This window comes from Barbatula barbatula (genome assembly GCF_947034865.1).
Source record: "Barbatula barbatula genome assembly, chromosome: 6".
Lineage (NCBI taxonomy): Eukaryota > Metazoa > Chordata > Actinopteri > Cypriniformes > Nemacheilidae > Barbatula > Barbatula barbatula.
This window is the reverse complement of record NC_136765.1, coordinates 22,847,412-22,973,911: the sequence shown is the minus strand read 5'-3', so window position 1 is coordinate 22,973,911 and position 126,500 is coordinate 22,847,412. Positions and strand designations below refer to the sequence as shown.

The following is a 126,500-nucleotide window of genomic DNA, read 5'->3' as shown; positions in this document are numbered from 1 at the left end:
TTGTTAGGAATACTATAGGCCACGATAATCTTGGTAGTTAATGTTTAATATCCTGACTGCCCTAATAATTATTTAAGCTATATTAACATATATTATATGAACATCAATTAACACTAATAGTACATGCATCGCATATGAAACAAATAGTAACATGCTATTTCAAATAGTTTTAGATGTAGAATAGCATCTTACAACAAAGGTCAACCTATTAAAAATATTGAATTCCAATCATCCATATTTTTTGCTATAAAATTATTTAAAAAGAAATAGCATTCACAAAATGATAGATAAAACTGAAACCGAAACTGAATACAAACCAGAAAGCTTAAAATGAAAGACAAGCTGATGGGCATGAGGTGTCTAAACAACATACGTTTCCCATGTTTGCAGATCACTAAACTGCGCTCATTAGATAAGAAGAACTGCTGTTAAAGAGATATTTAGTAATGCGGAGACCACACCGAACAGTTTCCACGCACACAGGTCTGGAAACCAGATTCTCAAAGCTTCCGGCCCTCAGTCAGACTCAATGTTAATAATGCACTCGCCTGTTTGATCCCAGCACAGGGTAGAAGCTGACAAAAAACTTTGCTCACGGGGAGCCAATCTTAATTACAAACACACGAGAGCCGCATTCAGCAACATCCCCCTTTAGCTACCTCCCCCCCCAAAAATGGAGTTGGGTCGTTTGGCAGGTGATTGTAAAGTAATTACTGTATGTTTAAGACAAATCATGGCTCTTCCTCTTGGCCCCTCTTTTTCAGTGAAATGGGGGAAGAGATCTGGCAACCATGCCTGTTTCACATCGAGTCACGTGATCTTCAGACCTGAAAAGAGGCTTTGTCGACTTCCTTCAGCGTTAAAGCAGATGTTTGGCTTGGGTTGCGACCAGAGTGGCAAAGTCATACAGTGGGAAAACCGAAGTAGGAATGCGGGGTAGAGCGAACGGCTGTTTTATTCACAAACACCCAAAGTAAGATGTCGAACAGAGATCTCCTCAAGATACGCTTTGTAAGCACATACTCCAAAACGTTTCCGCGAATTTTATGTGGGGTTTTGAGAACTACCGATGGACCGAGCTTCTTTTTAGCCTCCGCCGCCTAAAAGCATGCCGTCTCCCTGAGCTATTTTCCATTTAGGCTAAAATAAGAGCTCTGGCCGCAATCTAGAACAAAACCTTATCTGGTTTTATCAGCTAGTTTGGGAATGTGCCAAGACGTGGCGCACACACCTCCAAAGGCTTTCCATTGAAGGCACCTCAGGGCTATTATTGGTTCCAGATGTAGTTTCCGCTGCCTTGTGAAAACAAGTCGGCTTACGCTGGCCTTGATCATCCGGCTCCACCAGCAGTGATGTGTGTCATGGCAGAAACAAAACGTGCCCTATGTAAACAAAAGAAGATATGTTAAGAAAAGTGCACGTTCACAACACGGCAGAATACATCGAAGCAGTTTAGAATAAAATACTTTATTTACATTCATGCATTTGGCAGAGACTTTATCCAAAGCATCTGCATTCAACGTTGCAAACTTCAATACTTGGGGTGAATAATTTCGTAAGTTTGAGCAATAGTAATACTAATCTTTGCGATCCCCACCAAAAAGCCTTAAATGCACGCCACCCTGGAAAAAGGTATTGTAAGCTTGCATGAAATTCTTCCCTTGCTTAAGGTGTATCTACCCTTATAACAAGTGAATTCATGCATGCTAACTATTTCATACTTGGATGGAGATGTCTACAAAAAAGTATACAATGTACATTTGGTTCTTTGGTTTCCTGAATCCTACACAAAATAGATTTTCAGTCCAGAACGACAGTGGAATTGTGTTTCATAGCGCTAATGTAATCTCCTATTATTCTTTGTGCTGTCACACTGAATTGACTCAGGATGTTGTTACCTTAGACGCTTTTTTCTGCATACAGAGAAATCGTCTGTACTCATGAAGGAACGATGGCACAGAGATTATTAGTTTTGATTTAGTAAAAAAATCACGGTCAGGATACGGTTTAGTATGTCTGCATGACCCCAACGGGTATATTTTGTGACACCAAATCGACTGACTTTACGTTATACCACTTATGACACGGATACTTATCACAAAAATAAATACATGTAAATGGACATGAAATATTAATTTGAGTCGAATTATTAATAAATTATTATAAAAGATTAGAGTATGCTCTGGAAAGTTGATGGAGTTTTGTCCCAGCATTTTTTTAGATGCATCAACTGAGTCTCCAATATTTCTCTTAAAATGTCAAAAAACCAACAAATAAAAAAATGGTTAAAATGCATAAAAATTATGGAGCTGCAAAATAAATGTAGAGAAATGTTTGATATCATATTGAAATCTTCAATAATATTGACTTTTGATTGCAGACTTGACAAACCTGAGCATTCAGTCATTCACAGACCCACTGAAAATGTATGATAGAAGAAGTCATTCGCCATTGCAAAGAAACAGAGCAAACAGCAAGACAAAAAGAACAACCAAACAGTATGGAGAAGGATATTTTTCTAAGCTTACTATTCTTCGTTTCAGCATGTTGGTTTTGTTTCATTCTTCTTACACAACAGCACACTGAACACTTTCTATGTGTGTATTTACCCCTTACGGACCCCTTGGGGACTAGACCACTTTTCTTGCGCATGCGCTGATATACGAGTCACATCCGCGCGGCCTTAAAACATGGGCTGGGTGTGCGGACGACCACGGACCCTCCTGATGATGAAAATGATGTCCATCAGAACCATACTTGCGGCTTTAGACAATGTTCAATTGCAGCAGGCTGACCAATGAGAATTAAGTATTCAACAGTGCCGCACAATATCATCTGAGATTACGTTCTGTTGTTCACTTTGATAACCTGAGATCGTTATATCTCTGAAGTGAAGTTTTCAGAAGGACCACTTTAAAATATCAAACAGATAGATCCTAAACGGCCCTTTACTGACTCATACTGACTCAAGTTGTATAATCACCTGCAATCTAATGGCTCAATACAGTTAAATAGTTGTTTTCTCCAGGCACATCTGTATGTGTTAAGAGTCACAGAGGAAATTCTTTTGCATTTGTATAGAGCGGAGGTCAATTCTCCATCCAAAGGTGACTCATAAATGTATCAATATGTGTAACAGGATGCTCATCCATGATTCTTAAACCAAACTTACTACTGCAATACATTAAGTATGATAACAGTCATAGCAGGAAGGAGGAAGTGCTTAAGAGATCATTCAATGACTAAACTACTACAAAATAAGTCACCAATAAATTCCCTGAAATTTCAGTAGTAATGCCAACAAAATGAGTGGCTGATACTTGAAAAATATTTCGTAGAATATCATAATTTATGCATGACATTTATTGTCGTTGCTGGCAGTATTTGAGTTTGGAAGGAGGAGCTCACAAAGGTCTGGCAGAATTAATAAGTGAGATACATTACGGTATACATTTCTTAATGAATTAATACAGGTGAATAAATGTTTGCAGGAAAATTCAATGCATAGAAGGACACATGCAATAATTTAACAAAACACATAAAATATCCTGTATAATACAATGCTCATCAAGGATTGAGAAAATTACGGTAAAACATCTTCATCTTAATCTAAACAGGCCACGAGAGGCCCTGCGAGCTGTCATTAATTTCACCCGGGGTAACCACCAAAACACCGGCACATGTTCATTTACCACAGCTGGTCCTTATTGAACAAACAACAACCAGCACCCCACTGCAGAATTGACTTATGGTTTAATTTCCTTTATATAGCGAACGACTAGACTGTACACCTGGCACCCCCGCGTACACATTAAACTCTCACCAAGACAGTTTTAACACAAAGTTTATCTTATTATTCACCAAGAATAAAAATACAAGCAATTTCAATAGAGAGAAAGGAAGCATTGTCAAAAGTTTCTTTATTGTTTATATAATGTATCACAAAAGTCTCTCAGGTCATTATACGTCTGGTCTTCCCGAATCTAAACAACCTGTTTCATTATCTTGGCTGCTTATTTGGAGCGAGGCCTATCCAAAACACTCACTTAGAATCGGATAGGTATATAGCGTTGGATATTCTAGCCGAGATGGTTAAACCACTCCAAATGTTTGGCATCCAATACAAGGACGCCCATCAGTATTAGAAAGACCACAACCCGAAACGCTGGAACCTCTCTTTTGAACGGAATGGCGGAGATCAGTTTCATCTCAAACAGTGGTCTGAACGTCCATATTCAACATCTGCTGATCAGAATCAAGATTTATTAACAAATGCTTATCTGCATGCATAATAGAGGAGAGGTCAAACCATTACGTTCTGTTTGTGGAAGACCGGTGGATAAGAAGCACTAAAGCATGAACTCAAGCTGAACAGATCCAAATCCAACATTCGAAATATCAGTGTTTGGTTTGGGAAGTTTTGCTGCGTACACATTGTAGTTTCTAAACACTGTCCAGATGGCTACTATCTTTATTCCATATCCACAGCTCTAACAGTGTTTTTGTCTGGATAAGTTGGCCCACGTCACTTATTTAACTGGGGGCAGTTACAGAGCTTTGAATTTATCACCCACACCAAGCAAGATGTTTAGACTGGACACATTCCCCTTCTGCTCTCTGACAGACAGAATTTATTTTTCTAAAGTTCAGATAAAAATGACTCTGCAAACTTCACATTAAACCCAAGGGCTCTGTTACATGCATGCTATTTTAATACACTTATGCACTTTTTCCACAGTTTTACTGTCCATAGGTAATGTCATCATATGCCTAATTTAGAAATAATGCATGCTTGCAATGCAATGAATAGCCATGAAATGAAGAAATTTCACTCCAAGAGATGCAAATTTTCAGGAATACAATCATTTAGATATTTATTTTATCAAAATTATTGATCAATTAATTGATTAATCATTAGTACCATAAAGTGAACATAGTTTTTACCCTAAGTTCTAAATTGTTTAATTGAATGCATTTGTGTACAATTTTATTAAAGGGGTCATATAGCGCTGTTTGTGGTATGATTTGACTACGCAAGGTGGGCGTACCTGTCAGTACAATTGCTTTGGAACCTGATGTTCCAAATATGGTAAGGGTCGTTACATTTCCGCCACACGCTTGCAGTATTCGACCAATCACCAATCACTAGGATGAACTGGCCACGCCAGAGAGGCGGAGCAAAAAGGAGATACAAACATGCACGGTATGTGGAAAATACAAAGTTTTTAACCTTAAATCGTGTATACACATTGCATGACATCTAAAACAAACTTTTGACTAACATTGTCATTTTTTCTACTATCAATGGTGGCCAAGAACTGTTTGGTTACAAGCATTCTTCCAAAAATCTTTCTCCGTGTTCATCAGAACAAAAATATTTATAATGATTTGGACCAACTCGAGGGTGCGTAAATGTTTATGTTTGGGCGAACTGTACTTAAATAATGTCCATAGCGACCCAATATAAAATAGGCACAAAAACAATGTGCTCATGAACAATACTGATTATATACTGTACATCACTGTTCCACTTTCATAACTGATAATCTCACATGCTTTTCCAAGAATATGCAAGCTGAATATCTTTAAGAACTTCAGGAACCAACATGAACACTAACGGATATGTGCCAAAAACAACCAGCGATGACCCCACCCTATTCCCATTGTCAATCAACAGCGTTTACCATGCCAATGACATGACACCGGCGCCTGGAACGTAACCCCTGAAATCCCGTCACATTCCCAGCTGTCATCGGTCCTGGCTTATAGCATAGACATGCCAGCGCTGCAATTCAGAGACAGAAGGATTAGATACCCAACATGCTTTAGCTTTAGCTGGTGTATTTATGTGCGCTAACACTGGCGTCTCTTGAATACGGCTTCCATGTGTTGTGGGGTTAAGAGGTCAAAGTTGTTTTAGTCACTGTCCTGCCAATATATGTTTCAATTCTAACGTGCGGTTGTTCCTCTGGCTAAAAAATTGTCATTTCTTCTGGTTTTGTTCGTCCTTTATTTTCAAAGGTTTATAAATGTGGATTTATTGTACTCTGAGCACAGGACATTTAAGGACACCGAAGTTTTGGATTTGTGTGTTCTGGGAAAATGGCTAGTTCATAAAGATCGCACCTCATCTTCTTTCACAGCACGTCGTAACACTGGCGAAAGTTTATATAGATGTTTCTTATACACAAATGCATGGTTCAGCACAGTGACAGATACATAAAATAAACATTAAATGTTAAGCCTAGATTTGACAGATATTTGTTTTTCTTTCAAGTTAAAGACAGAAATCATATCATCACTATCCTAATGAATCGGAACAGTGGCGGTTGAAAAACATTTGAAATGAATGTCATTTTAATGGCAAGAATTGCCAGGAATATTTTTGTAGTAAATAAAATGTGTCGACCAACATTAAATGGATTTCATTATTTCTGATAACAGTAAAAATAACATATATTTAAAATATTTTTACAGGTATCTTCTGTAAGCATAAAACAACAGATCTCATGTTGATAAAATCAACAATTCTAATAAGTACATAAAGTAAAAAGCAAACTGTGAAAGCATAACAGCATAACAGATTACACAAATATTGGACTTCTTTACACCAGTGCCAGTGCTAATGTTTAAATGATGATCTGCTCCTATGAACTGGCTCATTGGAAAAACACAAAATGTTTTTCTTTTTTCTTGGGACCATGCGGGGCCAAAGCATTGAAATAAAATATATTTTGTATATTTCTATCATATAGAGGGAGAGTTCAACATTAAAGGTATTATAAAATGGATGTAGATCTGGAACATTAATGGATCATAATATTTTCTTTATAACCAGAAAATATATGATGGGTATACTTACGTCCTCCCCAGTAACAGAAGTTCACTTGGACCAGAGGTTTATAAACCAGCTCAGAAAACATTTTACAGACAACAGTTGAACATTGTTTTGCTCTGGCAAAGCTTTAGTTCTCAAAAGTGCATTGGGATGCCATGCTTTTACAAACATGTTTCATAAAACACTTTTATGTTATTTTACATTATGGAAATATGATTGTTATGATATTAACTACTATAACATTATTGTTTTACATTACACATTTGTCACAACATACAGGGCATATAAAGTATACATGTTTAATAGTTAATATGTTCTGCCTGGTAATCAAATCCATATCCTTGGAGTTGCAAGCAAACTTCCAATACAGCAGATGAGCTACGAGAGATCATTATAAGACACTTTACAGAAAAAACAGATACATTATCTTACAGTAAGGTAAAATAAACGTGAGTGTTTGAAGAAGCAATGCTCGTAGAGTGATTTTTTCTTTAGTTTTATTGCATCACGGTTGCCAGGGTGTTACTAGGGTGTTCTGAATGGTTGCTAGGTGGATCCGTACTGGCCAAAGTATAATAGCCCAACCAGCAAAGTATGTTCCCAGAACGTTTTGCAAACATTCCCTTTGCGTTATGAAAACATGGTCTCAACAATTTAAGAATATTGTATACCAGTGTTTGTAGTTTACAGAACATTGTCAGCACATTTAGCAATGACATAACAGGTTTTCAGCACACATCGCTATGATACTTTGAGAGAACTTCTTTAAAACCTTCCTTTAAACCTTTTGCTAATGCCTTAAGTACAATGTTATATTTGCTAAAGTAAATTGCACACATGGCTTCTTAATCTTAACTGGATTGTGTGGTCGGAAAATACCATAACCCTTTAATACCACATTGCTCATCTAACACGCCCCTGAGAACGGGGCAGTCCAAAATCATCCAGAACGGAAATGAATGACTCATCTCTTTGATCCATTTCATAAGTCACCACGGGAAGGTTAGCTGGATTCAGACCCCATTTCATCCCATTTCAGCCCTCCAGCACTCACCACCATACAGGCCAACCGACTGCCAGTCCAAATTCAAAACCACAGCCTCCGACTCAATCCAACACCCCCCACACACACTCGCCCCTCCCGAGGATGGGCAACTGGCCTGGAAGAACGTTTCACAACATTAAGCTGAATGATTTGCCAGAAACATGGCAGAGAAACAAGGAACTGCATGTGTTGCCCAACGATTGCGTTTTACGCCATCCGCCAATAATTCTCAAGCGCACAGAGACAAATGAGACACGAGAGCAGCAGACCTCGACCAAATCTCAAAACAAGATGAAGAAATCAGGATGTTTGGTGCTCTTCTGCACATGGAGAGAATGAAGAAATTCAAGTTGCGTAAACTGTGGTCCTGCCAGGAATGGATTTTGCCAAACTAGCGTCACTGTAAAAGGATAAAAAATGGGATTAGAAGTGAGTTTACAACTTCTGGAAACTTCAACATTTTCTGGCCCAAAAGCTATTTATAGGAACACAGCAAAGGGCAGCAGCAAAAAAATCACAAAGAGAGTTTTGTTGCTTTTAGTCCACGTCTTTTAGTTTTGAGATCAGCTTTATGCCATTAAATATTAAAACAAGTGTTTGTGAACCCCTCCATATTTGCAAGATCTGTGCAAAAAACATCTCTTCACCTAAAGCTTCTTCGGAGCCATTACACCAACTCTGTGAAGGAATCCTTCTGTATAGGATCGCATTAAGTCAGATTTTTATAACATCTTACTTTTCTAATGGATTTGTTACAACATCAAGCTAAAATATCGCTCTGCCAACCGGCTGTGAAAACACAAACACGTCAACAACCCGCCAAACATTGAAGTTCTTCTAAGTACCTCCATTTCCATTAAAAAGCCTTTCACATAATCAGCCATAGTGCAGTTCAGATAAACAGTGGTGAAATATCACTGTGGGAATTCTGAGCTGTACTGCAGTGAATAATTGACACAGTCTGAACGTGAGGTCACGCCAGCGCTTGTGTTTTATACTGTGTTCCATTTCGCTGCACCCACATCCAGGAAACTCTTCAGTCCATTAGTCGTTGTTTCACATTCCAGAGGTCCTTCTCCAATGTGCCATCCTTTGCTCTGTTAATGATTAGGAAGAGAAAAGCATTGCTAATGCCAGACTGTAATGGAAGAGATTAGTTGATGTCAAATATATCCTGTTAGTAGTAGTCTGCTAAAATACTAAAATTCTGAACCCTGGGTTTGTCTCAGTGATCCATATCTATATCTCTATCTACATTGGTGGATGGATGGATGGATGGATGGATAGATAGATGGATAGATAGATGGATAGATAGATGGATACATATAGATTCTGTGTATGCATATACTGTTTATGAAAGAGTGCAAAGAGTCCATGCAAAAGAAATGTAATATGTGTGCAGGGATAGTAAGTGGACCTCTGGTGTGTGAAACGGTGCGTGTCTCTTCTCGTGTTAAATAGATCCCTGTGAGAGGTTCACACTAACTGTTTTACACATGTGGGTGGCCACCAGCCCTTTCTGTGAGATAGTCCAGAATAAACAGAATCTGATCGCAGGTCATCTCAGAGCTGCCTTAAATCATACAAACATCTGATCTCAACCTTCTCAACTACTTACTTCTGGACCAAGCAGAGGCGGTAAGATATATTAAACAATTTTGATGATGGCATGCCACACAAACATACTCTGTGCCTGAAAAAGGATATGATGTCAAAGCTGCATGAATATGATGCAATATAACATCTTGAGAATATGTTATTGTTAATGAAAAATAAAGATTTGTATTAATACATACAAAGTAGTCTTCTTTAAAGCAGTAATTTGACTGACATCATGGCAAAAAAAGACCCACAAAATGTAATTTTATTTTGAAAATCAAGCCATAAACGACTCAGTCAGTAATAAAGGACAACTGATGAAACCAATCAGATACATCCATTGTTTCCGTTCTGTGAAACAATGAGACCGAGTCATTGTTGGAGTTACTTTTGTATTGTGTTTGTCTGCCCTTTCTATAGAAACCGTATGGTTTTCCAAAATGTGGTTTGATCTTTCTTTCAAATCTCTTTTGATCCTTGGATTGGGAAATAATATAATTTATTGTAACTCAGCCAACTCTTGGGCTAAACCCAAGTAATGGATTCTAAGTTTTTGATTTATAATGTCAGTTTATAATCAACTCAAACACCCAATTTGGAAGTCCATAACCTCATTGTTAAAACAAGGAGATATGGCCATGACATAGGGCGGTAACTTATATTTATTATATTTTATAAATTGTGTTTTTTGGAAACGGAGAGTTAAAGCATATGAGCGAATTACAATCAGCAATTTAAGTTTTAAGATGCACGAAAGGTTACACTCACAATGCTGGGATATTCTGCGTGTTTTTCACAGCGATCCCATATAAGAACCATTTTTGGTTCCCCAAAGACCCAGTTAATCATTAAGTTCATCACAAAAAAAGAAACATTTCTCATCTTGCTTTTTATAGTCTTTATAAAAAATACAAAAACGGAGAGGTGTACGTTAAAGGTTCTCAATAGAACCATACGGCTAAAAATGGTTCCTCTATATGGCATCATAAAAGTGTTGCTTAATAAGTGAGCCTACGGTATGTTTCACAGACATTACAAAATAAGTAATCTGCTGGGAAACATACTTACAGAGATCTGACTGGAACAACGTGATGATATTTAAAAGCACTGAATGTTTTTAACAAACTCCACCACTCCCCGTATAGCCCATTTTGGGTGAAGTCATGGGAACATTTGGTCACTCTAGAAACTCTAGGTCATGAGATGAATGAAAAATCACAAAAAAGTAGCTTAAGAAATTCTAAAAATAGGCACTCGAGGCAGAAAGGAGGTGTTTAAGAGCACTGAACAGTAGCTGCTTTGTGCAGTGAATGACCTGCAGTCATACATATAAATTCACTTCCTATTCGGCCAACGTCACCAAGCCCTCTTATGTGTCAGGCTTATGTTTCACCTTTACCTACATGTCATATAGGAGACCACTCTTCACAATAAAGAAAATTCCTAACAGAAGAAACACCCACATCTCAAGTTATGGTCTTTAAATATCTGCTTTACTTTACATTTAGTCATTTAGCAGACGCTTTTATCCAAAGCGACTTACAAATTGGTAAACAAAGGAAGCAATTGGAACAACATAAGGGCAACAAAAAGCATAAGTGCAATAAAAATGGTCCCATATAGCCTATCACAGTATACAGAGCTTTATTTTGAGAAAGAGTAGAGAAGAGATAAAATCAGATTTGTTCGGTCAGGTGCTGACGGAAAGGTTTGTGTTTTCAGAGGATTCTTAAAGATGGCTACAGAATCTGCTGATCTTGTAGCAGCGGGCATATCATTCCACAAATGTGGAACCGATCCAGAGAAGGTACGTGAGAGCAATTTTTACCTTTTTGGGATGGCACTATGGCGTAGGGATATGGCGGGTGTAAGTCAGCATTAGCGAGTGAAGATAAGGGGGTGCCAAATCAGTGGTGGTCTTGTAGGTTTAAGTTTAAGAGCAGGGGTTTAATGGGGCTCTGTCACAATAACAATGAAATGGCTTGTGAATGTCATGTCAAAATTAGTAAACGATAATATTTTTATACTGTATCGAGCAAATATTTATCTTGTTTGTTGAGTTCATTCAACAGCAACATTTTAATCGGTTACTTTTATGTTAAACTTTAAGAATTGCCCTTTAAGCAATTTTAAGAAAACACCTTTTTAAACCTCACATACTAAAGTTTATTTTGATATATTGCTTCTTTAACATTCAAAACTGTTGCTTTAGACTTGCTGTGTGTGGCAGGCTTCATTTATTTTCTCTCTACTTTGGTCAATGTGCATCACTTCTGGCCACTGAAAGCATTGCCTCTATAGCGGGGAATGCTAAAGCTACAAGTGAAAAGGTAATTACTGATATCAAAAATATCAATTGTTACCAGTAGAAATTATATTCTTGATATCAAGAATTCATATCCTGAGAATAATTAAAAGCTAATTCGGCTTGCCATAGTGCCCATCAAATCATACCATACCATACCATACCATACCATACCATACCATACCATACCATACCATACCATACCATACCATACCATACCATATCATATCATATCATATCATATCATATCATATCATATCATATCTAGATTCATGTTATTTGGTCTGAACAGCTGTGCAGAAAGCATGCTAAAGTCTACCAATCGTCGATTGTGTGTGTGCACGTACTCAAAACAGCTGTTTCTTTACACACAAGTTTAAACAGGATTTAAAAATGTTTGTAATAATGCAAGACTTCGTGCTTGGCACTCCACTGGTTTGACCATTGAACTCGTGTGTGATTCTGGCACATACCATGAAGAAGAGACTCATCATTTCTAGAGGTCGTCTCACGCATCTGTTCATCATACGGAGCAGCAGGCCATCTGGAATGCGGCCCGCTGGCCCAGGTAGAAAAATCACGGCCTTCCTGCTTTTACAACACCACCAGCTCCATTAAAGACAAAAACAGGGCAGGTCAAGGAAACAATTATTCAGAATGTCTTTAAGCAGGCAACACGTCTTGTTTCTCCTTACACATCGAGCATCTGGTATTTGTGACTAAAATTGGGGGCTTACTTTTAACAGGTTCAGAGCTTGTGGAATGCTGACTATAGATAGTTGCTGTCTCGCCTGTCTTGTACAGAAATGACATGTATAGAGCAGGGTTGAATCCCAGTATAAAGAAGCCAAACACCTTAGGATGGAACTATAAGGTAATCGTAGGTTTAACTAAAATAATAACTTCTTATAATATTAATAAGTTAATGCTAACATTTACTTAAGGATAATTTGATAATAATATTTATTTTCACATATTTCTTCTTAAAAATGTTCATATGCAGCCATGAAAAAACTTAAGAGACTATTTTTTTCAATTATTTTCAGAATTTACAATTTCAAGGTATGTGCATAGGTAAAATTCTTATTTTTGTTTCATTCTGTGAACTACTAACAGTATTTCTCCCAAATTTCAAATGAAAATATTGTTTATATTTACATCTATTTGCAGAAAACGAAAACTGTAGAAACAAGTCAAAACAACAGAAAAGATGCTCTTTGTTTTTTCAGACCTCAAATGCTGCAAAGAAAACAAGTTCATATTCACTTTTAAGCAGTACACCAGTAATATTGGTACATAGTTCAAAAGTTGTTTTTTGTGTCTTGTCCTCCTGTCGGTATTATACAATTCTGTTAAATTCAAAAGACACAGGACTGAAATGGTCAAAATGGCTGCTTAAATGAAAATTTGGAAAACTTAAATATAAACTTCTCATCGCAGAGTGGCCTGGAACGGCTAGTTTACCCAAAAATAAATGGTTTGTTAAAAGCCTGTAAATAACTGTAAACCTTGTATTCACAAGTTCGCCTATGCAGACAGTAATGATGGTTGCAGGAGTAGTGAGGGTATGCTTAGTTGGCGTTCTGTCCAGGGTGGCGGCCTCAAGCTCGCCGGTTTCTGTCGAACCCGAAATCCTGCCGTGCGCCGAGCTTGGAACCGGCCCGGAACCGGCCCAAACCCTGTGTACAAAATGAGATCTTAGACAGAAAACTACATGTTTGCTTTTTTTGACGGTAGACATAACCATCCAATTTCTTTCTCTAGATCTTTAATTCAGCCTCACATCTCTTTTCTTTCTTGAAAAAAACAACAACACTAGACTACCATGTGGGTAAGTACATAAAAACTATTTCATTTTTGGAGAACTATTACTATAAAAGTGGACATGCACATATTCATATATTGTGGGGTCCATATGGAAAATTAATTAAATGTATTTATCAAAGTCCTGTGTATGCGTGGTCATATAAGCTTACCCACATATAATCCCACTAATACCATAATGTTCCATTTGTGGACGGGAGTTGAGCTCTTTCTGAAAACAAGCTTTTCTTTCTACGCACAATACCAACATTTCATTTACAAAATCATTCATCAAGGTTGAACAAAAAGCGACATCTGCGTGATTCCTGAGGTCTTGGTTTCCACCGGCCGGTCAGCAGGGGACACAAGACTGACGCGATCAAGGCAAGTTTTATAGAGGCGCGCTGACCTCTTCACATTTGAGAAGGGGCGATCTGTGACATGACAAATTTTACGACACCAATTGAGGCAGGTCGTGGTTTATTGGGAACGTGTTTGGACAAGTACCTTGGCAGTAAATTTACATTCTGTCATTCACTGAGGATTTCAAGATTGCACTCTATGACATCAGCTACTTTCCTCCAAGGTCAAGCGCTCATATGTCGAGTACACGCGGCGAAGTCAACAATTTATGGTCAGACAACGATTCTTCTGCTTTGCCAAAGGAAATGACCTTACATATCTAGTTTTGCAAGATGACCACGAGTGCCGAAAACAGCTCCAGTAATGGCCCCGCTCAGATCGCATATGTAAGCTGCCATCACTCTGTGGTTCAGAAGATCTCGACTCCATCGACCACATCGCCCATTCAATTGTTTTGACTTTATGTCGGTTTGCCTCACCCTGTGTATTTGTCAGCTTGGTTACTTCCCACAACATCCTTGGCTCACTTTACCCCACAGTTCAGATCATGACAGCACAAAATTTACACTATTCACACATAACGGGGAAACCCATGCATTCTTCACGGCAAATGATTTCGCGAAAAATCAAATTCGGGTGCATTCGTGGAAGGAAAACTAAAAACATCACAGTTTGTTTTTGGTCACGGTTCCTAAAACCAACTCGACCACCTTTTGCTGGTTTTACTGGACAGTAGATGATTTGTTGCTGGTATCATGGTCGAGCTTCCACATTCCAAACACATTTTCCAGTTTAAACTGGATTTTCCAAGTCCTTTACAGACAAAAACCAAACATCCTTCCCTACTGAGTGCACTCAGACGTTTGTTTAGAAATTAGCCTGGGTGACGTGGTTGACTGGGCAAACTCAATTCACCAGCGCTCGCACCTGACTTTAACACTTTCACGAAGGAAACACACCTCCATTACTGGAAATATAAAACTGCAAAAGAACACAATCCCAGATTTGGTTCAACTTTGACTTTGTCACTACTGGACACGAGGGGTCTGTCTTCCAACCTCAATAAAGCCATCTTAGTTGCTGTCGACTTTAAGATGCTTTGGCTGATGTTAACAACCTCTTAAGTGCCTCTCCAGACACAGCAGCTGCAGAGTAACAACATCAGCTGGGTGTTTGGACATGGAGTTTCCCACTTTCCACAAACATCCAAACCCTGGAAAAAAGACTACTATCTCATAACCGGACAGTTTAAAGCTTCAATGCTGCATGTTGACACTGGTCAGCATCTAATGGCATCTCTCTCTCTCTACAAATATATACAAACTGTAGGATCCTAAACAAGAGAGAGAGAGAGAGAGAGAGAGAGAGAGAGAGGGGTTTGTTATGCAGCACTTCCGGTTTATTTTTTATTTATTTTATTTTTAAATCTTACAAATATAATACAATTTTAACATTCTGATTCGGTTATAAATGTTCTGTTGGTTGTATTTTGTGCAGTGTTATTTTTTCTGGACCAGCGTTGGATTAGCGCTGCTTACATTTTCCTAAGTGGTCCTAAGTATAGTCACAACTGATCTTTTTTACATTTACGGGGTTTCTTAGCAGCGGAAGTCGTCGTAGTTTGGTAAACTTCAATAGCGGTTAATATGAAAATACCACAAATAGTTTTTTTGCGTTCTCATTTGCTGAAATAGCAACACTTCACACTCTGATGTAAGCACTGCACGGATGTGTACAAAACATTAAAGATGCCATCTCATATTAAGGGACCTGACAGAACAAATTGTTTATATAAGGTTTAATCATTTAAGATTTGTTTAGACGAAAAGTCAATAGACGTCAATAGTAGTCAATAGTAGACTTAAATCTATACATAACAGACATAAAAATGTTCATCTTTTTTGTTTAAAATGATTTCTACTCTAGACAAGCTGTTCACAACGGGATCAAACAATCTCTCAGTACTCAGTACTACAAATCCTCCAACTGCCCTTGAAACAGTCGGTCTTCATCCCTCGTGGAAATGTACTCTGGGAAATCTGGAATTGCTGCACAATGAAACAAAGTTCAGCCAAACGGGGAGAACTGTTTTTTCTTTTCTCTACACTGTCAGACTCCAACATTGTTAAACCGCTGAAATTTAAACCCTGGTGCATCCCGCTTTCCATTCGCCCACCTCGCCCTGTCCACCCGTTCACTCCCATCGGCATACGAGAGCACCCTCTCTCAACCTAAGCAAGCTCAGAATAGTAGAAGGGGTTAACACCCAGCATTATTCCTTTGGATATGAACTCCACGACCTCAGACTTTCTCTCCTTCTCTATGAATCTGTGCTTTATTTTCCTCGGATAAGTAGGCAGTTCTCACCGGGGACTGTGAGCGACGGACCCCAACACTTTCTATTCTTTGCATAGCCAAACAAAAATAAAATGTATTTTCTGTATTTCATTAAATAACTATTAATAAAACTAATAAAGATACTACTGTTTTTAAACTAGATGTATGGTGACCGTCATGGACGGTTAAACTTACCATACCACGCAGATGATGTGAAAATGGTAAGGAAACATTTCGTGAAAGGAAACGCTACTCACTTATATCGGGTTTTTTGTAGCATGTACTGTATGTCTGGTCGGTCAAACACAAACCAGGAGCACTGTGACGTCTGCCGCTGCTCAGTGTCTTCTTGTTTTCCTGTACATTTGATAGAACAGAATCTGAGACACACGGCATAAGTGTACTTTCAGCGTCACAGTGTCTGCAATAGAGATTTCTTCTCCAGTTGTCCCTTCCTGTTTCTGCATCTGGTAAAGACCTTCACATCTCATGTATATCATTACACCACTTACACGATTGATATGAGAGCTGAGTGAAATATAAAAAAACAAAAGAATCTGATAAACTTCACCGACCATACCTGAACCCTTTTAAACATGGATTAAACAGGTTTCTTATATTTCTATAAAAATATGTAAACTCCACAATAATAAGATGCAATTTCAATATGTAATTATGCTTCAAATAATAAAAAAAAAGATTTCATTCTCGAGCATACAAATGCATAAAAGCAGGTTTCTGGTTACAGCATGAACACAAAGAGTTAAAGGCAGAAAGCTGTAAGAGGTCTTTAAAAACAATTCCTTCTGCTTTAATATGCAGGCACGGCCAAAGCTGCTTTTCATTAAACAGACTGCAGTGAGCAGTTTCACAATGTGCTGAGCCTTCCATTTATCAGGACTGTGACAAAACCAATGAGTCTGACAATACGCATGGACCACGGTGTGTTCCAAGAACGCACGTGGTCGGTAAATGATAAGCGACATCAATCTTGCCTGATTCTTGTTACTTCAGAGAATTGATTGCTGTTAGTTTTGCATTTAAAATTATGTTTTGGCAGGCAAATTTTTATATTTGATATATAGAATGCACACATTTTACATTTAAAACAATAAGCGGATCTTGTGTCAATGACGATCTTGTTTTTATTATTAGCTTAATGCATTCAATGAATCTTAAACAATGCAGGAATACAGTCATCACTTATTCACTCACAACCTGTACATGACTCTGTGAGCGATTGCTCGAGCGGCGAGAGGCCTAAAAATGTCCATACACGGTAATCCAATTCCCAGGTAGGTTTAATGGAGCAGCAAAACATAGCAATCCGATTCACAAGTAAAAATGATACAAAAGCAAAAAAATGTTAGCTCTTAATATAGGCTGGGTAGGTAACCATGGAGGCAATCAACCCCACCATGCACTCAAAGCATATATCCATCACTGAGTTCCCATCCTCTTGACTGGCCCATCACTGAGCTAAAAACACCCTTTTTCTGAGACCAAAACCATGCTGCTTTTAACAGCCATTTTACTAGAAGGCCACGCCCTCTGGAACGTACCATTCCCCTGGAACGTACCATTCCCCTGGTAATAATACTAAATTAACTAACTTAACACTTTAACAAATAATAATATAACAATATACAACTAAGCCAAATCATAAACACTGTATACACGTCCATAACTTCCCCTATTCACATTTAAACACAAAAATCACATTACAATATAACATGTGTGAAAATGAGTCAGTGTGCATGCATAGTTCATGTATAGTCACGGGCCTCTCCGTGACATTTCCTCCCTCTTCTCTTGGACACCCTTCGTGGTGTCCTCGAAAGGAAATCAGCTGTGCAGTTCTCAGTACCAGCCCTATATATGACCTCAAAGTCAAAAGGTTGTACTGCCAAAAACCAGCGAGTGATGCGAGCATTAGAGTCCTTCATACGGCCCAGCCATGCTAAAGCCCTGTGATCAGTTTCAAGAGTGAATTTCCGACCCAAAAGATAAAACTTTAAAGAGTCAAGAGCCCATTTAACAGCTAAGCACTCTTTTTCTACAGTAGAGTATTTTGTCTCTCTAGGCAAAAGCTTTCTACTGATGTAGGCCACGGGTTTCAAGTGACCTGCATTACTCTGTAGAAGAACGGCTCCTAGACCGAACTCCGAAGCATCAGTCTGCACTGTAAATGGCAGATCAAAATTTGGGCTTTGCAAGATAGGTTCAGAACATAAAGCACTTTTCAAGTCTTTAAAAGCCGTGTCACACTCCACAGTCCATATGACCCTATTGGGCTTGTCCTTCTTTGTGAGGTTGGAGAGAGCCACTGCCCTCGCAGAGAAGTGAGGAACAAAGCGTCGATACCATCCAATTAATCCAAGAAATGATTGTACTTGCTTCTTAGTGGTAGGTTGCTCAGCATGCATAATAGCTTCCAACTTCCCAACTTGTGGTCGAACGACTCCGTATCCGAGTATATGACCTAGGTACGTTGTTTCCCGCTTGGCAATGGCACACTTATCCGAACGGATAGTAAGTCCTGCTGTTTTAATTCTCTTCAGAATTTCTGTGAGATGACACAAGTGCTCTTCCCAGTTTACACTAAAGATGACAATGTCATCAAGGTACGCCGCTGCATATTGCTCAGTACCTCTGAGAATCTGGTCAATCATTCTTTGGAATGTTGCGGGTGCTCCATGCAATCCGAAAGGTAAGACTTGAAATTGATAATGTCCAAAAGGTGTTTTGAATGCTGTTAAGTCCTTGCAATCTGGGCTTAATGGGATCTGCCAGTAACCTTTGCACAAGTCCAAAGTTGTGAGATACTTTGCGCTACCAAGTTTCTCAATGAGCTCGTCTACACGAGGCATTGGGTACGGGTCAAATTTACTCACTGAATTTAGCTTCCTAAAATCGAGGCAGAATCTCAGAGTTCCGTCCTTCTTTGGAACTAAAACGATGGGGCTATTCCATTCACTTGATGATGGCTCAATCACACCCAAAGTCTGCATTGTGGTCAACTCATGCTTCAACGTGGTTAAAAGTTTCTCAGGCACTCTATACATAGGTTGATGTATCGGCTTTTTGTCTTTCAAGTAGATATGATGCTGTACAAGATCTGTTTTACCGGGTATATCACGGAACAGATTGGGAGGAATGATAGCTAGCAACTGTTGTTTCTGCTCTGCGTTGAGGTGTTGTATATCCAAATATGATTCACTTTGCTGAACTGGCAGATACTGCTCCTCCACCTCATCCTCTTCTCTCACAGACCTCACCAGCAGTTGATTCCTAGCATCCGCTGTTGACTCTGGTAGGGCAGCTTCATACCACTTCTTCAACATATTAATGTGAAAGATCTGGAGTGGCTTTTGTCTAGCTGGCATCTCGATCTCGTAGGTTACTGGACCGACCTTCCTCTTTACCATAAATGGACCTTGCCATTTTGCCAGGAGCTTGTTCTCTGTGGTTGGCAACAACAATAACACTTGGTCACCTGGTTGAAATGTTCTCGTTCTGGCCTTCTTGTCATACCAGGATTTCTGTTTCCGCTGAGCGTGCTGCAGGTTCTCATGTGCAATGGAAGTGACACGTTGCAGCACCTCTCTCATCTTGATTATGTAGGATAAGATATTCTGCTTACAGCTTTTGTCTTTAGCTTCCCAGCTATCCCTTAATACGTCCAAAGGACCTCTGACCTGGTGGGCAAACAACAACTCAAAAGGAGAAAACCCTGTGGATGCTTGGGGCACTTCACGGTAGGCAAATAGCAGATATGGCAGCCATTTGTCCCAGTCTTTGCCTGTCTCTGAAATGAACTTACTCAACATGTTTTTCAAAGTCTGATTAAAACGTTCCACCAGCCCGTCAGTCTGGGGATGATAGGGAGTAGTACGAACTCTCTTAATACCCAGCAATTGATAGACCTGTTGCAATGTGTGGCTCATGAAATTAGTGGCTTGATCTGTAAGAACTTCTTTAGGTATACCCACATGTGAGAAAAAATGCAATAGTGCAGATGCAACTTGATTAGCTGTAACCTGTCTTAACGGATATGCCTCAGGGTATCTGGTTGCGTAATCACATATAACCAGAATAAATCTGTTCCCTTTTTGGCTCTTTTCAACAGGTCCAACCACATCAATTCCTATCCTTTCAAAGGGTACTGTGACTGCAGGAATAGGTATAAGGGGCACTATAGCAGGTGATCTGCTTGCTGTAAGCTGACACTCAGGACATGCTTTACAAAACTCATTGACTTCGGTATATAATCCTGGCCAATAAAACCTTTTCGAAATTCTCATTAAGGTTTTCATAAAACCAAGATGACCTGACCATGGGACACAATGCCCAAGTTCCAAAACTTGCATGCGATAGCACTTAGGTACAACCAACTGCGTACCATCTTCCTTTGATTGTCTATAAAGGAGACCTTCTTTCGTGAAAAAAGTATCTGCACTCAGAAAATCAGCAGTCGTTGCTTTCCTAGCTTTCTCAAAACATGGCAACAAAGTTACATCATCCTCTTGTAACTTTCCTATCTCACATGAAATCTTCACATCGGAATCATCAGACTCTGGCTCTTCCAGTTCAAAATCACCTTGTTCTGAGGTATTAATTAGCTTAGCAACCCATTCTCTTCGCCTCTCTAATCTCTCAGTCTTTGTAAGGTTTGTTTCGCCTATTGTCTGTTCAGTGAAATATGGCATTTCTTGCAAAGATTTATCAGTGACATCTTGGGGTTCTAAACATTGAGGTACCTTCTGTGCTTGTGCTCTCGTAACAACACCACACCATGCAGTTTTCTGAACCAACTCTGCTAAAATCGGCATGTCTGTACCTAGCAGTACTGGATATGGCAACTTTGTTACAATTCCCACTTTCATGAGATACGGCTGTTCGTCAACTTCAATATACACCTCAGCAGTAGGCAACAGTGTTTTATCTCCGTGCACACAACATATTGAGACTGTTTCTTCAGTCCACAATTCTCTCGGAACATACTTTGCCTGTACCAACGTCTGCGCACAACCTGTATCTATGAAAGCTGTTACAGGCTTACCATTCAACAAAACAGATATTGTAGGCTCTTTATCTACGCTAGGTAGCATTAAAGCTGGAGGAACATAGCAAAGTCTAGCTAACTTAGACTTATTTAAAGGACACTGCGGACTAATGTGACCTGTCTGAGCACAATTATAACAAACAACACCAGTTTTTTCTAAAGGCTGACGTGTTGCTACAGGTGGCGTGGGCTTGGGGTAGCTGGGTTTTAAAAACTGGGTTTGCATTTGAGAGTACGAACTACCCCCTGTCCCCCCAGACTTACCTCTAATAAACTGCAGTTTTCCCGCGTAGTGAAATGACCCAGTGGTACTGTTCCTCGCCGAGATATAGGTGTCCACCAACGCAGCTGCTTCCTCAGCAGTCGCAGGATTTCTCTCCTTAACCCAAGTCCTTATTTCTGGATATAGAATCCGCATGTACTGTTCCAAAATCAAAGTTTCTCTCAAGTCTGCTTTAGCGCATGTATCAAAGTTCACCCATTTGGAAAATAAGTCCTTCAAACGAACATATAATTCCATTGGTGATTCCCCCGGAAAGGTATCCAATGAACGAAATCTCAGTCTATATGTTTCGGCGCTAATCTCATATTTCCGCAGGATCGCCTCTTTAACATTATTATAGTCCCCAGTATAGAGCGGCGACATTGCAACAAATGCAGCTCTTGCTTTACCTGAGAGAAGTGGAACCAGATGAATGGCCCAGTCCGTTTTTGGCCACTGGTAGACATCCGCCATTCTCTCAAATGTTGTCAAGTACTGTTCGATGTCATCATCCTCCTGAAGTCTTGTAAGTTGAGGTCCCGAAGCCAGGCCTCGAGTAACGACTCTTTCCGCACCTGTAGATTCTTGTCTGGTGTTTTCTAAATCCATTTGCAATTGCGTGACTTGATGTGTAAGAACCTTGAATTGTTGTTCTCTTCGCCCACAATCTCTTTCTTGCCGATCATCCCTTTCCTTCTGGTGCTGCAGAAAGGTCTGGAACATGTTTGCTAATGCAGCTAGCGCTGATCCTTCTGTAGTTACGGGATTCTCTATCGCTTGTTGCATATTTTCACCTCCTGAAGGACCACTCTGCTCAATATCGCTGTCCATATTGACTTTTTGTTGCCCTCTTGTCTTAGGTGGCATTTTAAAGTCCAAAACCATAAACCGTGGTGAACGTGGCTTACCCTTGCACTTTGAACACCAATGCAATGCTTGTGGGTTTGTTCCAACAGTTCTTACACCCTATGGGTGTTCGTGGGTTCTTTCCGCCACTTCTGACACCATATGTGAGCGATTGCTCGAGCGGCGAGAGGCCTAAAAATGTCCATACACGGTAATCCAATTCCCAGGTAGGTTTAATGGAGCAGCAAAACATAGCAATCCGATTCACAAGTAAAAATGATACAAAAGCAAAAAAATGTTAGCTCTTAATATAGGCTGGGTAGGTAACCATGGAGGCAATCAACCCCACCATGCACTCAAAGCATATATCCATCACTGAGTTCCCATCCTCTTGACTGGCCCATCACTGAGCTAAAAACACCCTTTTTCTGAGACCAAAACCATGCTGCTTTTAACAGCCATTTTACTAGAAGGCCACGCCCTCTGGAACGTACCATTCCCCTGGAACGTACCATTCCCCTGGTAATAATACTAAATTAACTAACTTAACACTTTAACAAATAATAATATAACAATATACAACTAAGCCAAATCATAAACACTGTATACACGTCCATAACTTCCCCTATTCACATTTAAACACAAAAATCACATTACAATATAACATGTGTGAAAATGAGTCAGTGTGCATGCATAGTTCATGTATAGTCACGGGCCTCTCCGTGACAGACTCTTTCTTCTGTCGAACACAAAAGACGATTTTTTTTCTAAAATGTCTCAGTGGTTCAATGGGGGTCAACGGGAGTCAATGTGACTTGGTCCAATCGTTCTTCGAAATATCGTTTGTGTTCTGCAGAAGAAAGAAAGCCATGCATGAGGGTGACTAAAATAATTCGCATTTTGGGTTGAACTATCCCTTTAACCATTTCATGCTTAGTGAACATCCAACATTCTCAAGGAAATTCGTGGCATTGTCACGAACTGTAATCTATTAAATCGTGTTCGTGACACGGATTTCCCCCTTTTTTCTTGTCAGTCAGCACGACTTTCAGTTTATCATATTTTAATATTAGGTACCTCTCATATATACAATATGTATAAATCAACGCAAACTGATCGGAAATTCATACATATTTTACAAGGTGGGTCATTTGTGTGACTTCCTTTTTCCTAGCCCCTTTGACGTTAGGTTTGGGGCAGGGTTAGAGTAGCCATTTATCATTGCTTTGACACCTTGTGAAGCTTGCGTTTACAGCAAAATTAACTTTCGCAGGTTATGAATATTGCATATCAATGTACATACACACACACGTGATCTGTGTATTGCAAGTCGTGCTGGGTGACATTAAAAATAGGTTGTGCTGACTGACACGAAAACAGGGAGAAATTCGTGTCCATGAATATGAATCAATGGATTCCAAATTACGTGCCTATGCCACGAACTACCTTGAGACTGGGTTGGAATATCACCCTAACACCCTATCAGCTCTTCAACATATGGCTACCGGGAGACGAGGCATCACTCTTCTCTTTCCCAGCGGGCACCAGCATGTTTTCGTGAGCGCTTCAATGCGGCTTGAGAGTATGTAGAGAGTTTGGCCAGAAGGAAAATAAATAAAGCTTGTCCTTTTTTTGACCTTCGCCGATGGGCAGCATAGGATTTCAACCGCTCATAAAGAATGAAGCGAGCAGGGAGGTCCGCTGACATCATCATTCGCAACAGGAAGTTTAGAGGAAATCTTTAGTGAGACGACAAACAATAACGGCGCGATCGCTTCAGATTAAACCATTGTGCAAGGGCGTTGCTGATGGAAAGTGTGATTAATACTATACTACTTACATTCACTTATTTATGTTTTTTGCTGGAAGGAAACAATCAACCGTTAACAGGGTTAAGTGTCTTGCTCAAGGGAACAGCTCAAAGGTAGCAGACCATGAATTGCACGTTTTGGAATTTGAACCTACAACCTTTGGGTCACCAACATACTTTTCCAAACACAAGGCTATGTTTTTGTTTGCACAGGTTCTGAATGATGTCAGATTTTTTAAAGGTAAAACTATATAAGTTGTACGAGTAAATCATGACAGATTTGTATTTGTGGGCAAACTATCCTATTTAAAATCTGTTACATTTGAAATTTCATAAAACATACATAATTTTGCATGTATATACTTTCCCTGATACTGACACTGTGACGCATGAGATGCTGACTATCTGTGAAAGGACAAACACAACATTTAATGGTCAAGATACAAAAAAAATTATCCAACACGTTTCTAATTTTGCAAATAAACATGCAACAAAACATCTTTAATACATCTTGCTAACTTGATCACTTTCTCAAAGCAATATTATATTGCATGAGGCAGGAAGGTACATCATAGTACACCCAAGATGACTTTGATTTTAGAAACTATTTTGCGATGAATTGAATCACATGAGGTCAATTTTGGGTCATGTGAACAGTGTCAAAAATGATTCCTTCTTGACAAACAGGAAGTGCTGTGCATTACATCACAACAAAACACCAGATGTATAATAATTGAATTAAACTGTGTTATCGGAGCCGATTGGAAGCAACTCCCAAGATTTCTGGTTTGCATGTGGACATCCGTTGACGTCCTCCACAACCTTTGTGACTAAAGTATTTTTATCCAAGGACACGCTAGATCCTGACTGGTAAATGTGTGAGAGCATCTGCTGACCTGAGCATCTTTTCCCACGATAGGTGTGGTCCTGGTCGTGGCCGAGAAGGATGTCTTTCAGCAACTATTGTTCTCCGATTCCTCTTGGCACTTTTTCCTCTGTTATTTTTACACACATCACTTCCAACATTGGATTGACTTTATATGTGAATTACTGGTTCTCGGTTCACAGAGCTTTGTGTTTGCTTGTTCTTCTTCTAGACGATTGAGACATTAAAGCTGTGGTTAAAAAATAATACCTGTCCTCAAATATTTTTCAAACTCATTGCCCTATTGGGAAAAGGGCTGTGTAAATATTCAAATGTTCTCCTTTTGTTTTCTACAGAGAAAACACCACCACATTAGATTAGAGTAAGTAAACAAAGACAGAATGTTGGATGAACTGTTCCTTTGAGAGGCATAGAGAGTATTAAATAACAAAAAACAATAACCAGACACCATAACTAAGGGTAAAACATAAAATCTCCTTGACCACAATCACTTCTCATCCACCTTTCCATGTTTGACATGTGCGTTCCGGACTACAATAATTAAATTTTTCTGCAATGGGCCCTGATATAAAAGCTTTGAAAGAAAAGCATTCATATTACGATATGGTCAAATTTTCCAGTCCCCCTAAACCCAGAAATCGAGATATGAGAAACCCTTGAGACGGCAAACGAGGGAAATCTCAGTCAAAACATCTCTTTCGCTCAACTACATTTACCGTAACGCTCAACAAGAGCGGAGCAAAGCGAGGTGAGCCTGCTGTTTATCTTCTGTTAAACTTTGAAGAAAGTCCCGCTGCAACAGCTGTGAGGAAATTCCCTGTGATTAACAAAAGGCCGTCTCATATAAAGTTTGCATCATTACTTCTCATCTCGGCCTCGCCATCTGCCGGGACGGTGTTGAGAGTGTCCTGTCTGCGATCTGCCTAACGCTGAACGCTGGTGCCATGTTTGAGGTGTGCAGCTTCTGTAAAACAGAAAAATCATGTGAGGTCAAGAGCCTCATGTAAAGATCGGGTTTGATCAGAGGTTGAGTGTGTAAAAAGAAGGAATTATGGTTTCCTATCTCGTACAGGAGTCACGCTACACTAGAACTAACAGACACGATGAGGACACCAGAGCAAAAAATGATAAACGTGTCATCATTGTTGGACGATGAGGATATGATAAATGTGTCATCATCCCTTCTTTTTGGCCATTTCAGATGAATGTGCTTACACTACAATAAAAACACTGAGCCATCCAAAAATAAAAGTAGATTACTGACAAATCTATTGTAGAGTGACTGTCAAAAGAAAAGATACATTTCAAATGACTCATCGTCAATGACACATTCCGTAAGGCATTTTTTACTGGCCTCCGAAATCATTGTGGACTTTATTTCAAGGGCCCTCATTCAGTCCCATGATGCTCCACAATAACACAACTGATGTCTAACTGAGAGTCTTAAAAGACGGCATCCTCAGCACTTTTGACACGCTCACCTGTCCAAATTTGCTCACTGACTCATGAAAAATCCATGAATATTCAGGTGATCCTTAAGATGTAAAAAGCAGTCTGTGATATATGTCTTTCTTGGAGCAAATAATAGTCACATTGTCAATTGGATTAAGACTTTAAAAAGACTGAAATCCATTAGTGCAACAAAGAAAACACAACAACTGCTCAAATATTCGAACAAGGTCCTTTCCGCCATGAAAAATAAACCATGCGATAACATAAAAGGATATCCTAGTGGGATTATGATATCAAATATAATCTCTAAATGATTGCTGATGAGAGTGAACTATACACAAAACACCGGTTGCTAAGGCATTAGACGTTACATACATTGAGACCTCCCCATGTACCGATCACATTTCACCTTATTGCATTGTACTGTTAGATTATGTACATTTGGCTGTTAGCCGTCTATGACTTCATTGTTTCCATCATGGCTGGCGACGACTCGAAACCCCCGCCAGAGAAATTTTCTATGAACTTGGCTCGGTACAGAATATTTGAGGTCTCGCCCCTCTGACAGCATTATTGAGCGATACGTCAATGATTCTCTATCACAGAATGCACTGATGTTATGATATACAATCTAATAACATCAGTAAAACTCAGCGATAGGGTGATGTAGGTTGTTGATACTGTATGTTTCTCAACAATTTGCACAATTCAATGTTCTGTATAATTCATATCTGTAGCACATTATGAATTTGTATGAGGCCAACACTGCTTTATGGCCTGCATTGAACTCAAGCATGACATTGTGACCTTGACCCCATCCAGGCGATCCCTGTCACTAGCTGTTTGATCTCAGACGTATAGTGTCTCTAAGGGACTCTTCCCAATGCTCAGAGGTCGTGATGATTTAATCAGGTTTTGGAGACAGTGAACGCAAACCTGCTGTCCAGTGAAAAGTCTGACGGAAAAGCTTCTGGCAGTTACCTGTAATCCAGGATCAAAGACAAACCTTCACACAGCGTGACCTAAAGACGTATATCAACATAAGGCTCCGAAATGTGAATAACGTTTGGAAAGGAATTGCCAGAATTAAGTTGTTCTGACGGTTGTTATGGTTACCCCAAACCAACCGCATACCGTCGCAACATGCTAGCAAATCGCTTCAGTGCAGCATCACCCGTGCAGATATTATGAGGGCATGTTTGGGGTCTTCCTTTAATGCTACATTAATTTCATTATTTCATTATAAATCAATTTATTTATTAAATCATTTTCATTTGAACCAATTTCCTTCTATTTCATGTCCTCTATGATTAATACAGTAGTTTCTACCATCACATGTTCTACACGAGGCAAACAAAGTCACACTGAAATGAAATAAAATAATAAACAACAAATCAGCAAAAAGCCCAATGTCAGGTTGGCACAACCTCAACCGGGATCTTCTTTCAAACTTGTCCAGAATAAATGTAAACCAAATGCCCAGTTAGATTTTCCATTACTCAGAGATGAGCCTGGAGACCAGAGGGGTCTCTATACGGACCCATCAGTATCTGTCTGTCTATAATCGTGCACATCTGTCATGCACATGGTTGCAAATAATATTTTAAACAAAGCAACTCATGCATTAACTTCAAATGTAACCATGTAACGCCTGTGTCTAGAGAGCACATGCCAAGAAATCATAATATCAGTTTTTTAGGCCAAGAAGAAAGCAACTACTTAGATGTCACCCCTGAACACCGTTGCAAATGCACCCAAGGTAAAAAAGAAGTAACCGCAGCAACTCCATAGCAAAACACGAGCAACCATTCATAATACCCGAACACACCGGTGGAAGGTTTTGCACATTAAAGCACCACTAACACACATAAAACGGAATAGCGAATTGTTCATGATCACTGTTTGCTGAAATATGTTCATTTTCTTTTGAACGGTTCAAGGCAACGTTATCTGAGGGGACAACAATAAGGGGACAATGACCCTTATCTGAACCGTCCCAACCAAACAATGCACTTCATCTTGAAAAACACTGTAGAACTGATTGAAAACATGTTGTCACGGTTTAATAAAGGGCAACAATTTTGCAGTTGATAAATGCAGGTCATGTTCTTGACATTTTGGACAAAGACTGTCAGGGCTACTGAAAAGAACAGATAACAGAACTGAAAAAAGGGAAGTGTAAATAATAATAAGTCTGTCAGCAAACCACCATTTGAAACCCTACTTAGGAAACAGCTAGGATGCAAGGAAAGTCCGTCAGTCAACAAATGGGTGTTTAACAGAACACCTGGACCAGACACTGGAATGTGTGGTTCACTTTCGCTCTGTTATACTGCAAACTATATCTGTTTGATTCCCTGCCTGTAAAAAGTACAACCTTAACAGGTTTCCGTTACAAATATCATCATCATTGACCATCAGCCGTTTACCATTGAACCATTACAAAATTAATTTCCTTTACGTAGAGTTTTTTGGGTTGTATTGTAGGATACAATTGTGTTTTATTGGCTCACATCCACCACCAGATAAGAGCCCACCCATCCAACACATCACCAGTGAAAACTATTACGGTTTCCATTAAAACCAATTCATTTTCCACAAACCATTCAATCCATGAGAATTCCTGTGATGGTTTATTCTTATGCATTATTTATAGGCTCTATGGTTGTTTAAAGCTAAAATAAACTACAAGATGTTTGCCCAGATGTGCAGTCTGGACATTTGATCAGTTAGTGTGTTTCTATCTGAAACTTTCAAAAAGTGTCTAGCTAAAAAAAGTCTTGTAGTGTAAATCCAGGACCAAAATATCATAACTGAATTGACACTTTTAATTCGGAATACCCTAACAACCATAAAACTACCTGACAACCACTCGAGCAAAAGAACGTATATACACGCAGGTAAAATAAAACACATAAAATACAACTTTTTAATAAAGCGTAGCCACGAAATGCTGCTCTTGTGTTATAATAAGGGAATGTAGTTCTGTAGACATTCTGCTGTTTGCTCTCGTAAGTCACTCATTTTAAAGTTGTTTTATTAAAAATTCAATTGAATTGAATTAAATGTGTTGTGTTATATGTAAAGTCGCTATCATATTTAATTTATACACAATTTAAATTACACAACTACAAATGTGTTGTATCAAGTAAATAGCACTGCTGCCATCTAGCGGTCGTGTGTATTATCAGACCAAAAGTCGAGAGTTTTCGACATTTCACGACGGTAGATGTTACTTTACGGTAGATGTCCACTAGTCTAGCAGCATGGCGACAGCAGCATCAACTAGCAGCGATGCAGATTCACATGAAAGTAAAGAAGAAGGATGTCCTCCGTCTGATTTTACTCAAAGCTCAGGTCAGGATCAGAATACTGATCCGAAACCAGTTTGTCTCATAGTTCTTGGTATGGCGGGGTCAGGAAAAACGACATTTGTACAGGTAATATCCACAACAAGGCTGGACACCTTATTGATCAAATGATATAATCCTGTCTTTTAATGTATTCTGTTAAGACTTACATTATAATATGAATTCCTGAGATGTTAGTAAGAAATATATTTGATATTATATTGTAGATATATATATATATGTCATATGGAAATCAGTGATCACACAAACTGGCCATTAATTTATTCATATTGGTGGTAATATTGTGAATGTTATTATTTTGACAGAGGCTCACGGGATATCTACACACAAAGAAATCCCCCCCATATGTCATAAATCTAGATCCGGCTGTTCATGAAGTTCCTTTTCCAGTAAACATTGGTATGTGACGTCATGTGCCTAATCTCCAGTACACTGATGCTTTTTAGTCTGTGATGTTATCACAAGAAACATTGATGACCAATTTTTGTTGTTTTGGAAACATATTTTATTTGTTTTTTGGGATAACAGTAGAATCAAGCATAGTCAGGTTTATATTATTAATTTTATTCTTGTATTGGCAAAATTTAATGCTCACAAATATACATTTTCCTGTAAAAAATCCCGTTTTACTTCATTCAGGAGAGAAACTGAGCTTTATATTGATTCTCTCTTCATTTTCTATGAAGCAAAAAGCAATTAAAACATTGAAAATTTGTAAATGCTTTAATATATTCGTGTAAATTAACAATAGCCCCCTGATGTGCAAATCTTTGTTTTATATATATATATATATATATATGTTTATTTCATTATATACACAAATGTTTGTAAATATTTTTTTTTGTTGATAATAAAAAGTAAAATTAAATAAAAAACTGATGCTTTTTAGTGTTATGGCTTCGGTAATCAAACTGAAAATGAGAGAGGAAAAAAAGGTAATACCTCAATCTTGCCTGGTTCCATTTCTGCCTTTGTTTTCCAGATATCCGCGATACTGTCAACTACAAGGAAGTTATGAAACAGTATCCTTTAAATACGCCGCATGTTATATTTAAGGCGTAGACTGTTGTTTTGATGTTCTTTGCCACTGCTCTGCATAGTGGCCTATTTAAAGAAGTGCTCATGTAAACACACCCATCTATGTTCGTCTGATCTCAGTGTTTTTGTCTTTGACACTAATACAGATATGGTTTAGGTCCAAATGGAGGAATTGTAACATCTCTGAATCTGTTCGCAACAAGATTTGATCAGGTAGATGTTCCTTGAAGGGAACCACTAGACGCCAGTGTGTGACGCGTGCGAATTTGAATTATCTGACGTGTCATTTCATCTTCTCTGTAGGTCATGAAGTTTATTGAGAAAAAACAAAGTAGTCATGAGTAAGTCTGTGCTTTTTATATGCGTTATTTAATATATTTTTGTTTAAGAGTTCTCATTCATCAAAGTTTTGTTTGCAGATATGTTTTGATTGACACTCCCGGACAAATAGAGGTGTTTACCTGGTCGGCGTCAGGAACCATCATAACTGAAGCTCTGGTATGTTGCTGTTCTATTATTTACATTAATGCATCTTAAGCATCTCGACGTGAATTAAGGGTTTACATTTGATCGTTTTTTTCACCGTCTTTAGAATTTAATATCAAAGGGTTTTTTCTAGGCATCTTCCTTTCCCTGTGTGGTGATATATGTGATGGACACATCTCGAAGTGTTAACCCGGTCACCTTCATGTCCAACATGCTTTACGCGTGCAGGTCAGGGTCTCCGATTTAACAGATAATCATTTTTACCATTATGTAACACACAGAATAGTTTAGTGAACATGCATACTTTTCTTACTTCTTCACCGTGTTATGATAGCTAGAAGTGATGTTATGATTTCATTACATCTTACAAAAATGCCTTGTTCCTCCAGCATTCTCTACAAGACCAAGCTGCCTTTTATAGTTGCCATGAATAAGGTAAGACCAGATATTGTTTCACGTATTTCCACTAAAGTAAACTCACTTAATTTGCATGGTTATATATTACCTTTGCGTCTTCACCAGACTGACATCATTGACCACAGTTTTGCAGTGGAGTGGATGCAGGACTTTGAGGTGTTCCAGGATGCTTTGAATCAGGAGACGTCTTACGTCAGTAACCTCACCCGCTCCATGAGTCTAGTCCTGGATGAGTTCTACACCAACCTGCGGGTAAGCCTGAAACACTGATCTCAATTCGCTGTGACTGACAGAGTGCACATGAAGAGTTGATTTTAATAATCCTATGAAACCAAAGCCTTTTATCCTTGTAGTCATGTATAGTAGTGTACTCCCGAAAGTTAACAAACCTACCAGATTTACATTTACAGACTTGCAGAAACGCATTTAAAAAGGTCCAGGCATTCTCGTACGTGAAGTTTTTGACTTCTCTTGCATTCAGTTATATCCCCATTTTTTGCAAATAATGTTCTCTCCAAAATTAGAGCTTCCCCAAATGTTAAAGAAGTAGTTCACCTTCAAAATGAAAAATCGAATTTACTTTTCATTTTCTTGTCATTTCAAACCTATTTGACTTTCTTTCTTCTGCAGAACGCAAAAAAAGATATTATGAAAAATGTTGTCTCAAGAAACATCACATCCCCACATTCACCTCTGTTGTAACCAATGCAAGTGAATGGGGGGGGGCTACTACCATCGTTCTTCAAAATATCTTCCTTTGTTTTCTGCGGAAGAAAGAAAGTCATACATTTTTTAAATGACAGGAGGGTGAGTAAATGATGACAGAATTTTCATTTCATTGTTCTTTTAAAACAGCTCGTCTTTGACTAGTAAGAGCAAGAAAATCAAGATAGGAAATGTAACTCCGCATCTGAAATCTTAAATTTTTTGTGTATTAAAGTCACTGCTGCGTTCACTTCTGTCAAATCTTACATGTGCGACTGCACTTCACGTCTTTGTGTTTGCTCTGCAGGTTGTCGGGGTGTCAGCAGTCACAGGTTCTGGACTTGATGAACTGTTTGTACAAGTAGCAGATGCCGCTAAGGAATATGAAACGTATGTGTCTATTGGGAACTTAAAAATGTACCTTTTGAGTTTAATTCTAAAAAGTGTTAACGAATGTGTTGAAAGACAAATTGTAATGTAAATAATAATTTTTACTTTGTTGCAGCGAGTATCGTCCAGAATACGAGCGGCTGCACAGGGAACTTGTGAGTAATCTCCGGTGTGGGCTGATGTATCTGAACACTAGTCATGCATCAACCAGCTGTGCCTTGCAGGACTCATTCATCACTTATGAAACTGCATTTCTTTAGTTTTTGTCTTTGAAACCAGATTACCTTTCTAATAGTAGATAAATTTGACTGTTATCTATTTGATTCACAGGCTGAAGCTCAAAACCAGAAACAACAAGAACAGTTGGAACGCCTTCAGAAAGACATGGGAGCAGTTTCCATGGAAACCTCAACTCCGAGTGGTACAATCATTCAGAACGGCCATATCTCCGTTCATTCAAAAAATGATACATGAATCTTGTTGACTTTGAACTTTACTTTTATGATCTGATCTTTATAGTTCTTACATTTTCCAAGGGCAGTTAGAGATGCTTCAACTAAAATGTATTATTGAGTCATTTATTTACACTCTAAATTTACATTTATTTAAACTCCTGTGATTTTATTTCGTGCATGAATGACAAAAGTATATGATTGTTCTGTCTGCGTATCATTTATTAGAAACTCCAGAAACTCTTGGCGGACCCAGTGACCTGATTTTTGCCCGTGGTACCCCAGACGAAGAGGAGGAGGAAGAAGACAGTGACACAGATGATATTGATCACACAGGTAATCTTAAAACAGCTTGACTCTGTAGCTGGGGCTAGCAATGCCAAAGTCACAAGTTCAGTTTCCAAGGAGAAACGCCCTGTAAGTCATTTTTTGCATGGGCGAGCAGCACTTTTTCTGCCTTATTTTCTGACAATCAGTAATATTTGTAATGCTTTAAACTGAACAGGAAGTTGCAAAGGGCTAGTGTACATGCTTCTACATGCGATGTGCTTGTTTGACATTAATAGCCTTTTCCCATTGATTCCTTGTACAGTCACAAAGGAAAGTAAAGAAGCAATAGCGTTTGGTGACTTCCTGAAGAAGAGAAAGGAGATTGTGCAGGTGCGCAATAAAAAGTCAAAGTGAGGAACGGTCATCGTGTATCTGAGATGTCCCATCACATGTTTGAGCTGACCCTTGAACTTTGACCTCACCACTGTGCTTACGATGGAAAGCTCTAGATGACGTTGCGACCCATTTGGAGTGTTCAGATCTGCTTGTTTGCTGCATGTCTTGATATATATTATTAGATTTCTGTAGAATTTCTGACGTGAATCTTGGATGTAATTTAGATCTGTTGCATCAAGCGCAGGTCAGACCGCATGCAGATCAGAAACTACAACGATTCAAATTGAGCGATGACATCGTTTGAAGCGCGCTTTGGAACGCAAACTTTTGTTTTTCATTAGAATATGGTATGTTCTATAGATATCTAACATGTGTGCTTTAAAAACGGAGAGTAAAAACACTATTTCATAAACAATGAAACATAAGCAAAAGTATATGCAGAACATTTCCTGGTAATGTGCTCTCTGTACCTATTAAGTTTAGAATATAATATTATGTTTCTATCAAGGGAAATAAAGTATTTTTATATGTATAAAAGATCTGCTTTGTTGGAAACTTTATACTTTGTTCTTTCATAATGTTCTTTTGAAAAGAACAGTGTTTATTCATTATATAATGGGCACAGCCCAGTGTGTGGAGATGGATGGTGGGCACTGGTGGTTTTGCTGCCATATGGCAGAGGCGTGCTGTGGGTGTAGTGTGAATGTGGAAATCAGATTTACCGCCCCCATTCGCTCCGTTTCATGAATTAAGGCTCTTGTAGACCTTCACATGTGTAAAATACAACTCAATGGGATATTTATTTTATAATCTCTGAGCATAAGTTACTTGATTCATGTCATGTTCAGAAGTGAAGTCATTCGTTCACCTTCAAAGTGGAAATGCTGTCGTCACCCTGTTGTCACCGTATGATTATCTTCTGCGAAACACAAAAGATATTTTGAAAAAAGTTTGTAACCAAAAACCATTGATATTGTGTGGACACAAACCAACGTCAATGGGCGCCAAAAGGTTTCTACACTGAAAAAAGTAACTTTTTTAATTGTAAAACTTTACTTTATAAAAATTTGCTGCTTTAATTCAAGTCAGAATAACTAATGTAGTTTTTGTTTAAATATCAAGTAAATGTTTCTTAAAGTAAATAAACGAATTTAAACTGAACTCAAACTTCATGGATCACTTACTTTCATATCGAACATTTTTTACTTACATGGTCAAGAAAGAAGAGACTGGTGGTCTCTGGATTGCCATTAGCACAGTTACTGCTCAATAAGTGAAATTATATACTTCATGACTAATATTGTGCCTCCTTTCTTCGTTCTTCAAAATCCCAAACTTCAAAATAATACCAAAACTCCTAAATCTCAAAATTAAATCAACAAAAAACACAAACAATTATTTATTTTTTCCGAAAAACACTTAAAATGCTAATCTTGAAAATGTATCTCCCAATGAAGCAGGCCGGGAACTACAGATCAACTGCCAAGGTAGTTATATCTACAAAAATCAAAGTCATTATATACAGTGGGTACGGAAAGTATTCATACCCCCTTACATTTTTCACTCTTTGTTATATTGGAGCCAATTGCTAAAATCATTTAACACGCCAAATTGACAGAAAAAAACAGAATTGTTGACATTTTTGCAGATTTATTAAAAAAGAAAAACTGAACCATACCTCAACTAAACTGTATGTCTCAACTAAAAATAAATAAATCAACTTAATTTGACCAATTTTAATGGGTGTAACACAATTGAGTTTAATTTACTTAATAATTTGTTCAATTAAAACAAAATAATAACCAAAATTGGTCAATTTTATTCCCAATATTTTTACGTTTTTACCTTTTTTATTTAGTTAAAAACAGGAGCATAATTCTATTAAGTGAATTTTTATAATTTATTTTGATCAAATCTACTAAGGCACATAATAATTTATTTTCGGTGTATTAGCAACATTTTTCAAAATATCTTCTTTTGTGGTCGGCGGAAGACAGGTTTGATATGACAAGAGGGTGTAAACAATGACAGAATTTTCATTTTAAAGGCGAACTTTTCCTTTTAAATGCATAATGTTTTAGGTTGGTTTGCATTCAATCTACATTTCTTCAGATGTTAAATGAGTCCAACTTAGTTTGATATCTGCTAAGATTATCATAAATGATTACTGAATGTTGTATTAGTTATTACTATTTTATAGAGAGTACAAATTATTTTATATAGCTTTATATAACCATATTTAACTATAAAATATCTATGTAATATATAATAATATGATTATTTCCAATACAGCCGCAGAAAATGTACTATTGACTAAATGTACTATTTAGATATGCGTATAGGTAACATTATCATTTTGGTTTCATTCTGTGTCCTACTTACAACATTTTCCCCATATATTTCACATAAATCTATGATTTCTATCTGCATTTATTTGCCAAAAATGAACAAAATATATGCTCTGTTTTTTCAGACCTCAAATACTGCAAAGAAAGTTCATATTAACTAATATCTGTACATGTATTAAGGAAAAATTTTCATGTGACAACCTTGCTTTTATCACGGTTGTCATGTGTCTTGTCATGCTGTCAGTACTTTTTCTGTTGAAAGACTAAAGGTTTGATTTTGTTGAAACTGGAATGGGCTCAATACATCCAAACCTTAATACATAAGTGCATTCCTATATTACACAAAGTATAATATAGATTGGAATTCATGCTATTTCTCGTATGAAAATGTAGCAGCAACATTTACAGCATCCTAGTTTTGCAGACTTTAACTTAAGCCCTGAAGTTTCTCACAGTCTTCCAGCAGATGCACACACGCTTTCTGTGTGTGCGTGACTCATCATTTTGAATCGAGGCGTGTAGGTCGTGTGGCAAACCTAACAATGGCAGATGCCTTTGGATTTTCACAGAGTGTGAGTCACTGTGTGGTTGAATTTACCCAGCGCTCCATTTTAACACCCTGGTCTGGTGCTGCACTGCCGCCACACATGCACACACACAATGCTCTTTAAAGCTGAACAGGATGAGCTGAATTGAAGCGGGAAGTGTCAGAACGCCTACAATAATTGCATGTCTGGGAAGAAGAACATTGCCTGGTGAGATGCGAAAGTCAGTTTTAACTGGTTGTTACTAGTTTACTGATTTTTTTCAGTTTCATTGTGTAACTGTTCATTCTCAGATTAAACGGCACCGCACATAGATTTTAAATGATGTTAAAGGATGTTGACCTGTTTGTTTAATATTCACACATCATCTGTACATTATGGCCAACAAAATAGTGTACCGGGACAGCATTTTACATCAAAACACCTGGAATGACATACTTCGACAGTTTTCATCCGAATTTAGTATATGCGTTGTTTAAATACACGGTTTTAATGTGTAGTGCCCAACTTTAGTGGGTAGGCCAACTGTATATCCCGCAATGCACTTTTTGAACGAATGAACCATACAGGTAATATCATCAATAGAATACCAACAAACTGCATAGTTTGTTTACAGTATACTTTTTAGGAATTGTTTGTAAAGCACTTCATATCATGATAAAGATTTTAAACACGAGTAGGCCTGTACGGTACACACAACGTTGCTGCATTACGGTGTATCATTTCACGGTTATCTCAAAAAAAGATATTTTACTCTCTCTGTTGTGCACACTTAATCAATTGTAAGTGACCAAAATGTCTAAACATTAAAAGCCATGAGTCATACACCATGTGATCCATTAGAATGATGTCATTCTCTGAATTCAGAGCATGCAGGTTTGATCTGCTCTCTTAGATCATAACGTTCAGAGTCCTTCACACGTACAGTAGAAGCCCACCTTTAAAGGAACAGTGCACCCATAAATCTCACTTAGAACCTGTACTCTTTCTCTATGTTTCTACAAAATACATTTTGTGTTCTGCAGAATGTAGTCTGAAAGTCTGGAATGACGATAATAAATATTTACATCAATTCTCCTCTCGGGGTGAACCCTACCTTTATGTTCCACCTATTGCAAGCGTGCTTTTTGAGAGGAATAGAATGCCTAAAACAAAGTACTAGTGAGTTCACGAACTATAAAATATCTTAATCCGGGATTATCATAGTGTTGTTTTAATATTTACACCAATTTAACTGAGTAGTTAAAGTGAATGCGTGTTGTTTATGTATCGTACAGCTAGATAATGCTTATTCATAATATCACACTGTATTATTCAGTAGGGGTGTGTCAGAATGAGGTCATCACAATATGTCGTGCTATAATGTTTTACTAGTGTGTCTCTTAAGCAAAGTGTGGATCATTTTGTCACAAGCCATCAATAGCACACAGCCACTTCAATGTGTATTCATAAAGACCACAATCTACTTGGCCATTTTAATGATTAAATATTTATATTTGAGGTAATTAGGTGTTCTTTATTTGGGGGATTTTTTTGGGGATGTTTGGAATTTGAAGAGACCCAAAGCACCAAACTGCTCGTTTGTGTAAGCAAGCAACCACCTAGCAAGCACTCAGAGCACCCTAGCAACCGCTTCTTAAATGACTCCTTACACAACTGCATATCAAAGACCTGCCAGACATCCTACCACTTATTTTTGTATTGACAGGCATTTTTTCTTACAATTCTCACCTTTATGAGGAAGTAGAATAAAGAATCATAATAGTTTCTTATTTTTTATATTATGTCAAATTAATAATCTATGTTATGCAAAAATATAGAAACAAGCTAGCTCTTTCATTTTATTGTTTGTGTTTGCATGCGTAATAAATCCCTTATAACCATTGCTGATGTCTTTTAGGTCAGATGTGGACTGGAATCCGCATCATTCTGACTAGAGAATCCAGAGCGCCGCTCCTGATTGGCTGGAAATGACATCATTGCAAGGTTACCAGCGATGATCAGGCACATTACCCCTCGCTTCCCCTCTATACAGATGGATGTTTTTCCTCCGAAAAGGATTTTCAACACGCTATCTTTTTAGCACGCAATTCCCAGAATGCATCTGTTCTTTACGCCTTTGTTATCGCTTACGGGTACCTCGTCTGCTGCATTTTCTGCTCTGTTGCTATGTGAGGCCTGTGTGCATGCACACGCCTCTCCATCCAGCAGCTGGATGACATCATCGGTAGAGTGTGAGTCGAATAGCAGATGAGAGCCGAGTCCCGCTGTCTCCCCTCCCCCTGCAGCCCCTCTCCAATGATCACATACAGCAAACAAGCCCACCAGCATCCCCAGTCTGTATGGGTGGGGGATCCTTTCTGCGGTCTTGCACGAATGATGTGCTTATATATACATTCGTTGAACTGCAATAGATGCGATCTTTTGTTTTCCATGTATGCGCTTAGGACTTTTGGTCTCTTTACTTTTTAAATTAAGATAGTGTGTCTTGGTTGGAGATGTATGACAGGTAATTTAGTTTTGTGCAATAGTGTAAGTGCCTGACGTCAGTGCTCTGAGAGTTTGTTGAGGCCGCTGGGAAATAAAACAGGCACAGTATGTTCTGTTCTGCCATATTCAACATCCATATCAGAGCGCTGGGAGCCTTTCCACCTTTACCATACCTGAGAGAGTTCAACCTGCTCTGTGCATTCAGCCACCAATGCAAACAGGTGAAGAGGAACACATTCGGATGCTAGAATCCTCCAAAAACGTATTTTCTATTTTAGTCATGATGTCATCACACAGTTAAGATTACCATTTAAATTTAGACATGTAGCAGATGCTTTTATCCAAACAAGATTGAGAAAATAATGTAGCATCTTTTTAATTTATAAAACGCAGACAGACCCGGCATTGGTGGAAGTCAAAAGATGTGCCTGGCATAAATCTGACAAATTTGAATGTTCAACAAACTCTCTTTAAATGTAAAAATATCAATAATTGAGCTGGCACATAACCAACGGCACAGATGGACCGCTGACAGGCTGTTCGAACAGGCCCGGTCCTCCAGCATCCAGACAAGCATGTTGGCAAGGTTACCGTGTCAGTCATCAAGACTCTATCCATGAGTGAGAAGATGACAAATAAATCTCTGTCCTCCTCCGTTTTTAGAAGTGACATTTCAAAGGGCTCCAGAACCAGACAGAACCGGCTTAGCACACGATCTGCACGTAATCTTGATCTAAATTGAAATCAACCAGAATAGAATCGCATTAGCAAGGCAAGACAGTAGAGCTTAATCCAGGCTTTTACATTTGCTCATTTATGTTAAAACATAACAGATAAAAACATGTACGTAAGGAAAATAAAATACTATTTCTATTTTTTTTTTGTCTTTCTCATATTTGTTACTGTATTAAAAAAAGCGTTACCTAGGCATAAAGCTGCATTTCTCATACCCCCCTCCTTACTTTAAAATCTGTAATCATATCTCAACAAAGAGTTAACCACCCCCTATCTGCACTCCCAACCGTTCTAGCAAATCAGAAGCCTGCATTCCTCTCGACCAATCATAGCGCTGGAAAGTGATGTCATGCTTTATCTAGCAGAGGTGGTGCTGATGCTGCCAGGTTGAGCATCCAAACAGCAGCAGACTGTCAGACTGAACACAGGGAAAAGACACAGACAGATCGCAGCACTTGGGCGGTGAGTTTAGGAGAATATCATAACTGTTTGATGCCGTTCTGTTTTTGCAGGACGAAAGGAGACTGCCATTGAAATTCTTTAAATGACTAGATATTGAAGTTCTTTTATTCTGTTAATTAGATTTTATTCATTTCTGTTTTGCTTTTAATAGTGCAAAGATCTGTTGCAGCAATCGTCAGTTTGCGTTTTAGAATAAAATTCGTGCATGGTTCAAAATTCTGAATTGTGATATTCTAGGCAGATGGTATGGCGAAATTTTTGTATGCAAAAAATGTATGCGTGCACGGCAGGCGTGCATTGTTGAACTTTAAGGAATCATGATACTGCCTTCAGAGAACAGTTGGTAATAGTGCAATAATAGAAGCAATAGGGCATCTTAGTGCTAAACATTACTCTTATTGTAATGTGTAGTGAAAGCAAAAGTAGAAAAGGTGCTTTGCTAATTCTAACAAATGAAGTGGGGTGGGGTGTTACGGTGAGAATTTGAATGTTTGTGGTGGTTCTGGAGGTCCCGCAGCGAGCGTGTTCTGATCAGTATGGGGGGTGGTACTGAGAGATGTACTTACATGTTGATGGTGCTAAAGGCCACAGCCCCTCACAGCGCTGCACTCCTCTGCTTTCAAAACAACAGCTATTAGTTCAGTCCCACAGAAGTGGGAGGTTATGAAAACGGCATGGGTTGAATCATAAGTGAAGAACAGCTCAACATATTCATTTTGCATCTTTGAAACAGTGATAACAATCAATTATAATTGCAATGCTTTGTTTTTGTTGGGCTGTGTTCCAAAGCATTGTTTATTTATTAATGTTGTTGCACAAAACAGTTGCTTATTTACTTCTGTAAACAATTTCTTTAAAAAAATGGGATTATCAGGGTGTTCGTGTATCTGAAAATAGCGAAAAATTGTTTTAATCCATGGTACGCTACAATATGGTTTATCATTGGTTTAAAACAACCTAAAATGTTCATATTTGACCCAACCCGCAGCATTTGTACAGAACTGATACAGTAGATTCAAGTTTCATCTATGGCCTTCATATTATGCTCACACAACAGAACACGTCTGAACAATCTGTTGGATAAACCAATGCATTGAAAATGTCAGGAGGTGTTAAAGTGCTTTCGGCGTGCAGCGGTCGTGAGCGTGGGAAATGAGGGGGCACTGGGACTCGGAGGCACAGCCAAACACACAGGGACTTACAGAAAAGGACAAGTACAGGCGGAAAGACAACCCTGAACATCTTGTGATCGACTTCCATAAAGTATATTACTGGCTTAATTAACTCGTTTTGAATAGATTTGTATAAGGGTTTGATGATATAGCCAACCTTTATTAGGTGTGACGTCTGCACGGTATTTTGTAATAAACCCTCTGCACTTTGCTTGCGGCAAAATGCTGTGACTGCTAAACTAAGTGAGACCTTTATGTTTGGACAAAGGCATATCGAGAAGAATCGATTGACTGCTTTCTGATGACATCATCTTTTCTGTCTCCTTCAGGAGCTGAGTTTGAAACGCTATAGCCTTTGGGAACTCAAGAAAGGAAAGATGACTCTTGCAGGTAAGTGTATTGTAGATTGTGAGTGGACTTGTGAGTGTTTGACCGAGCAGAGGACTGATGTGTGAGCACATGATATGGCATCAATGGTGTCATCTCTAAAATACTGTGTCTCTCCTCCTGCAGCTTACAGAGAGAAGATTAAAGAGCTCCCTCTAGTGTCTCTCTTCTGCTCCTGCATCCTACCTGAACCTCGAGAAAAGCCCACCAAGAAAACACAAGGTACGCTCAGCCAAGCTTTAGTCATTTCATCAAGATTATTTTATTCATATGTATATCTTGTTTTGCATTGGTATTTTATAGTATATTATACTTTCATGAATTATAATGAAACAATATTCTGTGAACATAGATAAATATGTGACTCTGGTTCTCTGTTTGCACTTTCCAGATGTTGTGGACCTCAACCTGGGAATCATTAAAGACATGGAGGTCATTGAGCTGAACAAGCGATCATCAGGCCAGGCCTTTGAGGTCATCCTGAGACCACCATCCTTCGATGGCCTGAGGGAATTTAATCCCACCTTCCCACCCCGCAGGGACCCCTCGCTGGAAGAGATCCAGAAGAAACTGGATGCAGCCGAGGAGAGAAGAAAGGTGAGGAACATGTGCTTTTTGTGCAAGATATCTTTGACAAAGATGCATATTTATAAAAAAAAAAACCTTAGCAGTTTGGTTATATACTTGTCTGATATCATACTCTTGTCTCTTTAAACCCTTCAGTATCAAGAAGCGGAGCTGCTCAAACATCTGGCTGAGAAGAGAGAACATCAACGCGAGGTGGCCCAGAAAGCCATTGAAGAACACAACAACTTCATCAAGATGGCCAAAGAAAAACTAGAGCAAAGGATGGAGATAAATAAGGAGAACAGGGAGGCCCACATTGCTGCTATGCTGGACCGTCTTCAGGAGAAGGTACGGCGAATCTTCACATCATGACCCAATTGTAGTTTTAAAGGCACGGTGTGTCATTTCTGTTCCATTAGTGAACAGCCAATACTTCGAGTTTGGGGTTGAACTATAGTAGTAGTTTGTCCATACTGTGTCAGCATTTTGAAAACAGATCTGTTTGGTCCAGCTAGTGGCAACGAAATGATACACTGTACCTTTAAATACAGAATCACTTATCCCAAATGGCACCCTGTACCCTTGCAGCCTAAGTTCATACAATAATTTTTCAATGATCAAAACGTGAAGATTTTAAATGCTTGTCAAATTTAAACCGCTTTTTTGTTGACTTATAAAGCTTTACTTGATTCACTACAAAACATTTTTTCAGAAAATCTGAAATTGAGAAATTAAAATAAAGGGTTTATTTATCTTTGGAGCATACAATAATGTTCTACCATATGTTAAATAACAAAATTCATAGTTCAATATTCAAAGTACATTTTCTAAGTTAAGGACGCAATTAAGGTTGCAAGTGCCATTTGGGACAAGCCCGCCTATATTAAAATGTGTCTTATTAAAAAATGAGCTATTATTAAACACTTTCTCTTCCTCTTGTTTTATTTTTCCAGGACAAGCATGCTGAGGAGGTGAGGAAAAACAAAGAACATTTGGATTTCGACTGGCAGTAGACAACAAGACCACTTCCTGTCTAAATTTGTAGAGAAAAATGCAAAATAACGGAGGCTTTAGCATATCATAAGCTAATCGTAACAAGGCCAAAAGCAACAAATCATTTTACATTTGTTGCCGCCTAGAATGCTTTGTGTATTATGAATGTGGAAATTGGCGTCACAATTGAAAACTAAAGAAAGTAATTTGATTTGTTTGCCGTTCAGACTGCGTTTGGGAAAAAACACATACATCAGTTCAGATCATAGTGAGTCACTTCTGTACAAGCCATCGCTGAGCCTTTAGTCTTTAGTGCATGTATTGTAGTTTAGCATGTAGTGATCAGACAATAGAAAAAGCAAGACGAGAATGAAGCTTGCGTAACTGACTTGCATTTGTGGATTAGATGTTTGTACTTTTTTGTGTAGTTTTAGAGGTGATGTACTTAGTACAGTAGCACTTAGTAATGTGTCACACTGTTTGTCCCTTGTTTTTCTTTTTTCGAGAAAGAGAAATGAGTCGAATTTGTTAGTTAACTGAAAGCTCCTTCACATTAAATGCTAGTGTGTATTGTGTTGTGTGGCCATAAACCAAACTTTTTTATGCTTGCATGCTGTGACGCAATCGATAAAACACGTGAAAAGACATTTGGTGTGTGACCGTGTGGTTCTTGTCCTGTGCCTAATTGCTCTATCTCTGAACTTTATGTTCCAGGTGCCTTGAGATCTTCTCACAACACACGCTGATCATACAGGAGACCGTTCACCAAAGGACTGACTATCATGCTGAGATTGTTAGCTTGGAACATAAGAGATTATCACTCTGAAACCAGATATATGATATAATATCATTGTAAGGAACGACGGTCGCGTCAGACGAACAGTGCTGGCCAGCTGGCAAAGACTGCAACAGAGTTTTTAATCTGAACGCTACAGAGACGTGCGCCGTCTCTGTGTTGAGTTTATACGCCAACGGTGCCAAAAAATGAGTGAATGCGAGCTGCAACTCTGTGTTTGTGAGTGCTCGGGTGATGTTTGCACATGTATATTTTGCCCATGTCGATGCAGTCGTGTCTTCTGTTTTGAGGGTCTATTTTTGGTAACCTGCTCAAGCTTTTGCCACTGTATATATGTTCACTTGCCTCACGATCAGCTGGCGTCTGATTTGGCTATATAATGCTGTACAGAAATTGTGACATATATTTTAGAGGCAAATGGAATAAAAGAACTGCTGGGATTTGCAGTCAAACAAACATGCAGCTTTCAATCTTTCATCTTCATCTAAACACGTTTTATCACCACACGGAGCACTGAACTAACAAGACAACAAGAGAGAGACACTAAACCACACTCACAGTGCTGGAAATGCCCACACACTACTGAGAGTTACTGTGAACTCTTATTTGTAAAGACAATAATAAATGTGCTTTAAATATCAAGGTAAAGTAGGACACCAAAACCAAGGTTTAGCCTTTTAAAAATAATTTAATGTATCAGCCACAGTCTAAGAGAACTTGCGCCATTAAATAAATAACATGATACAATAATATTTAAATTTCAAAAATGAACATCCAGACGTGTCATGGAATTCCAAAAACACAGTAAAAATAAATAAATAGCCTACATAACACTATTATGGTGACATGAATAAATAAAATGTAGCAATATTAATAATACTTTTCATCAATAGCAAGATATACGTCACAAAAGGCACGAAATGTAGCTCCATCAAGTTCACACATATTCAACATACGGCCGAACGCAGGTGCAGCCCACCGAGATGGTTTTGTACTCGAGTCTGAAGGAATAGTTGTGCTTGTCTCCGGGAATTTTCCTCAGGACCAGGATTTGACTGATAATGGGTTTGGATTGGTAATCCTGGACCTCCTCGCCATTGATCAAACATCCAGTCAGCAAACATTTCGCCTCGGCGATGTTCGAAGGGTACAGGGTCTCATCATGCTTGAACCTACAAAACAGAATGAATCATGGGAAATTTTCGGTTGGTGTGTTTGTAACGGTTACATTTTTACTAAAAAAAAAGCACAATGACACAAAGACTTACGTGTACGTCCATGGAGATATGGAGTCATTATTTATTGGACGAATCAGGTCGGATGAACGTTGGAACTCTGGATCAAAGACCAGTCGATACGACGTTGCCTTCTTTGGATGCATCTTGGCTGGTAGTCCCTCAGCCCCAAATGATATTAAAAAGAGTCCCATCATACAAGCCACCTGTAAAACACAAACCTTCATTTAGCCTGAGATTTACAATCATTTTAAAAGTATAAAACAGATTTCTTAATATTAAGAAATACTCACGGTGAGGAACTGGAAGCTGAATGCAGACGACATAGTTGCGCTCTTTTATCTTTCACCTGTGTTCTTAAAAACTGTCCTGTGTTAGTCAAAACTCGCTGATCTACTTTCAGAGCGGTACGTGCAGTTTATATAGAGAGGCCTGTTCGTGCATTTGCAGTAGTGTAGGAGCACTTCCTGTGATGAATTGTCTACCTTTGTATGCGATGTCATATCATTGTGTCAGCAGAAATATTAGTAGATGTGCATTGTGTGTACAATCACACTTTCTTTTTGTTCTTTATAACATTCCTATTGAATACAATATACAATTTTAAAAAAGGTACTTTTATTGTGATGCTCTCACATAAAAATTATTATTTTTTACATTACTGTAAATTATGACATTTTCATTTGTGATAAAAAATGAGCAAAATTATATAAGTTTAATATAAGTTCACACGGATGTCCCAGCAGAGAAACAATAGGTTACTCTCATGACCCGGTTCTCTGAAACATCCAGATGATGAAAGAGAACAACATTTAGTTCATGACATTACAAATGGATTATCATTTATTCATATGCTTTATGTGGATCAGAAAAGACGATATTTTGAGAAATGTCTCATTGGTTTTGTGTCCGTACAGTGGAAGTCAATGGAGGCCAATGTCGTTTGGTTAAAAGCGTTATTCAGAATTTCTTCTTCTGTGTTCTGCAATTTTTTTATTTTTGGATGAACTGTCCCATTACCATCTGTCATTCAGAAAGACTACTTAGTTTAATCAGTAATGTCTAATGATATTTAAAGGGACAGTTCGCCCGAAAATTCTGTCTTTGTTTACTCACCTTCGAGTTCAATTCAAATCTGTATATATTTATTTGCTCTGATGAACACAGAAATGTATTTGTAAGAAGGTTTGTAGCCAAACAGTTCTTGGTCACCATTGACTACCATATCAGTAAAAAAGGACAAAGGTAGGCAAAAGTGCCCCAGAACGGTTTGCTTTCCTACATTCTTCAAAATATCTTCTTTTGTGTTCAATAGAAAAAATTGATGGACATGACATGTTTCCTACTATGGTAGTCAATGGTGGCTGAGAAATGTTGGGTTTCAAATATATTTCTCTATGTTCATCAGAACAAAGAAATTCATGCCGATTTGGAACTAAATGAAGACCGAATTTTCGTTTTTGGGTGAACTTTTTCTTTAATATATTACTTTTTGGTGTAAAATGTGTTATTTGAAAGTGAGCATGCTGCTGTCTTGCAATACTTGGATTGAGGTTTTATTATGTAATGCATTGACATTTATACATTTATAATTGTTGCTGAGATGTTCAAATACTTTTTGTGGCCATGGTGCAGCAAGCATACTATCCTAACTTACTTTACTCAAAATCAAATCAAAATGTATATAAATAGGTGTGCAAAATTTAAATTCTTCCGATTTGTGATTCTGTCCATTAGATTATACTCATTCTCTGACTTGCATTAATGCTGGTAACCTCAATTGACATCCGCCCCATGTCAATTGCTTGCAACTTACAGTTAAACTTTTTCCCACCTCAGGTGGAGGTTTGTGATTGCGTCAAATGCGGTGAAAGCTGGTGGTCTGACACTACGCTCCACATTTCAAGGATTAAAGGGGAAAGAGAGGACCACATCTTCATGTGACTCAGAAATTATAGTTAAAGTGTTTCCCCAAGACGTCAGGATGTTTTTAAAACATGGTTTAAAACAGTATGACTTCTTTATTTTTGCTGCAAACGCAAAATCAAAGATTTGGCATTTGTCAAACATACATTTTCTTTAAATAATAAAAGTGAAAGGGGAGCTGGGGTCACCATTCCCTTTTATTAAAAGTATAAAAGAAGTTCATGCCTTTCAAAATTGTCCCTTTAATCATACTATGATATTGTTCTTAGGCCATAAAACCATAAAACACTCTTGTTAAATGTGACGCACGCCAGTGACCTACATGTGGGACTTTCAAAGGGTCCAGGAATCGTACAACTGCTGCTTTCATACCCACGGAAAGAACCGAACATTCAGGAACGGGAAGTGTTGAAGTGACCCAAATCTAAGCACAAATTTAGAGAATCTTTGAAATATGACAAATTACATGTTTCCACTCAGCGTAATTTTTTACTTAGCATATTTTTTTCATAACTGTGAGATTAACGTTGGCCAACATTGTTTTTTTTTTTAAACAACTAAATGTACATCATGAATGCAGTTATCATTATTGCTATTTTTATCTTTTTTTATCATTTTGAATGTCACTTTTATTGATTTAATCATTTCCACATAAGACACTGTGTTTTTCGTATGTGTGTGTGTTTGACGTTAGAACTTATGAAAGCATTTGGTATAAGAATTTATTTATTACTAAAGTTCATATTTAGACTTTAATAGCAAACAGCAACAGGTTTAAGGTCATTTTGGACTAGTGCTTATTTTTTAAAGAAAACATTTTATCACCATGATTAGCTTCTTGATTTTCTTGAATACCGCAAGCAAAACATTTATTGTGGAGAACCTTCTAATGCTATATTATAAAGTTTGTGCATTTCTTTTTTTCCTTTGATCAGAGGAGGTGAAATGAGGTCAGCGAGATGCTGAGTAGCTTCCGTCGCTGACTGCGCAACTGTTTGTGCAAATGTTTGTCATCAGTCAGTTCGAAAGCGAGTAAAAAACCTACCGAGAGGATTCCCGCATTGGTGCCCGCCACATCAAAGAACAAGATAATGGTGACATAATGCGGGGTTAAGCCACAGATGGCCAAAATACACCTGTACATTAATGGAAGGCACACACTTTTATCTAACTACATCTGACACTATTGCAAAGATCATTATAATTGCTTTATGATTTGGTGTTTGTGAATGTTTAGATATTGTGAAATAACATGAGGCGGTGAGTGTTTACTTATTTTTGCGTTGGTTTGTTTTTGTATTTGTAAATAAGTGTAAATACGATGAAGATTTCTAAAACACAATTTAAATATAGGTCATTCCGAAAGAAACATGATCTATTTTAGAATATTGACCAAAAAAGGAGCTGATATCTAAGGCTGCGTGGGTGGTGTAAATAGGCCGGTTCGCACTCTTTTGATACAGTTGACCTTACCACAAACACTATCAGTGAGAGAGATCTATGAAGAGCGCTTCTCATTCTGATGCTGGGATAAGCCTCCATTCTACAGTATACCAGAATATCACAATGTCTCTAAACATGATATTACATCCAATCGCATTGCTCCTATGTCCTGACAAACAGTTACGGTGAGACTCTGGAGATGGTTTGGATATGATTGATACCACTTTAGATAATTACGTTTCATTATTCATTTTCAGGTCATGTAAGGAGTGCATGGCTTTTTTTGCTTACTCACACAACCTCTTATGTAACCTTTTGATTCTTCTTCCTACCTGTAGGGGTGTACAAGGATGTATTTTATCATTGTTCTGGTGATGTAACTTTAAAAAACTGATCTGTTTTACAAAGACACATGCATTTATGACCCTGCTAAATGGTTCCATTAACATCCAAAGAACCCTTCTGTGTCGTGAACGGGGTGAAAGAACCCAAGTGCAAGAATTACTGCCTATTTATCATTGTTTTCCCATCCTCAATTAAATGTGTTCAAGTTCAAATTGTTTACAATAAATGCAATCCCAAGCAATGTTCTTTTATGCTGTTCCCAATGAAAAGACCATCTTAAACCAACATGAATGACCAGCTCCAGGCTTTTTTGCTGGTTATACTGGTCTAGCTGCTGCTGAGCCTTTTTGGTGATGCTGGTTGACCAAGGTGGTCTTGCTGACTTAGAAGACCATTGCTTGTGGTTAAGGTGTCTGTTGGGCACAAACCAAAATCACGTGCTTGTAAATTGTTATGTTGAAAGTCATTTTAAATTATTATTGTTAGCTGAATTTTCCATAAGAAAGAAAAGATGAGGTCTCGGATGATGGATGTTTCCTTGACATCCATGAGATTAAACGGAAAGCAAATGGAAACTTGCTGAAAGGGATAGTTCACCCAAAAATACTGTCACCATTTGCTCACCCTCCTGTTGTTTCAAACCTGCATGACTTTCTTTCTCTGCAGAACACAAAAATGAAGTGAATAAATGATGACAGAATTATTTGGGTGAACAATCCTCGTAAGTCTTCTGCATCTCAGATGTTTCTCCTGAGAAAAAGAGCAAAGATTTTCACAAATGTCTCCATTAGAGTTTCAGAAGAGATCTCAACAATGTCACAAACTGAGCTCACATTTGCCAAGTCTTCAAAAACCTTAATAAAACCATTGTTAAAGATGCAAATTCAGATCTACACAATCTACATTCCTTGTACAGCTCCGTAATCTTAATGTAATTTAACAATTGTCTCATTTGTTTCTATTTTCATTTCTCCTAAACACTTTGAGTGATTAAAAACTGAGATTAAATTTAAATTAACTTTTATCCGGAGGTCGGATTACTGGAAGATGTGGCAAAATGTAGGTCTTAACAAATAACCCATCACTTATCAATTTGATCTGATGATGAAATCCAGGTCAGAGAGAGGCCCGATTATCTATGCAATCACGAACAGGCATGACATAAATAGATGAAGTAAAAGAGAAGCATCTTCACATTGGAAGAGGATAAGATGGCATTTAAGATGTTTCAGAGCTCCTTCAACGCTAAATACATGGTAAAACAACAAAAATTAGAATAGATATTGAATATAGTTAGTTACTGAAAATACTTAGTCTCGTATTATTTTCTTGCGAGTGTTAACTCGCAATAGCTAAAACAACAATACATTAAAACATTTTTGTAACGGTTTGATGCTCTCCAAAAATGGGTTGATTTTTTTCTATGTGGATGAGTTGATACGATCACAAACTATAAACTTAACAGATAATGTTCTTTCTCGCAGGTTTTGCTGGGCTGTGTGCTGGTGAGCCTTGCATCTGCCAAACAAGGACAGAAACAAATATGTGACACCGCTTTCACAATTTCCAGTGACTATGTTATGCCTCAGGCGGAAAACACGGAGGGGAATGGCAACATTCACGATCGATCGCTATCACCGTGGACCTGGATGTGAGTTGTCAAGTGTCTTACTATAGTGCTAAATCGCTGAACCGAATCAGATTGTATCTAGTCAAATGAGCGGGACCAAATTATCAAAGATTTAGAGAGCTGAAGATTAATGTAGGTCTCTTTTTAAAAACAACAAATTTATTACATGTACAATATGTATTCAAGTACTGTATATTTATGGCCAAGTTGTGAAATAAAATGACAGTAGGTTTAAGGTCATGTGACATCCGTGTGAAACATCATTTAAAGTGTGTTTGGGTTGATCCTAGGCTTTGTTTTCTCTGCTTTCAGACCGACGATTTCTTCACACAGGATACCAAATGTCATCTTTGAAGCCCATTGCAATACAGAGTTCTGCAGCTATCCTGACAGTGAGGTGGATGAGAGACTTAACTCTGTGCCCATTTATCAAGACATACTGGTGCTGAAACAGGATACGCAAGACAGGAAGTGTTTCAGGGCCACTTATGAGAGCATTGTAGTGGGCTGTACATGTGTATGGGCAAAAACATCCTGAAATGATGTGTGTTTCGGTGTTCAACATTGAGACGGCCTTGTTTCTGGCAAGTGCATTTTGCAACAAGCCTTTGTGTATTGTAAGTTACATAGAGCAAGTTAGCAAGTTCCTAAAGTACATTTATTTATTTAGCAGGCCCTTGCTTTTAAGTTGTTTGTCAAAATAGTGTTTTAGTATTTAAATATGGTCAATCGATAAACGCAAGACAAAGTTTACTGCCTGTGACAATGAAGTGTTTTTTCATCCCTGCTGATAATGCAAGACCAAGTTTACTGCAATAAAGTGTTCTTTTTTAATCTTTCATTTGCATCCTTCCTAAAAAAAACATTAGAAAGCAAATAGAAACAGAATCACGGAAATAAAATTCCATAATGAACCATTTTTCCATTAAATCCATTACAAAATTCCATTTGGTGGTGTGTTTTGGCCATTTTTGCAATAGGATAAATCTGTCTGATAACACTCCACTATTAGAATCCATAACATACCAGTAGACACCACTACACTTTCCATTAAACCAATACAAATCACTTCAAAACCATTACAACTTCTTTCTATTGTTTTTTTAGCAGGGGTAGAGAAATATTTTGTAATTGTTAAATGCCTATTGGGTTGTAATGGCATTCTGATATACCATAAGTGATGGTTTCTGTTGGATTTCTATGTTTTTTGTTATCAGTGAGAATGTACATTTTGAAGGTCTCACTTTGTGTCCAACAGAACAAAAAATATACAATATTGTTTTCCTACTATGATGTCACAGAACTGAAAATTGATAACATTATTACAAGTATATTTCTTTGTGTTTAGCAAACCAAATAGATGTATATAGCGTTGAAACAACCCAAGAGTGAGTAAACGATGACAGAAATGTAATTTTTGAGTGAACTATCCCTTTTTTAACAGTGGCATGTTTTACCACGTAGGATGTGGTCTAACAGCTCTTAGAAAAAGTTCCAAACCAGTGTCTGCAAAACTACAATAACCACTACAGTTATTGTTGCTACAACACACCGTGTAACTTGCCAGGAAAAACAATTGAATCAAAAATGATAGCTGCATCATGCCTACAATAGCATCATCAGCTAAATGCCATTAAATCAAATCCCTTTATTGTCACTCAACCATATATACAAGTGTAGGTGAAAAACTTGTGTGCAGTGCCGACCATCATGGCAGTACAGATAACTGACAAGAATTACAATACAAATAGACATTTTCCTGTACACGTTTACACAATAAACATTACTGTACTTGTTTAACCATAGTACAACGAATGACACAGAATTAACATATAACTACACACCAGCAAATGTACACACAATGTGCGTAGTGTAGCCTACAGTGTACACCCATTACACGATTACTTTATGTAGTGCCTAATTCCACAATCCATTGATTCTTTCGGTTCCCATTCACCATCGAACCAAAGAACCCAACACATCACCACTCACCAGTAACCCACAGAGACCAATATAGTGTTCAGTAAAACCAGTGCAATTACCATTACAACCATTAAACCCGTTAGAGATCGCTTTCACTATCATCCAAAAATAATAAATATATAAGATATATGTACGGCCTTCACATTTTTATAACGGAGTGATTTTGCTAAGTGTTTGCATGAAGTCAGAGCACGTTTAACCATGTATTTAACATCCATGCCACTAGGTGGCGAAACACAAAAAATAAACGGGAAGCTGCATTCATCTATTACTGCCACCTAACGGTGTGTTAGAAATATTACACCCGCAGCCTCGGTGCGATTGTGTGTTTGATTTAGACATAAACAAAGTTGTTTAGATCACCCGTTGTAAAGGACTACTTGCTTTTATCCACAGCTATTACACTTCCTAGTTAGATGCAATTCGAGCGCTTGATGACGTTTTAAGCGTTACCCAACGTGCTCTTTTAAATTGTTCATTCCCTCAGATTGCGAATAAACTGTGGATTTACAGCTAGCCTGTCGAGCTAGCTGGCTATGGTATGTATTATTATTTTTCAATATAACATTAGATACTCACTGTGCATGATGCAACGTGATTTGTATGTTTATGACAGCTCGCTGATAGTTTGACAGACGGTTTATTCATGCGAGGACAGCTCAATCCATAAATGTGTTTACGTCAGAGATGATTATGTCATTATTAGGGGTGCTTACCGTGCTTTTACTGTGGCAACAAGTGTTGTCAGCTTATACTTAATATTCGACTAGGGATCTTTTTTACAACAATGACATTTTCCAATTGACAGACATTGTGAGTTGAATACGTAAACCTGCTATAGTTTATTTTAACTTGTGTTTATGTAGTGTCTAATGCACTAAAGTTTTAAGGTATCCAAGAAGCAAATATGGTTTGTTCGTGGTTACTGTGGTCTAACTACTACTATTATTAATATACTGCAGGAACCATGGAACATTTGTTTAATATAATGTACACCAATACTTTAAACTTTCAGCTGTGATGGTCAGAAGTAACTTTTTTATTTGTAATGCTCAAACATTACATTTATGTGTTTGACAGATGCTTTTATTCAAAGTGCATTACAGGCTATACATTTTAAAACTCCAATAAATATTAGCTTTGTAAAATAATATATATTATTGTAATTTAAAGGCATAGAACGAGGTGTTGGTTATATCTAATTGAGGACGAGTTTGCAAAAAGTGATCAAACTGTGTCATTTCATCAGCTCTATACATTTCTTCAATGCTGTGGTTCGACTATTAGAAACCTTGTTTTGTTTCTTCTAGTGTGTTTCCTGATATTACAGTCAACAGAACAGCATTAGCTGTGTTATATTTTGTAAATGGGGAACAGCGCTCTCAAAGCTCATTTAGAAACCTCTCAGAAGACTGGAGTCTTTCAGCTGACCGGAAAGGGTTTGACCGAGGTAATTATATTCACCACTCGGATGCACTTAGCCGGAGCTTTCTCGTGGATTATTGACGGGTTGGATGTTTTTGTTTATACAGTTTCCAGAGGAACTACAGAAGCTCACTGGAAACCTGCGCACCGTCGATCTGTCCAGCAACAAAATCGAGGTCCTTCCTGACTTCATAGGAGGCTTCCAGCAGCTTAAGAGTCTCACCATTATCAGCAATAAGCTGTGTAAGTGTCAACAAATACTGTAGTTTAGTGTTTACTGTAGATGTAGATTAACTGATGCTTATTTTATATTGAGTTTTATTGTTTTACACATCTTTACATGTTGTGGTGGTGTTTTGAATTGGTTTTCACCCTCTCTGACACTTAAAACCAATTAAATTGCTATTTTTGCTACTGTATATTGTGTCTGTAAATGACCTCTGTGGTGATTGGCTGACCTATTTACATGTAAAATGAGAACATCCCAGCCTCGAAGTTGCTGAATGTCAAATAGGTTTTGATATAAGTTTATTTTACCTGCACAGCCAGTCTACCAAATGACATCGGAAAGCTCAAGAAGCTGGAAACTCTCATTTTAAATGGAAACCAGTTGAAGCAGCTTTCTGCAGGTGTGGGTCAGCTGAAGGCCCTGCGGACCCTCAGCCTGTCTGGAAATCACTTTAAAGAGTTTCCCAGTGGACTCGGCTCCCTTCGCCACCTTGATGTCCTGGACCTGTCTAAAAATAAAATCCAGGCTGTTCCGGCAGAAGTGGCCGAACTGCAGGCCATTGAAATCAACCTCAACCAGAACCAGGTGAGTTTATCAATGACATATCACACTGATCATGTTTTTCTGATCAGATGGACATAAACACAATGTACAACCAAGGAGTGTTGAACTTTGTGCTGTATCGTTCTTCAGATTTCGAGCCTGTCTCCAGAGGTGTCTCGTGCTCCCAGACTGAAGGTCTTGCGTCTGGAGGAAAACTGTCTGGAACTTGCCTCTATCCCTCCTTCTATCCTCACAGACTCACAGGTGTCGCTACTCTCCGTGGAGGGCAACTTGTTTGAAGTTAAAATGTTGCGTGACCTGGAAGGATATGATAAGGTAGGTAATGTTAAAAATCAAATAACATACATTTGTGCCAGTTTAGAAATTAGGATGAAGTAATACTTAAACAAATGGTTTGCTATAAATTCTTTCATCGTTTGCTGGTATCATTTCACACTTTATTGGTATAGGACATTAACATTAGACAGTTTTTCACAGGCACTCCACAAGAAAAAAAGATTTGCAATACAAGTATACTCTCAGCTTGGTTCTGTGTAACTCGTCCTCTTTAGCAAATATCATGCATAATGTATTTTCAAGATTCACAGTTTAGATGTTCAAGTTTGAATGTAAAACAAAACTGGTCTAAGTATTTATTTTTTAAACAAAGGCTGTCCAAAGCTATGAAAAGATTCTAGAAGTAGGAATTTTCAGAAAAACAAATTTTGATTTTCCCACATTTGCCTCACGCAGTCATGTGTTTTTCCTTAGTACATGGAGCGCTTCACTGCAACCAGAAAGAAATTTGCGTGAAGTGTGTGAAGGAGAATTCATCTAGTGCCAGGCTGCCCTCTGCGCTGGCACCGGCTTCACCAGACGGTTCAGCAGACAGTAATGGAAACTACAGAAGAACAGTCTGGATTCCTATATAACGACAACTCCGAGACCCAGACCTGCTGCTTATTAACGTACAGAGAGCACCTGTATGATTATAAATTATTCTATGGACTGTGCATTTAACTTTCTTTTGCAAAGATGTTATGAACACAAATGCAGCGCTGACTCAACGTCCTGAAGGTATTTACACTGCACGGTGGTTTATTGCATATTCAAACACACTAATGCCAGGTCTATTTATAGAAGGTCTGTCCTTCAGTATACCAACTTACATTCTACGTACTGTACTCTTCGAACTATGTGCTATTTCCTAGCATTTAAAAATCTTTTTAATGCTTTAGAGTTGGCAGCCATTTTGGCCAATAAATAATTGGCTTTTTGTTTCTGTAATTTTCTTTTTATAAGAACATCAATGAGAAGTTATTTGCTCAAGACTGCTGGGAGATATTGTGTGGTATAACAGTATTGCAGCAACGTTTCCGTTACAAATAATTTGCTTTTATGCTATATAATGAATGCCTACTTGGATGCAGTGAATGTGATTATATATATTTATATAAATCACATAATTAAAATCATGTATATTTATGCTAAATCTAACCATTTCCTGGCGTTGCTGTCTACTTACACAATTGAATGTCATCTGTTGTCTTTCGCGAACATTGTGATTCTTGCAGTCAATCTATGCAATTTATATTTCAAACATCTGAAGATTGTGTGGGTTTTTTATATGATGCATTTTATATGATCAGCATCAGTAACATTTACCCAAAAGCATCTAAATCACACCAATAAACTAATGTTTAAGTTCTTGCTTCTCAATGTACTGAACACCTAACTTACTGCTTTGAGCTACAACATTAACCTGCAAAATAAAGCTTACTTTGTATTAGACAAAATTGCACTTGAATTTCCTCAAAATGTATATATATATATTATTAAATGCTCAGTTATGTTTTATTTTTGCTTAACAAACTACTTAGACACTAAAGCACTCCCATCTGAACATCTTAATGTCTGTTGTATGTTGTCCTCTACTGATGTTGTATATAGTAAATATTTGAGTGAAAGACTTTATATTAAACATGACATAAGAAGGCCAAGTTGATAGAAGAGTAAATTACCCAGTCTGTTTAAAAGGATTAAAACATATATTGGCTTAGTTATTTTAGCCCCAGTTTCACAGACTAAAATAAATTTTGAGCTGTCTTAACTGAAAATAACTTTCAAGATAGCCTTGTCAATCTAACAGATTGCCAACTGGCGTTCAGGGGTGTATTCCAGAAAGCAGGTTATGTAAACAGCATTTTGTAAACAGGTTTTGGGTTAATCAACCCACAGTTCAGGGTTAATCTGATGGTAAATTAACACAGCTTTCTGGAATACACCCCAGATCTCGCAACTTTTAACGACCCAACCAGTTCTTGGTGGATGAAATCAAGTCCCACCCAAAATTTTTCCTCATCTCATGAGGTTTTATTAGTGTATGTCACGATACTGAAAAAAACATGCCATTAACTAAGGCATGGTCCTGGCTTAGGTTAAGCCTTGTCTATGAAACCGGGCCTTAAAGTTTTAAATAACATTATAACAAAATACTGTTACTTAATGACACCGTTTTAGAGCTCAGTGATACATAAAAAATCATTGCTCGGTACTTTCAATATGTTATATTTGGAAGTTTGTTCAACATCATTTCATAAGAAAAAACACATTCAGCACAGAATTATCAAAAATATAGACAAATCTGAAAAATATATAAAACACAAGTACACCAAAAATTCAGATGGTGGCGCTGTAACTCCAATGACAACAGTGAACCAGAACTGAAGTGTGTGAATTACAAAAAGTATTGAGCACAATTATGGCTTGTTTAAACTGTAAATAGAGCAGCAAGAGTATCTCTTCTTCAAACACAGAAAACATTAAACCGCTAACATCCTGGTTATCAGCTGAGACTTTTGAATACTGTGGTAACATCTTTTTTACTCCCTGCTAAAATGGCTTGCACATCTGTAATTTATTTTAAGATGCTGCACAAACAAGACCGATTCATTTAACTGTCACCAAAGACAAGTGTTCAAACTTTCCATTTATGCATGAAAACAGTAATATGTAAAACAAACAGGTAAACATTGGTGGGCAGACATGGTATTACAAAATACAACACCAAACTCCATTCATGTACATTTAACTGAAAATTCATTAAATGATCTTAACATCCTTGAATGAAAAGGAAAATGAACCTAATATCAAAATACAAAAGTACCCATAATTATATTACAATTTTGACCTTGTTTATAGTAGTAATAATTGTACAAATGGCACTGCATTGAACAAAGAATGAGAGTACAAGAACATCAACACTGTTGTCTTCGCAAACAGTCAATACATCAACTTATTCATTTTTAAACACCAAAAAAGTATTTAAACGTGATTTACTGTACAATAAAGACACTGTCAAACATTCCCGACTGCTGCACTGAAAAGCTATCGGGTCTCGCATGGATCAGGCATGTTTTATGGTGTATTTGCCTTTCTGGAGCTGTGAGATGTAGAGTTTTGACTTGCTCCCATCGATCCGTTTGAACCACACCTCATCCTGATTGATTGTAGTTATTACAGCGCTGTATGAAAGAGAGACAGTGGAGAACAATAACTCACAAAAGTCTGCAGAGAGATCAATACGGGCTTGAGTGTATTTTAGAGCTGGTTACTCAAATTTCTCACCTCGTGGGGAACTCGTCTTTTTTGTCGATACATATGGCCTGACCGCGGGCGTACCACTCGCTGTCGTAAAAAAGCCGTCCATCTTCGGAGCGTGCGCTGTGTTGATGTTTGTCACTCTTTGAGGATGCGACTACAAAATGCAAAATTCTATTGTTACGATTATAACTTTATGAACATTTGACACAATGAAGCAATCAAAATAGATATTGATGAAGCGATTTCCTAACACTAAGCAGATGCTTCATGTAAATTTGATGGTAAATCTAAAGTCATTTTTGTAATAGAGAAACATTAATCTATCTGTAACAAGAGTTATTAGTAGGATGTGCATGTGATCATTTTTTTATATCTAATTTACGCAATGCCCTATTGTATAAAATGATCTTACCATCAGTTTTACCTCTGTGAGGTCCTAATGTTACCATGGCCTACAAGATATAAATATGATAAATAATTTACATAACAAAGCCATTTATTCTTTACACGGAGCTAAAAAATTTCATAGCACCAACCTTTCTGATAGTGGTCCAATCCTCCAGTATATCCAAATCTTGCAGCATATAAACAATATATGGGCGTGTCAGTGTTAAGAAACATACTGTTGCTTATGCAAATTACTTTAGGAATATTCAGCAAGGTGCAGTAAAGGATATCTGACACAGCGACAGGCTTTTTCTTTTTGTCCGGACTGAACGGATCTTTCTTCTTGTTTTTTCTCGACTGTAACTCATCATTCCAGATCTCTGTGGATGAAGAATAACAAAGACAGCATAAATAACACCAAAGTAGAAGTGGGAGGGCTAAAACTGGATCGGCTATATTCAGCATTACAGCACCTGAGGTAATATCAATGCTATGACGGTCTTCTTCCAAACGTCTGATCTTCTCTTCTAATTCACTCTGAACTGTATCCAATAATAGCAGTTTCTCGCTCTGAAAGAGACAATGCGAACAGATTTAGAGAGCACTTTGAAAATCATCGTCTTCTAACTGGCAGACATTTGGCAATTTTAAATGGTTTGAATACATCTTAAAACACTCACCTCCCAATGCTGGAAAGCTGCTTGAGTTTCACAGTCATATTTATTCTTCACAGAATCCAAGCACAGCTCTCTGTAGATGCCTTCAAGTATAAATTGAGCAAATTATGTGTTTAGAAATATATCCCCCTTGTTTTCTAAAATCACTTTATACAAATACACACTTTGATAAACACGTTTACTGCACGTTTGGTTAGGACATCACACTGACCTGCAACTTTTGTTCTAATTTGCATATTCTCCTGAAGTGTGGCAAGAGGCTCCAGGTACTCTGGGGCTTTTCCTGACATCACTTCCTGGAGTTTGGCATCCACTTGATTCAGGCGCTCTTTGTATAACCTGATAAAACAGATGTACATGATTGAAAATGCATATGCATGCATGTATAACATCGCTTATAAATAGGAACAAATGATCAGTTTACATACTGGTCTTTGAGGTCAGTAAACTGTTTTTCAAGATTGTTCATTTCGTCAAGGCATTCTATTCTTCTCCTTTCACAGTCTTCATCGTCCATTTCTGCATTGTCGGATATTTGTATAAAATAAATGAATCAAAGGTAATATTTTGACGTGTCAGCTGACTGTAAGCAATACACATAATATAATGAGTAGAAAAAAAGCTAAATTACTCCATAGTTGTTGCAGATAGCTGATGTTTACCTGAACTTTCTCCATCCTCAGACACAGACGAGGTTTCGGTTTCCTCATCCTCTGAACTGCTCCCATCTTGCTCTGCAAAATCCACCTCCATCTCTTCATGGTTGCTCTCTTTCTTCTCTCTAGCGTGCACTGGCATTATACTCTGACGAAATCTGCAGACAGCTTCTTTGAAAGTAGTGCTGAAGATTAAAGATATGCCAAACGTGTTTGTTAGCGTAACGTTGGTGTTAAAATGCTAAAAACAAAACATACAGAAGTCAACATGTACCTTGCGAACAAACGGTTAAATCCTGCAGAATAGCATTGTTCGTAGTTCACCCTGGATATAATAATACAACGTAATGGATCGCTGTTTTTATTAAGTCTATCTGGAATTTTGTCACCAAAAAATCTATGTTTTACTACATTAGCCAAAACAAGCTCCACTGTGAAATGCAGTCTCTGGCGCGGAATGTACGTTACTGTAGCACTCTGGGGTTTGTAGTTTTTTGAGACAAAGCTCCACCCAGCACTGCTGGTCCTACTAGACAAGTGAACTACATTTCCCATTCGTCACGGGCTCTGTGCTCATGGCTTTAAAATAGACCGTATAAATCTATCGACGACGGGGTAAAATGATTGTGTGATTATAATTTTAAATAACAACAACATTTGTGTTAGTCTTTGTCTTTTATACTATAAATGATTTGCAATATCGGACACTTTTCGACCGTCGTCCACACTCACAGCTTGTGTTTCAATTTCTTCAATTAATTTAATGTATTTTTATTGCTTAAAACAATATACAAATAATAACAGTTGAAAACAGAACAAAAACAGACAAGAATAAACAAAAAAAATCACAAATGGGAATCATGTAACTTAAACATATTGATAAATTATGATAATTACATGACACTGAAAAAAGGAAAGGAATTACAAACAGATGTTTTTAAGGCCTTTTGTTCTCAGACAACTTAATTGAAAAGAGGTATTTTTCAAGTTCTTTCAAAAATATGAAAAATGTCCTTTTTTGACGTAGCAATTTGACTTTTATTTTGTAAAATTATTGTAAATAAAAATAACAATATACATTATTATGTATATTATAACATTATTATATAGCAAACATGGTGAGTCTTTAACTTTACCAAAGTTAATTCGTCAACCGTGTCCTGTGGAGTATAATGCTGTTATTGTGCCTCATGACGTCTGAGCGTTGAATAGCTCTGGCATCGATGAAGCTGTTTGTGTTCATGTCGCGGCGTCCTCCGCCATGTTTGCAGATCTTCCGAGAGGTGTGTAGTTCACAGAAGAGGGCTGCCTGCTCTTTTTCTTTTGTCCGACCTCCTCTGCAAAAATGCACCCCTCGCCACTAATTCATCACGTTTCCTCACGAGCCATAACACCTTTTGCTCCGTGAGTGTGTCAGATCCGCACATGACGGAGGGAATTAACTGAAGATTAACATTAGCTCTTCAACATCTCGGAATGTTCTCAAAAAAACCTCATGGAGATGTCAGGAAATCGACACAGAAAGTGCTCGACCCTAAAAAGGACGTGCTGACAAGATTGAAACACCTGAGAATCGTTATTGGTGAGAATGAGCATTTGTTTTCATTATATCGTGTCAGTGGTGTTGTCTTGCATAGAGCTAGCATGCTAGATGTGGATATGAGAATGGAGCAGTGTTCAGTGGGGTCTCGTATTATTTTGTAGTTTTAAAACATACAAACAATCATTTAGGAGTTGACAAGTAAAAAGTGTGTCTCGTTTTGCATTTGTTTTTATCGTGCGTCTTATTCTTGCATGGTTGCTTGAGTTGAGGTTTGACACTCATAGTGTATTTGCAATGGTGTATGTTATGATCTGTCATTTATTGCTTTTATTTCAAAACCTGTGTAATGGAAACTGTTTAGATGTCAATCTGACACTAAATCTATTTTTACAGTTTACAAACATGAACATTTGTATAAAGTCCTATTTTATTTATTTGGATGTTCTGTCTTCTGCTTTATTTAATATTTATTCATTTGATGCAGTTATTTTTTGGTGTCACGGTGTCAACAAGAAATATAAGTGGTAAAACTTTACAACAATGTTGTATTTGTTAACATTGGTAAACCTTTAAACAAATGTGAATTTTTTTGTTAAAACAACAATTTTTTTGTTAAAAGAATTAGTTTTGTTAATGTTAGTTCATACACCGCAATTGCGCATGTAAGTTCATTGTGATTGTGGAATGACTAATGTTAACAGTTACAACTTTTGAAGGTTTTGTAAATGATAAAATAATAAACATTATGTTCAATTAATGCTGTAGAAATATTGTTTATTATTGTAGTTTTTTTTTTTTAAATAATTTTGACAAAAAATTATTATGAAGTGTTACCCTATAAGTTATTTTGGATATAATGTATGATGTGTCATGCTCATTCAAGCCTTTTATTGCGTAAAAAGTTGAACAGCCGTTTGTTTGGGTGGAGGAGGGCAGCAAAGATTTGATTCTCCAGGACTGGGTGTAACATCTCTGAATACCAGAAATAAACAAGCACTTCCTCTGGGATTGGTCTAGGAAGTCACAAGCAATGCATCTCAGGATTGTTTTTGAGTTGTTTGGCTGTAACGCTCCACACACTTCCCGGTGAATGTTGGACGTGAAAACACTTTATATAACACCACAGATTTCACTCAGTGCAGTTGCTTTTCCTCGGGGTGGTGTGAAAGTGTCATTTGAAATGTTGGCTTCAGCGGTCACGACCCATTTTTCGACCCTGTATTGCTCCGTGTGGCATTTCAGGCTTCCTGGTACCATTGTGTTGTACTTACAGTAGATGTTTGTTCTGAACCGAAAACGATGTGTTGCTATGAATGGCAAGGAAACGGCTTCATTGTAGGGCTGCATGCTATTCAAGAAAAATGTGATATGCGATAACTTAATAAATGATGCGATTTACAATCACTGTGACAATGCTTTAAATTGGTAAAAGCAGTTAACTTTAAGGATAGCAAAATAAGTTATTTTACTTTTATACTACATGACATGTTTCACATTCTTTCGAATCGTTGATCGTCTGCTACATGTCAGAGTATGCATACTCGCACATGCACAGACACAGGCACTAACATTCTCTCTGCATTGACCTAAACCTTTGACTATATACATCGCTTTTTGAAGTGTTAGGTGTCCAGTTGCAAAACATTGTTTCAAAAAGTATGATATGTTGTGTGCAGCACTTTTTCTAGTAACTTGACAATTGTTGTATTAGGCCAAATTCTATACACGTTATAGTGGGACTTCTATAAGTAATGTTAAATGTGGGGCATTTATTCAGCGGTGATGTACTTTGCTTTGTAAAGTGGGTTAGCATTCACGTATTAAAGAAAATTCACACCATCTACCCAAAAAAAGAACTGCGCTCAGTTAAGCTTTTGTGCATTGTTGGATCTGCGGAAGTGTAATGCAAACAGATGGGGGTGTGCAGAGAAATGGCAGGAACACTGATAGCAGTTTTGAGATAAGACATGTGACTGCAACTTCTTAACAACAAGTCCTCCAATGTGACAGTATAAGCCAGGTATAAAATATATTTAACGTTAAAATAAATGTATAATAAATATGTATATTTACAGTTCATTGACAGCAAAGTTTGTTTGGATGATTAAGGCCTACTACACTACATGAACATTCCTGTGTTTATAAATCTGTAGCATGCTGGACTTGAGAAATGTTGATCGACAGTAATATTTTATGTGAAGTCAATCTTTAAATGGGTTCTCGACAGATTGCTTCATGCTCTCTCATAATTTATGATCTAACTCTGATTTTAATTTAGGTTCTTGGTGTGAATGTCTTTACGGTGGTATTCGGTTTCTCTTTAAAGGCGGCGGCCATTATCTTGTGATTTTAGTTTGATGTTTAGTTCTGTCTGCCCTCTGCAGTGTGCTATTTAAGTTCACAAATATTTCAGACAGCCAGCGTAAGCACCATCCGTCTCTCTTTTGCGCTACATTTTCCGCCAAAGTTCTCATCAGTCTGTCTGTTGTTGAAGCTAGAGCTGTAGAGCTCACTGATAATGCTTTACCCTACTGGTCTGTATCTGTGTGGATATACTTGTTGAGCAAGCTGTACTCCTTCAGTGCTCATAGCATCTGTTTATCAGCGTTGATCTGTACCAGGTTTTGTTTCAAGCTCTGTAAACATACTGGGTGCAGGCAGGCACTTGAGTGATGTCTTTAGTCATCATGGGACTGTTTGGAACGGCCTGTATGCGGTATAGATGATAAGTGGAGCTGGAACCACAGACCGGATTTCTGTTCATGCACAAATATTGACGGGTGTGCTGAGCATAGTCATTGCCATTGGTGCAGATTTTCTTAACGTTAACTCATAATATTCGGTTCAGCATGAAATTGACTTGAATTCTATTTGGAGATGCACCTATATCCGATTATTCAGAGTGACATATCGGTCGTATACCGATTCTGAAGATTCAATTAATATTTCTTAACTTTCTGAATGTTATTAATTCATATAATGATTATAAATATTGAACAACAAACTGGTGATGTTTCTTAACATTTTCTATATACAGTGCTCAAATTCATTGCGTTTTCTTGTCCTCGTTTGATTGACAGGATAGAAGAAAATGTGAAAAAAATCTGATACAAGTTATTGGCCGATATATTGGTGCATCTCTAATTTAATTTCTTGCTGCTTTTTACAATAGCTGACATAAATGAGAAAATACACAATCAAAGGAGTATTCTGATTGTTATGTGAATCTAACAGACTGTCTGATTTAGTTTGTATTGCTTTTTCTATACATAATGTAAGCATTTGTCATGTTGTTGATTTATATGACCGGTGCTTATGCCATAGTGTTACGGAGGGAATGGGGTTGACCCCTGACCCTCCATCCGCACCCTGACCGCATTTCTGTCATGTAGTGAAATTGAATTAGTGACTCTTTGGAAATGCCTTTACACTTACCGCCATACAACCCTGTTATTGTAAATATTGACTCTTTACGAATATTTACGAATGTTTCATCAGGTGATTAATTGCATTTGTTTGTTACATAATGTATTGCTGTTGTATTAAGTAGCTAAATTGACATATTAATGTTTTGTTATGTAATGCAATGACATTCATGCATATTAAGTGTCTGTATACTTTTAGGGTGCTGAATACTGTATATTTACTATTCTGCGTCAGCCAGGTGCTCGACTATGTAACCAGATTGTTGTTGGTTCAGGGGTTGATTTATCAACCATTTTGCTCGCGAGCAAGACGCTTAACCTCAGGTCTTTCCAGGGAGACTGGGCTTAATTGTTCTTGAAGTTGTTTTGGAAAAAGCAGTAGCTCACTGACTACTTGGTAATCTATTCGTTGTTGTGTTTTTGCAGAAAATGCAGAGCCTCTGGAACTCAAGCACCTTTTTGAGCAGAATTACTCGCACATCTACTACGTGTTTTTCGAAAACTTCGTCACCATCGAGGTTAACCTAAAACAGAAAGGTAAGAACCTGGTATTTTTATCTTATCTCTCATCAGCTGTGTAATGTCTTTTCAGAATGTTTTCTGCTCAAGATTTCCAGCTTGATGTTTCTCGAGGAATGGCTGCTCTCTGTGTACACACAGTCAGAAGTTAATGAGACAAGTTTCCATGTAATGGTTTGTTATGGCAGAAATGAGCCAGCCCCAGTTACTCGTGCTCAGTCACACAGCCTCATTATGTCTCGGTACACTGCACACTTGCTTATTGAGTATTCAGAGAACTGCTCGCTGGTTTTGACCTCTCTTTTGAGGCATAATGGCTGTGTTTTAAAACCTAGTGTGCTGCCTATCTAGACAGCATTTTTTGCCACCATGGCCACATGTAAACTGAATTTGTCAGTCATATAATTTCGACAATGTTCTACTGTATTTCCTAATTCTTATATTACATTTAAAAGCTATCCGAACAAATGGTGCTGCAAAATATTTGGTTTGTTGCTCACTAACCAGATAACTGAAATTTCGGTCGGAAGGCACAAAGATTGTTTTGAGCTTGTCTTGATGCCACATATGTGCACCACGTTTTCATGTACTACAGATCAGATAGTTTCCCTTGTTTGTTGAGCTATTAATAGCGGCCCTCTGGGTTTCTGTGAACCCTCGCTGATATTCTCTGTTTTGTGTTCCTTTTCTCTTTTCTGTAGGTCACAAATCACAAAGAGAGGAGCTTGATTCGATTCTGTTTATATTTGAGGTAAGTTATATAAATTAGAGTTTAACACATTGATTAGATCATGCAGACATTTACATCTGCTCAAACTGGCATGGGACCCTCAGACCGTTCAGCCAACATGTAATGTTTGCGTCATTAATAAAGTATAGCTGTTATCAAGCACTGAACAGGTGTTTTTTGCCGCACCCAACAGAACACGCTCTTGAGTCATGGATAAGCCCTCTCTCACCTTGTATGCCCCATGAGTCTGTGTTTAGTAGACACATGGTTGTGTATTTAATCCACTCTCAGGATTAGAAATGTGTGGTGTCTGGTTGCAGGAATTGCACACATTTCAGACTGTTGTAATGTTGTAAGAAAGCCAGACGTGTGTGTTTTCAAACCACTGCCCATCAGTTTTGTTAATGTAAATACATATTGCATAATAATATTGCACTTATTTATCATGGATTCAAAACCAAGAGAACATGTGCTGATACTATGTAAAGCTTAAATAAACTGTATGTTGTTTTGGATGAAAGCGTCTGCTAAATGAATACATCTAATGACACTTGTTAATAAACTAATTTCTTGTTTCAATGATTGACATGAAGCTATTATATATGGACTTGCTGCATTGAGTGTTTTTCTCTTGCAGAAAATATTACAGCTGTTACCGGAGCGAATACAAGGACGATGGCAGTTCCACAGCATAGGTAAACACTTATTTTTTAACTATTTTTAATAGTTTGATAAAGCCAATGAGACTACAATAGATATAAATAAATAACAGATGATAACAATTTTAGTTCAAGCTGCTTGAAAAAGGAATTTGTCACATTGCTTCTGGTTGTGGTCTTGAAGTCTTGTATTGGAAGGTGGTCTTTCCTTTTCCTCTGCTGTAAAGTCTTTTAGCAGAAGGGTACACGGACCACCAAGAGAAACAGAGATTGCCAAGGATCTGAGGCCCAGACATACCTAGATCTGACCGAGAACTCTGACACTGCACTACAATAAACAATATGTAGACCGTTTTTAACATACAGTGTAAATATGTACAGTGAATGGATCAGCTTTGCCTAAATTGAACAATGCTCAGGTTAAACTGTTGTGTTTTTTCATAGGTCTCATTTTGAAGAAACTGCTACACACTGGAAACTCCCTAAAGGTATTACTAATATTATACGAGATTTCAAATTATACGTTACTGACATTTGTAGCTTCTTTGGAAATTATTCTGATTGCTTAGTTGTGGGTATACGTATTTGATAGGCTTTGTTGGAGTTTATCTATGCAATGAAGAGTAAAGACCCACTTACTATATACATTTTTTACTTAAAACATGATGTGCATACTATTCTGTTGGGAACAAAATACATTTTCATTAAAAGTGTTTTGTTCACAGACATCTGGTGGATGTTCATAATGTTGAAAAGTGTCAAATGATTTTAATTATTATTTCATTTTATACATTAATCTAACAGATTATCTGGTTCTGATCATGTTTTCTGTGTGTTGTATAGATCCGCAGGGAGGGTGTGCGCCTGTTCCTGCTATGGATGCAGGCTCTTCAACACAATGCCCTAAAAGAGCAGCTCTGGATCTTTGCTTGTCTGATCCCAGGATTCCCAGCACCGCAGTCCGAGCTTGGCCCTCGCACCCTGGATAATCTCATCAGCCCTCCTCTGAACCTTCAGGAGTGTTAGTGTTGATTTTAACTGAAATTAAAAGCTTCAAGCCTTATAATTATAAGTTATAATTAATGTGAATGTACAAAAACTAGCCATTCAAGAAGGTACATGCAAACATATAGCATTATATGCTATATAAAACATAGCTTTTTTTAAAGCACGCATTGTGATTTTTATTTTTATTTAAATGCAGTATCCTTTTTGCATTCTACCAAAGGATACTGCATTCATTACAGTTTTTGTCCTCTACTACAGCCCAAGTCACTCCAGAAGAGATAAGCCCCCTGGTGCCACCCCAGTCCGGAGATAAATCCCAGGAGGATCTAGCCGGTTACTTCCTGGAGGCTCTTCTAAAATACATGGTAAACCAGGTACTCCCCACCTCCTACTAACCCTGCTTACATGCTGATGCTAACTTGGCCGGTACAGACCTGATGCCAACGCTGCAGAAACCTGCTGGAACAGTCATACATGACCCCAGATCTGCATGCTCAAAGATACTCTCAGCACAGATGTCTGGACCCTCGCACACCCTTGTGCTACAACGGCTGCTCTGCTTCAGACCCTCCCTAACACAAACAACAGTACCACGCGCTGCCTGCCTCCACCAACCCACTTCTTCATCTAAAAAAATGGACTGCTGTATCCCCGTGCATGTGCTGAGCTTGTTGTCTGCTCTGTTCTCCTACAGGCCAAAAGTCTGGAGTGGAAATGTAAGGAGAATCACGAAAGGGGGTTCGCCTTCCTTTTCGCCAATTTTAAAAAGTATTACCTGCCCCATATCTTCCCCAATTTTTCCAAGGAGACCAGTTTGTACAATCCTATTCTGGGTAAGGCTGCATGTAAAATGCTATTTAATGCAAAGTAAATACGTTTCACTTGTGTTGAAGATAATAACAAGACTATATTTGTTGCTCAGAGGTATAATATGTATGTCGGTCCTTTTTTTAATAGATGTCCCACCCATGAGACCAAAGCCTTACTACGTTGTTTTAAAAAGAGACCCAGAGACCAATGAAGCCCTGTACTCAACTAAAGAGAACTTCCTCAATGCCAGAGTCATATTTATCCGCTGGCTGGTGTCCTTCTGGCTGGAACCCAGGCCAAACGCAGGAACACACATCCCTGGCATGGAAGGTGAAAACGTGCCAAAGAATATACAGGTAACAGCGCAGAAGGAGCTTTTAATAACGTTTTGCGCTTTTAAAGGTGATGCAGACAAAATATTGAAAACTAAGGCTTTGAACCCTGCATTGTTCTATACAGTGTCTCTGATTTAGATCTGAATGTAAAAACATTTTATTGTTAAGTATGCAAAAATCTAAATGCATTTTTTTTGCTATACTTTTCATTTAGCTTTAAAATGGGGTGTCATCTTTTTTAATCCTGAGACAAGGACAGTTTTGACCCTGGGTTAAGTTTTTCCTATGTTAACGTTAATTCATTGTAGTTTTTTATTTATTTTTGTCTATTTCACAAATGGCACGCTCAGCAGCACGGAAATAGCAGAATAAGCGAGTAACTTTCAGTTTTGCATTATCGTTGCTGTTTAAGAGAGCAGCAGCAGGTCTAGCTGCCCGAGAAGATGTGGGACCGAGACAGGACTCTCTGGATGGTGGAGGGGCTGGTGAGCCGGAGCAGTCGCACTCCAACACCAGCACCTTGACCGAGAGAGAGCCCAGCACTTCCAGTCTCTGCAGCATGGATGAGGAGCACCTCACCGACATAGAAGTGGTCCGACGGGTCCTCTGTTCCTCCAGAACCAACGTCAACTTCATCACGGAGATCTTTCGACAGGTAATTCTCTCATGAAGACAAAGAGCTTTTTAGAAGAGGAACAGAGAGCTTCAACAAAACTAACCGTCCTATGAACAGAAATGAGAAGTGTAAGCCGTATTATAGTCGGTGATGAGAGTTCTTTGTTCGGATTTAGGAAACGTTGTAAATTGATGTTACAGGGATGTTACAAAGAGGAACAGGGATGTATCGCCTTGTTAAATCATGTTAAACACAAATAGTTCATATATCATAGCTCACAAGTTACTTTGTATGTGTGTGATGAAGGTCATGGCACCGAAACGTTGTTATACTAATTAAATGTACCTCATTGCAAGCACTGGTAGTGTACGGGATTTCTTTTCTTTTGTGTTTCGAGTTATTTAAAGGGAAGAAGCATCAAACAATCTATCAAGTCACTGCTCTCTAAAATTATATAAACTGAATATAAACAATTTGTCAAATCCCACAGGCCTTTCTGCTGCCCATGTGTGAAGCCGCAGCCATGCGTAAGGTGGTACGGGTATATCAGGAATGGATTTCTCAGCAGGATAAGCCTGTGTTTATGAGAGAGCCAGAAGAAGATAGATACTCAAGCCAGCTGGACTCCACACATGAGCAAGGAGCTGACGGAGACAAGGAGGTGAGAAAAAAGAGAAACTGGCAGGCTGTTAATAGACTAAAAAGGTATCGATTTGCCATCACTGTACCTCTGAATGATGTTGTAAGCAATCTTTGATCATAGTTCTTTATTTGTAAATTTACTATATTTGCATTTACGCATTGGTCAAAAGCTTTTATTTAAAATTACTTGCAGTCTACGTTCTACCAACTGAGCAACAGGGATATCATTGTTTTGTACCCACTTATGCATAATGTGTTTGTGCTTGTAGGATGTGACCGTGTCCGTTCACAACCGAAATTCTGATTGGTGCAGGAGTAGATCATCTGACTCAGAGATGCTAGAGCACAACGTTCATGCTGGTGTTCAAGCTACACTACAGGTAACCACAGTACTAACCCTTATACATCATTCTTCTAATTTACATTTATTTACATTTATTCATTTGGCAGACGCTTTTATCCAAAGCGACTTACAAGTAGTTTTTTACAGTGTTACATTACTGCAGAGCAATCAGGGGTAAGGTGCCTTGCTCAAGGCCCTTCAGTCATGACCTGCTGGCACTCAGATTAGAACCAGCAACCTTCTGATCACAAGCCCAACACTCTAACCATTAGGCCACAGCTAATTGTTTTTACGCAGGATTTTGAGCATTAACTCGGCTCTTTAAAGAAAGACACCATTAATCTAATCTAGTTTTCACAATCTCTCTCTTCATGCAGGCTTTCATCACCAATTCCTCTAATGTCTTCCTCCTCGAGGCCGCCAATGAGATGAAGACCCTTCTGGAGGAGCATGTTGACATGTGCAAGCGTGTGCTCAACATATACCGCAGTCTGGTCATGCATGAGACCATGAACCAAAAGACCTGGTACAACTATCCTCGCATTTAAAACTTGAATCAGATTGTCTGTGTTAAGTATTCAGTGAGAAGTTAAATTCAGCATTCTGGTCTTGATCTCTTTTCGAAGCGTTTACTTGGTTTAATACAAAATGCTGAAATTAACCAGCTAGAACTCTGTGTTTGCGTGTGTTTTTCTGAATAGGGAACAGATCCTGTTGGTGTTGCTAAGGGTAACCGAATGTGTGATGAAGAGGCCTCCTTCCATCATGCCTCATGGCAAGAAGAGTAACACATTATCTGGCCGATTGGCTGGGGCAATTTTTCAGGTACTGCTTACTATCATATGATGGCTTTTAAAGTTCACCCAAACAGTTCACCCAAAAGTGATATGTTCCTAATCTTTATAAATTTCTTTGTTCAGATAAACATAGAGAAAGATATTGGGAAGAAAGCTTGTAACCAAACAGTTCTTGGCCACCTTTGACTACCATTGTAGAAAAAAATACTTTATTAATACTTTAATACTTTAATTTGTTCTGTTGAACACAAAAGAAAATATTTTCAAGAATGTAGGAAAGCAAACAGTTCTTGGGTACTTTTGACTAAAATTGTCGTTTTTCCTACTGTTGTAGTCAATGGTGGCCAAGAACTGTTTGGTTTTGGTGTTTATCAGAACAATGAAATGTATGCAGATTGGAAACAACTGAAGAGTGACTAAATGATGACAGAATTTTTATTTTTGGGTTACATATTTCACTGTACAGTTAAGCTTGTACATCATCAACCACCAGTCATCCTGCTGTTTAGAAATCTGCTGTCGACCATTGCAAATCCCACTAATAAATCAGTCACAAAAAGTCACTTCCAGAAACTAGATATCAGTTTTTTGCTTACCAGATGAGTTTGGTGTATGTTTGAGATGCCTATAAGTTCATTCTCCTTCTGCTCAGACTCTGATTGTGGCCTGGATCAAAGGGAATCTGAACGTGTACGTCTCTCGAGAGCTGTGGGACGACCTTCTGTCTGTACTCTCCTCTCTCACATGCTGGGAAGAGCTGGTCACCGAGTGGTCCCTTACCATGGAAACACTTACAAAGGTACTTGCTCGCAATCTTTACAACCTGGACCTGAACGAGCTGCCCCTGGACAAACTTAGCGAGCAGAAACAGAAGAAACACAAAGGCAAAGGTGAGAATCTATTGAACACAAAATCACACAAATGGCGGTTTACCTCACCCTCGTGTGGGTAAGAAATGTTTATTTTGGTGATCCCTAGGTGGCATCCACGAGGGGCAGAAAATGGTTGTGGATCGCTCTTTCTCTAAAGGCTGGAGTCGAGACCCCCCAGGCCAGGCGGCTGTGATGAGACAGCGCAGTGCTACCACAGCTGGATCTCCAGGCATGGAGAAGGCCAGAAGGATCATTAGACAGAAGACAGTGGGCAAGTCGGGTTATCGGACACCTTCTGTCCTTTCTTTTTGAAAATCTTTGTACTACAATGTTAATTTGTTTTCTACACTGTACAAATTTAACATGTCACGTTTCTTATCTCAAGAAAAGATTATTATCATAGATACGATATTCACGTTTATAGCTGATTTAAGAAGCTCTGATAGATTATGTAAACTATTTAACTTCATTCAGCACAGGACCAAAGTTGAATAGCCCTGACATAAAGTGCACAGGTCCCTTCCTGTGTTGTTTCCAAAGCTCACTGCTTTCTGCCATCACTCTCCCCCTTCACTCTTACCACTTCACGTTCTGTGCCTCCGTTCTTTATTCCCCTACTTCCTGTCTCACTCTCCGTCTGGTTGTTGTTCTCTCTCTCTTTCTCCGGGTGTGTGCGCGTGCGTGTGCTGTAGCTCTGCGTAGTTGCTCTACGGGAGACAGTTTGTTGTCCTCAACCTTCATCCGCAGTGCTAAAAGCGCACCTGTCCTGATCCACCCCGTTCACCCTCTCCTGCCTGATTCTGTGCTCACTCCCCTAGCTGATGAGCTGTCAGGTAGAGCCCTCTACGCTCTTATCGGCACACTCCTCTCCGACCGCATCCGTTGCCCCTGAATGCCAATGCTTGTGTTTGTCTGCAGATTGGCAACTCTTGTTTGTCTGGTGTTGTGTATGTACTGGTAATAAAAACTGCATGTAATATGGTGTTTCATGCACTTTTAGCTGCTTTGTGAGTTATCTTGTAGGTGCCTTGCATGTCTGTGAGTGTTAAGAGGATGCAGATTTTTAAGTATCAACTGATCATATCTTTTAACAATTTTATTGTCTATCAGCTGGTTTTATGGCAGATCATTTGAGCTAAATTCTTTACGTTTCAGACAATAAGCCATTACAGGTAACAATAGCCCTCTACAGTTGCCTGCTTTTGATTCCTTTAAATAATGTAAGGAATAGTTCACCTTCAGTATTAAAATTCTGTCATCATTTACTCATTTACCCTTGTTGTCATTTTACATTTTTCTTTCTTCTGTAAAACTCAAAAGAAAATATTTAGAAACATGTAAGTAACCAAAAACCATTGGTCCCCATTGACTTATGTATGGACACAAAACCAAGGCAATAGGGACCAACGGCTTTCTGTGAACAACATTTTCTAAAATATCTTCTTTTGTGTTCTGCAGAAGAAAGTCATACAGGTTTAAAATGACAAAAGGGCATGTAAATAATAACAACAAAATTTTTATTTTGAAGGGGAACTATTCATAGGAATATTTGGAATAAGATTTGGGTGAATACATGATGAGAGATTTTCATTTTGGGGTAAACTGTCTCTTTAAAGCGTGAATAATACCTGATCCATTGTGAGCACCAGCTTTTTAAAACAACAGACCACAGAATTTATTTTGATCTGCCTCCTGATTTATATATTTTTATAATGAAAAGAATGATCAGCTTAAGTTGTTTATATTTCAGTGCATCCCTATTGTGTTTGTATTAGGACTGTCAAATCGTTATCGTATCCAGAATAAAAGTTTGTGTTTACATTATGTATGACTGTGTGCTGTGCATACACATTAATTTTGCATTTATAAAAACATACATGCATATAAAAACAGAAAAAACGTATATATATATATATATATAATCAATTATTGTTGGTACTGTATGGTATTGGTATGTAAATATTCCTATATTGCATATACAGACATGCTCAAATTTGTTGTTACTCCTCCATAAAAAAACGAAGAATGCACAATTTTCTCCGAAATAACTTTAAAATGACAAAAGTAATTGACATCCACCATTGTTTATTCCATATTTAATAGAAATCAGACTTTGCTTTTGATTTTTTATTCAACATAATATTGTAAATAATAAACAAGGGAAAATGTCCTGGACAAAATTGATGAGACCCCTAACCTAGACCCCTTTAGAGGCAATCACTGCAAGGAAATGTTAACAAGTAGTTTGGCCCAGTCTTACTGAGCAAACTGCTCCAGCTGTCTCGGGTTTGATGGATGCCTTCTCCAGACTGCAAGTTTCAGCTCTTTCCATAGATGTTCAATAGGATACAGATCAGGACTCCTAGAAGGCCACTTCAGAATAGTCCAATGTTTTGTTCTTATCCATTCCTGTGTGATTTTAGCTGTGTGTTCTGGGTCATTGTCCTGTTGGAGGATCCATGACCCGAGACTACGTTTCGCTCCAGAATGCATTCAAGGCACCCTGTGCCAGATGCAGCAAAGCAGCCCCAAAACATAATCGAGCCTCCTCCATGTTTCACTGTAGGTACGGTGTTCACTTCTTTGAAAAAAATCTAACTTTCATCGGTGAACATAGAGCTGATGTGACTTGCCACAAAGCTCCAGTTTTGACTCATCTGTCCAAAGTATATTCTCCTAGAAGGATTGTAGCTTGTCAATAAGAATTTTTGCAGATTCTAGACTTTTTCATGTTTTTCTTTCAATAGTGGAGTCCTCCTGGGTCTTCCTCTATGGAGCCCACTTTTGCTCAAAAAGCGACTGATGGTGCGATCAGATACCTTCACCTTGGAGTTCAGCTTTTATCTGTTTGACAGTTATCCTTGGTTCATTTTCTACCATTCGCACTATCCTTCTGTTCTGGGGTCGATTTTCCTCTTACTGACGCACCTGGGGAGGTTGTCTTAAATTTCTTAATAATATTTGCAACTGTTGTCACATGAACATGTAGCTGCTTGGAGTTGGTCTTGTAGCCTTTACGATGCTTGTCTATTATTTTCTTTCTGAGCTCTTCAGACAACTCTATCCTTTGCTTTCTCTGGTCCATGTTCATTGATACTAATTAAATAAACAAATACATTTGAAATATTACTATAATCCAATTATGTATTATCTTTTCTAAGGGGTATCAACAAATGTGTCCAGGCCATTTTAGAATATCTTTGCAGAATAAGCAAAAATTAATCTCTTTCCACAGCTTCTTTGCTTTATTCTATGACATATCAAAGACATGCAAGTATACATGATACCATAGCATTTTTCAATCAACTTCATCACTCTTCGGGAAGAATAAAGCATTATTTCAATGAGCCCTAAAGGTTCCACCAAATTTGAACATCTGTATTTATGTATATCTGTATTTATCATCCAAACTGAGATCGTGTTATTGCGTTTTGTTGTGTTAGTTAGCAGTATTCTTTTAGTTAAAATGGCTTAAATAAAATCATACCAACTGCAGTTTGATTGATATTCATTGGAATGCACAATAAAAAAACGTGAGTTATCTCATTTTGGAACCAAACCCTTCTTATATACTGTAAATGCAAGTACAAATTTAATATGCACAGTACACAGACATATATTATATTATTACACAGACTTTTATTCTGGATGTGATCAATCCCGATTAATCTTTTGACAGAACTAGTTTGTATACGAGCCTGATTGTTTTGCCCAGCCTGTGGATTTCCACTATTATTCATCTTGCTCTTTGCATCACTTGTATAAACCCCTTTCACGTCCAGATCTTTTGAGAAAAACAACTTCTTCAGGTTGTCTATCTTGTGTCTGCAATTCATTACCATCATTTTGTTTGAATGTTTAGAATTTGCATTCTCGGTATGATTGCCGAGATGTTAATATATGGAAGTTAGTCTTATTTTCTTTGCTTGTGATTTGACATTTTCAGTTTAGGTTTTCAAGTTTCATTCGTGGTTCACTTAATTTGTCTATGTTGTGGCTTATGTTTTTGTATATGTGCTGTATGCATGTATTTTCTTTTTGCATGTAAAATGTGGCCAAAGTGTTATTCTACAGGATGAACACCCATCATGGGTGTTTTATCATGTCCTAGTAGGGACGGGCGGTATAACATCTAGTAGGCATTCTGCTTTACACTTTAAACTTTAATGTTTTTACATACCATTAATGCAATAAAACAATTACAGATGCCACAATTGAGTCATACCGCCCACCCCCCTCTCTAGATCTCTCTTAAAGGGATACTCCACCCAAAAATTAAAATTCTGTCATGAATTACTCACCCTCTAGTTGTACCAAACATGCACACATTTCTTTGTTCCGTTGAACAGAGATGTTTTGGAATAACGTTATCTACCAACAGTTCTGAAGCACCCTTGACTGCACAACGGTTGGTTGTTAACATTATTCCAAAATATCTCTCTTTGTGTTCAACCGAACAAAGAAATCTATACATTTCTGGAACAACTAGAGGGTGAGTAATTCATGACAGAATTTTTATTTTTGGATAGAGTTACCCTTTAAATTCGACTTGTTGCTTAACCTCAGTTTGCTCTTTGACAGTATCGCTGTGTGCTTCTTTTCATAACAAGTGTTTTATTTCATATCATTCTGTTTTTATTCAGACCTGGAGGAACCTCCCATGGCCCAGCGAGGACCGCGGATTCGCCACTGCTCTCAGAGCGAGGAGACTCCGTCGTCAGAGGTGTTTTCAGCCTCCGGTGACCTGGAGCAGCCCCCTCTTCCCCGCAGCAGCAGCGCCTCTGACATCATGGAGCCTTTCATCGCCGAGCGGGTCAAAGGTGCACTTCCTGTCTCTGATAGTCCCTCTCATTCCACCCACTTTACCACCACAACCACCACCTCGGCCCTAACCGAGTCCCCTCACTTTACCCCGACCCCACAACCACCCCCTGACAGCCAGGCATCCCTAGAATTGGGTGAGAGCATCTATGACCACCTCTGCCAGATGCCAGGGCAGGAACCCCCCTTTATTCCTGATTGGTCTTGTCCAGCTGTCGCTCCGGTCAGGCAGATCGAAGGTGATGGTGAGGAGGACGTTTTCAGTGCTTTCAGGGAGTTTTGTAGCAAAGAGAACGATTTAGAGGTGTTTGGGGCGAAATCGGAGACAGTTGCAAACGGCAGGCAGGTGCAGTTTGGAGGAAGTGGGGATTGGGCTCTGGAGTGGGATAGAGAGATGGAGCAGAGCGAGAAAAGTTTTTATGAGTGTTTAGAGCAGTGTGATTGGGATTTGAGTGTTACCCAGAAAGGTGTCGGTCAGGAAGAGACGCACATCGTCCCTAGTGTACATCCAGCAGAGGGCAGCAAAATCACACAGTTACACCGGCAGAACGCTACCGAAAGGGTCAGTGAGAGTGAGCTTAGTTCACAGCCGTCCCAGGTTACACAGAGGACCAAACTCTCCCATTCAGACCCAAAAAAGCGTCACAGCGGTGGGGTGCACGTTAGCTTCCGCCCGTCCACAGAGTCTGTGCTCTTTCACAACCCCTTGGACCCCAAAGAGGCCCACTGGAAGACCCGGCTTCGACGTCTCGGCCACTTCCATTCGGTTGGCGGGAGCGGGGCAGCGGCCAAGGTGAAAGAGGGGGTAGGGGAGGGAGTCGTCTGCTGCGAAGTGACTGAGCGGGATAAAAGCTCCGCCAGCGGGGCAAGGCGTGGCAGGCTCGGCCGCCCGACTCTCCGCCCACGAGGGTCCCGATCGAGGTCTCAGGAGTCAGGTTGCAGCCCCTCACGGCAGCAGCAGGCGGCGCTGTTGGGTGGTGTGTATAAGTCTATGGTCCATGCCCTCTCCAAACCCAAGGCCCAGGCGGTGTCACCCCAGCGGCACGGCAAAGGGCCCGCCCCCGAGGCGCACCTGAAGGACCTGTATGCACACGTAATGGGCTATTTTGGAAGAAAAACATCAGGTGAGGACTCGATTGGCTCAATCAACATGGAGGATGTACACAAAGGGGCCTGTTCATTTTCCCTTTTTCTTTCCTTGTGACTGTTTGATTTTTGCTGAATGCGGATTGAATTTTTTGGTATTTTCTTTTAAAGTAGCTCAATTTGACCAAATGACTCCCAAAAGATCAACGGTCTCCCTGTGGGACGCCCCCTTCCCCCCCTTCAAGCTTCGGGGACCTAATCTCTGCTGCCCCTCTTCCCCTGGATGCTGCATGCGACCTCATGCCTACCTCTCTACACCCTCTGTCCATCTCTCGCACACACACACACAGACACATTCATAAAAATACACTGATCACTGTTAAAAGCCACTGTTTGATAAAGAATAGCTGTTTCTTAGTTAATGTTTTAAAACGTATTTACATAAGCCTACTAGTGTTTTATATATGCCAGTAGAGGGCAGCGCCGTTCTTTTAATCGATCACCGTGTGTGTTTCCATAGTCAGCAAAATCATCTTTGAGCCTTGTATTTTGATAACTTAATATGTTATGTCTGTTTAAGGTTTGTCTGCTTGTCATTACCACAGTAGCAGTCATTGTAATAGAAATGCAACCACAGTTAGATTAACCCTTGGTGACAGTTTATTGTGCAAGCAATTCATTCATAAGGGTCCTTGTAACTTAAACACAGCTTGTCGTCTGAACTAACCAGACCAAGAGTATTCCAATGCCTACATCATGCATCTGAGCCCAAAGAGTGGCCTTTTTGTTTTATTTAGGCTCCCCTAACCTTTTTGCTTTTTGAAATGGAGACTGTCCCCTCTAACATACTCACCGCTGTCTAACTTTAACCGTGGGCACCGTTAAGTCTCACTAACTCCTAGGGTTGGATTTCCATGGTTCGCTCTGTCTCTGTCTGTCTGTCTCTATTAGGGGACTGCATGAACTGTGAGTAACTGCATCGCTTCACTGGATGAAATCAGTTCTGTGATTGGCTATCCGTTTAAGAATTTTCTTTGTGTCTTTGTTTAGTTGTTTTAATGTTGATGTTAAAGATTTTTATGTTTAAAGGACAATAGTGATAATGCTTCTGATTGCTTATTTTCATGACCTCTAGACAGTTTTAGAACATTAGCTGTAGACGCTCTCCATAGATTAAGAAATGCTGTCCGGTAAACCTATCTGTGACAATGGAAAAATCGTAAACATAATTTAATAATTAACATTTCAATAAAATAAATTCAATAACATTTCAATAAAATATGACGTTTTCTGGCTCAGTTTTAGGCTCAACTGAAAGTTTTCGAGTAGTATAGAAATGTATTGCTAGTATAACCAAGTTACCATTAAGCATTTGTATATGATAAACATTCGTAAGTAGTTCAATAAAATAAGATTAACTTGCTACTAGGACTGTCAAACGATTAATAGCAACGAATCATATCGGGAATAAAAGTTTCCATTATATATTATATATGTACTGTGCATTAAAATGTTCTATTCATAAACACATACATTTATACATATTTAGGAAACATTTACATGTTTTTTAATCATTATTTATTAGTTTGTATATAACATTTTTTTGAAAATAGCTCACCTGTAGCTCAGTGATAAGAGCATTGTGTTAACAACGCAAGGTTGTGGGTTCGATCCCAGGGGATTGCAGATACCTATGTATAGGATAATGCAATGTAAGTCGCTTTGGATAAAAGCGTCTGCCAAATGCCTAAATGTAATGTAAATGTCATAAATATATGCATGTATGCGAATGTGTTTATAGATTCAAAATGAATATGCATAGTACACAGACATATATTATGTAAACAATCATTTTTATTCTGAAAACGATTACTCACGATTAATTGTTTGACAGCCCTAATTTCTACATTAACAATATTTAGGTAGGAACTCATGGAACTTTTGTCCTTTAAGGAAGTTGTATTTATTTTCACATTGTCCTCAAACTAAAAAGAGAAGAGCAGTCAGTACACATCAGTCCGTGTTGATGCTTGTGTGTGACCAGTTCTTGTCTATGATCTGTGCTGAGTTACTAAAAAGACCTATTATGCCTGTTGTTTATTTAAACATAGCCAATAAAGATGAGCTGACGCCCAAAATGAGGCCCATGTCCAACGACGCCGGCAACAGCAACCCGAACGTCAGTGATCTTATGGATGAGTTCATTCAGGAGAGGCTGAGGGCCCGAGGCAATTCTGTACGTATAATCACATGATGTCTAGAATTGTCCATTTTCTTTAGCAAATGTCATCAGATGTGATGTGAAATGTCATCAGCAGATGTGAAATCCTATCAGGCTAGTATTTTTTTGCCCACCTACACAACCTTGGTTTGATATATAAAATGTCATTCGATTTTAATTAAAGTATATGAAAACATTTATTTATTTAGAGTATCGTAAAGAAATAGAACATAGACCAGAGTTCTTTATTCAGGGAGTAAAGGAGACCAATGTTCTATCTTTTTGCCTTTAAACATCGCACAACAGAGCATGACAAGACGTGGCAGTAGCCCGGGTAGTCTGGAGATCCCCAAAGACCTTCCAGAGCTCCTGAACCGCCAAAACGCCACACGACCTGCGGACGACCCAGGTGTGCCCTCTGAGTGGACTTCACCAGCTAGTGCCAGCGGAAGTGACCTCATAAGCTCCGATAGCCAATCAGATTCCTTTAACGCTTTTCAGTATGTCAACAAGTTTGAGAGTAAGTGCATACGTTTGGAATTCAAAATCATGGCTGTGTTTGGAGAGACTGGTTGCATATTTTTTGTTTGTGTGCAGATTTCAGCTTCCCTCCTGAGACGTGCACTTTGGCCTCTTTAGATCAGGATAGTTTAGGGGGAGCAGGACAGACGGCAGAGGAACAGGAGCTGTCCAGCCTTACGACACTCCACATCGATTCGGAGACGAGCAGCCTCAGTCAGCACGGCATATCGGCTGATACAGTCACTATTACCGGTATGCCCTGCTGTCACAATATAGAGATGATGCCTAAAATGAATAATTGAATCTCTAAGTGCATGACTGTTGTTTCCTCAGGTTCAGAGAGCGCGTCTCCCATGCACTCGCTTGGAGGTTCTCGATCACAGACGCCATCCCCGGCCACGCTCACCACAGAACACGTCCAACATAAAGACCTGCAGCTGGATGAGAAAATGCATCACTCTGTCCTGCAGACACCTGATGACCTCGGTACCATATACACACGTTTCTTACTAAGGGGTTTTTAAGGTGCTTCTTGATATATTTATAATGACTCTGCACAACTACAGAAACCAGCGAATTTCCGACGGAGGATGGCAGCGTGATGTCCGGAGGTACCTTGACAGGCTGGCACGCTGATGTCGCCACAGTGATGTGGAGGAGAATGCTAGGCATTCTGGGAGATGTCAACTTAATCAAGGACCCTGAAATCCATGCACAAGTCTTTGACTACCTCTGTGAACTCTGGCAGAACTTGGCCAAGGTGAACACACACACACTTGCAAAAACAAACAGACTCCTGGAAAGTCCTTCAGAATGCTCTTAAAGGATGATTTACATTGCTGGTTGCTAATCCAATTCCAGTCGTAAGAACGTCCTTGTGTCTCTGTTTTTTCGTGTCATAGATCAGAGACAATCTCGGGATCTCCCTTGACAACCAGTCGTCTCCACCTCCACCCAATCTGATTCCACCTCTGCGCATTCTGACTCCATGGCTCTTCAAAGTGAGTTCTCGAATAAGTAATTGAACTGAAAAGCAAAAAAAGCTTTGAATCATTAAAATCACAAATTGTATATTTATTTACTTGATATCATTGCAAATTGATCAAAAAGAATGTTAGACAGATAGATAGAAAAAACAATACAAAGTCTCAGCTGTCAATCTCTGTCTTATTTAGTTTCTGCTTTTTGGCTTTCTTGCTTTTTCTCGCTTTCTTTTTGCCTTTTATATAGGGCTGTTCAACAATTAATCACGAGTAATCACAGTCTGAATAAACGTTGAGGTTTAAATAAAATATGTCTGTGTACTGTGCATATATGTATATGTGTTTATAAGTACAAAATTAATATGTATACAATGTATTTAAGAAGAGTATAAAATAAAAATGTTTATGTGTCATTTAAAGCCAGTCAAAGTAATATTCGAAATATTGTGAGGATAACATCATAGGCTGTGATCTTACCATGATGGATGACATGCATGTCTCACGTTTGCAGAAAAAGGGTTAAAAAATTCTGAGAGATTCCACCCATCAGGCCAGATATCTATTCATCCCTTTACCCTCAGGCAGACGCATTAGAACAATTAATACTAAGTCTTCCCGTTTCTTGAATAGTACATATTGTGTCCAATTCCTAAACTCATCTGGTTTTGTTGCATCTGTATGTCGCTTTCTATAATGGCGTAGAAATAATGGATGCATGTATGTATGTTAAAAATTAGCTTTTGTTGTCTTTGTAATTTAACTGTGGTTGAGCACACCTAGAAAATTCCAGATAAACTGTTTGGCAAATTTGGCAATAAATAATTATTATAATAATTATTATTTCCTAAATATACATACTGTATATATGTACACGTATGTGTTTACAAATGCAAAATACATTACACAGTAAACAAACATATATAATGTAAACCCAAATTTTTACTCTGGATGCGATTAATGGTAAATCGGCGATTCATCTTTGAACAGCCCTACTTTTGATTTGTTTTATTTCTAGTTTGTTTTGCACTTGTTCAGTCTTGTAGATCTGCTTTCGTATGCCTGTCTCACTCCACTTCCACCTGTTTTACATCTTTTGATTTAAAAAATCTGAATGTGTGCCTTTCATAAAGCTATGCTTCTCTGTGATCTTGTATTTATTCTGTCTGCAGGCCACTATGCTTGGCGAACGCTATAAACAGGGAAAACTCCACGCCTATAAGCTCATCTGTAAGATCATGAAGAGAAGACAGGACGTTTCCCCTAACTCCGACTTCCTCATGCACTTTTACAACATCATGCACTGTGGCCTGCTTCACCAAGACCAGGTGTGTGTGTGTTTGTGTGTTCCTAAAACCGCACGTGTGGAATTGGACCGTTCTGATTAAATCTATTATTTTTGTGTCACAGGACATCGTAAACACCATCATCAAGCATTGTTCTCCACGCTTCTTCTCTATTGGTCTTCCTGGAGCAACTATGCTCATCCTGGACTTCATCGTGGCAGCGAGCCGAGTGACCGCCTGCTCGTCCCTTAACGTAAGAAACCACAACAGTTTCCAAAGCGTATCTGTTATCTTTTTTTCTCTCCATTTACGTCTCTTGCTCTTTGAATCATCTCTCAGGCTCCTCGGGTGGAGGCTCAGATTTTGTTGGGGTCCCTCGTATGTATCCCAAACCTGTATAAGGAACTTCCCGCCCTGCACCCCACAACGGCTGAGATCATCATGACAAAGTTCACAGATGTGAAGGTATCACGTCCGGTATCATATTCAAAATTACCTTTAGCGTTTTTCTGTACACAGCTTGCGTTTAACCTCTGATCGCAAGTTTACCCCGTTGGCAGATCCAAGTGGCTGAATGTATGCTTGTCCCACGGTTGTTTAGAGAGCATGGAAATGCCCTGTAATTGTTCTTTCTGGCACTAATGTGCTAATGGGCCATCAGTAATGCAGGGTGCATTGACACAGCCTTCGCAGGGTTGTTGTTATTGTGCTGCCGTGTTGTTCAGAGCGGCGCTAAGGAGCTAATGCCATGCGGAGAGGTGTCCGTCACCCGCATTCAGAAATTCACATGATGGCATCTGATGACAAGGAGCTGACCGTGAATGACAAGACTGTGGTTAACGCGATCCTCTTTTGCTGCGTGTTTACGCGCCAGATGCTTCTTTTCCAGATGGTTGGATATGTCGTGTTCAGTGTTGCCAGATTGCTGGTTTTATGTCCGATTTTGCGTTTGTTGTGAGCGGTGTGGTCTGTGAATGATCATTATCTGTTTGTCTGTCCGCATTATCTCGCTCTGTGCTTCTGTCTCTGGTGGGAACATGTGCAGTTTCGGTCATGTTTCAATGCGTGAATGTGTTGCGCTTATGTCTGTGTGTGTAAGAAGGAACGAAATTGATCTCTCAGGATCTAGACAGTCCGTTGAACATGATTTTGGGGCCAATATATTGCGACCTCAAAGGAACCTTCTTTGGTGTTTTCATATATAAAAGCTTCATGCACTATGAACGCTTACAGACCTCAAAACTTTCTCCAAGTTTATTGAAAAAAAAGAAACACGTGCAAAAGCTACACATGACATTTTCACAACTTGGATCTGGTGTGTAAAACTGTAATGAATAGTGATATATGTTTTTTTTCTTCAGGAGCACATAATCAAACACATCTTGAACTCAGCCACAGAAGAGCCCTCTGCACCAGCAAGGTACTAACTAAGTGAACACTATCAAGTTGTCCTTGTTCACTCTTAACACATTGAGCTGTGCTCCTAATACAAGCACACAAGATTACATTTTCTTATCCCTTTGTTTCAATAATGTTCTCTTTTATTACTACTGTACTCTTAATGAGATGTGACATTTTTCTGATCATGTGTAATAAAGCAACAAAAAAACTGCCAATTAGAAGATATTTGATCTATGTGGACATTTTTTATTTAAATGCCATTAAAAATAACCAATCAAATTTCACCGTGTTAGGGGCTGCCCAGTGTGATGCAACAGATATAAAGCCTGACATTGAGCATATATAAATAACTAAATAATGCCTTTCAAAAAATTTTAACTAATGGATTATTCTTTATTTTTAGGTAATTTAATTACTTATGTAGACTATGTTATTATGATAAAATTACATTCTTTATATACTTTCAACAGTACTGTATAAAACTATATTAAATTAAACAATTTAGATTACTGCGTGAAAGTTTGAAGCGCAAACTTTATCAAGTTGTTGAAATTCAAATACTGTTATTTCAGTTCAGTACATGCACCTATTTTTTGTGACCAAGCAAGCATCATCCCGGACTCATCCTAGAGGTTATAATCAATGCTGGTCTATGTGTCTGGTCATATCTAGACAGATTAGGACCAGTGTATTTTAAAGTAATCCAGGACTCGAGTCCCATTAGAATCAATGCTAATCCTTTCAAGTCATTAGAAGCCCCCCTGACTGAAAAAAAGTTTGGTGTTTGTGGAGGAAATCATGGAAGGGACAGACAGATGGCGACGTAAATATGCAATATAGAAACTAAGATGTGACCCATTTTATAATGAACATTACCTGTTTTGATTGTTTTGCAGGTGTGTGGCACTCTGTAGTTTGGGGGTTTGGCTTTGTGAAGAGCTGGTTCATGGCACGCAACACCCACAGATCAAAGACGCACTTAATGTCATCTGTGTCACTCTCAAGGTAACGAAAAAATTATTGATTTTTTGTTTATGAGATTTTTGCATCTACAAAAGTTGTTTTAAAAAAATGTTATCGGTAAAGCATGACTACATAAAACTCCAAAGAGCAAGATGTTCTTCGTGATCTTTTCTAAAAAGAAATAGAAACAAGATTGTTGTGTGTTATAACCTTCACTGGCAATGTGAGTGGACAGAGCACAAAACTGAAGGCATTGCCGTTGGCCTCTGTGTTGCGTAGCCGATGCCTGGGTTCCTACACTGGCACTAGTATCTTCTCTTCATCCAGAAGAAGATTACTCCATATTCCCCGCACCCACCCCTACCAGCCTTCCTAAATCTGGACCGCCAACATGTTTGGCTTCTCCGCTCCTCACAGACAGAAGGCTAATCCACGGAAGAATGCACAGTTCAGAGACTTTGAGGAATTATTGCAATTCTGCCTGAAATGAAGCCTTGGGCCAGCACGCGTGCACAAAGTCTCGTCCAAGTGGATAAGTCGACTGGTGATGAGGTCAATTGTTTTGTAGGAGTTTCTAGGGTGTCGGGTGTGACTGTTAAGGGTTAGACATTGGGTGCGTTCCATTAAACAGCATTAGGCAAATTCTCATCCCTAGATTTGTAAGCTCAGAAAGGACCCACGTCACGATTTGCTGTTTTGTTGCACCTGTCTAAGCTTATTAATGTTTGCTGATGTGGCTGATTTGAACCGTTCGTGTTTTCCTTCCAGTTCTCGAATAAAACCGTTGCCCTGGCGGCCTCGGATATCCTGCACCTGCTTATAAACTACGTGGACGATCTGCAGAAGTTCCCACCCAACACTCCAAAGAAAATTGTGGAGGTAAATTCTCATTACAAGCGCAGTTATGAAACCTGTTGGACAACCTCAAGCTCACTTTATTTTTCTGCTTTTTAGGTCCTTATTGCAACCATTACTTACCTTCTGCCGGCCACAGAGTCATCCCCTCATGAGCTGGACAAAAGGGTACACAAATAATTTTTTGCAAAACGTCTAGGCTGCTAATGTTTTCATACGAAGAAAGTTCCAAAAAGTAGCAGGACAATATAAGTCTAAAGCGATATGTCTAATGGTTTTGAGCTAAAAACAGACTGAAATTACGTAATAGATCAAAATTTTAAAGCAACTTTAATGTTTATATATTTCTTTATTTCTCTAGCTGGTTGTTTCTCTGCTGCTGTGCTTGCTAGACTGGGTCATGGCTCTACCTCCAAAAACTCTCCTTCAGCCAGTCGACGGAGCCTCTGACAAGGAGAAAAACGACAAGTCTGTTCTGAGCTGCATTTATAAGGTACGAGACTCGCGTCTGCTGTCTTCTGCACCTGCCACACTGTATTTGTAACTCTGTTGTCCATCTCTCAGGTCCTCCATGCTTGCGTATACGGTGCTCAAAGCTTCAGTAACCCCAGTTACTTCCCCATTCACCTGTCAGACTTGAGTAGTCCAGAATATGACCCCTTCCTACCGCTGGAGAACTTGAAGGAACCAGAGCCTCTCCATTCGCCCGACTCTGAACGCTCCTCCAAACTGCAGCCCGTCACTGAAGGTGTTTATATATTTTCCTTCTCTCCAATATCACCAATATTTGTTTGGTCTTTTTATGTGTTCATGTATCACGTATTTGAGAAAACTGTTGAAAACGAATGATTAAATGTTAATGTTGTGTAGTTCCTCCTCGCTTGTATTTCATACACTGTGTTCTATTTCAAGTGTAAAGTCATTTTTGAGGTCTAAACAAATACAGAAGGTAACATTTTTCAACCAATGTTTACGAACATTACAATTTCAACGCAGTGGGCAAAGCTGTCATCTTTATCACACAGTGTCTTTTGATTAAAAACCCAGAATAACATGAAATTTAGCTTTATCATATTACTTTTTACTACCTCGTTTTCCCCACTGTAATAACCTTCTGGAATTTAAACTAGAGAAACACTTTCCAGAACAAATCGAAGTAGATGCAATGGTTGAATGAACTAACTGAACGTCTTCATCACCGAATCTGTTTGCGCCGTCATGCTGCTTTCACCGCGTGTGTCCATGTTAGAGGAGGGGTTTGAATTTGACAGCAGGGGACTGGTTTCCTGTACTGCCTGAGCTGTGTGTCTCTCCATCAAGAGAAAATAACTAATCATTACAAGCCAGAGCGAGATATGTGTCTACCACTTTCCTACCTCCATTACTCTTGAAATTACTCCCTGTGCTGGATTCTTATTGGATCGAGGTGTTCGGCGGCTTGGATGGTCCTGATATCACTTCATCAGACTAAAATACCGCCTTTGTTATCCCTCCACCCCCTGAGAGCTCAAGGCTAAGAATGTTTGGCTCATTAAGGCGGTAGGGAGTGTAGCTGAATGTGATTGGTGTCGTGTGTTGATTAGAGGGACTGGGCCACTGGCACGTTGGTGTGTTGGTATTGGGCTGCTCTCTGCATGGTTTCCTAGAGAGTTTTGTTGGAGGAGACCAAGGTCTCCGTTGGGATTGACTGATCAGCATCAAGGCATCTTCACCTCTCCCCATGTTTCCTACATCGTAACGTCTCAGGTTTTCCAGCGATCCCAGAGTTTATCACTAGACCCCTAATGATCAGTGTGTCTAAAGTATTTTTCCTTACTTATTTCTAGCACTTTTTCATCATCATTCCAGTGTCATTTTTCTTTCTCTCCTCATACCCGGGTCTAAACCATACATCAGCAGCCGATGTAGATTCTTTGCATTTTCACATTAATCGATTTCAAAATATATGTTCGTGTTTAACACAACACACACACAAACACGTTATATAATGTGTATGCATCTATAAATGCACATGCATACATGTGTGTATTACAAATATTTGTATACATAAATGTATAATGTAATTTAGATTGATAAATGTAAATATATATAACACACATTTCCTAAATATATACATGTATGTTTTTGTATTTATATATCTATATACATATACATACACAAGCCACACAGTATTATATAAACACATACATTTGTTTTGGATTCGATTAATCTATTTCGCAGCACTAGTTTAAATGTATCTATAGGAGCTATAAGAATTTGAGTTTTACAGTTCAACTGGTTGTTAAAAGCATATAAGAATATTGGCAAAAAATGTCAATGCATATCCAGGGGTGTAGATATTTGTTAAATTATTTTTTTGAATTCTGCTTACACAGATTTTGTGAGCCTGCTCATACCCCCGTCTTACATCTCTCTGTTTATGTTTGCAGTGAGGAGTCGTATTCAGCAAGGCCTAATCTCAATTGCGGCACGCACGGTCATATCCCACCTGGTCAACCACCTGGGTCACTATCCCATGAGCGGTGGTCCGGCCACTCTGACAAGCCAGGTGTGCGAGAACCAGGATAACCCATACAGCGAGAGCGCAGACCTGACGCCCGAACTCTTCGATGCACCCAATTTGCAGTTCTTTGTGCTTAATGGAACCACACTGCTGTCCTACCTTCAGATCCGGGCAGAGGGTGGTCTGCCCGGAGGTGGTATGTCGGCTGGCCTCACCACCACCAACACCTGTGTACGAGTCATTGTGAGAGACATTTCCGGAAAACACTCCTGGGACTCAGCCGTACTGTATGGCCCCCCTCAATGCATCAGTCCCAGTCAGCCTTTGCACCTTTATACATCCTCCACTCCAACAGGGGGAAGTAGAGAACATGCCAAAGATCAGGGCAGTTTAGAGAGTGGCAGTCAAGAAGAGCCAGAGAATGGAGCATTTCATGAAAATGAGGAGAACCTGGAGAGGGATGAAGAGGAAGAGTATGAGGACAGTGAGGAGATGGAACTTAAGGAAGAGGATGAAGAGGCGTCACTGGAGCTGATGGGCCCACAGGCGAAACGGCGCTGCAGAGAAGTCGTCCCAAGCTGGGATTCCCTGCAGGATAGAGAAGACGTCCTGGACGAGATGCTGCAGTTCTTGGAATACTCTAGCCCGGAGTGCCTACAGCGCACCGGCGTGCCACTCAATATACCAGCCCTGCCCCCCAACTGCGTGTCCGAGAAGCAGGAGAATGATGTCATTAATGCAGTCTTGAAGCAGTGCGCTGAAGAGTGCGACTTTACGCTGCATTGTGGGAACGGGCTGCACATGAGAGCAGTGGTGCAGCAAGAACCAAGCCCTCAGAGACCCCAGTCGGCCTTCTACTACTGCAAACTGCTCCTCAACATACTGGGCATGAACTCCTGGGAAAAGAGGTACGATGACTTTAAAGAGTAACTAACATTAGTAATGTTATGTTGCCGTGTTTGATAGTAAAGAGTCTGCCGAGTTGTAAGTCCGAAGGCAAATGAATAACAAAGTTATGGGCCGGTAAAAAAGGGAGTAAACTCCGAATCAGGCAAACGAGTTGTAACCAAGTCCGAGTCTCTAACAGCCGCGTATCTACGTCACTATTAATAGTCCCCGCCTACATTTAGCTTGGACTGCCATGAAAACTCCACTCTATTCCCCCAAACGCTGTCGCTCGTTCGTGATGCGTGATGCGTGATGCGTGTGCATCATGTCTAGAACATGTGTTCTACGTTGCGAAACGAAGTCCGTCTTATTTAAAATAAAAACTTACAATCGTTCACCCCAAATTGAATATTCTTTCATCATGCACTCCTCCTCATGTCTTAACGAATCTTCTGGAAGACACTAAAGAGGATATTTTAAAGAACGTTGATACCCAATCAACAACGCCCCCCCATTGACTTCCATTGTATGGACACAAACCACTAAGGCATTTCTCAAAATATCTTCATTTTTGTTACACAGATTAGTAGTCATACTGAACAACACTAGAGTGAATAGAAAATAACAGATTTTTATTTTTATGAACAGCTGTGGTTATCTTTAAGCTGCATTCGTAACTTTTGCCTCTCTGTCGCCATCTCTGTTTGAAACATGAAAAAAAAGATTACTTTACACATTAATCCTACCTGATGTTTTTAGATTTTTTATTGAAAATGGTGTACAGATTGCAGCTTTTAAATGACACGAAATTCTGTCTGCATTTTAGTTCATTCGTTTTTACTTCGCCACCAAAAACGTTCATCAACACTCCATTAAACCATCCGTTGTTTTCCGATTTAGAGAATGGGCACATTTTTGGTTGGGAGTTAGTTAGTATGTATCCGGCTGTTGTTAAAGTCCGATAAAGCATGTAAACATCCTGCTGGTCTGCACCTCTGTCTGATGGTGCAGATTTGCTATAATCTGCTTAAAACGGTCAACATCTTTCTGATGAGCTCATCTACAGTTCTGTCCTTTCAATGCCCACCAAACCCCCTCCCAACCATCTCCCTCACTGCATTTCTCTCTTCAATCCCAATCCATTTTGTGGCATTACGGACAATAGTTAAATACTTCCAGCTGACCAATAATTGAATAATTGGGGTTATTATTCACAGTGAATGTAATGGCATTAATTTTAATTATATACATATTCCGTGTTATGAGATTAATAAGGGAAAATCTTTTTCGTCATTCCCTCATAGAGCCGTCAGAAAAAAACCTTTTCTTTAACCGCTCCGGGAGTGTGTGTGTGTATGTGTGTGTGCACGCACGCAGCTTTTATGGAGGGATTAATTCTTGAGGGGTCTGTTATCTGCCGAGCAGCGTCGGTACTTTTCATTCTTGCCTGATACGCTGGGCGAAAATAAAAGGCTGCTACCTTTCGAATGTGGCTGCGGCCTTATTATTAGTTGGAGAGCCGGGAGAAAATGCATAGGGGCTGTTTAATGAGGAATTGTCCTGCTGTCGCTCTCCAGGCATTCATGTATCATTTATCCATGGTCAGAGACTAAGGCATTGCAATCCGCCAGGCCATTGTGTGTGTGAGCGCGCGTCTAATATCGGCCTTTTATGCCGCTCGCGTGTTCGCTTCGTGAAATGGCTCGCTTTCAATGGGCAAAATGAAGACCATTACATTGCAACAAGCTAATAAAGAGACCTCTGCTCAAAGAAAAGGGAACAAAACAAAAAGTCCTTTTAGAGAGCATCGTGTGGCTTTTCCACATCACTCGCACAGCCACTTGGAGGGTGGGAGAGAGAGAGTAACTGAAGGTTACTGAAGTATAAAAGCTTCAGACAAAAGATTTTATAATATCTGATGATTCTTATTTGTAACATCATGAGTTTGTTTTGTTTCTAGTTTATCCATCATTTTGTAAGACGTGTTCTTCTTTTGCTTTTTGTGTGTGTTTTCATCACGTTGACTGCTTTTCCAGGAGTATGTGTGAAAAACAAGAAGGTGGATAATTAAGTAGACAGGATCTTAATGAAAGAGAGATCAGACTAAAGTGCTGTAAAGCTTTCCTGAGGCTCAGTGGTTAGAGCAAGGCGCTTACAATGCGAAGGTAATGGGTTCGATCCCAGAGGATTGCACATAGTCAGAAACAAATGTGTAATACAATGCAATGCAAGTCGCTTGGATAAATGCGTAAATGTTAATGTCTGTCTGTCCGTTCGTCTTGTTTATTCGTTTATTTTTTCAACATACGTGACTTACATGGTGACATGACAAGGCCGTACTAGACAGAAGGGTTGTTTGTATCCGCTGTTGTTGGCTGCAAATCAATCAGAAGTGATATATCAAAGATCAGTCAACTCCAGAACATCCCTCTGTGTTAGCTCACATATTGAAACATTTTGTGTCCAGGAACAGTTTCCACCTGCTGAAGAAGAACGAAAAACTACTGAGAGAGCTGAAGAATCTGGATTCCAGACAGTGGTATGTTTTTATCCTATTTGTTTTTTCAGATAATAAGTGCATCAGAATTTCCTACTTCTGAAGTTGTAATTACAAGTTTATCACATTCAGGTGGCTAAGAATTAGCATCCTTTCTGTTTGAACCTTATGTCATCTGGATACTTTCACCACCGTATCTAGAAGGATTTTCAGTCAAATACTTGGGGCCAGATTTATTAAATGACATTTCAAAAAGCGAAGATGGGATTGGAAATTTCTGCCGGTGATTTACCTACAAAGCGCACATATAAACACAGGTGTAATACCTCATTCCCATGATGACCAATGCAATCTACCAAAAGAGTGCAAACCTTTGTAACCTTAGTTCATTTAAATACTCTTTTCTTATAAAGTTTGGGTCTGAAGAGGAAACCCCTACAAATGCATATGCAATAACGTCAGTCGCAAAAACAGCTGTATCTACTTCTTTTCAGCTCTAATTTTCACTGCGTGTTTTTAGTAAACGCAGAAAGCATTTTTTTACGCCAAGGGAGGCGATTGCACTGGCTCAAGCTGTTAGTAAATCTGGCTTTGGTTTTAAAAATATACAAAAAGTTGTTACGCATTTACTTAAATACAAGACTTTAACAACAAGGCGATGTAGTGGTTTCCCTACGCCGTGTTTAAAGTTCATGGCCCGCACTCAGTGTCGAAATAAGTAAATGTAAGTTTAGGCTGTCCTCGTGCAATGTCTGACTAGTAAGCTCCTATTTACGATAATTCTAATAGCCTATCAAAACAATACAAGTCAACTGTGGTTAAAGCATCTTTAACTCTTAAATGTATGTTGTTTTTGGTTGTCCAGTCGTGAAACGCACAAGATTGCAGTGTTTTACGTGGCAGAGGGGCAAGAAGACAAGCACTCCATATTGTCTAACACAGCTGGAAGTCAGGCGTATGAAGACTTTGTGTCAGGCCTGGGCTGGGAGGTAAGAGATTATCTTCAAATTTATGCATTGGCCATCAAAGCTGAATGCCTGCTGTGCTGTCATTTTAATCTCAGTAACCGCTGTGGGTCTGTAACCTGCTCACAAACGTTTTTTTCTTATTTTTAGGTCAACCTTACTAGTCACTGTGGATTCATGGGTGGCCTTCAGCGTAACAAAAGTACGGGTTTGACCATGCCATACTTTGCCACCTCTACGGTAGAGGTGATGTTCCATGTGTCCACGCGCATGCCTCCAGATTCAGACGACTCGCTCACTAAAAAGGTGAGATTTCATTTTATATGATGCTTTTATAAGGTTACTAATATAATAATGAGTATTTTTCATCCTCTCCCTGACTCTAAAAGGTAAGCACATTGATGTCAACCCGCAAAAAGTATACCCAAACGCTGTTGATCCACTAAAGAGTTAAACTTTCCCTCCGGAAGAGCGTTTAGATTGTAGACAGTGTTGGTCTCCTCACATTTCTCTTTTGTCTCGAGCTGTCCTGTAGCGTTCCTCCTGTTCTTTAGGTGAAGTGAGGTACAGAACCTCACTGACCCGACCATTCACACCTCATCATTAAATGTAACCCGGGCTAATCTCCGGGGTGGGACACTTATACCTGCCGAGAGCTGCACTTTTGTGTTTCTGGGTTCCCCATGGAGAGTAAAGGTCCTTTTCTGCTATCAGAGCAGAGAAAAAGAGAAAGTAATGACTCCTATCAGCAGTACTTTATTCTGCCTCTCCCGCTGGCTTTTATCTCCATCTCTCTTTTATTTAAAAGGGACGTCGCTCCTTTTTCTATCTCATTTTTCGTCCCTCCAGTCATAGTGACCTCACAGAGAAGCATCGGCTCTGTTGCAAAACCTAGTCTATGTAGCTGTCTGTGTGGGTGCAAAGAATTGGAAATATTGCTGTGTTATAAAATGTCTTATTTTAATAAAATTTTAAGGCAGCACTGCATGTGTCTTCCATGCATAAATCAATCCCATAATGCATTGCGACAAGCATTTAATCTTTTACAAATTATAATGTAAATTAGAATATTGTGCCATATGTAACCAGTTGCGAGCCAAGTGTGCCTGCAGACGAAATAAGTGTTCAAAACCACTGTTCTTTAGTTTTTCTCTGTCTGCATGGGTATTTTTTTTCTTCTCACATGGGCAGAACAAATCTAATAATGTGCAGCATTAGCTCTAATGAGCTTGGCTGGAAGGCTGTGACACAGGGCCGTTTGCGGAGCGGCCGACCCATGCCGAGTGACCAATCGCTTGTCATTAGAGCTGTCCCCTCACATCCTCACTCATACGTCTTCTGGGGCAGAGAGGATGCGATAAGGTGCTAATGCGCTCCAAAGACTTATTAATGACGCTGATAGAAATGTGATATTGCGGTGAGTGACACTGGGGAGGGTGTGGGTACAGTGGACCCTCCAAGAAGGGCCATTTATTGGGGTGATATAGGGGGGCCTAATTAGATCACCACCTTCAGAGATGGTCTCGCCTACAGCTTATTGTGACTTTGGTTTTTATGAGGCCGAGCAGGTATGGGGCTTGTGGGATATTTGTGGAGGGGGGGTTGTGATTGTTTTTTGAAGAAGGATGAACAGATGTGTGATTTGTGTTTTTTGATTATCTTTGGATTGTGAGGTGTGGAATGAGATGACCATTTGACGTCAGTGATGATGAGACCAAATATGTTTATTTTATTATTTTAACACAATAAAGAACGATTTCATGTTCACAACGCAAAGCTGCTTATAAATATGTTTACATATGAGCTCCTTTTAAGTATTCAGAATCCTGTAAACAACGCTGTACACTGAAAAATGTACACAATTTTTTTTTTGTAAATTAAATCTTCTTTAAAAAAAAACTGTGTGCAAAAACTTGACACAATTTTTTTTAGTAAACTTAAATTATGCAAATGAACACAAAAAAGAAGTCAATTGTACTAGGTTTTTTTTGTTTAGACTATTCCACGTTGAATTTATATAAAAATTATGTACGGTTTACATAGCATTTTATTAATTTGTAAGGTCACTTATAAAAACTAAAAGGCTAAAAAATGGGTTTTTGAAAATGGCCCATTAAAACCCTGATGGCCTCAAAACCCATTAGATCACATTTCTCTTTGCATGTGTTTAAAATAGTATGCTGTTAGTTCCTTTTGTGGCGACTTGTAAAACATCTGATGCTTTACTAAATGCCATCTAATGCCGATCTATCGCTTTTTCTCAGAACGGGAACAGAAATTGTGCCGTAACCCTGCCAACCGAGTGTGTCATTTCTCAGAATGATGTTACATGATTTAAACAAAGATGGCCGAGATGAAAGAAAATCTCTCGGTGCAGACCACCTTATCGTCCAATAAAACTCCAATCGTTTTGTCACACAGACACACACCCTCGAACCAAATGGCAGCTGAGGACTGGATGTAATTCATGGCTGTAATTTGAGTGCTAGGTGACGTGTGGGGGCCGCTCTGGCCCGGCGCGGGGTCTTGGACTGCCGTTTCTGCCCCACAGGGGAGCTCGGGGGACGTCCACACCACACGCGCCTATATTCCGCCCTAATTAAATTGGGCCCGTCTTTGAGCTGCATCGCCTATCATGACTTCTCAGAGGCAAATTAGATTTCCAAGGGCTGCAGGAGAGGCTATCCAGAGCATGATCTTCCGATAGCTGCTCTAAACCATGTTAACTAGACACTAAAGCGTGTCAGCGCGGCCAGCGGTGCTAAACCGCATGCACAGGTCTTTTTTTCTGATTGGCTGTCTCTGCATACCTTCTGTAAGGCCATTTGTTTTTTTGTGTTTCTTTGATGTTTTCGGTATGTTATTTTAATATAATAGATCTCTGATTACCCCAGACGTAAATCTTTGATCGATGATTTACACAGTGGCTACACAAGACAAGGTTTAGGTTTCGTGTTTTAAGAGTCAATCGCCTTCTTTTGATAATTCAAGCTGTAGCTGCAAAGCAGAACAAGGTTAAAGAAACTAATTCTGTCCGTCTTGAAAAGATAGAGGTTGTCCTTGGCCGCATAAAGGTCGCAGGTTCCGCTCTGGAGAGTTGACGGGTCGTGATTGAGCGAGTCCCAGGAAGATCTGGGGAAGATAGATGAGAGGAGGGCCGCGGGACCGAGCCGGACTGTCAGTGCAAGGTTAATATTACTGTAGTGGAAAAGATGGACCTCGGCTCAGACAAACTGCTGCCGTGATTGGTTTGACATCGGTTTGAAGTTTCGCCTGTTACAGGGAACGTGATGTCGGAGAGTAAGACTTGCACTGAATTTCAATGACGCTCACAAACCGTGTGTTCTTTTACCTACTGTCACCTACAAATCGTACAGATCGTCTTATCTTGTTCGGTGTTGTAATCCTTTATTCACCTTACTGTGCGTTCAGACCGCAAGCGTCTGTGTGTCGCTAGTCTCTTGCTACGAGGTGATTCGAAGGCGTAGCTTTGGTTGCTCTAGTAACATTTCTAAACAAACCCTACAGGAACTGACGAGAGACGGATGACGTGAGCTCCGCTGCTTTACTCCTATTGGTAGTCGCTTCCGAAAATCGCTCGTATTTTGAGCAGTTCTCAACTTTGTCGCGTCGCTAGACACGGCCACTTCCTGTCACTGGCGGTCTGAACAGGGCATTATTGGTATTGCAGATTGAACATTTTGTCTGCTCTTGCTGCATGTGTATCATTTATTTATTTCCCTTAATTCTTTGTATAGTTACGGCATCTGGGCAACGATGAAGTGCACATCGTGTGGTCAGAGCACTCAAGGGACTACAGGAGGGGCATCATTCCCACTGAATTTGGAGATGTGCTGATCATCATCTACCCCATGAAGAACCACATGTACAGCATCCAAATCATCAAGAAGCCAGAGGTGAGAATGACCTCGAACAAAGCCGCCAATTGTAACTTCATAGTCTCTGTGAAAATATAAATGTCTTTTTTTTAGGTATGTCTGTTCCCTCATGACCTTCGCAATGCTAACACGCCGCTCTTCCAATTGAATGTTTTGTTTGACAGCATTAGTTATTTAATGTTAATTTAACTGTTTTAAACAAGGACCAATGAGTAAATGTTACATCATTGAATTAATAATCATAAATTCATAAGGTTTATGATGTGACAACCACCCCCCCCCCCATTGACTGTTTTGAACATTCAACTTTATAGTTGTTAAAGTATTTTTGTTAATTGATTTAGTCATTTAGCAGATGCTTTTATCCAACGTGATTTACAAAGAGTTCGGGGAGCAAAAAGCGATATGTCATTAAAGAGCAATAGTACATTGGGGCTAATTGAAATCAAATTAAACTGGAAATAAAATTTATCTTTAATAGCGATATAAGAAAATAAACATAACACAATTTCAAAACATTTGTAAGTTAAAATGTAAGACGAAAAGATTGTTTAAAATGATAATAAAACTCCAAAAAAGTTAATAAAATACCCTGAGCAATTGGTTTCATTGGTCATTAAAGAGAGGAAGTTGTCATTGTAAAGTTGTAACAGTTTTGTAAAATGGAAGCAGAGCTCTTTGTTTGTGTTTCAGGCCGTTGTTATTCTGTAAATCAGCTCAATACTCAGTACAGGAGACAGTGGAGAAGTATCTGTCTTTGGATAGCAGCTTCTTTTTCTTGCTCAGTTATGTCAGAGATAATTGGATGAATGAGATTCTCAGAATCAAATTCCGGCGTGGAGCTGCATCCGAGACGAGTCGAGTCTCCCATGCAGTCTGAGGAAATGTAGAATGATGAAAAGATAAAGAAAGACGAGGCCTGGCTTTTATGAAAGTCCATTTAGGGCCCATTTCTGTGCTATTCACTGGATCCTTTCTTTGTGATGTCAGCCTTTTACAGACAGGCCTAAATACATCGTTTATAAGAACCAGAATCCTTCATTCTGTTTAAAAAAAATAATCGAATCTAGATATTTTAAAAGCTTGTCATGCACATTAGGTCTTAATTCTGATTGAAGCGTGTTTTGTTTGCGCAGGTCATTGTGTCAATTTCATCATGTCAATCTCACTGTCCATAGGTGCCGTTCTTCGGTCCGCTGTTTGATGGAGCTATAGTGGATGGGAAGATCTTACCCACAGTTGTGCGAGCCACGGCCATCAACGCCAGCAGAGCTCTGAAATCCTTGATTCCTCTCTACCAAAATTTGTATCCTTTTTAAGCAGACATACACTTTACAAATGTTTGCGTAGACTGTATAGGCAAGTATACAAGTGCCTATTGTCATTGTTACCGCCAGCATCAAGTCATTAATCAGCAACAGTTTGCTTTATTTTCTCTCTCTCTGCCGCGCAGAGCTGGCTCATGTATGTACAGATTGACTGGCGAGCGGTCAGGTTGGGCTCCGGCTCAGAGCGGGAGCAGGTAGAGCCGCTCGATAATTATTGATGTCTTATTTCTCAGCCGTGCACATGTAGAGCGCTCTGTCCATCCAGGCAGGCAGGCGCTGGAATCATTCAGATCACCCTTCAGTGCCCTGATGTGCAGCCATTTGCTTTTAAAATGCTTCTCTTGACAATTTGACACTGTTTCTTTCTCTCTCACACCTCAGTTGTGGTGCAAAATCGTATTGTTCTGGTTTTTCTTCAGTCATTATTGCAGTAGAGAGCGGATTATGATTTAATAAAATGTATAAAATATAATTATAGTTATTTCATGACCTTAAAAAAGTAAACTCTTGGGTTTCCTGTTTACTTGAACTGTAGTTAACGCTTTTTCACTTGGCTTCTTTAGTTTTTATGTGGCTTATTAAGAGGTTTTTATGATTTTTGACCTTTTTTCATGATCAAAGGGCAGGTGAAAATGCACATGCTTGCTCTCAGAGAAAGACCAGATCCATATTTAGGAATCAGAAGAAGAGAGACTTTGTGATGGCTAGTCCAAGAAATCGCTCTGTTCCTCACAAAAATGCTGAATCTAAACCGCGTTCACTTCAGTTAGAGAGTAAATACAGCCATCGTATTCTTTTGGTGATGTTCAGTTTCTAAAAATGTACAAGTTCAAGTCCAGCCGTGAGCACCTAACCTTTAACCCCTCTTTGAAAGCTCTCTGTTCTCATCAAAAGACGGCACTTCTAGAAAACAAAGCGAAGGCAGGAAGGAGGGGCAAAATGAGTGAGAGAAAAGGGGGGAAAGCGATTCTCATCTGCCATGTCTTCCAAGCCAGAGAGATTGTTTGGCTCAGCTTGAGTCTCTCGCTCTCAGCAATCTCGCCCATCTGTGTGCCTGCGCGGAGCTCGATAGTGGACTGAGCTATTGATTGGCGTGAGCCGCACAGGTCGATGCTCCTGACAGCCTGAATTACAGTAATCTGTCATTATCGACGGATGTCTCTCCAAACCTTTTCTCTCTCTCTCTCTCTGTTTTTCTTTCAATCCGATTCCCTTTATTTTGAAACTATCCCTCCCTCTTTTCTTTCGCGCACACGTTTTTCTTTCTGTTCCGTGCGAATAATTGATGACTTTTGGGGATAGATGGCAGGCTAGCAGTGATTAGAAGATCTGTGTGTCAGCCGCGGGCTGTGAGATGCTGAGGACCCCGGCGACGTGTGGAAAGAAGTTACTCTGTCTCCTGCTTACCTGTTGATGGTGCCGCCACATGCAGTCTTTGCAGGAAGTGATGTAACCGTTAAATTTCATTCCAAATCCATTTGACCTTTTTTTTAACCTTGGAAGTAAAAAGTCAAAAACTCATACACTGCGAAAAATGAATTTCTATTTGCTTTCCAGTAGTCAACTTCAGAACCAAATTACTTAAAGTGATAGTTCACCCAAAAATGGACAATCTGTCAGAATTTACTCACCCTCTTGTCATTTCAAACCTGTATGAATTTCTTTCCTCCTCAGAACTCAAAAGAAGATATTTTGAAGAAAGTTTGTAACCGAATGGCACTGGACCCCATTCACTTCTATTGTATGGACACAAAACCAATGCAAGTGAATGAGGTCCAGCTAACAACATTTTTCTAAATATCTGCCTTTGTGTTCTGCGGAAGGAAGAAAGTCATACAGGTTTAAAATGACTAGAGGGTGAGTGAATGATGACAGAATTTTACATTTTTGGGTGAACCATCACTTTAAATAGTTTAGTCTTGAAAATTTTCTAAAAATGTTTCAAATTTATAAACCGACTTAATAAAAGAAAACTTATTTCATGCTTAAACTTAAATGAATAATCTTCCTTTTCTTACCCCATTGGCAGATATTTTTAAATATAAATTTAATTTTGATCATTCTTTTTTTTAACCTAAAATGTAATTTGCTTATCAAGAAAATGTGTCTTGACTTGAGAATTGTTGAACATTTGTCGTAGAAAGCAATGTCAAGACAAAAATATTAAGCAAGAACATTTTTTTTTTGTGGTGTATTCAAGCTTAACAAGTGTATTTTTAAGAGCTGGAATTAACATCATTGACATCATATCTGGCATATTGATATGTCACGTTTGAATTTACGTGAACATGAATAAGATATGATAGCTATGACTGAGATTGTTTTACTGTCGCATATTTGTGGAAGTGAGATCCACTAATCCCTGAACTTTCTCTGTATTTTGTCAGCTACGGCAAGAGATATAGCTTTCTTTTTTTCAGAGACAGATAACACATTAGTTTACAAGGACTCCATGTTGCCAAAGAGTTTATAGTCAAGCTAATTTCCTTCAGCATGTAGTGCATTACCTGCAGAGTCTTAGTTCACCACCTTTAGTTCAGCAAAACAGAGACAATTCGATTTTGCATAGATGAATGCGAGACATCATCATTTGAAAATGTTCATATGATAAACCGACAGCTAACGTAGCAATCGACTGACACACAAGCACATGCTGTCCCGCTGAAGTAAGTGATCTAGATTTACCAGCGTTTATTCTTTTGTACCGAGTCCACGGTTTATGTTTGTCATGCCACATCAAAATCCCTGAAAACACCTTTTGTATTAAAACGGGAACATCAGGTGTGTATCAGCTTTTGCAAACGCTCACTGTGAAAATTTTACATTGTCTTAATTTACATGTGTTTTCTTGCTCTATACACCAACATGCAGACTCTCTTGTCGCAGTCTCTCTTGCCCAACTCTAAGTTCCAGTTCCTTCTCTTGGCCCGGGGCAGCGTCCATCTGCCTCCCCGCACCCTGATCCCTCATTCTGCATGACTGTGAAATTAGGACCTGGAATGGAGAAAAAGGGCCTCTTTGGTCTTAATGTCTGTTGGATGGAAGAAAAAACAGCAGAGATAGCAGGTAGCTGGCGCAGGTCAGCGCTCTGAATGCTGGGCGAGCAGAATAACAGGGTTAAAGCACAGATAGCAAAAGAGTAATCCAAGGGCCGGGTGTGAAAAAGAGCCTGAGCTCGAGGCCTTCCAACCAGCCTCAGTCTCCGAGGGCACCATGTTGGACCTGAGTGATAAAATGTTCTGCCTGTGTGTGTGTGCGTGCTGAGCTGGGCTGCCATATGTGTTGTACTTTGTTTTAAACGGTCCAGTTCGATTAGAGCTAGCTGACCTCTCGCGCCCCCGTCGACACAGCTGGTGGCATTCTTGTATGGCATCTTGAACGTAGATCTAGTCCCCACACTCTGATAGAAACCAACATTATTTGATCTGTCTTGCGGGGGGAGATTATTGGCTTGGAGTCTGCGGGAGAGTAAAAAAAATGTAACTCTGTCGCGGCCATCTTCCATCTGTCGGTGGTCGATTGTAAGGCTGGGGATGCAGCGCTAGAGGTAGGGGGGTGCTAAGCGGCTTCCCCATTGGCCGTGCCAGTCCAGTGGTGTGTGCGTGGGAGCTCGCCAGCTCTGGCGTGACAGTGGGGGTAGGCCCGCTGGCTTCTGATTGGCAGCGATAAGTGCCGGGCTGCTGGGGTCAGCATATGGCAGGGCGTGATAGTGGAGAGAGTGGAAGAGCTTTGGGTCATAGCCTTGCTCCTTCCGACACTGGCTTTTCCAAAGGCAACCGAGCTGATGGAAGCGGCGGGCCAGCTCTGCCCCCTTTTGTCCCCGTGCTTGAACAGCCTGCGTGCACACACGCTTTTCACAAGCGCAGCCAAACGCCTAACGGGCAGCGCTACCACACACTGCCAGCTCTCACAATAGGCTCTATTGTGTCCTAGTAACGCTGCGCTTTACTTGTGTGTGTGTGTGTGTGTGTGTGTGTGTGAGGGGGATGGGGATGGAAGGTTGCGTTATTCACTAATTGTCCCATCACAGCCGAGAAAGAGGGATTATGGGGGTCTTGATGGGGTCATTCATAATTGCTTCTGCCATCTTTGTCCCAGCATCTGTATTTTAGTAATTGTTTTGGCCCCTTTTTTGAGCTTCTGGTGTTGTAAGGTGTCTGTGTTGTTCCGCCACAGTTCACCTCAGCGCTCGCCGATGCCATTAATATGTCAATCAATCACAGTGCCACACCTTCTCGCCTAATTTGACCTGTTGGCTTCGGCAGTTTCATCCTGGAGTTTCCGGTCAGTCAGACAGGCCGTGTGTGAATGAGGGTGGAGAGCGTGTTAAAAAAGATCTGTTGTTGTGTCGGCCCCCTCCGGCTCGGGATAGATTGGTAAACAACAAGCTCCCCGGGGGCATGTGGCGGTGGGGAATGTGGGCATGACTCTTACGAGACGTTTAGGATGCGCAGCGGGCTACTCTCACTGAGCTTCAGGTAAGTGTGTTGTAAAAGAGACCGAGACTGGATAACAACAAAGTACTTGTGTTTGCTTTCAACAGGAGAGAGAGAGCGACGTTGAGAACGTTGGAAAAATATGATCTTACCTTAAAATCATGCTTGGCCCCTGGGCAAGCTTATGATTCATAGAATTTCGTTCTTTAAAAAGATTTACAATATCATTAAAACCTGCTGAAACGTCTTAGAAGATCACCCTCTATCTCCACTTTCTGACCTTAAGTGTTTCTGCTAAGCTAAATGTGATTTAAAGAATGAATAGCCTTGGCATTTGAAAGCAGGGGTGAAGTATCACAGCTTTCTCTCGAGCCACAAAATCAGGTTACTGTTTCAATAAAAAGACATGCGTGGAGGCAGATGGCAAACCCACCTTCACTCATTCATGTTAATCAGAACCACCGCGTACGTGTCGTCCGGCGTGCGTGTGCCTTTCTATGATAGCATTAGCGCTGACCTGCGCCTTGTGAATGTTAAATAAACGTTGCATTTGGAACGGCAGCACGCACATCACCTTCCCCCTGGGGCGGTGAGACGGGACGCAGGGCGATAAATCGGCCCGTCCACTCTCCGGGCTGTATTTCACGAGCCTTCCAATTTCGTTTCAGCTGAGATTAATAGGAGAGGCTGTGATGCTGGAGCCCAGGCCCAGATCAGTGTCCTAGAGCCCCAGGCAACGGTGCATTAGCCTGGGCTATCTTCCTTCTCATCTGCTTGCGCCACGCGGAGTCATTGGCCATAATGACGGGGCTATGGCAGCCAGCCGCAGCAGCGTGTCTCTCTAATAAAATCACTGTTAGGGCCACGATATCAACGGGCATCAGATGGAAAAATAAACCGATTAGACTGCACTTCAGGGCACACATAGATTTCTGTAATTATACTCTGTAAAACTCCTCAAATTTGATTATTTGTGTGATGTTTTTCTCTGTCACTTCTCTCTCTCTCTCTCTGTTAAAGGGGCAGATGTTTTTGCATGGAGAGAAACTGTGGATTATATCTTGGTAAATGATAGGTGTATTTTTTGCATTTGCATTTTTTCTTTTGTTTAAATGAAGTTTTCAGTGTATGTACACTACCAGTCATAGTTTTGTAATAAGGGACATTTTTATTTTGGCACAATTTAAATGATTTAAGCATACACCTTCGGATCAAAAGATCGGGAAGAACTTTTTTGTGTTTTTTCCAATTGTTTTTGTGAAGTGACCCTTCGAACCGTTGTGTAGTTGAATTTTTGGGAAGGGATGATTCAACCCCCAAAATGTTTTTCAATTTTTTCCCCTCATATCTTTTAAAACCTTTAATATGACGCTTTCACAAACGGAGATATTTTGAGAAATGTCTCAGTGGTTGTGTTCATATAATGGAAGTCAGTGGGTCCAATGTTTTTTGGTTACCAGGGTTTTAAAAATATCTTCTTTTGTGTTTTAGAGAAGAAAAATGTCAGTTTTGGAATGACTGAAGGGGAGTAAAATGCTAAAGATTTTTTATTTTGGGTGAACTGTTCCTTTAACAGAGAGTTAGTTCGAATTGTACGTGGACTTTGAAACGCTTTAGTAAAGACACTTGTGTTCTGAATAGGACAGAGTAGGTGATTTCTCGCAGGATGTGACAGACGTGTCTCGACAAAAGCACCTGTGGTTTGGGCGAGCGGACTCCTCCATGAACGTCATGCCGGGTTATGTGATGAGGATATGAGAGTCAGTCACCAGCCGGGCAGTGGCTTTCTCTGTGGGGCTTCAGATCTTGCTCTGGGTTTCTTTTGAAAGGTGCCAATGATGTCCTATGGAGGAATTCTCAACACAGATAATAACAACCACACCATGTGGAGAAAATGAGCGAGCATGTGTGTAATTAAAACAAGCCGCGTGTGTGTGTGTGTGTGATTTGGGAGCGTGTTCTCAACAGCCGCTGCGCTGTGTTAATTTGCAAGGCGAGAGCAGGGAATAGCTGTGCACTTGGAAATTGGAGATATTGGCCGCAGTTGGCAGCGTGTCTGGCTAGCGCTGTCACGCATCCGTTTGTCCCAGAACTCTCGGCTCGGATGACGTTCCAAACACTCGTCCTTTGAGGGAAAAAAGGCTACATAAACAAAAACAGATCATCTCACTGTATTTTATGATTCAGACTATGGTGTGAAGTATGTTGTTGTGTACTCACTCGTGAATGTCAACTCTTTATATCGTAATTGTGATGAATTGTCGTAATGGTGATTGTGTCCGTCATTGCCCATTTAGCAGTAGAGATCTCTCAGGGGTCATCGGTTAGTACTAACTGTCTAAAAGAGAACACTTGGGACAGTTTTTGATTAACTTTTTTTAAATTTAGTCATTCTTCATTTATATTTGTATAGATTGGGACACAGTTTACGAGTAGTGACAATATTAACTGACAATAATTGTGATTATTGGTATCATGTAAATAATTCACTGCCAGTACTTTGTTGACACTATATTGTACATTCTGAACTTTCTTAACACATTCAATCAAATTTCTAGTTCATGTACATTACTGTGTTAAGGTAAGGGTCACTACATTGTTTATGTATGCGTTTTATTTTTTAAATAATAGTAAACTCGTAAAAACTCTAGAACCATGTTAAATCATTTTAGCATCTTCAGTGTAGTCACAGTTTGCCTAGAATTTGCACACATGTTCTTTTGGCTATTTGTCTCGGATGCTTTTTTAAAGGGATAGTTCACCCAAAAATGTACGTTTCCAACCTGTATGACTTTCTTTCTTCTCCAAAGCACAAATGAAGATATTTTGAAGAATATCGATAACCAAACAGCTACGGTTCCCATTGACTTGCATTGGTTTTGTGTCAATGCAATAGAAGTGAATGCCGTTGTTCGGTTACCAACATTCTTACAAAATTCTTCTTTTGTGTTCACGGATGACAGAATTTTCATTCTGGGGTGAACTTTACCTTTAACAAATTAAAGGAGTTCCCATCTATTCTGAGTTCCTGTTGGCTGCTCCTAAAAATTAGTTTTGTAATATAAAAAAGTAATATGTAGGCACAATTATATTTTATATTTTCACAATTAATTTCAAACATTCAGTGAAGTGACCCTGACTTTGATTTGGCTTTGACCGGGAGAACATCATCTCCACTTCTCAGGTGGCCTGACTCGTTCCAGAACGTTCACCAGTAACACTCGTGCGGAGCTGGAGGAATAGAAGGGGGAGGGTTGAAAAAAAATCTAGGACGAGCAGGAGTGATCAATTTGGAGGCTATCAGCAGCAGCATGTTCAGAGTGGCAAATTAACACACCACGGGGACTGTTCCTGGAGCCCACCACGAGCCCTTCGCTCCTAATGTGCTAACAAGCTCACTTTTGCTGTCTCTTCAGTGGCAATTTCTGTCTTTCCTTCCAGAACCCAGGAGTTCAGCGCGGTGACAATGAAATGCTCCGTAGGAGGGGGGAAGAGGCCAGGAGTGTCCCCCTCCCCACCTCTTGCCTTTCATCCGCCGAGAAAATTAGTTTCTGGTAATGCACAAAAGGCTCTTTTTTATCCTCCGCACCTCTTCTAGCGTGTGATGCTAGAGAGGGCGCAAGAACCAGGTACGCACTCTCTTAAAAGGACTTTCTCCTTCTTAACAAGCCATCATAAAAAACACCACGCATCAAAAATTCAATTACAGTGGATGCAGGGCCCGTGCTATTTGGGTGAATACACGACGTGGAAAAAAAAGAGAAGGGAAAAGGAAGAACTGTTTTTCTCTTTACCTCTCTTTTTGTGGCATACAAAGAGCGTCTGAAGTCAACCGCGTGGAGGATTTGTCGTCTTGGTGACAGGGTGGAATTAGAGGCTCATCTCAGCTTCACGATGGTGGCCACATGTCGGGGGCTCGGAGAGCGCTATTAAGACTCACAGCGGTGCTGATCACGTCCCTATCTCTCGCGCACCGTTTCTCTTTAGCCCATGGTTGTCCTGGACCAGCTAAGCTTGTGGAGTCCTAGTCTAGCATAGCAAACGTCTGACCATCAGCTTAAAATCTGGTTCATTTTTCATTTTGTTCTGACCGCAAACCATTTAAAGTGTTCAAGGGCAAGATCCAAACTAGGTTATTGGAGCATTTTAAGCTGTTGAACACTTAAAAGAGTTCTTCCCAAACTGTGGGCCACAGGAGACTGTAGCTAAGGCTAAAGTTTTAAAATATTCCAGTAAAAATATCGTCGTCATTTTTTTGCAGAAAGGTTTATTAACAGTCTTGTAATGTCTTGATTTGGTGTCTTGCATTTGACACTGCATTTTGCAACTATCTTGTAAAAGGTGCTTGTCATCTTTTATCTACACAGTATTGAATCTTTTAAATAATATAGTGTTTTGTTTTCATTATTTTAGCAAATTTGGGCATCCACATTTGGATATTGTTATTAATGTAGTGTACTATGGTTTATAAATTGATAAACTCTAGTCTACTTCAATATTTGCTGTCGTGATGTTAAACAAACACTGTCTCGAAATTTGAATACTGTGTGTTAGTAAATGTGATATAGTTCAGTTTTTTCTTTATTTGGGATTTCATCGCAAACTGGTAACGGACAGTATTTAATAATAATAATAAATTTTATTTATAGGCGCCTTTCTCAACACTCAAGGTCACCTTACAAAAGCAACAATAAAACACTCAATCCATTAAACATTGAATCAATAATAATAATAATCATGATAATAATAACTGGCGAAAGAGTAGGGTCCTTACAATTTACATTTAAAGACACTTTATTGTGTATATTTAATTTGACGAAATATGAGACAAATTGTGATGGTGGCTTCAAGCTTTTGGTATTTGAGGGGCCTAACCTCTCTGAAATTTGGGAAGCTCTTCTCTAATAATTCTGGGACAAACCCAACCGTTGGGTTGAAATTACCCTATGCATGGTTGTTGTTACTCAAAGATGGGTCAAATATTTTGATATTTTAAAGGTTAATTTAAACCAATGGTTGGGTCTGTCCGTGTTTTACCCAACCATGATTGAAACAACCCAGCATTGTGTATTGTATGTATAGGAGACATTCTGATCCATGAAATTCTTTATAATAGTCCTTTAAAAACACTAAAAGTTATTTTCAAGCCAGCTTTGTTAAATTAGTTAAATTAGCCCTGGAAATGTTTATATTTGACCCAACAATGAGTTAAAACAATCGAGAACTTTGGGTTGAAAAAACCCAGCATAGGTTGATTTTCAAAGTATAATGCAGTATTTTAGAGTGTACTTTGGACATGGTCTTGTTGGAAGCTATAAGCCAAGACCCAGTGCAGTGCAGAACTCATGCAGTCCTGAGCTTCAAATTCATTTGTAACAGCAGTGACTGAACCTCACAAGTGTTATTCTGAGCTTTGTGTTAACACAGCTGTCAAAGTTTTGACGGGCTGTGGGTCGGCAGCGGGTGCCTTTGTGCTTGCAAACTCTTGTGGTTGTAGTACGGCACACGTGAAGTCACGTCTCACCCACACGTTTGCTAGCTGCTTTCTCTTCACCTCTGTGGGAACCTCTCACTCGCTCATTCCAGGGTTCGCTCTCAAACAGCGGGACCCGACGGCAGGAAACGAGTCTGCTGGAGACGGGAAAAGGCAAACGGCGGATCCGTGCCAGTCTCGCGGTTTCTCGCTGCGTGCGCCTCTTCGCCCACAGAAACGCCCAAAGAAACGGAGCCCAGAATATTTTCCACCTACCACGTCCCAGCAGGACGTCACTCTTTTTCTGTGTGTCTTTTTCTTGCCGGTGCTCCCGTCAGCTAGCTCCTTGTTATCCAAACCCTGTGCGCTTAGCTTACTGAGTTATGAATGCAGCTAAAGACCATATGCCACCGGACTACTTAATCGAATCGTCCCCATTAACAGAATCCCTTCGTTTTTAAACCCATACGTAGCAGCATAATCCAATCCCTTCCATTTACTCAATACCATCATTTTTCTTAACCGAATAATACAGACAGTAAGATGTCCATTGATACCCAATGTCACCATACATAAAGCAATGACAGCTTTGTAATACGGTTTATAGATGGAGGGGAGAATTGTTGTTGTTGCTTCCTTAACCCATGACATCCTTGGTGTCTTTCTGACCTTTTTTAGAAAAGTTTCTTTATTAATTTGTTTTCCCTTGACAGCTGTGCACCAAACCTTGATTGAACTTAACTCACATTCTCAGTTATGAAGAGAGAGCGAGGTATTTGGAAACCATAGTCCTGCATCATTCTGAGGCCACAACGTTTGAGGACTACGCCGCCCGGGTTTTCTGCCCTGCACCTTTCCACTATCTGCCATCTGAAGCAGGTTGGCATCGTTGACTCTCTCTCTTTTGTTTTTCTGTTATTTTGCACACCATCCTTTCATCCGGTTTAAGACTCTATGACAGTGAGATCTTCATGTCTTTGTTGATAGAAGTCCATTTATTTGTGCACACTTGAACGGGTTTGTAGTAACAGAAGCATGTTCAAACAAAACGTACCTTAACCTTCACAAAAAAAGAAACATTCTTCTTTACAAACCTGTAGGCCGTTTTGTTTCTAGCCTCGAGTAAACAAATGCAAGGGAAGATAAATGTTTTGAATGGATAGTTCAAACAAAAATAAGTTTGTTCTGTCATGATTTACTCTCCCTCATGTTCCTTAAAACCTCTGACTCTTTTTGCTGCTAAACACAAAAGAAGATATCGTTTGAGAAATGTCTCATGTGGTTTTGTGTCTATATAACGGAAGTCAATGTGTTGTTTGGTTACCAACGTTCTTTAAAATATCTTCTTTTGTGTTCTTCAGAAGAAAGGAAGTCATAAAGGGTTTGAAATTACATGAGGATGAACATTTTGTTGTTGTTATAGTATCTTTAAGTAGTACGATTACATCACATACTGAGGATGTGATTAGATCACTGTGAATCGGTCATTATCTGAACCTTTCATTTGAAAACGCATGCATGCCTGTACACGATTCAATTTTTTTTGTTTTGTTTATTTGTCATAAAACAATTTGATTTAAGAGTGAAAAATGATCTGCTCTGTGCTGGTTTCCTTCAGTTTAAATGAATGCAAATGACGTCGTTATTCAAACCCAAAGCTTTTATTCGGGCTTCTAAACCCAAATGATCATTTTTCTTTTCTTTTACATTTCCATTTTACTTTTATTTTATCTTATTTTTCCCTTCAGATCATAATCTAAGATAAAGGTAAGAGTCCTGAAGACACCGTACACTCGAGGCTGCCTCTTTTCTGTTTGTTTGGCTTGTAACAAGGTTATGAGCTCCTTCTGTTTTTGCTCTCTGTTTCCTTTTCAAACTGAAATGTGTCTCCTCCTTTTTCCACGTTCTGTCTCCGTTCTCTGTATTTTGTGTAGCGGGAATCTGCATGGCATGAGCACACCAGATTCCTAACATCTCCTAATCAACATTCACGCTCCTCTACGGTTCTCATGTGTGTCATATGTGTTTGGCATGATCTCACTCGCATCCACTCCTGTTGTTTATGTCACATGTGTTTTGTTGAAGTGTGTAAGTGATCATTTGAATGCCGGTATCACAGCAGCCATGCAGATTATGAGCAGTAGTGTAAGAGTTCGCTGTCTCAGCATTCTTAGATCAAGTTTATATTATATTGTTAAAAATAGTTTGATTACCAGTCATTGATTCTTAGCCTTACATGCTGGCCAACATCAACATTTGGCAGTTCGCAATTCTTAAAACGAAGTGGCTGATTCGTTCATCTTATTATGATTTGATTGCTTTCGAGGATTTAGTTTAGGGATGGGACACCAAATATGTTTTTGTAGATGTAACATCTTATGAATTTATACAAATTAGCCAACTTGATAAATAGTTAAGAATAACTGTATGGGATCAGGCTGGGCTGGCATCAGAGTTGCAGTTTAAAAATAGAGGAACTGGCGACCCGTATATTCATGTTTTTCAGCATTATATGAGACCGTTGCAATGTATCTGTCATACTGTTAGTTTCAATATAAAATAAAATGATTTATTGCTGTTTGGTGGGAATAGCATCACAGCTGTTTGATGGAAATGTATTTACTACTTAGTGGTAATGGTGACATCTTTCCTTTGTTGTGTGTATCAGTTTGAGCTGAGAAGCGTGTGAGTGCGAGTGCAAGAGATGTTAAGCTCTTGCTTCTGTTGTCTACCTGCTACTGATATTCCTCTCTGCCTGCTCACACCTTTATCTTTGATCTTCTCTTTTTCTTCCTCCTCTGTTCATTATTTTCTCTACATCTTCTTACATCCCACATCTGTGCCCATCACTTTTCACATTTATCCTCTCTCTCTCTCTTTCTGTCTCTCTCTCCTTCCACACTCCCACTTTTCCTGTCCTCTATTCCCCATTCTTTCACCCAAGAGAGAAATGCTGTGATTTTTCTGCTCCAACCCAAACCTCCACTAGAAAACATTGGGCTCATCAAGGTAAAGGGCAAAGGCTTGAAAAGGAAGGTGTTTCACGCTAGCTGTGAATGGTATGCTGAAACTGAAAACGGCTTTTTTTACTTTCTCTTTCATTTTCCCCCCATTACATTGTAGTTTATGTTGCCATATTGTAACTTGCACCCCTGTTGGTCTCATCTGTAAAGCGAGGTGTCAGATCTCAGCGTTGATTAGCCCCAGCATCCCCAAGCGATTCGCTCTGTGAAATTCACCCACAATGCACTGGTACATTAACCTCGCACTCCCTTCAGAGGGAAGGACTTTTCACACTTATTTTGCTCTGGAAAAGCACACTTGGTTATGCACGTTTTAGTTCAGCATATATGTCCATTGCGTACGTTTGATCAAAAAAGTTGATAAGGAATTTTCCTGTTCCAGTTTGAGTGAAATTCACAACGAGTCACAATTCACTTCTCCGTATATCTCAGTGTAGATATTTCTATAATATACGTTCCTTGTTTTTTTTTCATATACCCACCTCTAATGTTACAAATCATGTTCATGTAAAAGTAGGTCATTAATGTTTTGAACTCTTGTCTGACTTGTGTTACAAACAAGCGGAGGGAGGCTCTCATATCTTTCTTCTACTGTCCCGTTCCTCGCAGGCTCATGCATCGAGAGTCAACTGGGCGAAAGTCCAGCAATGCAGGTAGACGGGAACGATTTAGCCTCACCAATGTCGCCTCGTGCTAGCAAGAGCCGAATGTCCATGAAGCTACGCCGTTCCTCCGGCTCTGCCAACAAGACTTGACCATTTCATCCTGAAGAGATGCGCAACATGCGACATCACTCCCTCCTGCTGGACACGCCATTCGCTCTCGCTTCAGGACTCCGCCCTTTGTCAAGAGATGAACCACATCTTCATGAGAACTGCAGCTATGCCCTCCCACACACCTGAGAGCCAGAAGGATCAAAGACACATTTTTGCGGTTGTCGATTTACACTGCAGAAAAATAAATGTTTATTTTTGTCGATTTGTGTTAATAACTTCCTCTACAGTTATCATAGCTGGTCTAGTGCGTTGCCCACTACGATTGCCAGTGAAATGAGAACAAAATCAAACGTTTCCTTTTGATCGCCATTGTGTCAGCCACAACTTTTTATAATTGTACAGAAGACTCTTGAGCGCTTAGGTTTTCTTTATATGTTGATGCTGGTTATGGCGTGATCGAAAATCATGTTTGTGTAGCAGATAAGCATTTAAACTGAAGCATTTCTGGCCGTTACGTTCAGTTCAGAGTTTGTTTTCTCACTCCTGATATGGAACGTTTTTTTTATATAACATTCACACTTGCAACAGGTCGTTTTTTGGTTTGTTTGACATTTTTCTTTATCACATTTAGTGTGGTTGTAACGTCGTTTTCACTTGATTATAATTTTTTTATCATTAATGCCATAATGGACCGCCCCTTTGTCATTTGTAACGTTTTTTTGTGTATATATCTATAAATATAAAATATATACATATTTAATGTATGTGTATAGTGTATGAACAGTATCTGATCTGTGTACATATTTAACAGTATTTAAATCAACCAAAAAAGCAAAAGGGTAATTAAAGCTCAAGCCACATCAAGTCAGATAGAGCTTGAATGTCTTTCTGTGTGGCTTAGTCTTGCTTTAGTGTCATTTCTTCGAACCGCGGCTTAAGAAACAAGCCTCTTTTAAGTCGTGCATGGCTCTTTATCTCACCTTGGACAAGATTTTTAAGGCAAAGTGGGAATGAGTCGTCACATTACCATGTCTTGCAGGATGTGGGCGATGTTGCCAAATTGAGCAGAATTACGAGCTTTATTTTGTGCTGGTTAAGCAGATCAGTGGCAGCTGGGAGAGATGACTGTGTCATGTGGTATTTTGCTTGTAAAGACACTTGGACGGCGTTTAAAGTTTTTATAAACACGTAGATGTGAAAGTCTACAAGAGCATCTTTCTCCAGCACTCTGTTAAGCGGCACTTGTTCATTTCATCACTCTTTCATTGTTTAATAGATTACTGATGCTATAGACGGATGCAAGATGTATTTGACAAAATAACCCGTATTTAAGATCAAATCACGATTGTATGTTTTCTTGGCAGAAACACTTCATAAGGGTTTTTCTTTATGGAATCTTTTATTTTATTTGAAATTATTTTGAACTTTAGAATATTGATATACACATGGGGTTGAAATGATGCAGCACTCTGTTGGATTAAAATGAACATAACGTGTATATTAAAGGCCTGCACACAAGGGACTGAAATCTGTGTGTAATTTCAAGGGAAAAAAGCCTTCCTGGGTAGATTTGATGTATGTTACTACAGACCAAATGCTGCATGTACCAGTAATAACTGCATGTGTTGATATAACAACTGCACAACACACACGCACATACGCAGATCCACAATAATGTCATACCGTAGTATCTTAAACATTTGTATCAGATGTTGAAGAATGAGAGTGGATGTGCAATCACAATTAAGAATAAAATGATTCTTACGACATGTCAAGTCCTGTGCCGTTTAATTCGTTCTGGTGTGCAGTCTTCTGTCTTCAGTTATTTATTTTGCATGAAAAGTGTTTCCAGATCTTTAGTGCATATTACACTATTACAATAGCTTGTCTGTGTTTTAATGCTCAAAATGATGATTATATAAAGTAAGCCACTTTTCAAACAAATTTCAAAGACAATATTTTGCATCGACCTCTTTATTTTACTGCTAAAATGTCAGGGCCACTTAGGAAAATATAGGACACTTATGATTTATTATTATGTAGGCCTCTAATAATTATTACTCATGGTTTATTATATATTATTTTACAGCAGGCTAACTTTATTTTAATTCATGATCTAGAAATAAATGCATTGGTTAAGACAATTGAAACACAACAAGCTTTTCATGAGATCTACTTCAACGATGAGACAAAATATGCAGAAATTCCCTTCCCCTATAGTAATATCACATGTCAATAAAATAACTTCAAAACATGACTTGATGCAAAAAGTCTCATGAGTTGAAATAAATGGATATATAACGGGTAACAATTTAAAATAACTTATTAACAAAAAGACTACACATTTTAAATAATATCCAAAGAGGTCAATCTAATATGACAAAATAACTATTTCATATTTGAATATAGCCTATATGAACAAGTTTAGCATTATATAAGGAAACTTTATGTTGTCGAATAATATATAAATTGATTTGTGTTTTGTCGAAAAAGTTCAATATTCCCACGTAAAGATACTAGACGTAGCTATTATTAAGCCATGGCTATACTTTAGAAAACAAGCCATTATAACGCGTCGCAGGTTTCTAGACTGCGGTCAGCATCCCGGCCTGACAGCCATCTGCAGCAGCATCACCTGTCTGTTCTCTGTAGGGTGACTCTTATTGATGTGTCTGGTCAAACCTGGAGAACTGAAGAACGTGGAGGGACAGTGCTTGCATGAGTATATCTGTTGCTCTCCGGGGCTCAGATCGGGTCTCAATAATAAATCGTCTCTGACCGCATGCCAGAGTCTATGTTTCTCCCTGATCTCAGCCGAAGGGAAATGCGCACCGCAAAGGTGGCACGGAAAGGTGATCTGTCCGCTCTCTATGTGATTATAAGAAGATTTGATTGTCTCGTGCGCAACCAGGTGTTTTCTCAGATAGGCTTGTCTTCGAAACTTCTTGCTGCAGTAGTGACATTCGTACACGTCTTCCGCCCCGGGTGAGGGTATGTAGGGAGTGGTAGACCTGTCGGACTCTTCTGGGCAGCGCTCGAATAACCTGGAGCTGTCGCCGGAGCTGATGTGCAGGTCAAAGCACTTCTCAGTAGAGGGGTACCTCTGGTCCATAGGGGGGTCTTGGGTTAACCTGTGCGCCATATTGCTGTCCGGTGCTGATCGGTGGAGCTGAGAGCTGTCCGTGCCAAGCCGGTGCTGATTGTTGACGGTGATCTTACTGGCGTTCTCTTTTCCTTCAACGGATGTCTTCTCGTGGGTACGCGCCTCCAGTTGAGACTTCTTCGCTGTCTGGGCATCTCCACCGCTTAGGCTGCGAGGTTTGTGCCACCTTCGGTGCGAGGCGAGGTTGGCAGGACAGCTGAAAACTTTATCGCACTCCGGACAGCGGTACTCGACACGCACGATCCTGGAACACTTGTGCTGTGCCAACGAAAACGGATCGGTGTATTCTTCCTTACAAAGCTGGCATATAAACTCACCCAACGGCTTGTTTCTTCCACTTGATGAAGGCGCCAGTTTGGCTTCGGGGCATTCCTTTTTTATTTTGAGACCGAGGACCGGTGACGTTGTGACTTCGTCTTCAAAGTTAAGTTTCCTGATAACTTTGGGCTTTTTGCTGGGCGGTTTGCTCTTTCGCTCCGACTCCATGAACGCGCGCTTTACGCATTGGTGAAATGAGGGGTAGGCGGGCACCGAAGTAGACACAGGTGTGCTAAACTTTATGTCGGCGTGGTTCATAAGGAGACGCTCGATTGAAGACACCGGGGTGGCCAGTGGAAACGACTCAGCCGTGGCGGGTGAACTGAAACACCTGTCCAAAAACGACTGCTTCAGCTCTGTGCTGACGGGCTTGATCGGACTGTGGGAGTCCGTGCTGTGATGGGGAGATGATGCGCTCTGTTCCGGATGACTGAAGTAACTATGTGCGTAATCTTCGCTTTCCGCACTGCTCTCTCCAGCAACTCTAGAGTCCTTCAGATGTGACTGCTCGTTTTTAGATGTTATATCGCTTGTCCACGTTTCTCTGAAAGGTTCCGTAACCTCTGAGTATGTAGCTGGGACACGCGTGGATCCATCTGAAGTTTGGATAGGCAAGTCCGACTTGCGCTCTTTTTCTTCAACGCGCACCTTGTATGATGCTGCTGAGACGCGTTTAGTCCTTTTCACTAAAAATCCTCGTGGCATCTTCTCGTCTGATTCCCCCAAATCCTGATCTCGGGTGGAATCAGATAAAATCACTGTAGGGAGGATGGAGACTGGATACACTGTCACAGCGATGAGCGTTGCGCATGTTTTATCCTTTGGGTCGCCTTCAGGTCTTTCATGAGATCATTGTCTGTGGCCCAATCAGCGCTGACATTCAGATAACGGGGCGGTGCGAACCTTAATGAGGAGATACGGTTACACGTTCATTTCTAATAGGCAGATTATTATTTTTGATAGATGTGCGCTTTAACCTTGCCCGTTTGCTGGACACTGTATTACCAGTTTCCTGTCCTGTAATTTGAGATCAATCCCATGGACATCCAATAAACTTAATTCATTTGTTTCTTTTATTAGGATAAATCTGATCATTTTTTGAAGAAAGAGCCCTTTCACTTCTCTTGTGTCATGTCATTTTATTTTTAGGCTGCAGTCTGCAATTTACAAAAGAGGATTTTGGAAGCCATTCTTTTGTTTGTATTTAATATTCCTCTTAACGTTTACATTAGTGTTTCCCTAATCAATTATTTTAGCTGGCATTTAATCACTTTAATTTAGATTCCCCATTTTTTAATGTTAAATGACTGTCGGTAAAATATTTTTTATTTAATGAGGAAATGCTTAATTAAGGTAACATTTATTTGTATTGATACCAGAAGCTAATTCAAATCATGATAGATACCCACCCAAAAAAATAGAAACAGGATGAAAAAATTTGTATCCATGGTTTTCTCATGATATAGAATGTAAAAGGTCAAAGCAAATAAATAAATCTGAGTGTTGGCTTCAGGCGACTGTTTTATTAACACATATGTGCTCATAAATGTAACGCACCTTACACATCATAAAAATAGTTTAATACTATGCGTATGCACGTCATTTCATTTAAAGCAACGATGCAATAAATTAAATTGTAATTGGGGAGCCAACGCGCGGTCTAGCGATGCGCACATGTGTCAACTGGTCAAGGATGAGAATATATCTATTGCTCCTTTTCCCATGTGAGGGCATCATTACGCTATCTGAGAGTGGTTGAGATTTGAGGGTGCAGGGGTCAGTCCAGGCTGTGGATAACCTGGCAGATAAGCGCTCCTCTCCGCCCAGTGAAGCTGCAGACGCAGATAAGAGATCCCATCTCTCTTATTCCGTATAGGGGGTGGATGCCGGTTCTCCAAACCCCTTTAGGATCCCATTATGCTCATCTGGCAATCGCTTCCCAGGACAATCATCTGTACGCCAAATGAGCGTGAGAACCCGCTAGTAAGGACGCTTGGCCAATTTGGTGGTGTTGGTATAAAGTATATCTCATGGACATCTGGAGTGTTCGTCGGCTATTAAACGGTGTAAATAGGGTATTTGTAATATATACTGCAACAGCATACCTTTTTGGCGTCCATCAGTAGCCTATATCTCGGTAGGTATCTTATATCAATAAGTGACAAGTTTATGCATTGAGGGTGTAAAACATTTAGATATAATTATTGTGAATGTATTTTTCCCTCCTGTTAATGTGCATCAATTTGACACAGAAGGACCAGTCACACCACTCAGAATATACACTTTCACACTCATTTATATTTTTGACATTTTATTTGCTCAACGAACGCTTCAATTAGTACAATTTGATAAATCACTTAAATTTACGTCATAGCTTCAACAATATCATTTCTTCTGCCTGTGCTTGATAAATTGTAGGCTATATATAACAATATGTGAAAAGATAGATTCGCTGTTTCCGAATATAATAACACCGACCGTCTTTTTTTAAAGAAAGTCATTGAACGGATTGTGGTTGCTTCATCTGTCTCTTCAACCACTGTTGAAGTTAATCTGCAGATTTCATTCTCTCAGTATCTGGATTAACACTTTACAGACGCAGGAATTCACAGGAAGGGTTTTATAGAGAGGGATAATTAGACTGTTTTTGCGCTGTTGGAGTTGGAGAGTGATGAAGCATCAATTGATGTTTTTATGCGCGTTGGCTCTTGATTCAGCACCGCGGGGGGTGGACAGCTCCAGCGTTAGGCTCTGGCAGTATTATCACGACAGATTGATGAATAATTCGTGTTTAATCGTCTTTAATAGGGGCTTGTGTTGTATTAGTCACTAACACTAATTTTCTTCATTAGCTCTAAATGAACGCGTGGACAAACTATACTAACTGTAAACGAAAATGATCATTAGAAATGTTTCTGTATAGGCAGCTGTCTTTACACGTGTTCACGTTATTTAGGGTATTTTAATTAATGACAGCAAATAGGATTGGTTGATGCGTTGTTGTGCATTTGATAAATACACTTGGATTTAATGACCCACTCTATGTTTAGTCCTACACTTCTTTACAATATATTAAATAACTTAACATGGATGATTTGGGGGATATTAACCAAAATATATTATACAGTATTAACTAGATTTATTCCAGGACACGCTATAACCCAAACACAAGGTGGAGCTGTAGGGTTAGGGTATTTGTATTATTTTCCTAATTGTTTTATGTGACAAAGAGCTAAACAATATATTTTGTTTGTTAATGGAAACATCAAATGTAACGTGTGGCAACGTAATTCCTGAATGGTTTGTAATGCCGCTGTGTACGATATACGCGAGCGTGAATGGCAGTAGCGTGAATGTATTTGTACGTTGCCTCCCTCTGCTGGACAGTGAAGTTATTGCGCTTTATATTTCTTTATAATTTTCTATTTCTTTCTTTCAGTCAAACGTATTTCCCAGATATTCCAACAGAAACCATGTGAGGACAATTTTTCTAATGTTATTTTAAATAACGTCTTATCATTTTCATTGCTTTGTTGTTTGTTCAATACGCATATTTATAAAATAGATATATATCGTTCTAAAATGTCAATAGTCTTACATGCTGCATTTAAATATAAGTCTTAGGCTAATAGACGAATTGGGCCAAGACCAAAACCACTCCGTCACATTTACTGAGCTAAAAATAATTCTGAGGTCAGTTGGCCTCTGAATGAATGAAATGTGAAAATATTTGTCCACTAGAGGGCGGTAGAGACAGACACTTTCCAGCCAAATTTGGGTCCAGTTGCATAAACTTTGCCTCTGAATTACTCTTAACAGCTAGTTTCAATTACTAGCAATTAATTTGGACTTATCAGACTTACTTTTCATACTTCGATTAGACCAATCTACCTTTTTATATATAACTGACTTAAAGTTATGACCAGTCTTGAAGAAAAGATTAGATGACTACTTTTATAGGCTAGTCTAGGACTAGTTAAACTAGTCTAGGCAGTTTACGCAACATGCCCTTAGAAGTGTTAAAATGCAGAAGAAAACAATCACACTGACACTTTTGTGACAAATGCATAAACAATTGTACATTTTGTGCTGACTTATTCACAAAGCTAGGTGAAGAAAATGAAAATGTAACTTATCTCCTTTTTCTATCTAGAACTGAAGTGAAGATGCACTAGACTTTGATTATTTGGACAGTTTGCGTGAGAGAGAGAGCGCGACCACTTTAAGTTGACTATAAATCAAACTTTATTTAATTTTATTAATATAACAATCTAAAGAGACGTGTTATGTAAGTATTCAAGGTATGCACTGCCCCCGTAGAACCAATGCAATTCATTATTTCTGTCTTAAAGGTTCAGCTGTTCTTACATAACCTTTAATCCTACCTCACCCCTTCAGGTGAGATTTGTGTGGAGACGCATCACATTCCAGTCGTGATCCATGCTTGACGAAATTTGGATTCCCCACGCGTTAAAAACCCATCCAATACAGTACAAACGTATGGGCTGGGGAACGTGACACATTCGTGTGTGTAATTGGAAAGATGGGGAAAATCTAAAGCAATGTGAACAGGTTTCTTTGTTTTCTTTTTGAAACCCATACGTTAGATGACTACTGTACGTGACTCCAGATTAAAATGGAAATTCCGGTGGAATTTGGACAGGGCGGGTCATGTATGACCAACACTGTACCTAAACAATCCGAGTCATTCCCTGTGAGTCAGCAGGTCTTCGGTGTGTCAGCGACATGTTTTGTGTAAAATTACATTCTTATCCTATGTGACTGTGGTACTTTTTCCTTTGTCTGGCAAATCCCCAAATCATCATGTAGCTATGAAAAGACAAAGTACTTTGAGAAATGAATTTGTTTTAGTGCCACCGTCGCACCTTATATGAACAATTTTAGATTACACACAGTATGTGCTATGTGTGTTTATATGTGTGCATGCACACTAAAGGAAATTTCTGTTTATGCTTGTGTGTGTAAGTGACACAAGAAGTGGCTCAGCGAAGGAGGAAGAGGTTGAATGGTTCTCCCACCAAAGATTCCCTGCTGTAAACACGCTGGTGAAAGATCTTGTCATCTAAGCATCTGTTGGAGCTGAACAGGACGTCCTATCCACAATGATCACGTGACCCAGGAAAAAGAACATTTAAGAAAGTTTCCAGTGTTTGATCAGACGAGGGACTTCCTGATAGCATCGCAGAGCAACTACTACGGATTGCATTGTTGTACATTTTGGGTCACGTTGTACCCATTACTGCATACTCAGTACTGTAATGGTAATGCTTGAATTCAAATCTTTGTATCATAAACAAAACATGTTCTAGGCCAAGCTGATATACTTTTACATGAATATCAAGTAGTTCCCCATGGGAAAATGCTTTCTGTTGTGCCAATGCACAATACACATTGCAAATACTCTGCCCTCAGGGTTTACCGTGCATGGTTACTGTAACTATGGTATAGAATTGTAGGAGTGTACACATGCGTGTTGTGTAAAAGCAATGTGGGGTTTTTTTTTGCTTCCTTTAAGTAAATGCCTCCGTGGGCAAACTCGAGCAATCTGAACTACACAAAGGAGTTTCCCATTCTTCAGATTACGAAACACTAAAACATCGGCACCATGCAGTCTACTTCCTCGACTGTAACTTATTCATTCTTATTGAATAACGAATATACTTGCACTTGGATCTCTTATTATTTCCTTTAGTTTTGTTGTTGTGTTATTTGGTTCTTCTGCATGCAACGTGGGCTCCAATAGTCTGATAACACATTTAATGTGATATTCTTTATTTAAACCAAGAAATAAACAAATATTACGATAAAAAATGAAAGGATCCCTGCACTCATTTTTCATCATGTTGATCCATTAGGGTTCATATAATATATATATATATATATATATATATATATATAATCGTTCATGGACATATATGTAAAGCACTGCATATGCACGCACGATACAGTAGGCCTATATTTCTGCAAAGTGATATGAAAATACACTGTTTTGCATTGAATACGCGTTTGTACAATTCTCACTGGAATGTTTTACAGCTGGAATAGACGGGCTTTCGTTATTACCGATAGTCTATTTAACGAAGCAGCGAAAATTTCCCCAAACTCCTGGCTCTGATAATTCCCAGTAAACACAATTCAGGCGTCAATCACTCGTGGAAATCCCCCACCCTGAGCGTGGCTCCTCCCACTTCTCGTCGTCTTTTAGTACTCGCGTTGCGCGTAACTCAGTCACACAGTACAGACGCGCAACAGACACGACTCGCTCGTAATGGATATTTGTCGAAGCACTCAAACAAATCAAATGGATTACAATGGCGACGGCCGTGACCCCAAGACAGGGAAAATGCTCGCGAGCACCGACGACCGTCTCGACAGCGGTTTGGATTCGCTCAAAGAGGATGAGTACGCGGATATGGAGTGCGATTTCCGTCGGTTGAAAGTGGACGGCGAGAGGCAGGAGGACGTTGACTGCGAGCCCTGGATGAAACATCTCACGGAGGACGGAGACACGTACGTGCTTTGATAGTTTTAAACACTTCTGCCCATATACGGGCATTGACCGTGCATTTGGGTAACAGCTTTGGGATGCAGATAACAGTGCGTTTTTGGGCCTTGTTTGGTCACGTATTTTTAATGCAAAATCGCTGTGGGACGAAGTTGAATCCGGTTAAATGTTTTTCATCACTCTTTTTTTTAGATTGCATGTTAACGCTATTGTAATTTCTTATGATTGGACTGCGTGTATATTTCTGGCTGAGAACTTTTAAAGGTTTTTAGCATCGTGCACATTTCTGAAATGAATTTGCAGTTAAAGCCCATTCCGTTCAGCTGCGCGCATGCGCGGTCGCCCGTAAAGTAATAATGGCTTTATGTAAACAGAACGGACTGTTCTCTGGCGTCGCGTCAATGTGGGCGCGGCTTATTCAGGCGTCGCGTCCATGTGGGCGGAGCCGGGCGATGTCGGAAAGTCCCGGGCCGGGTGCCAGACGGTCTGACTCGCTCGTGTTGCGCATGTCCCTACTAGGAAGAAAACGTCTGCACACCAGAGTTGTTGCTTTTTAAAGAGAAAAATCTTACTGTTGCGCTTGTTTCTCACAAATCCTTTTTATCTTTAAAGGTATCTGCACCTTTGTGTCATACACGAGGCCCAAGATGCAGCATTGAAGATTATTGATTTATCCAAAGATGGAGCCTTCCTCAACGTACAGAACAACCAAAGACAGGTACAATAACTTCCACATACACAAAAGTGAAGGGAGCTTTCTCACCGACAGCAAACTAAAAATGCATATATTTTTTTCAGACCGCCCTGCATTTGGCCGTCATCACACGGCAGCCCCTTTTAGTAGACCGGTTACTTAAATCCGGCTGCGATGCATCCCTGGTCGATGACCACGGAAACACCGCCCTTCACATCGCCTGCAGAACGGGCTCTCTGGCCTGCTTCAGTCTCCTAACACAGTGCTGCCCACAACAGCTACCAGCCATCTTACAGACGCCAAACTTTAACGGTAAAGATTTTTGGTGCACGTTCATCCACCTTGATCGACATTGAGTTGGAACGTTCGATCTAATCCCGTTGTATTTTTACCCCACAGGTCAGAAATGCATACACGTGGTCGCCACACAAGGTTACCTGTCGTTGGTGGAAAACCTTATTCAGCTTGGCGCAGACATCAATGCACAGGTAAAAACGGGATCTAGTCATTCACATTTGTGCGTCAACATTTACGACAGACGGCTAAAGATGTTTCTCTTTTTTTTCCAAACAGGAACAGTGTAACGGCCGAACCGCCCTTCACCTAGCCGTCGACCTGCAGAACTTTGAGTTAGTTCGGCTTCTAGTCGGCAAAGGTGCTGATGTTAACAGTTTAACGTACGGCGGTCACACGCCTTACCACCTGACCTACGGCCGGACGAACGGAGACATCCAGAAAGTCCTGTATGAGCTCACCGCACCACACCTAAGGGAACTTCCCGATAGTGAGTCAGAGGACACCGATGAATTTTCTGAAGACTCGGATGATGACGAGGTGCGAATTACATGTGTATATACACACACACCTTGTCTTTAGTATGTGCTTTATAAATTGATTTAAAATTGTTACTTAATTGTCGTCTTGTCATTTGTTCACAGATGTATGATGATATCAAAGTGATGGGGCAGTAGGAATATGCAGAAGGACTTCTGGAATTCTGTGAAATTAGAAGCAGGACGGTTCTCGCTCGAGAAGCACGGGAACGGGTTCACGGTGAGGCTCGCAGACGGCCCTCGGTTCGTTGGCAGTTCAAGCGAAATACTGATCTAGAGAGAGGCCAGGAAAAGAAGGTTATTTGTGGGTGTATCGCAAGACCATCTTAGAGGAACACTGGACAGAGGCCAACAAATGTACCTTTGGCTCTATGTTGGAAAGTATCTCCAGCTCAAATCAGCAGCTGTATGTCTATTGTACTGTGATGTGTAAAATATTGTGTATACAGACAGATTTATTTTTATAACAACATGTAAATGTGTACATACGATGAAAAGTTTTCCTGATGTAGAAAGATATAACATGCGTTAAATTAAAACCTTGACAAATTCACCTGGTGTGGTTCTTTCGAAAGCCATGAGAACTGAGACGAAGAAGGGGAAGTTAGATATCCTTTTGTCACCAAGTGAAGTGTTTGTACTCTGTTTTCCCTCAGCTGAGGACAGTGGAATTTCCTGTGCTGGAAAGACCATTCAGATAAAATTGGCAATGCACAAAGTCCCCGACTTCCTGAATTCCCTAAATAAGAAACGTTGTGCAACAATGCTCTATTATGAAGAAATTTCCCACAGGCAACATTTTTTAGGATGACAAACACAAAATTCTTTGAAAGTGCCTGGTGCATTTGCATTCTTAGAAAAGGGTGTACTGACTTTGAACATTTTGTTCCTCGCTCTAATTTCCAGACTTTCATCGTTTTCCGCTAACGTGGTGCTTAAATGCCCTGTAGACTCACACTCATTTCAAATTTCATTCAGATCACGTTGACCCTATGCCAACAACGTAAAGTGAAACTCCTTCAAAATTTCCACGCTTTCAAAATCACGAATGAACCCACTAGTCATTCAGTTCAATTGTTACATTGTGACCACCATATTTCGCTGTCTGGCATTTTACTGTAAAGTCAAGACGTGTGTGTGGTTTTCCTGATTTGAATACAAACCTGAGAACTCTAAAAGGGACTCCACCTTCAGTTTAACCTTGTTTTATTTCTGAACTTGAATCCAGACTTTTTAATTTTGATGTGTCTTTGGTCCCCAAAACATTTCTTAAAGCAATACGACATGCAAATGATGTAGTCATAACGTTATCTTTCTGAGCGTTGTGGACTGTTGGAGTCTAGGTAGGACACACAGGGGCCTTTACAGGTCCTGTAATTTCAGGGCTCACAAGAGCCTCATGATTCAGTCTGATCCGAGAAATGACAGGAGGCTTTTTTGGCCAACTCAGAAAGAAGAGGGCTGTGGTGAAGTGAACAGCTCCACGTCTATGTAAATACGATGTATAGAGGGGATTCTGTAGTGAGAGTTTAGGAAATACATTTACATCTTTAGGGAGTGTGTGAAACCAGATTGGACCAGACCGAAAGTGATTTGTTTACCATAAATGATGTAAATCAAGATATCTTGGTGCTGAAATCACTTTAGCTCTGAATGACAAATATTTTAAACACAGTACAAGTACACTTTTTCATTTCCTACACCGCAAAAAGAAATCCTGTAAAAAAATAAAGTACTGGCAGAAAATTATTTTCCTTCATTTTACAATTCTGTTAATGCTAAAATGTAATGTACTGCAGTGCAAAATGTAAAATACAGATAAACAACTGTTAAAATGAATACAGAAAACTCCATATTAATGCAGTATATTGTGCCTTATTTTTTTACGGATTTATTTGAGAGTGTAGGAACAGGTCACCCAAAAATAAAGATTGTGTCATTTACTCACCCTCAAGTTGTCCCAAATCTGTATACCTTTCTTTTTCTGATGAACACAAAGATATTTGGAAGAATGCTCGTTACCAAACAGTTCTTGGCCATCATTGACTACCATAGTAGGAAACATGACAATAGTAGTCAAAAGTGCCCCAG

The 126,500-nt window shown here is 39.3% G+C and overlaps 8 protein-coding genes across 16 annotated transcripts; 5 read left to right on the top strand and 3 right to left on the bottom strand.

The window, feature by feature from the left end:
* Nucleotides 1–29,825: 29,825 nt before the first annotated feature.
* Nucleotides 29,826–34,675, top strand: gpn1 (GPN-loop GTPase 1). The gene is made up of 14 exons (XM_079458182.1): nt 29,826–30,051; nt 30,288–30,381; nt 30,965–31,004; nt 31,167–31,233; nt 31,324–31,361; nt 31,440–31,518; nt 31,640–31,734; nt 31,896–31,941; nt 32,029–32,175; nt 32,936–33,018; nt 33,134–33,173; nt 33,349–33,439; nt 33,699–33,806; nt 34,063–34,675. Exons 1-14 carry the CDS (start codon nt 29,878–29,880, stop codon nt 34,152–34,154), a joined length of 1,194 nt encoding a protein of 397 aa, XP_079314308.1. The 5' UTR covers nt 29,826–29,877; the 3' UTR covers nt 34,155–34,675.
* A 5,974-nt stretch (nt 34,676–40,649) lies between these two features.
* Nucleotides 40,650–45,080, top strand: stmn4l (stathmin-like 4, like). Of its 2 annotated transcripts, XM_079457950.1 has the most exons (7): nt 40,650–40,716; nt 42,218–42,278; nt 42,402–42,497; nt 42,667–42,872; nt 42,999–43,190; nt 43,796–43,813; nt 44,550–45,080. In XM_079457950.1, exons 2-7 carry the CDS (start codon nt 42,266–42,268, stop codon nt 44,556–44,558), a joined length of 534 nt encoding a protein of 177 aa, XP_079314076.1. In that variant the 5' UTR covers nt 40,650–40,716; nt 42,218–42,265; the 3' UTR covers nt 44,559–45,080. The 2 variants fall into 2 exon arrangements, with proteins under 2 accessions (XP_079314076.1, XP_079314075.1); XM_079457949.1 differs by lacking the exon at nt 44,550–45,080 and having other exon boundaries at nt 43,796–44,474.
* Nucleotides 45,081–45,302: 222 nt separating this feature from the next.
* Nucleotides 45,303–46,583, bottom strand: il17a/f1 (interleukin 17a/f1). The gene is made up of 3 exons (XM_079459519.1): nt 46,160–46,583; nt 45,900–46,072; nt 45,303–45,803 (listed from the first exon to the last, which is right to left on the bottom strand). The coding sequence occupies exons 1-3, from the start codon at nt 46,190–46,192 to the stop codon at nt 45,569–45,571; spliced, it is 441 nt and encodes a 146-aa protein (XP_079315645.1). The 5' UTR covers nt 46,193–46,583; the 3' UTR covers nt 45,303–45,568.
* A 6,905-nt stretch (nt 46,584–53,488) lies between these two features.
* On the top strand, nt 53,489–57,388 carry lrrc57 (leucine rich repeat containing 57). Its single transcript, XM_079459305.1, has 6 exons — nt 53,489–53,732; nt 54,504–54,643; nt 54,726–54,861; nt 55,164–55,432; nt 55,541–55,726; nt 56,162–57,388. Exons 2-6 carry the CDS (start codon nt 54,560–54,562, stop codon nt 56,201–56,203), a joined length of 717 nt encoding a protein of 238 aa, XP_079315431.1. The 5' UTR covers nt 53,489–53,732; nt 54,504–54,559; the 3' UTR covers nt 56,204–57,388.
* Nucleotides 57,389–57,696: 308 nt separating this feature from the next.
* On the bottom strand, nt 57,697–61,187 carry brms1la (BRMS1 like transcriptional repressor a). 6 transcript variants are annotated; one of them, XM_079459302.1, is made up of 11 exons: nt 60,988–61,145; nt 60,720–60,898; nt 60,486–60,576; nt 60,269–60,396; nt 60,061–60,140; nt 59,854–59,950; nt 59,671–59,760; nt 59,530–59,594; nt 59,406–59,445; nt 59,018–59,147; nt 57,697–58,914 (listed from the first exon to the last, which is right to left on the bottom strand). In XM_079459302.1, the coding sequence occupies exons 2-11, from the start codon at nt 60,853–60,855 to the stop codon at nt 58,797–58,799; spliced, it is 975 nt and encodes a 324-aa protein (XP_079315428.1). In that variant the 5' UTR covers nt 60,856–60,898; nt 60,988–61,145; the 3' UTR covers nt 57,697–58,796. The 6 variants fall into 6 exon arrangements, with proteins under 6 accessions (XP_079315428.1, XP_079315423.1, XP_079315424.1 ...); XM_079459297.1 differs by having other exon boundaries at nt 57,899–58,914; nt 60,720–60,884; nt 60,988–61,169; XM_079459298.1 differs by having other exon boundaries at nt 57,909–58,914; nt 60,720–60,881; nt 60,988–61,187.
* A 761-nt stretch (nt 61,188–61,948) lies between these two features.
* On the top strand, nt 61,949–114,644 carry ralgapa1 (Ral GTPase activating protein catalytic subunit alpha 1). 3 transcript variants are annotated; one of them, XM_079459438.1, is made up of 42 exons: nt 61,949–62,295; nt 66,108–66,218; nt 66,902–66,951; nt 67,568–67,625; nt 68,034–68,077; nt 68,433–68,610; nt 68,856–68,971; nt 69,292–69,430; nt 69,555–69,763; nt 70,155–70,397; nt 70,849–71,019; nt 71,270–71,380; nt 71,721–71,869; nt 72,045–72,168; nt 72,793–73,030; nt 73,119–73,283; nt 73,705–73,845; nt 77,656–78,957; nt 81,031–81,155; nt 81,447–81,660; nt 81,738–81,914; nt 81,996–82,148; nt 82,229–82,422; nt 82,565–82,663; nt 83,815–83,970; nt 84,053–84,181; nt 84,268–84,393; nt 85,290–85,348; nt 86,226–86,334; nt 87,061–87,171; nt 87,247–87,315; nt 87,509–87,640; nt 87,712–87,895; nt 89,577–90,558; nt 93,006–93,077; nt 93,901–94,024; nt 94,151–94,306; nt 97,759–97,917; nt 99,078–99,205; nt 109,891–110,015; nt 112,081–112,195; nt 112,769–114,420. In XM_079459438.1, the coding sequence occupies exons 1-42, from the start codon at nt 62,190–62,192 to the stop codon at nt 112,854–112,856; spliced, it is 7,641 nt and encodes a 2,546-aa protein (XP_079315564.1). In that variant the 5' UTR covers nt 61,949–62,189; the 3' UTR covers nt 112,857–114,420. The 3 variants fall into 3 exon arrangements, with proteins under 3 accessions (XP_079315564.1, XP_079315563.1, XP_079315562.1); XM_079459437.1 differs by lacking the exons at nt 73,705–73,845; nt 112,081–112,195 and having other exon boundaries at nt 77,656–77,832; nt 112,769–114,644; XM_079459436.1 differs by lacking the exons at nt 73,705–73,845; nt 112,081–112,195 and having other exon boundaries at nt 112,769–114,644.
* An 827-nt stretch (nt 114,645–115,471) lies between these two features.
* Nucleotides 115,472–117,061, bottom strand: insm2 (insulinoma-associated 2; the record flags this gene model as incomplete). Its single annotated transcript, XM_079457914.1, has 1 exon — nt 115,472–117,061. One exon carries the CDS (start codon nt 117,059–117,061, stop codon nt 115,472–115,474), a length of 1,590 nt encoding a protein of 529 aa, XP_079314040.1.
* A 5,457-nt stretch (nt 117,062–122,518) lies between these two features.
* On the top strand, nt 122,519–124,962 carry nfkbiab (nuclear factor of kappa light polypeptide gene enhancer in B-cells inhibitor, alpha b). Its single transcript, XM_079459478.1, has 6 exons — nt 122,519–122,887; nt 123,495–123,600; nt 123,681–123,888; nt 123,976–124,064; nt 124,150–124,410; nt 124,515–124,962. Exons 1-6 carry the CDS (start codon nt 122,646–122,648, stop codon nt 124,545–124,547), a joined length of 939 nt encoding a protein of 312 aa, XP_079315604.1. The 5' UTR covers nt 122,519–122,645; the 3' UTR covers nt 124,548–124,962.
* Nucleotides 124,963–126,500: the final 1,538 nt, after the last annotated feature.

Bases quoted from the DNA above. Each gene is read 5' to 3' on its own strand.
- stmn4l (XM_079457949.1), top strand. The intron at 42,873-42,998 runs GTGAGGAACATG...TAAACCCTTCAG, and splicing joins CAGCCGAGGAGAGAAGAAAG to TATCAAGAAGCGGAGCTGCT. The intron at 43,191-43,795 runs GTACGGCGAATC...TTATTTTTCCAG, and splicing joins TGGACCGTCTTCAGGAGAAG to GACAAGCATGCTGAGGAGGT.
- lrrc57 (XM_079459305.1), top strand. From the start codon at position 54,560: ATGGGGAACAGCGCTCTCAAAGCTCATTTAGAAACCTCTCAGAAGACT. The intron at 54,644-54,725 runs GTAATTATATTC...TTGTTTATACAG, and splicing joins CCGGAAAGGGTTTGACCGAG to TTTCCAGAGGAACTACAGAA. The intron at 55,727-56,161 runs GTAGGTAATGTT...GTTTTTCCTTAG, and splicing joins ACCTGGAAGGATATGATAAG to TACATGGAGCGCTTCACTGC.
- ralgapa1 (XM_079459438.1), top strand. From the start codon at position 62,190: ATGTTCTCAAAAAAACCTCATGGAGATGTCAGGAAATCGACACAGAAA. The intron at 69,431-69,554 runs GTAAGGCTGCAT...TTTTTTTAATAG, and splicing joins TTTGTACAATCCTATTCTGG to ATGTCCCACCCATGAGACCA. The intron at 83,971-84,052 runs GTGTGTGTGTGT...TTTGTGTCACAG, and splicing joins GCCTGCTTCACCAAGACCAG to GACATCGTAAACACCATCAT.
- brms1la (XM_079459298.1), bottom strand. From the start codon at position 60,855: ATGCCAGTGCACGCTAGAGAGAAGAAAGAGAGCAACCATGAAGAGATG. The intron at 60,577-60,719 runs GTAAACATCAGC...CCGACAATGCAG, and splicing joins TGAGGATGGAGAAAGTTCAG to AAATGGACGATGAAGACTGT. The intron at 60,397-60,485 runs GTATGTAAACTG...CTGTTTTATCAG, and splicing joins TTTACTGACCTCAAAGACCA to GTTATACAAAGAGCGCCTGA.
- nfkbiab (XM_079459478.1), top strand. From the start codon at position 122,646: ATGGATATTTGTCGAAGCACTCAAACAAATCAAATGGATTACAATGGC. The intron at 122,888-123,494 runs GTACGTGCTTTG...TTATCTTTAAAG, and splicing joins CTCACGGAGGACGGAGACAC to GTATCTGCACCTTTGTGTCA. The intron at 124,065-124,149 runs GTAAAAACGGGA...TTTTCCAAACAG, and splicing joins GCGCAGACATCAATGCACAG to GAACAGTGTAACGGCCGAAC.
- il17a/f1 (XM_079459519.1), bottom strand. From the start codon at position 46,192: ATGTCGTCTGCATTCAGCTTCCAGTTCCTCACC. The intron at 46,073-46,159 runs GTGAGTATTTCT...TGTGTTTTACAG, and splicing joins TCAGCTTCCAGTTCCTCACC to GTGGCTTGTATGATGGGACT. The intron at 45,804-45,899 runs GTAAGTCTTTGT...TCTGTTTTGTAG, and splicing joins ATATCTCCATGGACGTACAC to GTTCAAGCATGATGAGACCC.
- gpn1 (XM_079458182.1), top strand. From the start codon at position 29,878: ATGGCGACAGCAGCATCAACTAGCAGCGATGCAGATTCACATGAAAGT. The intron at 30,382-30,964 runs GTATGTGACGTC...TTTGTTTTCCAG, and splicing joins TCCTTTTCCAGTAAACATTG to ATATCCGCGATACTGTCAAC. The intron at 31,362-31,439 runs GTAAGTCTGTGC...TTTTGTTTGCAG, and splicing joins AAAAAACAAAGTAGTCATGA to ATATGTTTTGATTGACACTC.